Source organism: Sciurus carolinensis, chromosome 3, assembly GCF_902686445.1.
Source record: "Sciurus carolinensis chromosome 3, mSciCar1.2, whole genome shotgun sequence".
Taxonomy (NCBI): Eukaryota; Metazoa; Chordata; class Mammalia; order Rodentia; family Sciuridae; genus Sciurus; species Sciurus carolinensis.
In genome coordinates, this window is record NC_062215.1 from 144,324,911 (window position 1) to 144,469,089 (window position 144,179).

A 144,179-nucleotide genomic window follows, 5' to 3' on the forward strand; every position below is an offset into this window, starting at 1 on the left:
CCAGGATTTTAACCCTGGTCTCTGACTTCAAATTCTATGCTTGGAATTGTGATGATATACTGTCTCTCCTTAATGAAGCTATTTTTCAACACCTACACACTCTGATTTGCATTTTGCCTTATGTTATAACTACTTCTCTGCTTGTCCTATTCTAAAGAGACTACTTGGAAACATCTTGAGAACAGCACTAGCTGATGTGTCATGGTAAACCCTACTCTAGACCAGTAATTTGTATTCAAAACACATTTGTGAGTTAAATGGAATGGAATTGAAAGTGCCTTTGGAACTTTGGGCAAGGGAGTTGAGGTATGGATAATGTAGCTCAGTATGTAGCTAAGGTTAGAGACAAGTTACAGGGAGTCTGCCATCTGACCATCTTCATGACAATCCAAGTGAAGCTAAGCAGCAGTAGGATGGCAGAATCAGAGGCCAGGACCTGCAAAAGCAGGACTACTGGGAGAGAAATATCTCACAGGTAGAAGTTACATCCTTTCTCACAAGGAAGGATCCTTAGGGTCCTACCAGGGTATAAAACATGGAAGGTGAACAAGTTAATGTAATCCACAGAAATCATTTGTGGGAATTTTCCCCTGAAGTTTTCCAGGCAGTTAGCATCTGCAGCTAAGAAATCAAGAGTCGCCAGTCCTAACTCTCCTAGGGAAAAAGTAGAGAATCAAAGCGTGAAGGAATGGTAACTTGGTAAAAACACTGTAAGACTCAGATGGTTTCGATTAGCTTGTTTTATTGTTGGATACCTAGACTATGGGAATAACAAATCTGGGGGTACAGATTTCTGTTAAAGAAGAAGGGAGCAGTGCGTAAGGCGTGGGAGGAGAATCTTGATGACAGGAAAGTTATTTTAGAAGTCAGAAAGTAGTTGAGTAATTTGAACTTTTAATCTTTCTGTTTTTCTTTTTCCCACTTCCTTGTAGTGATTTGTCGTCTGGTGAGTCAGCGGCATCCACATTACCTTGAGATGAAGCAGAATTGTTACAGCAGTAATGAAAATAGCAAGAAGAAACATTATGCTCTTTTAGGCTGATTTTTGAAAATCAAAATGGGAAGTCTGAAAGAAGCAGAGCATTGAATTTATACCATAACAAGAGAATCTTAAGAGAGTACAGAGAGAAGAGATTACTCCATTCTTTCTTGGAGCCAGGAAGAGCTGTGTTGGGGAGACCATTTTTTTCCATGAACTTCCACTTTTCTGCAAAAGCTTGTGGTAACTTTCTCTTTGTAGAGGAAATAGTCTTGAAAGTAGAGATACTACCTCCTTTTGGGACAGAGATTTGTTTTCTAATTCAGTATAATAAAGATAATGTTTCTTTCCAGGCCAGAGTTTGGCATTTTTGCTAGCAGCCCCATTTTCAGAGTAGGAATGTCCTAAGTTTGGAGCTCCTCACCTCTGGCACAAACCCACTTGTGCCCAGCATGCCCCTGAACCCACATTTGCATACCCTCCTTCAATACTTGGGGGATGAGCAGAATCCATGTGAATGTAAAATTCATGCTGCCTGTCACCTCGTGAGTCATAAAGTCAATGATCTCAGACCCGGGAGTCTCATGTGACTGCCTGGATTGATGAAAATGTAGGAGGCTAATGTGTAGCTTTCAAATACAATACAACCTTACACTCTCCATAGCCAGACTAGATCTGAGACAGAGGACAATGGGCCATGTCCTGGGAATGGGGCCCTCAGTGAAAAGAAGTGGGGTCCATGTTGGGAGGCTGCCAAGGACCTAAGTAGAGAAGTACCATACACCCCTTGAACATTTACAGAACATTTATTTCCATTCGAGGAGACACTACAATTTTGTTATCCTAGCAATAGTTCTCTTGCCCAGGGGTGGTGTAGAGACCAGGGGTGTTACGAATTGACACAAAGTGAAGCCTTCCCCAAATGCCAATAGCACCACCATTATGGAACTCAAGTCAGTGTGGAGAAAGGGCTGCCATCAACAGTTACTCATTGTGACAAATTTAGCAGCTGAAGAATGCAAGCTCTTGCGTAAATCTTATGTGGATGTCTTTCCTTTTCAAAGGTCCTAAAGCTGATAAGCACTCCCTTTGTGGTAGTCTTGACACCCAGTGCTGGAGTGGTGGTGAGAAAAGGAAAACCACTGGTACTTGGGGTGAACCTCAACCGCAGTGAAACACTCCCAACCTTATAAAAACTTTTATAAGGAATGGCTTATCGATAATTATATTTTAATGGGAAAAAATAATTGTGTCAACTAAAAGCAGCTTCCATTATTACAGTGTGAAGGATAGCAGGATAGTGCACAATTACTTCCATGTAACAAGTATTCATTAAGCACTTACTACATTCTATACATTGTGCTAACTGCTAGAGAAATCAAAATGTATTAGACATGATCTCTGCTCACCAAGTCCTCACAACCCTCTAGGGAAAACAGACACATACACAACTAATTATAATAAAACATATTAAACCAGACAGAATTTGCTCTTACACAAATAATTTATTCTTGATATTCAATATTGATAATCCACAAAAAACTATTTTGGAATGTACATATTGCATTATTAGGACATTGATGTTCATATTCCAGTACAGAGTTCCATTTGTAGGAATCACAGAGAAAATGATATAGCTATCTATAATGATATGGCACAGGTAGCTATTCCAGATGAGAATGTGGGAATTACAGTAATTCAGAACACTCCTGTTTCTCCTCTCCCTTCTTGTGTCCCAGAGACTGAGGACTTGGAGTAGCTAGAATACCTGGTGTAGCACAATGTCAACCTCTGAACATACTAGCATGAGAACATCTCCCAGAGACCTCAGTACCTCCTAGAATCCCATATCTCCTTGCTTCCATTTCTACTTACTCTTATTTAGTATGAAACTCAGACTGTGAGTTCTTAAGGAAAACATCTAATCTGGAAGATTATTATCTCTTATGATGCTATTGTAAGTCCTACAAATCGATGCAGTGCCCTACATCAGTTTTGTTATAGAAGGAAAAAAAAAAACACTCCAAAATATGCACATAAGTCACATAATACCAAAGGTCCAGATATTTACATATAAACCTGGATATGTAGAATGAAATCATTACAAATTGACAAATAAGCATGGAGGAGAAATAACACACAGAAGTTTAGCCATGACCAAGACAGAATAGCTCTAAAGAGAAGCTGCTTCTGTAGTTTTAAAATGGCCAGATTCCTGAAAGAACAAGAAATGTTATAATGAAATAGAAAATGAAGACAAAGACAACCAATTCAACATATTTCAATGAAAACTCTTTTTTTTCTCATTTTTTTATATCAGATGTTAGGACTAACTAACTATCGAGCTCATAATTATGAAATATACTCCAAATCAGAAGCTCTGCTTCTTTCACAAATTTGAATAATTCCTATATTACCTTATTCTATGCTCACATGAAAGTATGTATTTAGTATTTCTGTGATATTTTCCATGTGGTAGAGATTGTAACTGCATTTTATAGATGAAGAAACTGAGGCTTACAATCAATTTTGCCTCACACTCAAGTAGGAACTGTGGTATTAATGATTATTCCGTTTTAGAGTTTGATACCCTGCAGTCTATGTATGAAAAATAGTCAAGGAAAATCTTCATTAATATCTTTCTGTTTATTCCATTTTTTCATTTTAGGATAGTATTCAAGTTCATATTTTACATAGCAAATTGCATCTTTTTTAGAATAAGGATTTTTTTTAATCATCACATTTAAGAGAACTAATAATGAAAACCCTTTCACAAATACAATGAAACATAACAATTGTTATGCTTCCTCATAATTTCACCAATATACTATGGAAGAATGGGAAAAGATTTTAATTATAATTTCATTCTCTTTATCATTTGGCCAAACACCATGCTAATGTACTAGAACTTCAATGTATTTTCTTGAAACATACCATAACTGCTGTTTTTTAAATGGTATATATAGTATGTCAACGCAATAAGAAGACTAAATTCAAATCTTAAACATAATACTTTCTTTTTTCAGTCCTGGGAATTGAAACCAGGGCCTCATGCTTGCTAGGCAAACATCTACCACTGAACTACACTCACAACCCCATAAATACATTTTCAACTTTTACTTGTGAGAAAAATGCCATCTTTACTATTATTTTACTTTGTTTTTCTCTAATAAGGAAGTTCAAGTTCAATGATATCCATAATACTTTCTCTTCAAAAGAACCATTTTTAACCATTTTAACTTTTATTTTTTATTTAATCCAACTGCTCAATTTGATATATTTCTTTATGTATGATTTTTTACATAACTTAACTATATGGCCTGGTCCAAAAACTATATAGTTAGGAGTGTGTGCTATTTCATTAATTTAATCATTCTATTAAGAATAAAAGTCCATTATTTTAATATATTTCTCCCTAGAAACTTATGCTTAAAAACTTGTAACTATTATTTTTTAAAAACTCATACTAGAAAATACCTGAACCAAATTCAGATGTTTAACCATGATGAGTATTATCAGAACTCAGCACTTTTTTCTCTGAGAAAATAAAATCATTTTTCAAATAAATATTTTGAAAATCTCTATTTTATGACTGATTTGAATGTTTGGATAGATCTTGAGAATAAATGGACAACTTTTACCTGAGCTCAGAGGAAACTTTCAGCCTCTGAGGTAATTGGGAAGGGAATTTTTCTGCTCTTCATAGTCTGCAAATGCAGAAGCTATAAGTTCTGGCTGGAAAGAGAAAGGTCTGGGATTTTCATTCATGGAGAACGTATTTGGAAATCTCCCAAGATCAAGACCTCTGCCCTTAAAATATGCCTGAAGGCTTCTGAAAAACTAAAGAGAGAAAGAAAATATTCATTGCCCTATGTAAATGAAACAACACTACTCAAAGATGAATTTCTTTTCCTCTCCTTCCCCCACCCCGGCCACCCCCTGAATTGGTTACTTTAGAAAGCAGGAGGCTGAAAATCCAGAAATAAAAGTTTAAACTTCAACTGTTTCTCATCCCCTCCTCCTGCCATCCTTCTGACATTTCAACCCTAAACAAGATCATTCACCATTGTGGATGAAATAAAAGAGGGAGGAATGTCAATCATAATAGCACCAGAGGCAGGATTCATTGTGAGCCATCTCAGAGTACTGAGGTCAGAGATAAAACTGAATTCCACACTTAGTATTAAGCTCGATGTCTCCTCTGCCTGAAGGAGAGAGCCCAATTGCTGCCCTGGGCAGTAATTCTTTTTTAAGAAAGGATTTTTCAGATTCTGTTTAAGAAATGAACACATAGAAGCTGTGCAAAGCTAGTTTAATTGTTATAATCCTATACTTCACATCAATTCTTTAGAAAAACAATATTTTAAAACGTGTTTATTGTGTTTGGCATACTTCAGAATTTTTACTGGTCTTTTGAATTCTATTTTCTAGATAACTGTATGTTGAAAATATACTTAGAAAATTGATAACTATGCAGGGTCCCTTTCCAATTTTTGCGATTAAGTTTTGCAAATGTTGATTATATGATAACCTCTATTATTAGTTCAATTTATGATGGGCAAAAATCAATTCCCTGTTATGCTTCACCATTGAGTTGTATCCCCAGCCCTTTTAATTAATTTTTTGGTACTGGAGATTGAACCCAGGGAGATTTAACCACTGAGCCACATTCCCAACTCTTTTTTATTTTTTATTTTTTATTTTTGAGACAGGTCTCTCTAAGTTGCTTAGGTCTTCACTGCATTGCTGAGGCTGGCCTCAAACTTGCAATCCTCCAGTGTCAGTCTCCCAAGTCACTGGGATTACAGGTATCTGCCACAATGTCTGGCCTCTATTTATTTTTTGAGAAAGAGCCTCACTATGTTGCTGAGGCTGGTCTCAAACTTGTGATCCTCTTGCCTCTGCCTCCCAAGTAACTGGGATTACAGGCACACACCACAGTTACATTATTTTGTTATGTATTAGCAACCAAGGCTATAAAGTCAATGTGCATATAAGACATTTACAAATGTAATGTGCTATGTATGTATAAGATCATTTCTAAATATAAATGTTTCTCCTTACAGAAATAAACGTGAATTGGCCAGAGAAACAATACAATGCCAACCACTAAACTAGCAAAAACCTGGACCTGTCCTTGTGGAAATTCTCAACCCTCAGTAGCCTCTGCTCAACTGTGCCCTACAACATAGAACACAGTGTGCATAATTTCAGAGAGGTGCCAGTTCCACCCTATAGTCAGCATGCCCCAGATGTGTTCTTACCAGATCACGATTTCTGGGGTTGCTGAGTGGCTTCCACTTGTCTTCATTTCTCAGCGTGGCTCCATGCACATGCCCAGTTAGCACCAGGGCAACACACAGCAGCAAGAGGGTTGCTTTGGACATGGTGCAATGAAGCTGAGTAAAAGGAGAAATCAGGGAGCTATTGATGGTCAGAGAGAGAGAGAGAGTCAGAGGAGAGAGGGAAAGAGGAAACATCTATAAAGGCAGAGAAGGAAGGAGAAATTATTATTGGATCACCTAAATTTTGAAACCATCTTTTTTCCATATTCACTTATAGATGAGGCCCTCCAAATCCAGGTGATTCACTTAAAAAAGTCCATGATAAGGAGAACATTATACAATGATGAGCAGAGCAATCATGAATATAACCTAGAAAGTCCAAGTATGCCTTTTTCATCTTTGAACAAATGCACACTTTGCTATCTCCAAAGAAAGCAAGTTTTACAGCAAAACCTTAAATTACTTAGGTCTTAAGATAGCAGCCTTAAAAAAGAAAAGAAAGAAAAAGAGAAAAATTTACTTCAGATACCTTACACTAAGAAATGCTTCTAACATACACATCTGAGAAAGAGAAATGCATCCCTTACCTCTATGAATAGAGACTGTCTTTCCACTCCAATATGTGAAATGAAAATGGAAACACAAAGGGCAATAAAGCTTACCAGGAGCTTGGCTTTGGCTGGCCCTTGTAGGTAATCCTGCCTACATTCTGCAAGACGATTCATAGGTACTTATAACCGGTGGATCAGCTGCAGGTGGGAGTCAGTGACGTGTGCAGAGGGATTTCAAAAGTAATGATCCCATTTTCATCCATGCACAAAGACCCTTGAGAATCAGATCTGCAAGCTTCTTCAGGAATAGCCTATTTATCTTACAAATGCAGCAGCCTCTCCTTTAACCACCAAACATTTTATAAAACACGGGAAGCACTTCTACACAGCAAAGTGCTTTCTCCTTTTTCACATTTAAGAAAAGGTATATACATAGCGGCCGGGAATATGATGATCCCACCTAATAGAATGTTCTTTTGGAGATATCAGTTTTCAAATTAATAGCACTTTTTGAACAGGAAATTCTATTGCAAGAGACAAAATTGTTCTTTTTGGCATACACCTTGTATTTCTTCTTAGAATCCTGAGAAGCTTTACAAGTTTGAAATAGTGGCATGGCTTATCATAATACCCCTTCAAAATGGAGCAAAAATATAGCATGTACTTCATGGAAAAAAGAAAAATTACTCTACCTACAGCATCACCTTATTGAATAAATCCCATCTGTAGAAAATGGCAGGGTTGAGAAATTGGGCTTGATGTGATATAAAGTTGCTTTGGTTCCAATGATTCAGAACAAAATTTTGGATAAGCTCATTCATTGCTGTCGAGGCTGGTTCTCTTCACTGGAAATTAGAACATTTACCTATGGTTTCAGCCTTGCCATCCTGACCTTGGGCAACTCACTATGACCATCATTTGTTCATTTCCTTTATTCATTAAGTCAACGAATTTACTGAGTGCCTACTATGTGCCAGCATTGCACAAGACTTTGAGGATAAGATGGTTAAGAAAGATAAATACAGTCCTTGCCTTTAATGGTCAACCAGACTTTCACCAGATCATTAGACCATAACGTGTAAATATAATTGATGCTAATTTCTGTGAAGAAAAGAGAGATATGATTCAGTCTCCAGGTCAGGGAAGGCTTCTGTGAGAAAGTGACCATCGATTAGGAGTTGCCTAGGCAACCCGAGGTAGATAGAGGGAGAAGAGTTTCACTCAGTGGCCAGCCGTACAGAAAAAACTGTGGCTAAAAAGGAACATTGCACATCAACTGAAAATAAGTTAGTATGCCAGGAGGAGAAGAGGGAATAGGGGGAAGCCTGATGTGAAGTGGAACCAAGAGACAGATTACGATCTTTCTGCTGCAAGTAAAGCTAAGTGATAGAAACGTTTTAAGCACCTAAATGGTTTCATGAGACAAATTTTTTAAGATTATTCTGGCTACACTGATGAAGACAGACTGAGCTAAAAAAAAGAAGGATGTACAAAGCCAATTAGGTGGCTACTGCAGGTAGTCCAGCTAGGAAAAGATATTAGCATAGATTAGGGCACCATTAGCACAGAAGCAGAGATATTTAGAAGGGATTGGTAATGTACTGCCTATCATGGTGGTGGTGGAGTGTGTAGGGAGAACTAGGGGAAGGGAGTTTCAAAATTAATCCCCAGGTCTTTGGATTCTGTAGCTAAATGGATCACAGTGCCATTCACTGGGATATCGAACACAGGCATGGAGGAGAGAAGATCATGATTGCACCCATTTATAACACGTTGAACTTGAGGATTCTTTGAGATCTCCAAGCAGCATTGGAGAGTATGCGATGGCTACACAGTGTAGTTCTGAAACCCAGAGGAGAGGTCTCAGAGAGAAATATAAATTGGAGTGGTTGACATAGACATGGACGAGATTAGCTCAGTAAGGTTCAGAAAATGATCAGAAAAAGGCCTAGGACTTGGGCTCTGAGAAATTCTAATATGTAACAACCGTATACGGGATTCTACAAGAGACCCTGAACTCTCCAATGAGAAGGTGGGCCCTCTCAGAGAGGAGAGGAACAGTGTGCCTTTCCTGCATTCCTGTGTTATTAGAGATCCCAGAGAAGTTTCCAGAAGTCCTGCCCAGGCCTCTTCCTGACTTTTGATTGATAGTAGGGTGACATCAGACTTTCAAGTCCCCACTGCCATGACAACTCTAGGTCACTTTGGCCCATGCTGACTAATTCTAATTGGATTCTTAACCATAAATTCTTACAGATTTCATAGTTAAATAAGGAATTATCCTTATCTCCAAGTATTGAGTTTTGGGATATGGTCTGTGAAAAGGGTCACAAAATCTCCTCCTTCAGGGTAACTTGGATTCCTCCTATCAACATTATCTGGGGCCTGCATTTTACCTGGAAATAACAAGTTGTTTGCTGAGAAATGTGACATATCCTGTTCACTTAAGCCAGGCAGGGCTGCAGGTAAATTATTTCTTAGAAAAGAAAGCATGTCATGAACTATGTGATCCTGCAATATGTATAATCGGAAAAATGAGAGATTACGCTCTATTTATGTATGATCTATCAAAATGTATAAATGCATTCTACCGTCATGAACAACTAATTAGAACAAATAAAATTCAAAAAAATTTTTAAAAAAAGAAAAGAAAGCATGTGGGGATCAGCATAGTAGGCTCAATTTATAGAATTCTTCCCTTAACCTTGTTTTCCCACCACCCATATCTGTCTGTCCCCTATCAGTGGGGGACCCCAGGATGGCATGGAAACAGAAGTGCTTCACGAGGGGATGAGTTGGACAAAATGAAGCTTGAAAGGGGTCAGTGGAACACTAGAGCTGTTTGGGTAGCTGGAGGAAAAGTCAGATGAGAAGGGGATAAAGAAAGATAGCCCAGCAAGCTCTTGAGGAATTTAGCTGTGACGGGAAAGAGCAAAGGCAGCAATGAGAGAAAGTGGAGTCAAATGAGGGTGTCCTTGTAGTTTTTAACTTCAGAGCCTAGTTTGTTTAAACATCAGCAGTTAAGTGAGTAAAGGAACATTCTGGAATTTCATCACTCTCCTTAAAACTCCAGGACTCTGAAGTTAACACCTGATAAGACTCAAGGACTAAATTGTTAATGAGATTACAGCAAATTCAATATACCATAAACTCTTTAGATGATGTTCACTCTTACTTTCCTGAGGCCTAGAACATTGAGCTCAATACGCAGGCAATGTGCTTTTTAAACAGAAGAGAGCAACTGAATAAATAAGATTTTCATAGCCATTGATCATGAATAACTTCTAGTTTTAGTTCCATTTTTATAAAACACAGCTCATTTGTTCTCCCATTTCCCCCAGCATTACCAGGAAAAAGGAAATCTATCAGGAGCTCAGCAAAGGATGATTTAATGTTCTCCCTTTTCAGAGCTCCCCACTTGAGAAATATTTATAGTTTCTTATAGTAGCAATGGACAATAGGCCACAATTATATATGATAATCCAATTCATAAACTCCAGGGTTCCCCTGATTGTTAAAATAAATGTTTGATTTATTTATGGATTGACTTTGGTACCAGGGATTGAACCCAGGGGCACTTAACCACTGAGCTACATCCCCAGTTCTTTTTATTTTATTTTGAAACAGGCTCTCAGTAAGTTGCTTAGAACCTCGCTAAATTGCTGAGGCTGGCCTCAAACTCGTAGTGCTCCTGCCTCAGCCTCCCGAGCCACTGGGATTACAGGTGTGTGCTACCACACCTAGCAGAAATAATATATTTAAATAAAACAAGTTTCAAAAATGTCCTTTGCTTCTTATTTTTAAATCTGTTTTAAAGGGTAGAGAAAGAGAAGGAGTGGGAGGGAGAGAGAGAGAGAGAGAGACACAGAGAGAGAGAGAGAGAGAGAAAGAGAGAGAGAACATTTCAGGTTCCTAACCATTAATTTCCGGTCTAAATGTTTTCATTCAATTTCTTCATTAAAAACAAACAAACAAACAAACAAACCTTGGGACTTTACAGGCAAAAAGGTGCTTCTCCACCCAGAGGCATCTGAATGATTTTTCTTTCTATTTTTGTTTTTGACAGTGGGTAGATTTCAAATTGCAGGTGGGATAAAGAGAATAAGAGAGGTGAGAGGTAACCCTCTTGCAGTGCACAGAACAGAAGCCAAGAGCTCTGGATCCAGGGAGAAATAGTGACTGGGAGGAACAGGAGAGAAGAGGTCATCGCTCATACCTGGTCCTATGAGACCCTGGGGAGGTGAGAGAAGACCTGGAAACTGCTGAAACTCTCATATTCTCTCTCTCTCTTTCTCTGTCTCTCTCTCTCTCTCTGTCTCTCTGTCTCTCTCTCTCTCTGTCTCTCTCTCTCTCTCTCTCTCTCTCTCTTTGTTATAAGGGCTTCGAGTTAAGAAAACCCATGGCATTCTCAAACACCTCCACAATAAGGCTCGCCACCTGTCCCTTTCAGCAGCGTCAACACTAGGTGTCAGTGTCTCTGACTGCATAGAGTTGGCCCTTAGATTCTGGCTCTTCTGTAAGCCATGGAGAAATCCCTGTTTTATTCTTTGCTATCACCAGTTTTGTTTAAAAATGTTAAGGGGAACCCAGCACGGTGGTGCACGCCTGTAATCCCAGCTACGAGGGAGGAAGGAAGATCGCAAGTTCAAGTTCAGCTTGAGCAATTTAGCACTTAGGAAGACCCTGTCTCAAAATAAAAGAGCTGGGACTGTATCTCAGTGGTAGAGCACTCCTGGAATCCCCAGTCTATATACATTCATAAGTAAGTTAAAAGGGTATATTAAAAAAGGAAAGAAAAAAAAAAAAAAACTTCTTCTGCATATGTTATAGCTGTTTTTACCTCAAAAAACCAGAGTGTGAGCCAATCCCAGAAGCCTGAGACATAAAGGGAAGAGGCCCCACTAAGTGGGATGGCCATCCTTCCTTGAGAGCATTGACTGGCCTCACAGCCTCTGCTCTCCTCCTCAGGTCTTCATTATCTTTGGATGGGTTAGAGCAGCAGGCTCCCTTTCACCCTGGCAGAAAGTAAACAAGAAGTTAGACATCTAGATTCATGCGGGGTCCTAGTTCATCTCCCGTTACTCAAACTGAACATCTGAGACTCAGTAATTCATAAAGAAAACAGGTTTAATTTTGCTCACAATTCTGGAGACTGGGAAGTTCAAGATCAGGTGTTTTCATCTGGTGAGGACCTTGGGCTGTGTTAACTCGAAAGTAGGACAAGGGGGCACATGCAAAAAACAAATGGGGGACAGCAGGAGAAAAGCTTTCATCCATTCATGAGGGTTCCACCCTAATGACCCAAACACCTTCCAGTAGACCCCACCTCCCAATACTGCCACATGGAGGAATTAAAGTTCTAACACATGAATTTTGGGGGAAACAGTGAAACCATTGCCTTTCTCTGCAGCCTCCAAAATTCATGTCTTTCTCATGATGCAAAATGCATCAATTCCATCTGAATTGCCTCAAAAGTCTTAACTCATTCCAGAATCAACTTTAAAGTCTAAAGTCCAAAGTCTCATCAGAAACTCAAGCAAAATTCCATCTGTGAGCCTTTAAAACCAAAAGTTTTCCAATATACATGGTGGAATAGGCATAGGGTACATATTTCCATTCCAAGAGGGGAAAACTGACCAAAATATAGGGGCAGTTAATCCCAAGCAAGTCTGAAAACCAAGAAGGCAAACATTAAGTCTTAAAGCTGGAGAATAATCAATCATTCTATGCAGCAGCCTTCTGGACACTTTGGAGGTTGAGCTCCCAAAATGTTGGACAGCGCCACCTCCTGGGCTTTGCTGGGCTCAGACTGTGCTTTGTTTCCCTTGGGTTGGTGTTGCACACTGGTGCCTGCAGTTTTTCCAGGTGTGTGTTGCACATTGGTGGTGGTTCTGCAATTCTGGAATCCCAAGGGTGGCCCCACTCCCATGACTGTACTAGGCATTTTAGGGAAGATTCTGTGGGAACCCTGCTCTTGAATAGATTTCTCTCTGGGGCATCCTTTGAAACCTAGGCGGAGCCATGGTTTCTCCATGGCTCTTACATTCTACACACCTGCAGAATTTGCCCCCAAGACTTCCTGCTTGATCCTCTCGGGAGGAGGCACAAGCTGCAGTTGGGCCACTTGAGCCACTGCTGAAGCAAAGGAGCACTGCACCAGAATGCAGGGAGCAGAGTCCTGAGATGGCCCTGGGTATGGAGCCTGTGGAAGGTGTCTCCAACTAGTCCCCCAAAGTCACTCTGTCTCCTAGTGCTCTGGGTCTGTGCTGGGAGAGGCAGCACTGATGATCTTCAAAATACCTCCGGGACCTTGTCCCATTGTCCTGATGAACCGCACCTGGCTCCCTTGCAGTTGGGCTGATATCTTCAACAATGGTCACTTGGACACACTCTTAGCATTCTCTGCCAGACATGCTTCTTCACTTTTTACATGGCCAGGCTGAAAATTTTTCAAATTTTTATGCTCCTGTTTCCCTTTTAATTATACATTGTACCTTTAGGTCATCCCTTTGCTCTTGTTTCTCAACATATGTAGTAAAAAGTAACCTGTGGTAGTTAACTCATTCCTTCAACAAAACGCATTAATCCATTCCTGAGGCTCCACCCATGACCTAAGCACCTCCCACTAGGCCTCTCCTCCCAGTTCTACAGCATTAAGAAAGTGAGGTTCCAACGTGAATTTGGGGGAGATACATTTAAAACAGAGCACAGAGTAGCTTAATAACTGAACTCTATAAATTGGATTTGAGAACCAAGTTCCTCTGTCATATCAGATCATATTGACATCTCTAGAATTACAAAAGAAGTAAAGGATTCTTCCTAAAATAAGGAGGCTATTTTTGTTTGTTTGTTTGTAGTTCTGGGTATTAAATCCAGGGTGCTCTAACACTGAGCTACAGCCCCAGCCATTTTTTTTTTTTTTTTAATTTTTAAATTCTGAGACAGGGTCTTGGGCAGTCATTGAGGCTGGTCTTGAACTTGTGATCTTCCTGACTCAGCCTCCCAAGTTGCTGGGATTATAGGCATGTGCCACTATATCTGGCAAGGCTGATTCTAAGAGTTTTATAAACAGATTTTCAACAGGAAGACAGGTTTTTCAGCAGAGACTAAGGTGGCTGGCATCACTTTTGGCTTTGCAATGATCTTAGAGCAGAGACAACTGAAATTTACTAATTACTCACTAGCATTATGCCTACTTCTCCCAGCTTCTTGACATCCTAAGATAAAGTCTAAACTCTTGATAATGATGTTAAAGTTCTCAGTATGACCTAATCCCACCATCTAGACACTGTATCTCTCCAGTGACCATCACCAACACTCCTACCTCAGTGACATTGAACTTGCTGTTGCTTCTACCTGGAAGGTCTTCTCCAATCCCTGTATGCTTCTCAGAAGTTCTTCTTGTCCTTCAAGGCTCAGAGAGAATATCACTTCTTTTGAGAAGACCACTTAGTCATTTCCATAGCTCACACCACGTTGAGTTAATGTAATAGACTGAATGTACTCCCCCAAAGTTTGTAAATTGGAGACCTACAATGCGACTGTATTAGAAGGTGGGAACTTTGCAGGTGTGAGGTCATGAGGAAGAGCTCTGATGAATGGGCTCTCATAAAAGAGACCTTGGAGAGTCTCTGGTGCTTTTCCCAACTTGTAAGAATTCAGTAAGAAAACAACCATCCGAAATCTAGAAGAGGATTTTAACCTGAACTTGACCACCTTGGCACTCTGATATCAGACTTCCAATCCCCACAACCGTGAGAGATAGATCTCTGTTGTCTGCAAGTCACTAGGGTACTTTGTCACAGCAACTAAAACTAAGACAATTGACCGAATCACATTTGCTTCCACATGTCTCATGGTTCACAAGGTGAACTCCTTGAAGTAGGCATGGTGACTTTCTTTTTTTTTTATCATTAATTCTTCAGAGTTGGACATAATACATTATGCGTGTCATAGAGTGGTTATATCACCAATGTTTACGGAATCAATGATTGTTTAGGTAGAATTTGATCTTTGATTTTTATTATGTTCTTTTGAAATTTGAGCCTTGTTACACATTTCTGTTTAGCATAGTTCACCTAGAGACTAACATAATGTCAAATTTTAATAAAGATCATTTTAGGTGGCCAATAAGTATTTGTCAACTTGACTCGAATATCATCAATGGATGAGTAAAGTACAAACAAATATTTGATCTAGTGCTTCCATACAAACTAGTGGAGACTGGGGAATCATGACACTTATATGACCATGTACACCTTCTACTTTAATTGTTCTGTATTTGAGGGGCTAGGACAGAGATACTTTGCCCAAGGCCAAAGATGACACAGGTAGGAAATCCATTCAAGAAGAAACACATATCAGCGAGCCAGCCAAGGTGGCGCATACCTGTAATCACAGTGACTCAGGAGGCTGAGGCAGGAGGATCCTAAGTTCAAGGTCAGCCTCAGCAACTCAGCAAGAACTTGCCTCAAAATAAAAAAAAAATAAAAAATAAAAATAAAAATGATTGGGGGTGTAACTCAATGGTGGAGTGCTCTGAGGTTCAATCCATAGTACAAAATACATATTTTTTCTTTTCTTTGGAATAATAGTTCCTCAATGAAACGTTCTCCCCTAAGTTATCAGTGAAAAGCACCTTGAGAGTTCTCGCCTCTTCTTTTGTACCTTTTAAATAATTTTCTAGATGTTTGGCTCGTCACCAAATTTGAAGGTTGGCTTGCTCTTCTGATACAATAAGCATGGTATTTATTAGGTGGTTTTGTTAGCTATCATTGTTAATTTTCACAGCCCAATATATAGACCACATGCTTCTTGTTTTACACATTGGGAGTGGGTTAGGGAGGGAGGGTTACAAGAGAAGTTTCCAACTGGTTTCTTAGCTTGTTACTTGGTGTAAATCTAAATGTGTTTCCTTATGAGTCTGGGACTGGTGTGCATCTCAGGTTTCAAAAGGGCTAGAAAATATATAAGCAACAGTTCTATGAAATGATCCTTGTTTCTGAGATGATTCTGGGTTGCAGTGAACCTGGGAGTGCAGATTTAAACTTCAGATTCTCTCAGGATTTGGGCTTCCTTGGATCCATGTTACCCAAAGTACTCTAGGGCACTGGAAGATGTGGTAGACTGAAGATGCCTCCCCAAAGATATGGAGCCCTAATACTTATCAATGTTATCTTATGGCTTGGATGTGAGGTGTCTCCCAGAAGTTCACATGTGAGACAATACAAGAAGGTTCAGAGGAGAAATGATTGGGTTATGAGTACCTTAACCTGATCAGTGAATTAATCCCTAATGGGGACTAACTGAGTGGTAACCAAAGGCTGGTAGGGTGTGGGTGGAGGAGGTAGGGCATTGGGGGTGGGACTTTGGGGTAAATATTTGTATCTGGCGAGTGGAGTCTCTCTGCTCCTGATCACCATGTGAACTGCTTCCCTTTGCCACTCTTCCACCATGATGTTCTGCCTCACCTTGAGTCCAAAGGAATGGAGCCAGCCACTTATGAACTGAGACCTCTGAAACTGTGAGCCCCTAAATAAACCATTCTTCCTCTACAATTGTGCTGCGTGGGTCTTTTAGTCACAGCAGCGAAAAAGTTGACTAAAACATGTTACTTCATTTGGGAAAAGTTTTTTATAGATATAATTAGCTTTAGGCTTTTGATATGGGAAGATTATCCTGAATTTTCTGGATGCCCTCAGTGCAATCAACATTATCTCTTGTCTTTAAAAAAGAGAGGCAGTGGGAGAATCCACAGACACACAGAGGGGAAGGCAATATGAGCAAAGAACTGAGAGAGGTGCTAGTCTTCAGGACTAGAGAGATGCAGTCACAAGCCAAGGAATGCCAGCAGCCCACAGAATTTGGAAGAGGAAATGAACGAATTCTTCCCCACAGGCTACAGAGGGAACATGGCCCTGCCCACACCTTGATTTTGGTTCAGTAATACTGATTTTAGACTTCTGTCCTTCAAAACTGCAAGATAAAATATTTCTGTTGTTTTAAGCCTTCTGTTTTTTGGTGATTTATTACAACCACCACAGGAAAAGAACAGAGGAGATTTCGAGAAGTCAGGCCAGTCGCAGGAGGAAGGTCCATGACTCACCACAACTGCTTTAAGTTCTGTTGAACATGCTACACTGTAGACAGAGAAGTTGGATCCAAATTCTTTATTTCCTTTTGAGAAATCTGAGCTTGTTCTGCCATTCAACTTCTAATACAAAATGGGTTTGGTTTGAAAGGTCTATTGTGAACCTGGGATTTTAAATAAGTAAACCTACACTTTAATGCATCTTTTTGATACAAAAGGGGTTAGATAAGACCCTACGCATGAGTCACATAATTTTATAATACACTGTATATTTTAACTAATTAATAAAGTTATTCAAGTATTTGTAAAAAATACCATTTTAAAAATAGAACCACCCTAAATTTCCGGGTACGCATTTTGTATGATAAAGGAAGTAGTTTCAGAGAAGGAGAAAAATGAGGACAAGACAGACAAGTATTTCTTTGGATATTTTGGGGCATAATCAGGCAGATGATTCTTTTAGTACTACTCATCAATTGTGAGCTCTAAAATAGAACCAATGAGCTCTCATCCTAAGGCAATTTAAAAAGTCAACAAAAAACAAAACCCCAAATACTCCGCCCCTTGGCAAAGGATATGGGTTCCTAGCATTCCAGCATAAAACATTACCTATTTATTTTTCACAAAATAGAATAAATAACAAACCTTTCTGCTCCACCTTAAAAAATGCATTATGTATGTCTGGCTCTGGGAATAATTCATGAGAAACCTCAGTAACAAAGATGATTTCATCCTAAATCTTCCAACATTAATGTGCACCCAAATGTTAGTGGTTCCAGGTATCTGCTAAAAAATATTATCTGCTGACCTTTGCTTTTAAGTATTTCACACTTATTTTTAATTTAGAGCAATCACGTATTTGTAGGTTCTCAAAAATATATTTTTTAATTTCAAGAATGGCACATAAAAATTGTACATATTGGTGTAGTATGGCATGATATTTCACTACATGTGTAGTGATCAAATCAAGGAAATTGACATATTTATCACCTCACATTTATCATTTTTTTGTGTTTTAAATTCAAAATACTCTCTACTAGCTATTTTGAAATATACAATTAATTGTTGTCAACCCTAGTTGTCAACTTAGTGCGCTACAGAATGTTAGAAGGTCTTCCTCCTGTCGGGTGGTACCCCTGTACTTGTCAGCGTACTTTCTCCATCTCTGCCTCCGCCTCCCGTCCTGGCCTCCTAGAACTACCTTCTACTCTCTATGCCTACAGGATCAACTTTGTGACCTTTCACATATCTGCCTTTCTGTGCCTGACCTATTTCACTCGACAAAAGACCCTCCAGCTCCATTTATATTGTCACAAATGATGGAATTTCATTCGTTTTTACGGCTGAGCCGCATCCTCATTATGCATTCACCTGTTGATGGACAGTAGGCTGATTCCGTGTTTTGGCTACTGTGAATACAGCAGCAGTAAACCTGGGGGTGCAGATATCTCTTCGAGATTCTGATTTCATTTCTTCCGGGTACGAACCAGTAGTGGGATTGCTCAATCATATCACAGTGCTATGTCCAGATTTTTGAAGACACTCCATACTGGTTTTTTTTTTAATAATGGCTATATTAATTTACAATTCCAACCAATAGTGTATAAGAGTTCTGTTTTCTCCACATCCTTGCAAGTACTTTTTTGTTACTTTTGGTCTTTTTGATCAAAGCCATTCTAACTGGAGTGAGATGGCATCTCATATTGGCTTTAATTTGCATTTCCTTGATTAGTGATAATTGTTTTTTTTTTTTTTAATTTATATACTTGGCCATTTGTGTGTCTATTCAAATTATTTACTCCTTTTTAAAATCAGATTTATTTTCTTTTTATTGTGTTGAGTTGTTTGGATTCATTATATATTCTGGATCCCCCGTTGGACAGTTTGCAAATATTTTCTCCTATTATGTAAGTTGTCTCTTAATTCTGTTGATTGTTTGCTTTGCTGAGCGGAACTTTTTGGTTTGAATGAGAGAAAATTAAAATTCTGCTTTTACAAGATGGGTTATTTTGTGTTTTATTGTAAGTTGTTCAAATTCTTTATATATTCTGGAAACGAGTTCTTTGTCAGAAATGTTTTGTCTGTAGTTCACTTGTTAATGTCTTTTAAAAGTCTTTACTTTTTATGGAGGATATTTACCAATTTAAAAAATCATGGTTGATTTCTTTTTTCTAAGCATCTTTGCCTACTATTATGTCACAGTCTCCTTTCTTCTTCTTCTGTGTTTTTTTTTTTTTTTTTTTTTTTTTTTTTTTTTTGGTACTGGGTATTAAGCGTAGGGATTCACCCACCCACAGTCAGAAAACTTTCTACCACTGAGCTTCCCCAGACCTTTCAAAATTTCTTGATTTTGAGACAGGGTCTGAGTTGCCTGGGCTGGCCTTGAAATTGCAATCCTCCTGCCTCAGCCTCCCGAGTTGCTGGGATTACAGGTGTGCGCCATCAAGCCAGACTCAGAAACTTATTCTTGATTATGATAGCTTTAGAGAAAACCTTGAATGTATGTAATGTGATTCTTTTCAAATATTTGCTACTATTCAAAATGGTTTACTTTTTCATATAAATTTTAGAATAAATTTCTAGAATTTTAGAAATGTATCACATTGAATTTTTGCTTGAGGTATTTGATCTACATCTTAATTTGAAGACATCCTAACAATTGTGAGTTTTCACATCAATGAATATTTATCTCTATTTATCTTAGGGTTCTTAAAATTTCCCAAAGCATGTCTGGGGATATAGCTCAGTGGGAGGGCATGTGCTTAGTAAGTGCAAGGCTCTGGGTTCTGGGTTCTATTTCCAACATCACTGAAAAGAGAGAGAGAGAGAGAGAGAGAGAGAGAGAGAGAGAGAGAGAGAAAGGGAGAAAGTTCTCTAAGTAATATTTTGTAGCTTTTGGTGTAGAGGTCCTGACATTTTAATTTATTCCTAACTACTTTATTTTTGTGATAATACAAATGGTATTTCATAAAATTTATTTTATAATTGGTAGATGCTGTATACAGAATTTTTTGTAGATTTTTTAATAGATTTTGTGATCTCACTGTATTCAATTATTGCTAGTAGTTGAATTGTGTACTTCTTCCTTTTTGATCTTTATGCCTTTTCCCACCCTCCTTCCTTTACTGTATTGACTAGGATCTCAGAACAATGTTAGAAAGAAGTCATAAGTGTACAATCATGCATTGTTCTTGACCGTTCAGGATTTTATCATTAAATATATTAGCAGCCAGGTATGGTAGCCCACACCTGTAATCCCAGTGATCTGGGAGGCTGAGGCAGGAGGATCACAGATTCAAGGCCAGCCTCAGCAACTTATTGAGACCCTGTCTCAAGGCAAAAAGTAAAAGGCACTGGGGATGTACCTCCGTGGTAGAGGGATCCCCGATTTCAATCCCCAAAACACACACAAAAAATCATATATATATACATATATAATCATATTTATATATAAACATAATTATATATAATCATTCATATATACACATATGTGTGTGTATATATATCACATATATATATGTATATACATATATATATATGATTTTTTTTGTGCTGGGGATTGAATTCAGGGGGGTTTAACCACCGAGCCACATCCCCAGACCTTTTTAATGTTTTATTTATAGACAGGGTCTGGTTGAGTTGCTTGGCTCCTTGCTAAATTGCTGAGACTGGTTTTGAACTTAGGATCATACTGCCTTAGCCTCCTGAGCCGCTGGGATTACAGGTGTGCGCCACCATACCCAGCCCCAAATCATTCTTCTTTATGGCCAAGTAATACTCTACTGTGTATATATACCTCATTTTATTTATCCATTCATCTTTTGATGGGCATCTAGGTTGGTTCCATAGCTTGGCTATTGTTTTAGTTTTGATGAAGACAAATTTATCCATTTTTCTTTTATGGTTTGAGCTATGGGGATAATTTAACATTTTTATTCTATTTTATTTGTTTAAAGTTTCAACAGTTCTTTGTTAAGTAAAAACAAAGCATAACTACAGGGGGAGAGGAAATATCTTTAAGTTACAGTCAACATAGCTGGTTTACTTAGATCTCACATTTGTACATCTACATTTATCATATCACAGCACAAAACATCCCCCATCTTGTTCTCTCAAGCTACCAAATAAGTCAGAAGATTAATTCACACTGAGTGGGGTTGTCTCTGGATATCTGTGTAAAGGGTGAAGATATGAATTCACTATTTCATTGGGTGACTCTCAAAGTCTCTCCTTTCTTTTCAGTATTTTTATTTCCTTGTTTTTCTTCTACTTACCAAGAATTGACATTGCAATATTTAATTGCCTATTTTTGCCACTTGTTTGCATCAGTTCTTTAAAATATTATTGCCTATGATCCATGTCATGTTCTTTGTAGAACAGAATCTAAAAGTTGTAGATATCACACAATTTAATTCAATAATTATTTTTAAAATAGAAAATAATGAAGATGTTGATTCCTAAGCCAATATGACAGAGGGTTGGGCCTACATTTTCTTCTATAATGTATATAATGCCTAGGTCTCTGGTATAATGCCTAGGTCCTTGGTCCACTTTGAGTTGAATTTTGTGCATGGTGAGAGATAGGGGTTCAGTTTCATTCTGCTACATTGGATTTCCAGTTTTCCCAACACCATTTGTTGAAGAGACTATCTTTCCTCCAATGTATGTTTATGGTGCCTTTGTCTAATATGAGATAACTGTATTTATGTGGGTTTGCCTTGGTGTCTTCTATTCTTTTCCATTGGTTTTCATGTTTGTTTTGGTGCCAATTCCATGCTGTTTTTGGTACTATAGCTCTGTAGAATGGTTTAAGGTTTGATATTGTTATGCCCCCTGATTCACTTTTCTTGCTAAAGATTCCTTTGGCTATTCTGGTTCTCTTATTTTTCCAAGTGAATTTCATGACTATTTTTCTATTTCTCTGAAGAATGTCATTGGAATTTAAATAGGAATTGCATTAAATCTGTATAAAACTTGTGGTAGTATGGTCATTTTGATAATATGAATTCTGCCTATCCAAGAACATGGGAGATCTCTCCATCTTCTAAAGTGGCCTTCAGTTTCTTTCTTTAGTGTTCTGTAGTTTTCATTGCAGAGGTCTTTCACCTCTTTTGTTAGATTGATTCCCAAATATTTTATTTTTTAAAGTATATTGTGAATGGGATATTTTCCTAATTTTTCTTTCAGCTGATTCATCACTGATGTATAGGAATGCAATTGATTCAACTTCCTCAACAAGACTCCTAAAGCACAAGAAGTAAAATCAAGAATCAATAAATGGATGGTATCAAACTAAAAAGCTTTTTCACAGCAAAGGAAACAATCAAGAGCATGAAGAGAGAGCCTACAGAATGGGAGAAAATCTTTGTCACCTCCATCTTGGATATAGCATTTATCTCCAGAATATATTAAAAACTCAAAAATCTTAACACCAAAAATAAAAACAAATAATCCCAATCAATAAATGGGCAAAGGAACTGAACAGACACTTCACAGAAGAAGAAATACAAATAGTCAACAAATATATGAAATAATGTTCAACTTCTCTAGCAATTAGAGAAATGAAAATTAAAACTACACTGAGATTTCATCTCACTCCAGTCAGAATGGCAATTATCAAGAATACAAGTAACAATAAATGTTGGTGAGGATGTGGGGGAAAAGGCACACTAATACATTGCTGGTGGGACTGCAAATTGGTGCAACCACTCTGGAAAGCAGTATAGAGATTCCTCAGAAAACTTGGAATGGAACTACCATTTGACTCTTTGTCTTATACCCAAAGGACTTAAAATCAGCATACTACAGTGACACTGCCGCATCAATGTTTATAGAAGCTCAATTCACAATAGCTAAGCTATGGGATCAACTTAGATGCCCTTCAACAGATGAATGGATAAACAAAATGTGGTATATACACATAATGGAATATTACTCAGTCATAAAAAGAATGACTTTATGACTTTTGCCAGTAAATGAATGGATCTGGATACTATCGTGCTAAGTGAAATAAGCCAATCTCCCAAAACCAAAGATTGAATATTTTCTGATATGTGCTAGTTAACCCACAATAAGGGGTGGGGAGGGAAGAATAGAAGTTCATTGGAATAGACAAAGGGGAATAAAGGGAAGAGTGGAGGGATGGGAATAGGAAAGATAGTAGAATGAATTGGACATAACTTTCCTATGTTCACATATGAATACACCACCAGTGAAACTCCATATCATGTACAATCGCAAGAATGGAATCCTAATTAGAATAAGTCACACTCCATGTATGTATGTGAAAATGTACTCTACTGGCATGTATATCTAAAAAGAATAAATAAATAAAGATAATTGAAGGCCATAGAAAACAACAATAAAAATTCAGTTGCCAACTTGGAGGATGTTATACATTTGGAAGTATTCTATTTTGTTTCCATGACCTAAAATTTCTCACTTAAGGAAATAGACTTAATTCCTTAACATTTCTCATATCTTTCTCTGCTAGACATGGAAGCAAGTTTTCTGACAAATTTGTCCCAGGGGAACAAAATAAATGCTTTCCCTAAATGGAGCATAAGTCCTCCTTAAGTATCAGTGTGGGAGCCCAGTGGCACTCTACCACTGAGCTTTGGCTGGGAGGACAGGCATGTGTCAACGTGGCTGCTTAGCATGTGTCTTTTCTTGAGCACCTACTCATGAATGCATGTGGTACAAAATTCATCTACTCTTCACTTAAGAGTTGTAAGATAGATGCTACGAGGCATAATTTATGGATGAGGATACAGACTCGGGCTAATCAAACTTCATGCACTCAGGAAACTTAGGTCAGGAACCAAGGGAACAAGCCTGTCTGACTTGGTGAATCATCTACTAAAAATATACTCACATTGGAGTCATGGGGTTGGATGAAAGAGTAAAAAGGAAGGCTGTGGGCAGAACTTTGCAAATAACATTTTTTTAAGGTAAAAGGAATATCAAATATGGTTAAAAAATTTTTGACAGAGTAGAAAATGAACTAATATTATCAGATACTACAGGTTTTCAGTGAAAGATCTGTTTCTTAGATAATCTGTTTTTTTACTACAGGCAAATGGTTTAATTTCTCGGAGCCCACTTCCTTTTTTAAATACGGGGATAGCAATCCTTCTAAGGGTTTTGTGGAGAATAAAATGAGAAACCGAATGTGAATGTATCTGCCATGGATTCTGGTCCAATAGGTACTTGATACCTGCTCAAAGGACAAGATAGAGCTGAAATGGAAGTCTGCATAAACCTCACAATAGTGTCCAGAATGTTCTTTTTTTCTAAAGTTTTAATTTGTTCCAGTTTGTTGTACATGATTGAACAATGCATTTATACATTTTGATAGATCATGCATAAATGGAGTGTGATTTCCCATTTTTCTGATTATATATATAGTAGGATCACCTCGGTCATGCAGTCATATATGTACATAAGGAAATAATGTCTGTTTCACTCTACTGTCCTTATTTCTTCTTTTTAATAATTCATTTTTATTGTAAACAAATGGGATACATCTTGTTTCTCTGTTTGTACATGAAGTAGAGGCATATCGTTTTTGTAATCATACATTTACCTAGGGTAATAGTTTTTGATTCATTCTGTTATTTTTTTTCTTCCCCCTACCCCTCCCACCCCTCTTATCCCTCTATACAGTCCCTCCTTCCTCCACTCTTGCCCCCACTCCCACCCCCCATTATGCATCATCATCCGTTTATCAGCGAGATCATTCATCCTTTAGTTTTTTGAGATTGGCTTATCTCACTTAGCATGATATTCTCCAATTTCATCCATTTGCCTGCAAATGCCATAATTTTATTATTTTTTATGGCTGACTAATATTCCATTGTACATATATACCAAAGTTTCTTTATCCATTCATCCATTGAAGGGCATCTAGGTTGGTTCCACAATCTGGCTATTGTGAATTGAGCAGCTATGAACTTTGATGTGGCTGTATCTCTGTAGTATGCTGATTTTAAGTTCTTTGGATATAGGCCAAGGAGTGGGATAGCTGGGTCAAATGGTGGTTCCATTCCAAGTTTTCTAAGGAATCTCCACACTGCTTTCCAGAGTGGCTGCACTAATTTGCAACCCCACCAGCAATGTCTGAGTGTACCTTTTTCCCCACATCCTCGCCAACACCTATTGTTGCTTGTGTTCTTGATAATCATCATTCTAATTGGGGTGAGATAAAATCTTAGGGTGGTTTTGATTTGCATTTCTCTTATTACTAGTGATGTTGAACATTTTTTCATATATCTGTTGATTTCTTGTACATCTTCTTCTGTGAAGTGTCTGTTCATTTCCTTAGCCCATTTGTTGATTGGGTTATTTGTATTCTTGGTGTAGAGTTTTTGAATTCTTTATATATTCTGGAAATTAGTGCTCTCAGGACCTTGAAATCAGACCAGAGACCCTGCATCTTATAGAAGAAAAAGTAGGTCCAAATCTTCGACATATCGGCTTAGGATCAGACTTTCTTAACAGGACTCCCATAGCACAAGAAATAAAAGCAAGAATCAATAACTGGGGTAGATTCAAACTAAAAAGCTTTCTCTCAGCAAAGGAAACTATCAGCAATGTGAAGAGAGAGCTACAGAGTGGGAGAAAATCTTTACTATCCTTATTTCTGATGCAGGTGGGTGACTGAATCAAGTTAATTGGGGCCTCGAATTCAGGGCTCTGACTTGGACTCCAGTAACAGCAGTGCCATGAGGGCAGAGAGGCAGCATTTCCAACCCCCTGAAGGCTACCAGGGAAACAATGCCACACAAACATCTTCAAGCTTCTGCTTGGTTGGGTTTCCTCAGCAAGAGAACTGAGGTGCTGTGAAGTTAATGTCTTCTTCTTCCTCCAGAGTCATTAGCTTTTTAATGCCCCCCCCCCCCCCCCCCCCGCCTCCTGTCTGGTGAGGCTACAAGTTTACATTTAAAGGGGGAGGAGGATGAGTTCTGAGTTGTTTATTTGTATTTCGAAGGACTCTTAAATAATTGGGAGCACAGGTTCCCTCCCTTTCTCAGGAGGTGAGGAGGGTAGCATGTTGCGTCTACAAACTGTCAAAATGATAATTTCCCATTCCTCTTCTGTTGTGCAAAACAAAACTAAACTACACCAAAAACTCCTTTAGCACATTCAGGTTCTGTCTGGCTCTCCTCACATTGCTCTCAAGGGAGAATAACAGCAAGGGAAACTGACATGAATATTACTCGTACGTAATAGTTTCTGATCCAGAAACCTCATTTTTGCTTTCAAGATAATATAGATATTAAAAACCTGTTAAAAACTTCAACTTTGCACAGCAAAGAAAACAATCAACAAAGTAAAGGGACAACCTGAGGAATGGGAGAATAATATTTGGAAAGCACACATCTGGTAAGGGGTTAATATTCAAAATAAGTCATGAAAAGCAACTCAATAGCAAGACCACGAATGGGCCAGGGATGGTGTGCACGCTTGGAATCTTAGCCACTACTGAGGCAGGAGCATTGAACATTTGAGGCCAACCTGGACAAGTGAGCGAGGAAGTTCTCAAAATAAAATGTAGTTCAGTGGTAGAGCACCCTTGGGTTCAATCCCCAGTACTGCAAGAAAAGAAAAGGGGAAGGATCTGAATAAACATTTCTCCAAACAGGATACACAAATGGCCAACAGGCTTAAGAAATAATGCTCACCACTAATCATCAGGGAAGTGCAAATCAAAACTATAATGAGATATCACCCCACACCTGTTAGAAAGGCTGTTATCAAAAAGTCAAAAGAACACTTACTGGTGAGGCTGTGGAGAAAAGGGAACCCTCATACACTGCTGGCTGGATGGTAAACTGATCCAGCCATTATGGAAAACAGAATGGCAGCTCCTCAAAAAGTTAAAAATTGAATTACTGTAAAATCATAAAATCCCATTCCTGGATATCCATGCAAAGAAAATGAAATCAGTATCAACAAGTTACCTGCATCCCCATGTTGATTGCAGCACAATCCACAATAGCCAGGATATGGAATCAACTCTAAGTGCTCATCCATGGATGAATGAATAAAGAAAGTGGTGCGTGTGTGTGTGCACACATATACAAATAATGAATAGTACAATCTCTAAAGGAAGTGCCAGGAGCCAACTCCAGCAACTCGCGGGTTCCCTGAAGGATGAGTGGAGTTGGCACCGAGGAACGAAGCCCTGGAGCAGCTTGAAGCAAGTGTTGCTCAGACTTATTTTAGCTCTTCTTTTATAGTATTAAGTAGAGCAGGATTAAACAAGATACAAGTTCTAGAGAAATTACCACAAGATTGTCATTAACCACACTTTTCAGCAGGTGTCTAACACATAGTGGGTATATTTACTTGAAACTACTCACATATGCATATTACAGTGAAAGATATTTTCCTCTTTTCATTCTACTGACCTTTGTTTACCCTTTGGTGTCAGACCTATTGTTGGCATAATGACTATTTTATTTTAGGCTAAATTTACCGAGCTGCTAAGCCAAACATGCACTTAATCTTTAGCTCATATTATTATGTTTTTGATTTAACCTTAAAGGTCTACTCTATTACCTAAACAAGCTCGGTTAAGATAAAGATAGGTTATTTACTGCCAAACAATCAGTGTGAGGGTTTAATTTTTATCCTAATATTCTTTATGTTATTGATTTGTCTTCTACCTATTGTAATACACATGAGACCTAAGCCAGCATAAACTACTCATAACCAGTTAACATGCGATGAGGGCATTTGATCGTAAGATACTTTTTTTCTAGTTGCTTGTGTATGCTGTTTCTTTGTTCTTTAGTCCTACATTTCCAGGGTGGCCCTTGACATCCTAGCCTTTGAAGGAAGGACAAACATTGGACATTTGTCCATTTACCATAAATATTAATTATTTATTCACCATGTTCATTGTACACTCCTGTACAGGGAAGAGGAGTATCTGTGGGAGGTGGGTCCTTATACTTATTTGCTGGTTTCCCTCTAGGTGAATACCACAAACGTCCCCCAATCTTGTAAGCTAAGTAGGTCGGTCTTTGTACTGTGGGGACAACAAGTCTCCTGTTTGTCAGGCTGTTTTGCTGGTAAAGCATTAACTGGGCCAGGTGTGTTCAGCACAGGAGCAAGCAATTCCTGTAACTGTAGTGTTCTGAAGAACTTCTCAAACTCTGTACCTTTAGACTTATTATGTGTGATATTGGTACATTTTCTTTTTTTATATTGGTACATTTTTTAAAGCATTCCTCATCCTCCCCCAAGCTCTGCAGACTCATTTGAGGTTAAATTCTTATCACAACAATCCAGGGAATATGATTTGCAGTTGCATAGTTATAAGTATGATAATTACAAGAAAATACCCAATTCCTAGGAGAGATGATGGTGGCAATTTCCTGGAATGGTGGCCTTACCAAGGCCTTCCCCATGCTCGGAGCATGGTGGGAATGGTCCCCACCAAAGAAGGAAATTCTGTCATTTTGACATGGATGGCCTGGAGGACATTGCATTAAGTGAAATAACCTAATGGTACACAGAGAAGTCACATACCACATGATCTTCCATATGGAATCTAAAAAAGGCAAACTACAGAGAAGCAGAATGGTGGTTATCTGTGTTCAGAGGATAAGAAAAAAGGGGAGATATTGGTGGACGAGTGCAAAGTTTCAGTTATGGAGGATGAATTAACCCTGGAGATTAATGTATGGCATGTTGAGTGACTAAGTCATTAATAATGTATACTAGAAATTTGCTAGGAGGTCACATCTTAAATGTTCTCAACACACACACACACACACACACACACAATATGGTAATTGGTATGATTGTGGTAATTATTTCACAATGTACACATATGTATGAAAACACCAAGTTATTTATTTTAAAATTATTTTTACTTATTCCTCAATAAAATTGGGTAAAAAAAAATCTAAAAAGGTTACAAAATAAATCCTAAACTAAGTTTCTCCAAATGGAGTGAGTACCTTGCAAGTGATGTGTGTGAAAGACAACATATTTAGATGTGGGAGGAAAACAACCCATTTTCATGTATTTAGTAAATTGTTATTAATATTTTATATACCGAGTGACACTAACACATACCCATCTTTATCACAGTTGACTGTTATAAAGTGTGTGGGATAGAGCCTGAAGAAGACTGGGAATTCCACTGCATGTAGGATGACAGGGCACCCTGCTAGTTTCTTCATTTGCTTGTTCATTTTAAGCTTATTATGACAACAGTGTATGTAAGTTAAAGAATTAATGTGTTTTATTATTTCATATTGTATTAACTAACATAACTATCACAAATTGAATAAACAGCTTTAAAACACTCCTTCTAAGAAACCACAGATTGAAAATACCAACAAAGCAAGCACAAACCAATGAAGGAAATACGCTTCTACTCCTTTATCAGCTTCATGAGGAATTAAAAGCAATAATCATATCTGATAATTTAATGTCATTTATTCCCATTAAATCTCACCAGGATTTAGACGAATCAATTTATATCCATTATGGCCCTAAGTATATTTGGTCAAGGTATTAGCTACTGATAGTATGAAGTGCTTATAATTAGCAAAATATTTAAGATTTAAAAAATACATAATCTTCACCCTATTATTCCAAATATTATTTACATATTAGTAAAGTGGTATGTTTATGGGGGGGATGTTCAAACTTGTTTTTAACTGTAAGGGTGTGCAGTCAAAAAGTTCTTTAGGTTATTATCTGAAACAGTCACATTTCCCTTTGTGGTACTCTGTGGACCATAATTTCAAAAATTAATTAAAATTTTAAAATAAGTATCATGGAGAAAATAAAACAGTAGTTACTAGAGACTGGGGAGGCAGGTGGAACGGGAAAGTTTTAATGCGTATTTCCAATTTGGGGTCCCCACCCATACCAGTGCTGGGGATCAAACCCAGGTCCTCATGTCAGACAAGTTACACTCTCAACCCCAGCACTCCACTTCAAAGATGAAAAGTTATGCTGATTCACGGTGGTGGTGGTTGCAATTACGTATGTGTTTAATATCAGTATTTATTTATTGGTAAATTCTGTCATGCACATTCTAAAACAAAAAATTAGGGAAAAAACTAGTAAGAACAAAGATTTCTAAACATAGCAAATGTTTAGAAACGTCCCTAATTAAAATGCAACTATATTCTTTTATAAAGGGTAAATTAGTGCCTTTCTAAACCTAAAATCCTTTTTTACTCCAGTAGGTCAAATCTTTTGCAGAAAAAAATCAACTTCCTTCTCTCTTCTATCCCAATCCTCTACCATCTTAAGGGCAACAATCCCCCCACCCCATGTGAAATGCTACTTCCTACATGTGAGGAAACAAAGAGACTGAATCAGAAAAGTTACTCTTTGTTATGTAGAACTTAAAAGAACATATTTTTAAAAAGTTATTCTTTAAGCACCTTCTCATTAAACTTTTGTGGTTCTAGACCAAGTAAGCCTTCATTGTTTTAGCTGAATCTTCTTTAACTCCTAGGTCGTTTTAGTGGTTTCTCCTAACCTATAATTCTTTCTTGATCCCAATGGTACCTCATAGTAAAGGTGGAAAGCATAGTGATTGGGTCCTTTTAGTTGACAATGTGTTAATATGAACATTTCTTACAGATTTATTCCATACAGAATATGATTTACATAACTATTCAAATGCGCACATAGCTCTGCAAAACCCAAAACTTTTGCTTAAATAGAATACTGATATATACACCCCTAGAAAGTCTATGGAATTTAATTCTTTCTCTATATATATTTAAGAGAAAATTACTAGAATCTTTTTTTGGGGGGAGGGGGAGTCTGGAGATTGAACCCAGGGGTGCTTAAACCTTGAACTACATTCCCAGCCCTTTTTATTTTTTGACAGGATCTTGCTAAGTTGCTTAGGGCCTTGCTAAATTGCTGAGGCTAGCTTTGAACTTGCAATCCTCCTGCCTCAGACTCCCAAGTTGCAGGGATTACAGGCATGCTACTAGAAACATTTCTAAAAGACAGCTTGATTTACCATTTTACTTGAGTTTGTCATTATTCCCAACTAATACCCCATGAGAAATTATATGTTAAGTACAGTTAAAGGCTACAACTCATTAAGGCAAATTGATCTACTCTTCCTTAATTTCAGGCCACAACCAAATTAAAAAAAGAAAAACAGAACAAATCCATCTCTCACCTAATCTTATATACAAGCAAAACAACCCAGGTGTGAGAGAAGTATTTTACTTTCTTTTTAAGGCCATTTAAAATTCAATGAATGAATTGAGGGCTTTTATTTTTCACGAAACATTTTATATTTAATTCATCAGCTCTCTGAATTAACACTGAGGAATTATTATGCATAGCAGTTATGCAAAAACACTTTAGTTCAGTGTTTTATGTGGTAGGCAGAATTCTAAAGTCCCCCAAATTCTCATGCCCTGGTGTACATACCTTGTACAATCAATCCCCTCCCTGAACTGTGGGTGGAAACTGTGACTATGATGCAAATATGATTACTACATTACATGGCAAAGAGGATTTTGCAGATATAATTAAGGTTGACTTTGAATTAATCAAAAGGGGGAATGAATTATCACTATGGACTTGAGCTATTCACTTAAGCCCTCTAAATCAGGGTTTAAATCAGAGGTAGAGAAAATAAAGTGGTTTAAAATGTGGTCCTACTGGTCCTGAAGGAGTAAATTGCTATGTTGTGAAGTGTTAGATTGTAGGGCATGGCACCAAAGTGCAACAGCCCCAGGTCAACAGCAAGAAAACAGGAAACTCAGTCCTATCACCCACAAGGAAGTGAACTAACTTAAATAAGTCTCAGATGGTTTAACAGAGCCATTTGAGTGATTCCTGAAGTATAAGACTCAATAGAGAACACAGTGGGTTATGTTTGAACTTCTACAAAATTGTGACTAAATGGGTGTTGTTTTAAGTTGTTACATTTGTAATAATTTGCCATGCAGTCATTACATGGAAATTAACATATATAAGGAAAAGGGAATGAAGAGGAAATTGAAAAAAGGGAATAAAACTGATGGAATGGATCACAGGTTTTCATGTTGCATGCTCAGTGTTTCAAAATGTGATTGGTTTCAAGATAATCTTCTAGATATCAGAAGAATACACTAAAGTATCTAGTTATGTATTTTTCACCCTAAAAACTTTACATTTTGGGGCATAAATAATAAGGTATACAATATTAGTATATGTGGATAACTCATAACTATTCATATATTTAGGGATCCTGGTTAAAATAATTATCCCTTACAATTTTCTTATCTCATTTTATTTCTTCCATTCGTTCTATAGTGAAGTTTGAATCTATTCTAAACTCTCAAATTACTTACTGTTCTTTTAGGTACCTTATGACCCTATAGTGTCTTTCTAATTGCTTCTAGGAGCCCAAGCAAGTTAAATTTATTGACCAAAACAATGCCACCAAACATTTGAGAATTACATTTGGGTCACTTGTCAAATCAGAATTCCAAGTTTCTTTCCCCACCTCCCCCAAGATTAATGATTGAACCCAAGGCCTCACATATACTAAACAAGCAATCTAACAAACCAGTTCTTAACAAAAATTATTTTGAGATACGGTCTCACTAAGTTGTCCAAGTTAGACTTGAACTTGTGATCTTCTTGCCTCGGTCCCCATAGTAGCTGGGATTACAGGTGTGTTGTTACTGAGCCCAACTAAATCTCTCCTTTAAAGATCAAATTTAGTAATTATGGGGTGACCTGGAAATCTGTTTACAAAAAATGCCTAAATCATTCTCCTTCTTACTCAACTGGGCACCCAGGAATACATTCCATTTGTTAGTGGAAATCATGATCTTTAAGAGAAACACAACTGTATCATTCCTTAAGATGGAATGAACTATGAATTGTCCATACAAATGTATGTGGGAAGCTACAAAATACAAGTTGGGAAGTATCTCAATATATCTTGCTTCCAATATTTACTTGTGATACCTCATGCCCCATGCTGAATGGGCATTCTAATTTCTGGAATGTTAACACATGTAAAGAAACAATTTTTTTGGGCTGGGGAGATAGCTCAACTGGTAGAGTGCTTGCCTTGCAAGCGTAAGGCCCTGGGTTTGATCCCCAGCACTGCAAAAAAAAAAAAAAAAAAAAGAGAGAGAAATAATTTTTTCAAGGTTATTATGGAAGACTATGTGAACTAGTAAGCAATCTTTGTACCACGTGTGCTTATTCACCAAATTTATTTTTGAACATTCAGAACACCAGATTATGACATTAAAAAGAAAGCACCAAAATTGCTACACATTAATACCTGAGCAGAGACTGAAGGCAAATATTCATCTATTAAACTTACACCATAATGTGGAAACATAGGAAAAAAAATTCACAACACTCTATGAAGTACAATAAGTAGCACTTTTCCTGAATTACAACCAGTTAAATGTAACAATGTTAATTACACCATACCAAAAATACACACGAAATTACACATAAGTGTATTTAGTACACCATACATTGTACAAAGTACTGGAGAAGATCATGCATGTTTAAATGGAAAGATCTGCAAGGTGACAAGTTTTCAATATATACTACAGGACAAGTTCCTTTGCACTGTTAAGTACTGTTATTATGCACTGTACTTTCTGGATAAGAACAGAATTAATACGCTAATAAATGATTTCTTACTGAGTCTATCTCAGAACAACATAGTTTGTCCTCTGTAAAATTTTTAACTGATTTAAAAAAATTGATGCAGGTTGAAAGCCACTTATTTTACTACATACCCTTGCCCAAATTACTTTCTTGTCAATTTGACCAGGCTTTAAGGAAAGACATGTCATCTTTCTATATGGTTTAGAGAAACCTACTTTCTTGTCTTTGGGGGATGATAGTGGAGGTAAAATAGGAAGAAACAAATGTTTTGAGTTTATGTTCAAACCTGAAACTGAAAAATAAAACACAAACTCTGAGAACACAGAAACGTGGGCATCTTTTGGTAGAGAACATGATTGTCTTGTAAATGGAATAATTTGAATTTTAATAGAAATTGTGCCCATTATTTTAAATAAGCACAGTAAAGATACAAAACTATATATTAATAAAACAAGCAAACAAAAACTGAAGCCAGTTTTGTCTTGGTATCTTAAAAGTAATCAGGAAGGAAAAAAGAAAAAAGAGAAAAACGTTAAAAGATATACTACATGAATCTGAGCTTAGCTGCTAAAAGTCATTATTGGGTACATAAACCTTATTTGAAACATACAAATAGAAACCAACAATCTGAAGAAAATGAACATAGGTCTTAGGAAAGAGTTCACTTCTTTGTTATATTATTCATTAATATGATAAAAAATTAAATTTTGAAGATTTGTTTTTCCATGCACAATATGTTCATAGGTGCCATGACCTTCTCCTAAAATAATATTTTTTTTCCACAAAAACTTTAGCCAAACTTAATTTTCTACATCTACGTGGCCTAAGTCAATCTTAATTTGAAAACAAGAACTCTGGAAATTAAGGGAGGTCTCGAGAACAACAGTTCTGCAAATATTAAGTGAAGTACTAGTCAACTTTTAAAATTTTATTATCGTCAACTTCAAAGAAAAGGATCTCAGACCAGTTAGAAAAGGCCACCCACAATAAAATATACAGGTATAAAATTGCAGGGCATTTCTTTATCATTTTAAGGCACAGTCTTTTTTTAACCCCAAATGACTACAAGTTCAAGGTCACAGTGATATATATTTAATTTTGGTCTGGTTTCTCATGGGTATGTTGCTACATTTATAGTTAGTGTTAAGTTTAAGAAACTAATACAATCACTTCAAAATAACATATTTAAGTCATTTTTATGTTTTTAAAAATGTAAATGCATAACACAATTTCCTAATATATATACACTAAAAATTGGATTTCCTCCCACCCCCACAACAGAGGAGCACAAGGTTATTTCTATCAGTATTACATCAAATACCTATTTGACAATGTAGAAAGCATGATTATGTTAAAATACAGACATCTCCTATTTGGGATAAATTGTTCAGAGGACAAACTCATTCCAAAGGACAGTATACAGAAAATTCAGATCTTGTACATTTCTTTTCACGAATATCACCCACAGTCCCCTTTAGATAACTGGATAAACTGTCATTAAATCAAGGCCAAATATTTCAAAATTTGCTTTTCTGTGCTACCTCTACTTCCAACAGTATTTATACAAACTGTATCGACATTACTGGGCAGAGAAACATGATTAAATAATGAGAAAAACTATGAAGGTCTGAAACTTCCCTAAAGTTTATATGGGGAGAAATTGAAGCACTGCAAGCAGATAAACAGCAATTTCTGAGTCTATCATATTTCTACTTTTCTCTCACAAGCACCACCATATTAATGTAACCTTTAGCATTAACATCTTGATTGTTTTATAATATTTTCCTTTAAGATTCACATTTTAAAAAGTTTATTTCATTATACTATGCTAGGGTCTAGAGGATAATTTCCCCATGTGGCCATAAAAGGGAATGAGTGGAAACACACAGAAAACAAAAGAAATTGCAAACTTCAATTAACATAAATAAGACACCTGTATCTGTACAAAAAAAAAAGTTTTATATCACAAAATTAATCAGAAGCAAAATTATTTCAAATGATTACTTCAATGGTAAAGGTCAGTATTGGATGAACTTATTTTTACCAAATAAAATCAGAAAACATTAAAAAAATCATATAAAATAAACAAATTATACCATAGTTGAATATTTTCAAAGAAATTAGAATATGGAATTTCCATGATATACACATTTATTATAAGTCCTAAATGAAAAATACTGAAAAGATTATTTTTGCTTTAATCCCAATACATTAAGAAAGTTTCATTGGCACAAATATCCAGAGGTATTTTACAATTCATTTAGCTTTGGTGGTAAATTATGTTTACCAGATGAATACAGTTATCAAGTTTCCAATACAGAGCTTTGATGCTAATAAGAATTCAAATGTGTTTTCTTCTTAAAAAAGGGATGTAAAAAGTTTAATATGAAACAGAACAAGTACAACATGAAATACAAAATATGCCTACCATTTAGGCTTTTGAACAGTTAGTAGCTATACTTTGTCTATAAACTTTTTTACTCCTAACATTACTACTATATAAATACTAAAAGTCAAAATAACATTAAAAAATAGCATATGAATTTTACAAAACGGCTACTTTTAGATTCCCTAAACTAAGATTAGAATTTGAATATGCAAACAAACTTATACTAATTAAAATATACCAACAGATACAGTTTTTCATAAATGTTGAAGGTTACAATGTACAGAATATTTATAGATTGATTCTGACTCTTATGCAAAATCCTCAGAAATTAACTGGTTTCCTGGTATCTAAAAACTTACATTTTGAGCAGCATAACACTTTCAGAAAGTACTGTACTTGATTTCAAAAGCATTAACCTAAGACAATTTAATCAGGATCTTAGAATATCACTTAACTTTTGCACAACCTATTATCAATTTAGATGTACTGTCACATTCATATTATTAATGCAATAACAGCTTGTTTATTCTATTTCCAAAGTTTGTTCTGTTTTTGAAATTAAGTTACTAATATACAAAATTCAGTATTCTCTATTCATAATATAACATTTAAAACTGTGAATTATTGAGCAATCACAGTACACATATTTGGACTTGGATCACTGACTCAACTTTTCTATTATCCTTATGAAAAGCAAAGACTTATTTTCTCAAGTCACTAAAACTTATTGTGAAAGAATGAGTAATGTGTATAAATAAACTTCAGAATTTGAAATGTTCTTAGTTCAAAAAGACTGGGATAAAATTTCAGCTTTCAAATAATTTTATAATTTTGTAAAAGTATCTTCTGCATTTACATTTATTTGCTAAGAAAGTTTTCCTGGCAGGGTCTAATTTCCTGAAACAAAGATAATTTTATTGCTCCCTTTAGTCTGATAAGTGCGTGGCATACTCTCCCAATTGATTTTTCCCCCTTAATAAATTTCACAAGGTATCTTGTTTCCTATGGTATACAAATTCAAAAATCCTACAACACTGAGAAAACACAAAGTGATGATGAAAAATAACCAAAAAATGCCCAGTCATAGAAAGTCCTAACACATTTTTGGATCTTCCCCAAATGATTTTAATAAACAGTTCCTAAAACTTCAAATGCAACACTCTAAGGTTTTATATTTAACTACATAGTAATGCAAGACATTACACTTATTTAGAACTAATCTAAGATGAAATTATGTCAACTGATTTATCTGGAGACTCAGGAATCAGATCTAGTTTACCTTATATTTATGTTTCCCTAATTTTCCCAGAGCTTTAAAAAGTTACATTGAAAGGTGAGTTTTACTTCCTTTTATTTTCCTTGACCACCTTCTTTAAAAGTGCTAATAAGCAGCCAGGCTAAATGAACACATTATGCTATAAATGAGAAGGCTGTAGAGTTAAGGAAGCTATAGGAACTAGAAAATGAAAAAAAATTCTGCTTTGTACAAGTAGTGTATCTATATGAGTGATAAGATAATCAGTAACATTTATTTTTCTTTACTAAATTATCATGTTGATATTAGTAAAGTTATTTCAACCAAGAAAAGGCATTCCATTATATGCATCTGAATTTATCTGACTAAAATATTTAAAAATTAATAGATTAATCAATATATTATTAATATACATGAAAGGGATTTAAAATCAATGTTAATGAGTTAAGAACCACTGCCTTAAATATTTTAATTCTGGTGAAAACTAAGAAAATAAGAACCTAATTTAACTCTGGTATGAGAATGATCCAGAAATAAAGTTAACAGGTGCTGATGGAATAGCTCAGTGGTAGAGTGTGTGCTTAGTTTGTGAGAGGGCCTGGGTTGGATCCCCAGGGACCACCCCCACTACCACACACCATGTTAGGGATTTCTATCATATTATCGATTCTAGATTATAACAGCAATAACTCCAGGGGAGGTGTCAGAAACACTGAAAGTATTCAGTGTTTTTCCCTGTCCAGTCTATATCTGATCTAGTATCAACAACAGTGTCTAGGAACTATTTTATAAGCAAAAATGTTTCCTCAAAACTCAATAATTTCTAAATAAAAAAATGACTTAAGAGCAGAACACAGAAATTTGCAGAACTAGATTATCTCTAGCTGCCAATAAACAATTTCTTTTTTAGTAACACTGCTAATAGGTCTGCGCTGTTTTACCAGATAATAATAAAGATTGTAAGCATGATTCCCACAGTGTGTGATTTAAAGGCAAAGGAGTTTTCTTAAGTGATAGAAATATCAATTTTGCTAATCCTCATATGGAACCTACCTCTCACCTCTGGTAGCTACCTGCAATTAAAGTGCTTGATGAAGACCCTGTCAAAAATGTGTATATATATATATATATGTATCTTTGTATACATACAAACATAATGGCCAATAACCTAACCTACTACTGTTTATAAAATGTTTAATTAATTTTGTAGTCCTTAAAATGAAATATTTTATTGGCTTAAGTCTTTAGAACTTATGATAAGTACACTCCCACAAAAAATACATTAGGGAGAATTAGTGTTCCTAGTTTGCTGCTTTAAAAAGCAAATGTACTGCTCCCAAGTGAGAAATTCAAGCTTGTAAGATTTTATCCTTGAGCAGTACTGACTAAACAAGGACTTTAGTTCTCATAAACATAATGATCATGGCTGTCAACAGAAGATCCAAATTAATAAATTTCCTAATGTTCTTTCTGTATATAGATCTAAGTTCAAACTCAGAAAATGACACATTTAACCTATAACTTGGGATACAACTATAGTAAAAGTAACAAAAGATATGAGCATAAAAGTTGTTTTATATGTACAGCCAAAGATAGGTAGATGTGTTCCTATTTAAATATATATGTGGTATGCCACAGAAACAAGTGTATAATCTAATAAAAATCTCTTTCCTCTCAGGTATTGAACATTCAAGAATTTTATGGTTTAGTATTTTTGCTACTTCTCTCAAACAAACAAAAGCCTGGTATGTCTCTAAGTTTACTATGAGGTTATCACACCCTTCAATGTTCTTGGTAAGTGATAATGTCAATACTGAACAATAAGCATGAAACTGAAAATGACAACAATGGAATCATGCAAACTTACAACCCTCAGAGGAAAGAGTTAGACCCTTTCTAACTAATGCTAAAATACAAGGACCTGAGGAGGAATTAAGAAGGAAAATGAGTTAATGCCCCACAGTTATTAAAGTGGGAGGTACCCTCTATAGAGTTAACAGCTGAGAGGTTGCAATGGAGTTCAGATACAATGGCAGATGAAACAAAACTGATTTTCTAGGTTGTCCCAGGGTACTAACAAGGACAAAATTTCACATATGCAACTGTGGAATCACCAAAACTTAAGGACATTACTTAAGAGGTCTGGGGTGTTTTTAGTACACACATGTAAATGAAGGGCTCTATGAGCCAGGTACACTTCAGCCTGAGTTTATTCTATGTGAAGCAAAGAGTACTATCCTCTTCTACCATGCTCCATTACCTTCTTCAAACTCTTTGAACCAAAATTTGAAATGAAATAGAAATGTTACTCTCTCATCTGTCAAACAGCAATCCTAGAAGTCACATGGGCAAATCAAGATTCCACTGTTAAACCTATTGGCTAACATCCCATATCTATCGAGGTGTATTGTTTATATTTATGCTACTAAAGTGATAACACTTGTTTACTGTTATCCCATTAGCAGTATAATTTCATGCATCTGTTGTGATACTATACTTGATCATGTTGATTTTTTTTTCACAGTGGACAAAATTGGTGCAAACCTAGAGTTGTTTCTGACTGCTAGAGTTGTCTTTTAACAAGCTATCATAGCCTGAAAACCTTTTGGCAATCATGGAGTAATGAATTAATCAAATGGTATAAACCAAATAAACAAACTACTGCAATCCCAATATCTGTGAGAATATTCTTTAACAACCGATTTCTTAAAAGGTCTGCTGATATTCATCAAGAATATATGATAAGATTCATATCTGAAAATAACAGGAATATTTCATTGTTTTGAATCTGACTCATGTTCTCATCATCAGTCTTGCTCTGGTTACCAAAAAGCAGATCTCCTTATAATTCAAAGCTCTATTTCCATAGATGGAAGAAGACAAAAGGCCTATTCTATTTACCACAGCTGCCAAAAACGAGTCAAAGACTCTTTGTGGTAATTTAACTTCTGAGAAGCCAAACAGAATGAATTTTGTCCATCTTTTCTTTTTTTTATCAATTTTTTAGGACTTATTTTTCAATACATAAACTATAGATAGCAAATATAAAACAATCCATTTTTCAGAAGAAAGTTTGATGAAACAAGTAGAATGTCTGACGTGAGACTACAAACAACGTTGCATCTACTGAGTCTCTAGAAAAAGATCCTTGGTATGGCTGATGAAGTAGATTAGGTGATATGCATGGGAGTCCTCAAAGACAGTGGCCATCATATCCCTTCACTAATTTTTTTCAAAAATGACTAATACCCAGATGCCACAGCACAAAACAAAACCATGCTTCATCTATTTTCCTCAAGCATTACAAAACTAATTTCCTATTTTCAATACTGTAAAAATAGATTTGTCTTCTCCAAAGATCTTGCTGCCCATGTTGGTGGATCTGTGTGTTCACTCTTACTACTGGCCTCAAAGGCATAAATCATTTTTATCATCACGTTAAGTCCAATCTTACATAAAGTTGCATAATGCATGGAGTAAGAGAGGAATGAAGACAAAGCATGGAACCCTGTATAAGTGTGCTGATCCAAAAGCAATCACACCAACAGCCAAAGGAAGTGGAAATTGTGAGGCAGTCTTCAACAATTTACTGTAAAGAGAGAAAGAGAGATACATTGTTATGTAAACTGCAATGAGAGCTAAAACAGAATATGTCAATCTTTTATACATTTTTTAGGAAAGGTAAGTATTCTAAGTGATTGTAAATGAAATAATTTTTAATGTAATGAATTTACCTGTCCATGATTTTTCAAAAGAGAAATATGAGCTATATTTTGACTAAAAAAGGGGAAAACATTTCTATGCAGAAAATAGCCACTTTTAATGTTTCAAATTTTAACAACAGAAAAATATTAGTCTTTTACCTAACAATACTACCTCTAAAAATTTATCCTAACAAAAATAATGATATTCACTAAGACATAGCTATAGAAATGTTTATTTTAATCTTACAGTAAAAACAAGACAAGCAAACCCAAAAGGAACCTTTCTTCCTTTACTTATTGATTTGTACTGGGGCTTGAACCCAGGGGCACTTTACCATTGAGCTATATCTCCTGTCCTATTTGTTTTTTATTTTTAGACAGGGTATTGCCAAGTTGCTGAGGCTAACCTTGAACTTGCAGTTTTCCTGCCTCAGCCTCCTGAGTCACTGGTATTTACAGGCATGTACCACTGTGCCCAGCAGGAACATTCTTTAATTCCCAATGAAAGAACCATATAAGTTAAGATACTAAATGTTTTTAAAAAATACTACTCTCAGGAAAGACTATCACCCTTTAACTCTGAAAAGAGAGACACTGCAGATAAGAAGGGTTAAAAAGCTTACCTAAAGACATAAAAATATTGAATGGCAGAGCCAATATATGAGGCCCAGGTTGGTTTGATTCTAGAATATTTGCAAATATCTTCCAGAATCAACTGAAAAGGCTCCCAGAGCAAACAATCAGTGAATTAAAAGCCAAGTACTATTATGGAGAATTTTAACCATACACCAAAGTAGTCTAACAGCGTAATGAATCCTCATGCACCTGTTAGCCAACTTCAAAAATTAGCAAATCATGGCCAATCTTAATTTCACCCACATCTCCATCTACTTTACTCCTTCTGTACTTTTTAGAAGTAAATCTTAGCTATAGCTTTAAAGGGTTAACTTTTTAAAGAAAATAACCCATATTATTACATCCTAGCATGTAAAACTTATAATTAAAACAAGTATAATATACTTACATATAAACCCATAATACTGTTACTTTTAGGAATAATTAAGTTAATTCCAAATAAAGAATATGCTTCAGAAGTAAAAACAAAGGGTGATAAAGTCCAGGAACAGACTTAAGAAAAAGAAAGATTAATGTATCATACCTTGATTTTACTGAAACTGTGTAAGTATTTCCAAGAATTGCCATAGTTGGAATAAGGATAAATGCCAAAGGTTTGCATGGATCAGGATTAAGTTTAAAATAATACCTAAATAAAAGAAAAAACCATAAATCAACAAAACAGAACTGTTCACTTTAAAAATCAACCAATCAATTAGGTATTGGAGCTTGAACCCAGGGGCACTTTAACACTGAGCTACAACCCCAGCATTTTTTGTTTGTTTATTTTTTGAGAAAGGGTATCACTAAATTTCTGAGGCTGGCAACTATGGCTGTGCACTGTTGGGGACTGTGCCAGGCAGAACAGCGCCTGATCACATCGGTAGTGAGGAGGTTAATTGACATAAGCACACTCAGGTGATTTATCACTGGCCGTATTCAGTTAAATCCACGCGCACAACGCGTGCACAGGTGTTCCCGAGCACGCCTGCTTGGGCCTGCTCCTTTTAACCCTTGCCGTGATGGGGCAGTTGGCTCCTCGCCTGATTGCAACTGGTGTGGCCCCGCCCTCCGCCTCCTGGAGGGAATATAAGCGGGCGGTGGGCGGGGGCGCGAGAGTAAGCAGCAGCTAGCAGAAAAGAAGCGGAGTAGAAGCCATTAGCAGAAAGGAAGAAGAAGAAGCGGCAAGCAGATAGAAAGCACCTCTAAAAAGAAGCACCTCAGATAGACGCACCCTTAGTTCACAGGATGCAGGACGCACCTTTAAGAAGCAGCAGCAGAACTAAGAAGAAATAGATCTCTGATAAGCGTAGAAGCCTTTCTTTCTCTAAAACTTTCTAAGCAAAGTTTCTCTTCCTCTAAGCAAAGCCTATCTTTCTCTTAAAGTCTCTCTTCCTCTATAAATTAGTGAATATAGGAAAAATAGTTTATTTCCAGGCCCCTCTGATAAATACCTGCGCAATTGTTGCTGCGGGTGGCGACAGTGCACCACGGCACCTGGCTTGATCATTTTAAATTACCAGAATCAATCAAATTAAATAATTTTCAAAACATTCCAAAAGCAATATGGATAAAAGAAAGCTCTAAACAGCTCATGAAATCTTTAATAAGTACTTTTTGCTTTAGATCATCCTATAACCCAAGGTTTTACATGGAGAATTATGTTCAGACTTGAGTAAAGGAAATGAAAACATCCATCATGAAAGATTTCCCTTTTATAATCAGTATAGGCCTAAAGGGTAATACATAGTTTTTAAAAGACAAATTATTTAAAACACATCAAAGCTGCCCTATAATAGATACAATGAATGAAAAGTTACCATTCCTTATCTTTTTAAAATTCAAAAATCTCATCTCTTGTATTTATTGACAGTAAGATGTCTATAGCCTTTCAGAATCATAAGTTTGTGCTCCCCAAATGCAAATCTGTGAACACAAATCTGGATCTTAACTAAAATGAGGGACAAAAAGATATTAACATCTGGTAACTTTTGATTTTATTTATTGAACTTATTTTTAGTTCTAACAACTTAAAAAAATACTTTCAATACTTAAATAATCTGAAAGCTTTATATTATTTTTTTTTAATGTGTAGGGGCTTGACTACTATTGAATGAGGTGGCCTTTTATTTAGAAATGTACCGATAAGTAAAAATACAAATCACTCATTTTTGCAGATTTTTGGAGGAGTTGATATTCCAAAAGTTTATATTTGTGTAGTGAATGAGAAAATGTGAATGTATTGAAAATAAATTTCATAGCTTCCTGGTCTTAAGGAATTTTCATGGGCCACCAGGAATATAAGCAAGTCTCTACTTACAGATATGTTATTGTCTAAACCACAAAAATAATAATTACATAAATGAAACTCACCTAAGATTCTTTAACCAATAAATTAAAGATGGCATGCTGAGTAATACAATCCATGTTAATAAGTTAATCACAGTACTGTGCATTCGAAGACTGTCTTCAGCGTCACTAGCAGATAAACGAAGATGGTGTACTGCAGAGTCTTTATGGTGATTGGATTTTTTTTCACTTCTTCTAGAGTGTTTGGGATTCTACAAAGCAATAAAGTAAAAATATCAAGATATTAAGTACATAAAAATAAATCAGAGATATTTGTTTTATTTAGAATTATAACTACTAAAGTTAAACATGTATATCTTTCCATTACCAAACTGAAATAAAAACTGAAATGTAAATGGTGCCTAATTAAATGGTTACAGTTATGAAAGTTTTATTCTTTTGACTTGCTATTTTCACTGCTGAGAATATAGCCTCTAAGTAATTGCTCAAAGTAAAACTTAAAAGATAATATTTCATAATAATAACAAAAATGACATGGCTACTAACAAAGGTCAAATTAAATTTATAACAGTTTAGATCTATTTTAATAATCTTTAAGTTCACTTTTATTAAAGTTATTTAAAAATTAATAAGACTTTCACACACTATCAAATTCTAACCTTTCTGAAAAATAAACATATTTTCTAATGTTCATTCATATTAAAGCTAGGTAGAAGTTTTAAAATACAACATACCACGGGCTGGCTATTTTTAAAAGTTGTTAGGCTGGCTTGCAGATGAACAATCTAGGAGAAAAAAATAACTTTAATTTTACTTGTTTTGTGACAAAAGGGATAGGAGTTTTTATTAAAACTGAGAAGCACTGTAATCTAAAATCTTAAAAATCTGAACCAAAAATTCATTGAAACATTTAAAAACATTCTTTTAGAAAGATAAAATAATAACATATGCTTGCTACCATGTATTAAAACAAGAAAATACTTGGAAACAAAACAATACAAACTTCCAGAGTATGTACGGACCAGGATATGTTACTACACCTTTTGCATCCTGCGAACCTATGTTTGAATGAGGACTTGCTATAGCCATTTTATGTATCTTACAGGTAAAAAATTTGATTATACTCAATATAAGAAGTTAAATACAAATAAAAAATACAAATCAGTAATATACAGTGGCATAAGAACTCGAAAAACATCTGTACATTTAATATATTTGTGTTCCTTAAGTATCTGAGAAAGTTTTGCTTTTGTATCAATTGTTTGAAATGCCTAATTAAAAACACTAAATATGCTGTACTTATGGATTAAAGTAGGTTTAAATATTTTTTCAGATGCACATGAAGTTCCTTTGAAAAACTAAAAATAATTTATAATGAGTATATGTTAGTATTAAAAGCAGAGGCAAACATCTTTGTTCAAGGGCTGGGGTTGTGGTTCAGTGGTGGAGTGCGTGCCTAGCATGTGTGAGGCACTGGGTTTAATTCTCAGCATTACATATACATAAATGAATATAATAAAGGTCCATAAACAACTAAAGTCTTTCTTCAAAAAAAAAAATAATTATTATCCACCTTGATGTCAAGTGTCCAGAGATGAATGTGCAAGTATATCCTGGATTTTCTGGCAAAAGTGTTTTTTGCTTCTTCAGTAAAATTCAGCTCATTATATTTATCATTGTCTTCTCATTTTTTAGCAACATTTCTTAATATTTTATGTTGTCTCAGCATGATTAGTAACTTGATTTTCAACTAACTTTTTGCTTTCTCTCATCCATGTTTAAAGAGGTGTAAATCAAACCTTTCTGATAAAATTTTTAAAATGCTATTATTTGCAAGAATAAGAAGCAAACTAAAACAGACTATGTCTGTTCTCCTTTGTCCTTTTTTTTTTTTTTTAGAAAAAAAACTGACTCGAATCAGTAATTTCAGTTCTACAGTAACTGTATCATTTAAATAACCAAGATGTTTAGAAACTTTTATTTAAATCTGTTATATAAGAGAGGGATGTTATAACAGTAATTAAAATTTTCATTAACAAAGCCTACAAGGCACTCTACACCCTCCTAATAAAAAGCCCAGTCAATCTGGCTCTACTACTGAGTTGACATACCTTAAATACATAGTAAAGATAAGAAAGAAGTATGGCAAGAGCTCCACAAGTTGTCCAACTAACTATGATCAAAACAACTGTCAAAAAAGGCAAGTCTGGTGATATCATCTTGATATCTTTAGGAAGTTCAGAGGGTCTGGAATAAGACAAAAGTTTAAAATAATAGAGTAACATATTTATACAGTCACATATAAAAGGAAAAAAATATGCAGGTTGAGCATCCCTAACCCCAAATTGGAAATTCTCCAAAATTCAAAAATTTTAGCACTAACATGTTACAAGCAAGGGGCAATTCCATGCCTGATCCCATGTGATGGGTTATTTTCAAAATGCAGGTACACATTAAAAATACTGTATACAATTATCTTTGGCTTATTTGTATAAGGTCTATACAAAACATAAGTGAATTTTGTGTTTGGACTTTGTTCACATCCCTAAGATATTTCATTATGTACATGCAAATATTCCAAAAATTTTTTAAAAATCTGAAATCTGAAACAGCTGTGGTTCTAAGCATTTCAGAAGACTAATGAACCTGAAGTACTCTGCCAGCCTCTTCTGCTTAATAATATGTAAATATTATGTGGTAAACAGTATCAATAAAGGCAAGTGGTCACATTTATTTAAGTAATACAATGTGACAGCTCCTCTTCTATTGAGATACACTTAGGCTAACACTTGTACTGAGGAGGATAAAATGTTGCCAAAGGTAACCATTAATTATAGACCCTGTGCCATACATCTCCAACCTTGATAGGAAGAACAAATTTCCAAAAGCCTTGTGACCTCTCTGATGCTCATTGGTGTTATCATCAGAAACCCCTGCCAGAAGCACCTCAGAAGGCAAAGTAAGAAGCACCACACGGGAAACTCCATTTTTCATGACAGTAAATCAGATAACGTGTCTGGTATGGAGAAGTGGCAACAGAAATTAGATTGGTGTTTCAGAAAAGTCTACCAGTAACTTCAGATTGAAACCTTGTCTTTGGGTCTTCAATGTAATTCTAGGCAGTGTCCTTGGAGGTTTTATACATTTCATCTAATAGGATGCTGAATATAGTGATTGGAATTTCTTGTCCTCAGGTTTCATTATCTGAGCATATATAAAAGCAGGCAGGAGGATCTCAAGTCCAAAGCCAGCTTCAGCAAAAGGGAGGCACTAAGCAACTCAGTGAGACTCTGTCTCTAAATGAAATACAAAATAGTGCTGGGAATGTGGCTCAGTGATTAAGTCCCCCTGAGTTCAATCCCAGTTTAAAAAAAAAAAAAAAAAAAAAGAAAGAAAGAAAAAGGCACTGCAGAGAAATAATACCTTCTGAGAGATTTACAACAATGAAGTTTGTCAAGTTTTTTGACTAATTCTTGGCACTAAGGTCAATATCCAAGGTGGTATTTAATTTGCAATAAATGATGAGCCTTGACAAAGGCACAATTTGGAACACTACTCATGCTTTTGCTAGTTATACATCTTTTCTTAGAAAATAGTTTAGTGATTCTAATTAAGAGAAGTAGGAAAGCTTTGAGTCATTCATTTTACCTTTTCAAAGTTAGCCATAATGAGGAAAGGAGTCTCACAGATGCAGAAGACAGTAGGCCACTCCAGTAGGCAGTACATGTTCCAAATAGAAAGAGAATCAAAGATACAAGGGGGAAACACATACTCTGACTAGTTAGAACAATGGCATCTAATTCTGGTAATAATAATAAGTCCCATAATTCCTTAAACCATTTATACCTGTGAACAAAAGAAAACAAAATGAAAGCAAAACAATGAATAAACACCTCCAATAACTAACATTCCAGGATTTCATGTTTGAGGTGTTTGACCATTCTCTAGCTTCCTTAATGTTCTATGATTCTCAACTTATAAATTTATCCTGAAAAACAAGCCAGAAGTCTCTGATGAAACAAGTCAATTTATCTCCCACGTGAATCTACCTATCAGCAAGTATGAGTACTGACTCTCAACACAGATTTAGTGCTCTCTTGATTTCTATATGAAGCAATGTATTCATCATGCTTCTTTTTTTAAGTTAAAAAGTCAACAGTTAGTTGTAATGACTAATGATTCTTAAACAAAAAATAAAAAAATGTGAATAAATTAAGAAAGTAATGTCAACTGTAATCAAGAGTTCGAAAACATAGTTTCTATAAGAAGAGAAAATGATCAGAAGCACTATTTCATCAATACCCTATAATAGTCAATCTGGGATACCCAAAGATTATGGACCATACATATCCATTTGCAAACCTTAAAGTAGTGTTGTAGTTACAGTCTAAGATTGATAAGTTTGATAATTACTTTTGGAATGACTATACTACTGAAATAAATGTAGATATATTGATTAAGCCCTTTCCTAAAAGAAAAATACCCATCCAATGAAACCAGTCAACTGCCAAATTTGTATGAAATTTTATACTGCATTATAGAATCAAACATATTTTTACATAAAATAAAATTTAAAAAATTACCATAGATAATAAAATAAAACTTACCCCAAAAGAAACTTAATCATAATTACAAAGGGATCAACTTTGTATGGTTTGGCTTCTTTATCCAATATGGTAGCATATTCTAAGCAATAACCTGTGATTTAAAAAAAATTACATGCATCACAGAATTCACAGTAATTATGAAATATATTTTGCATTGTCAAGAGCAGCATATTTTAGGACAGAAAAGCAAGGAACTTTGCTACTATCAGAAACTCTTTTTGGAAAACTAAAATTACTGTTAATTCAATGGTACTTAGAGAACAGTAATTTGTTAAATAAATTTAGGAACTCAAAGTTATAGTTTCATCTCCTGTATGTTCACAATTCTTCACAGGTGACTTTTAAAAACAGATTTATTGAGATTAATCCTCATACCATACACTCCTCCATGTAAAGTCTCCACAATTCAATGATTCTTTTAGTATACTCAATATTGGGTTTCTGTCATCAGTCTTAAAAGCATTGTCATTATTCCCCAAAAGAAACCTTGTTCCCCTTAAAAACTACCATCCTTAAACCTTGCATCCTTAAGTAACCACTAATGTACTTTCATTATATATATGCCTATTCTGAATATTTTATATAAATAGAATCATATAATGTGTGGTCCTTTGTCACTGGCTTCATTCACTTAGCATTTTTCAAGCTTCATCTATGTTGTAACATGTATCAGTACTTCACTTTTTTATTAATGAATAATATCACTATAGACATACCATTTTTATTAATATTCATTTAAATTAGTTCCACATTTTAGGTAGTATGAATAAAATACTCTATAAGCATTTGTGTAAAGTGTTTATATGAATGTATACTTTCATTTCTCTCAGGCCTATTCTAGGAATGGAGATGCTGAGTTATATAAATAACTCTGGTAACCATTTGAGGAATTGTCAGACTGTTTTCCAAAGAAGCTATTCCATTTTACATTCCCACCAGAAGTTTACGAGGGTTTCAATTTCTCAATATCCTTGTTAATACTTGGTATTATTTTTCTTACTATAGTCATTCTAGTGAGTATGAGCTATAGGTGATTATTATTATTATTATTATTATTTATTTTTTTGGTGATGCTGTGGATTGAATCCAGAGCTTCATGTATGCTTGGCAAATGCCCTATCACTGAGCTATATTCCCAGTCCAGTAGGTGAATTTTCGTATATACTCTTGGTGTAGAAGTATCTCTTTAATTGGTTTAAAACATATTCTCATACTTAAATATTCCAGAATAAGTAAAATCAAATATCCTGGAGTTTCTGGGCAATCTATTTGTGAAGTCAGTATGTTTAGGAATCCATTATCGAGTCTGCTGAAATTAAGAAGTATGAGGCCTCTCTTTCAGACTTTCAAAACCTGACAGACAGACTGGGGTTGTAATTCAGTACTAGCCTAATGAGTGTGAGGTCCTCGGGTTTGATTCGCCACCTTAGTGGGAGGGAAACCCAAACAAAACAGAACAGATTTTACATTCAAGTCTGGTTGATCTCATATCACCAGAATAATCTCTCTCCCTCCTCCTCCCCCACTCTTCCCTCCTGGTACTAGGGATTGAACCCAGGGGTGCTCTACCATTGAACTGCAGCCCCAGGCCTTATTACGACAGGGCCTTGCTAAGTTGCTGAGACTGGCCTCAAACTTGTGATCCTCCTGCCTCACTTTCCATCCCCGCAACTGGATTATAGGCATTCCTGGAATATACTTTAACTCAGGTATAAATGAGCATGGAATGCAAACCTGAAGTTATATAAAAGTAACTGAAAGGTATTAAGTAGCTATAGGATTTGGAAAGATGGATATGGTGAAAGTGATTTAGGGACTACTATTTTTATATGTTTTTACATATTTTACATACTTTTCATATTTTGGTCCCACTCTTTTTTCCTGCTTCCCTTTATCACTCCAAGCCCAACAAAACAAAGATTAAGCTCTCAGGAAACTGTTCTAATTATTCTAAGGAGGGTTTTTATCCACTTATCCTACATCTGCCTCTCCAGATCCATTCACTTTGGGAGGCTTGCTTTTAGGGACAGGCTTCTAGCTTGTTAGGTTAAGTGAATGAGAGGTTCTAGTAGATTCTTAGAGAGTAGGAAGAAATAGGGTTAGAGAATTTATTTCCCTATCTTTTTCCCTGCTGTGCCACAGGTTGGTAGTACTGCATGTTCCTATACCCAAGGCTGCAGTTCTAGTAATACTGCTCACTCAAACAGGTCTCTTAGGTTTCCTTTTTTTTTCTAGCTTCTACTTTATCATCTCTTGGTAGTTTTCCTCAATTCTACACAAACCTTTGAAATAGTTCTTTCATTAAAATCTCAATTATTCTATTCAGTGTGCCAGGACCTAAATGATATTGCTGATACAGACTAGTTTACTAAATGTATACTGTGTGTTTGGTATGACATAAGTCTCCAGAAATAAAATGGAGAACAATGTGCCTTCGATGAGGCTCTGCATCTGAAGAGGTCCTTAAGAAGGAAGAAGCTTCAGGTATAAAGGTATAAAGTGTAAAAATAAACAAGGAATTTTCTTGGTGATGTCTTAAACCTTAGAGGATTCGCCAGCTTCTTAAGAACTTGGGAGACATGAGTCATGAATATTCTGTCTTCTTTAGCCAAATGTAGGGTGAAAAAGTAGCTATGATGCACTGGACCATAAAGAGGAAAGGAAGGAAAGAAGGGAGGTAAAATAAGAAAGGAGGAAGGGAAAATGAGGGAGGATACTAATAGAAGTGTACACTCCTGAACAAAGATGCTAAAAGCATATGTTGGAGAAAAGAGACTTTTTCACAAATGGTACAGGCAAAACTGGATATCCATATGTATAAGAATGAAACTAGATTCCTGTCTTTCACCCGCACAAAAGTGAACTCAAAGTGGATCAAAAATCTAGGAATTAGACCAGAAACTCTGCAACGGCTAGAAGAAAACATAGTGTCACTGCTCTTAACATACAGGGACAGGCAACAATAGGACTCCTAAAGCACAGGAAATAATTATAAGAATAAATGGGATTTCATCAAATTAAGAAGCTTCTGCATAGCCAAGGGAACAAGAGTATGATGAGAGAGTCTACAGAATGGGGGAAATTCTTTGCCAGTCACTCTTTCAATTGAGGATTAATATTGGCAATATATAAAGAACTCAAAAACCACCAAAAAGGCTCAGTTGGTAGAGTGCTTGCATTGCAAGCACAAGTCCTTGGGTTCGATCCCCAGCACCGTGCAAAAAACAAAAACAAAACAAAACAAAAAAACACCAAAAAAACAACCCAATCAATGGGCACACAAACAGACACTTGTCAAAAGAAGAAATACAAATAAATGGCCACCAAAAATATGAAAAAACGTTCAACATCTTTAGCAATCAGGGAAACACAAATCAAAACTACCTTGAGCCAGGTGCAGTGGCGCATGTCTCAGGATCCTCAAGCGAGCCTCAGCAACTTATGGAGGCCCTAAGCAACTTAGTGAGACTGTATCTCTACAGAAAGTACAAAACAGGGCTGGAGATGTTGCTTAGTGCCCCCAAGTTCAATCCCTGCTACCAAAAAAAAAAAAAAAAAAAAAAAAAAAAAAAAAAAAAAAGAAGCTAGCTAAAAAACTACATTGAGATTTCATGTCACTCCAGGTGAAATGGCAATAATCAATAAAACAAATAATAATAAATGCCAGTGACAGTGTGGGGAAAAAGAACACTTATACACTGTTGATGGGATTGTAAATTAGTTCAAACACTATGGAAATCAGTATGGAGGTTTCTCAAAAGAGTAGGAATGGAACTACTATATGACCCATGGATATGGATCGCTCTTCTTTATCCAAAAGAATTAAAATCAGAATACTACAATGATACACGCATACATTTTATAGCAGTGCAATTCACAATAGCTAAGTTATGGAATTAGCTTACGTGTCATCAACAAACGAATGGATAAAGAATATGTGATATATATACACAGTACAATTTTATTCAGCTGTAGAGAAAAATAAGATTAAAGAGATTATGTCATTTGCAGGAAAATGTATGGAACTTGAAAGCATTGTGTTAAGTAAAATAAGCCAGACTCAAAAAGTGGAGGATCATATGTTTTCTCTAACATGTAGAAAATAGAGGGGGGAAAAAATGTGTGTGTGGGGGCGTGTTTCATGAAAATAGGAGGAAGACCAACAGGATATAGGAAGGAGACCGGGGGAGGGAGGAAGGCAGTACTGGGGAATAAAATTGACCAACTGTTATGTGCACATACAATTATATCAAGATGAATCCTATTACATACAATTATAATGAACCAATAAAAATTATTTAAAATGTATATAAAACTGTAACAGGAGCAGCAACAAGAAGTGTTGTCAAGCCCATAGTTCTAATTACCAATTTATTTATTTATTTTCAGTACTGTGAATTGAACTCAGGGGTGCTCTACCACTGCGCTACATCCCCAGCCTTTTTATTTAGAGGCAGGGTCTCACTAAATTGCGGACACTGGTCTTGAAATTGTGATCCTCCTGCCTCAGTCTCCAGAGTCACTGGGATTACGTGAGGTGCCACCATGCCTAGCTCAATTACCAATTTATAAAAAATACAGCAGTTAGAAAAATATGATCGACTATACCATAGGAGTGTAATCAGCAAAATTCAAACTGTGAGACACACAAAAGCACAAACACAGTTGTGTTCAATAAATTATAAGGGAGAAATAAAAATACACAGAAGACAGAACCTAGAACTTAAGGAACTTAAGTTTAAACTTAAGTGATAAATGGTAATGTATGAATCTTATTTGGAAACTGTTTACACTTTTTAAACAAATCATTTCATAATATTAGGGCATTAATTTTTATGTGTATGTGATTATTTTTGTTCCTTTTTAATACATAAATACTGAAAAAATATTATATGATTATTATTATATGCAAATTCACTTATTTTAAAAAGTTAAATGTTCAGACTCAAATTTATTTTTTTCATTAAAAAGTTATACAAAAGTGAGAGGCTAAGAGAATATTAGTAAATTGCAGACCTCAGAACCAGAAACTGGAGGTCTCTAGACTAGTTGCCCCAAACTAGTTTGGAATTGGTGGTTAATAGAAGTAAAATAAAATAAAATAAATCACACACTATTTTAGTTTCCAAGAACAGCAGTATCTACTACTATTCGACTATTTCTAAAAACTTCCTTATTATATTTCCTAATTCAACATAATTGAATTAAATGTACACATGGAACTAATAGTTGTTCCACTAATGTTCATAACAAAACAACTTTAAAAATTATAAACATTTTTACCTGTTGAGAAAAGAGAGTATAACTGTCCTCCATAAGCAAGAAGGATACTAGATATAACGTAAGCAGGAAGAGCTCCACCATGAAATCTAACTACCTAGAAAACAGGTAAATCAAATGGACAATTTTTGAATATTCATGTTAATGAAATAAATGGACTTTAACACAAAATAAAAAAATTTTTAAGCACACACAAAAAGTTTATTCTTTATAGTTTTTCTGACATGGCCACAAAGGTATTTCCAGTAACAAGTATCAAAAACTCTAAGTAAAATAAATGCTAATAACATAGAGCATAAAAATATCTTAATTTTTCAAAGGCATAATTGACTGGTATATGCTAAAACCTTTTCTTCAAAGCATGTTTATCAAGCATTTACTATGTTCCAGGCATGATACTAAACATCTTTATATATATTATCTCATATCTTCCTCCCCCAAATCCTTTCAGGTAGTTCTTTTCCCTATTTTATAGGTGAAGAAATCTAGGCATGAGGAGCCCAACTACCTTGCACAATTACAAATGCCAAGGGTAAGTTACTTCCCCCTTCTCTATGTGCTTATCAGTAAGATAGGAAAAAATAATAGTACTTACAGGCGATTATTAAGATTAAACATGCTCATTGTGTAAAGCATTTAAAATATTAACTTTCATGATAACTATAAGATAACATTAGTTATAATTATTAACCTTTAATGGTCTTCATTATCTTGGAAATTCAGTAAAACCATAATTTAAACTCATAAAGTTCATAATCATTATGTTACAGTGCCTCAAGTCAGTTGATCTAATCTGTATAAAACATATCTATAATAAAAACAAAAATGTTAAGTTCTTTGTTTTTTAACATTAAATTTTTAAAGAAAATTCAGCATGATCTTAATCCACAGAATTTTTTAGAATATGTATCAACTCCCTTGGTAATCTGATGAAATAAATCTATGAAAGTACAAGATTACCCAATATGTTGCAAAAAATTTCAGAAAGTTCAGGGTCTACTTTAAGTCCCTTCATGGACTCCCAGGTTGAAAAAAGATTAGAAAAATTCAAAAAATTTGCATCCTACACTCAGGATTTATAGTTTATAAGCTTCAGGTGGAAGGAAAGGAAAGTTAAAAAAAAGGGAAAAGTCCATTTTTCTATCTATTGCTAAATGAAACTCACTGCCTGATAATGATACACTAAGAAACATATAGCATAATTAAATTATCAACATTAAACAGGCTAGTAGGCTCATGAGCCAGACCTCCAGATTTAGATTCTAGCTTTCTGTCACTAGTTTTGTGTCATTGGGCAAGTTACTTTGCCCTATCTTTCTATGACCTCATCAGTAAAATGAGATAAACATCATTTATCTCATAGAAGTGTAAGGCTTAAAAGTGTTTGCATCTGTTTAAAACATCTGGAATAGTAACTGGCACACGGTTAAGAGACTGAAAATATAAGCTGTGATTATTAACCATTAACACCCTTAACTGTCTTTAGAATTCTGGGACAAATCTGGCACAGAGTATATGTTAATATTTATATATTAAACATATAATTTTTCTTATTGACAAAGGTACTTGTTATAAGTAATAAGTATTCTCCTGGGCTATGGATACAGCTGTGTACATAAGGTGTGACTAAATCAACAATCATAAACTGGCCTTCATGGGCTATAGTCAAACTGTAGAGCTGCTTCATTTGGCTTAGTATTTAGCACGATATTTCTTTAAACTTTGAATTAGATAACAACATTGAAGAAAATTAAAAGATTTCACCTAAAAAAATCCAGATTTCAGTTTCTGTTAACATATAAATATTAAGCAACACTGGTTTTCCTTCCTACACTGAAATGATTTACTAGAGTTTATGAAATTTGCTTGGCAAAGTAACTTCCAATTTACGTTTTTGTCCTCTTTCTTCCTAAGAATAGATTAAAAAACACGAATGTATTTTTTTCTCTTTATTTTCCCAGAAACAATTTTGTGAAAAATTATTTAAAGGTTAAATAGTCTCCCAAGTGGTCTCTCTCTATTTCCTTTGCTCAGTTTCCTGTGACTATATCAGCAACATTGTTTTTAAATAATATGCACTGTTAAAAAAAGAATAAGATATATTAGACAACTTAAAGTCATTATTCTACCAACCACAAAATGAAATTTTAAACAAGCAAGAAGGAAGAACATGTTATATTTTTCAGTAATTTTAGGATTCAACTGCCGTTCTTTGACACTTAATTTAAGAAGTACCTTCTTCTGATCCTGTGTAACCAGTGCTTCCTTGCTTTTTAGGAAGATTTCTACATCTAAATAAAAATAGTGTGTCTTTTTTTGGTATACAATCATGCTTAGTTACAGCATACCAAGTTAACTTGACTTTTTGTGTAACTAATTTGAATTATGGGCCACGGGGATGATAAGCATAAGAGAGCATGTGTTATCTTCACCATAAACCACTGTGCACAGTAACATGCCTTCTGGACATGCTAAAAATATAAAGGCATGAACTCATCCCCTCTATCACAAGCAATAATTTTTCTTCAATGCCCTTTAACTTTTTAGAATACCAACCACCCTCGATGCTATTTTTCAACTTATACTAACATTTAATGTTCCCTTTATAATTTAGTACACTTTTTTATTATTATTATTTTTCACTTAGCTTTTATTTTTTTACAGACTGCATTTTGATTCATTGTACACAAATGGGGTTCATCATTTCGTTTTATGGTTGTACACAATGTAGATTCATATCATTCATGTATTCATACATGTACACAGGGTAATGATGTCTGTCTCACATTTTTTATGTATTTACTCAGAATTTATTTATGTTCACAAATTTAACAATAGTTATAATATAGCTCTAAGTGATTGTAAGGATCAAATGAGATAATGCATATAAAATGTTCCTAATTTAATTTTTATTTGTGATTTTTATAATTACAGTATTATAACTTTAAAAAAAGGAAAAAATTCTACTATGCTTGTATTGCAAAACACAACTAGTCAAAAAATAAAAGCTACAATAAAATTTTACTGAATTTTAAAATCATATAATTTTCCTGTCTAATCAATATTAACTTATTTATGTCCAGGTTACACAATTCTGCAAATTATAATGCTACTGAATAATAATATCTATAGTTCTATTGCCTACTTACTTTTGTAACATTATTTGCAAATTAACTTTAACATTTATCTTTAATAAAATTTAGTTTTAGCTTTTACAAACTGAGCATTCACAATATAAAAAGTTCTTTGAAAGTGTTCACTTAAATGACAAACCCTACTTTATTGTACTATGAATTATAGCATAGTATGACAAATATGAAAGTCTTAACATGACATTCATTTAGGCAAATATATTAATTTGTTTGAGAATCAGGTATCAGCCCTTATTTTTAGGACAGATCAAATATGAAAGGATCACCTTAGAGTAAGAGTTGGCCAACTCTGGACTGAAGGTCAAGAATGGTTTTTAGATTTTATTAAAGTGGAAGAATGAAGAAAAAAGGAGAAAGAAGAAACAAGTAGCTAAAGCAGTGGCAGCAGCCAGAGATTGTAGTCTGTTAAGTTACTGATTTTACAGAAAAAGATTATAATCCTTATGATATCTACTCACAAGGCAATAAATAATCAAGCAACTGAAATCTCTCTTACCTGTCCAAGTATTTGTGAAAAGGATGTCTTAACGGTCACCTAGTTTAAAACAGTTATTTAAAAAGAGGTTATTGACCCTGGATTCTTCTAGTTCAATTTTATTAAACCATGTATTTCTACACATCTCTAAGTATAATAATTTCTATAGTAATAAACCTAACAGCACAAGAGATCTTGAAGAATCTTCTGAACCACCTTTAAAGTTGAACAAAATGTAGTTTCATCATTGAGTGTATTTTCCAGTGTTCTAATTCTTCAACAATTAGAGCAACGCTATGGTATGTATGCTAACTGTTTACTAACTAGATTATTTAATTAACCAGAATGCTATTAACAGATCATGCTGGTTAAAAGAATTTAAGCCAAAATAACATTTGAAAAAGAAATTAAACCTTAATAATCCTACCATAAAATAAAATATTCATCCTTATTAGTTCTACCATAAATAATCATTTTTTAAAGAAAATTAAGAAGTCTGGGAAAAGGAGATAAATCTTCCTTAGGGAAATTATGAATGTTTTGTCCACATCTGACCTTGGTGAAAATATGTAATTGACAAAATCATGGATATTTTGAAAGCACGCAGTATTTGGAGTCAAACTGACAGCACAATTCTTACTATCACTTCAGTATTAGAAACATAAACATGCAAGTTTAAAATCATAGCCCTGCAAGATACTTTATTGTTAGAAATGTAAGATATCAAAGCATCCATAAGTTCTATGAAATACAGAATAATCCATAATACAGGTCCAAATAAAATTTAGTTGTGGGAATAGATTGTATTACTTTGAAAATATGTATTCTAGCTCACCTTAAGAAAGTTCTAATAAAGAATTCAACAACTTAGCTTGAAGCTGAGTAGAAATAAGCCATGTACCAGAAGCCTGTGATGTACTACCATTAAAATGTGTGTTTTAACCCCTTAAATGTGGAATCCTTGGAACCTGGTATGTTCTCACTTGGTCATGAAATCTACAAATAAATGAATATTCTATTTTTCTTCTTTTAGGAGAAAGTGACTTTGGTAACAAACATAATAGGTATTAAATTACACATATAAATGGCTTGACAGAGCTTAAGTCAATGAAAAGAAGATCCTTAAGCTAATCTGGTAAAGTTAAAAACCAATAAACATCATGTCAATTACAATACTAAAGCCATGTCAGCTTCCAATTGAAGCTGATTCTTCAATTTACAAGTCTGAACTTTGGGCATTCAAATTTAGAAGGTTAATCTGCAGTTTTAATTTTTGTTTTATTTTTCTATTACTTTACAAGATACATATATTTTCAAATGATCCAGCTAAGGAAATACTGAGGTATTGCAAACAGGAAAAATATTAACATATTTCAAAAGTCTACATCTTATATTTATTCACTTCCACACTACCATGTATCTGCAATTAATATAAAACAATTTCTATGTTACTCTATAACTAGATCTTAAAGATTATACAAATATGCAACTTACCTCATACTGACAATCTGAAGATGTGTACATTTTTAATAGTGCCACATGGCTGTCATTTTCTGGTTGAGCAATATGAAGTTTCAGAGAAATTTCTGTGTTAGATGGGACCCTGAAGAGATAACTTAAATATCAATACTCAAGTACAACATGCTGGTACTTGACTTAGCCATAGCTAAGTCAGTCCTCACCACAATACAATGAAATAATGTAGAGGAAGCCAGATGACAGACACATTAATACAGATGAGCACTTTTCAGTCACATTACCATTGTTTGAACATTCCTTCTCTACGACTCAGGAATTGAAGGAGTGTGGAAAGGTGTTCATGTTTCAAGCTACTAAGGTTTAAGTTCTATGTCATTTAATAAGACAGTTATTTTAATACATTAAATTAGATATATAAATAGATACAATTAATTTAACATTAAATTGAGGCATGATGCTACATAAAGACTATAAGCATTTTAATAAGAGGCACTTTCATAATTCATATGATTAAAAAAAACTAAACTATGCAGAATATCTATTTTATTAAAGCCACCAAAGTTTAAAGTAAATTCTACATACTGTGCAATGGTTAGTGAATCTTCATAAGACCAGGGAATATGAAGTTTATAGATACTAGTTATTTCTTCTGTTAAAACACAAAGGAAAGATGTATTATTCACCATATTTTACCCTAACTTTTACACAAGCTACTATAATACCAAACAAATTACACAACTGTCCAGTTCATAACAAAAAAATCAGTAATGGTTACACGGCATAAGAAATTATGAATTCTTAAATGCATTCATTATAAGAGGTATTAAAGCATATAGACAATACTAAGAGACTGGAAAAATATTAAGCAGCCAAATCTGAATTACTACTATAATAAGGCATAAAGACATACTGAAACATGAAGATAATTTACTGTTAAGAAAGGGTGTATGCTAAATCCTTGGAAAATATAAACATCTTTTCTCTTTTTTTTTTTACTTCATATTAAAATATATGAAAGAAAAAGACATGAAGAAGTATGACAGAAAATTCAAGTGAAGACTTATTGACTCTTCAACTGTCAATACTATTTTCTACATAGTTTTCAGAAAATACAATTACCTTTGACTCCTGAGCACTTGCTTATCACGTTGATTTTAAAAGCTTGGTATATCTAATAGAGTTTGACCACAAAAACAAAAAGCAAAAATTTATTTATTTGTTTATCTAAACAGTAAAGTAAAATCAAATCCTTGTTGTAGTCAGGATAATTACCTGTCCAAAGTTCAGAAGCTCTATATTATAGTATAGGCCACTTGTATTTAAAACCACTTTCCTTGAAGATAATCCTGTTGAATTAAAAGTAGTATTAGAGTATTAAAGAATTTTTGAAAATATGCTGATTGTTTAAATAATAATAATACAATGAAAACAGTTTGGATATTAAAAAGTAGTTTACAGGTTCTCACTTCTGGTATGGAGGAGTCAACTCCTAAAAATCCAATCCCCCTGCAATAAACACTGGACAAAACAGTACTTGCAACAACTTTCAATTACATTACTGTGCTTTTATAAAGTCAAGTATTTATTTCTAATTGCAGAAAGATATGGTTTCTTTGCAGATGTTTTATTTTATAAGCTTGCTATCTTTAATGATACAGGTAATCTGGAGTTGTCATTTCTGTATTTTTCTGAGAATTTTTGCACTCCCAAAAAAAGAATGTGTGGGGAGAAAGGGATAAAAACAAGGGAAGTTTCCTATCTTAAGTAACACAGATTTTTTTAATGTAAAAAAGCTCCTAATATTCAAAGCTGAACAACTTGAGCAGAACAATACACAATGATAATGGACTATATACAGACCAATAGTAAGATAAAAACTCAGGAGGTCATTTTGACAAAAAGAAAAACTGAACAAATATGTGGAAGAGTAGTATTAAATTCTCAGTAAGAATTTAATAAATTCTGTCTTTCTGTAGACTATCAGAGTAATACTTACCAAAGTCTAGATGAATCAAAAGATGCTAAAATTAGTGAGTTATTTTGAAGGAAACAGGATATTTACAGATTCTCTAAACATTTCTCCAAGATATTTATTAGTAACAAAATAAAAAGCCATAATTTCACAGTGGAGAAATGTGGCAGGCACCACCTTAATCAAGAGATCAAGGTTAACATCACTGGTAATTATGTATATGTTAATATCATATCCTGATGTGACACACTGAGAAATGCACATCCCATCTGTGATATTCTTGGCAAAAATGCATAAACTCAATCTAATAATCAGAAATCATTAGACAAATCCAAACTGAAGTATACTCTACAAAATAATTGACCAGTACTCTTCAAAGGTTTTTAAAGTTAAGTAAGACAAGGAAAAACTAAAACTATCACATATTATTATAGGAGACTAAGGAGACATGACAACAGAATGCAATGTGGGCAACTGAAAAGGGAAGACATCAGCAGAAAAAATGATTAAAAAAAAAAAAAACAAACAAACAAAAACCAAAGACTGCACTTTAGTTTATATTACTGAACAAATGCTGATTTCTTAGTTTTAAAAATTGTATTATTTTTATGTAAGAGGTCAACATTAGGGAAGGGTGGGTTAAGAATATAGAGGAACTCTGCACTCTTTTCTAACTTTTCTATACATCTAGAATTATTTCAACATAAAGCTTAAAAGAACAGAGAATTCTTGAAACCTTTATAAGGTAGATAGCATAGATAGCAATTTTTACCTTATAATAAGAATTTTATGAAATGGCCAGTAGTTAGTATAAATTTCGCATAAGTAAACATACACCCACACACCTACAAATATATATAATTATAAACATTTTTCTTTTAAAATTGAGTCTTATAAGATGACTGCTGGCCCTGTATTAAATGAGAATCAAACCACTGAACTACATCATATAGTTATTTCAAGACCTATACTTAAAATATTGTATTTAATGTTAGTAGGCTCTACTTTATTACTAACCAGCAAACTGAATCAGCACTCTGTTAAAAATTAAAGCAATTCTTCTGAATTCTAAAAAGAACGTACTTACCAAAGGAAAAAAGATGAGTTACAGGAAGCTGTATGGATCTTGTCTCCTTTTTAAAGAACTCACAATCTACAACAAACTGAAATATAAAAATTGATTTATTAGAAAAGTAGAATTAAATTCATAGTAAAATGCCATGTTGTTTGAATGGAAATAGAAGACTATAATCTCAGCTTTGGTGAAAATATCAGTAATCACGTATAACTGTCTCTACTTAGGTGCCAAGAATTCCTCAGGGAGAAATACTATGCTGTAAAAACTTAATAAACAAGCTTAACTTAATTAAACAAGTTAATTTAAATTATTAGTGGATCATTTCTATAATTCATAGAACAGATTCAACAGATTCATAGCAATGTTTTCTTATAATTTTAGATATTTGTAGAAGGTCATTAAAGGATTGACCAAAGATTCATAATTCAATATTAAAGATTGAGATAATACATGTATGATTACTTTCCTAGTTAAAAGGAACATATAATTTTGTTACACATTATTTTTAAAATATCCTACTTTTATTATGTATCTGTTGTCTAATTAGACTACACAAGGCTTTTGAAGATTGCCATTCACAGATTATTTAAGTTATAGTACACAGAAAAAGGCATATAATGGTTTATGAAAAAGAAATGCTTTTCAAACAAGGAAACTTAAAGTGTAACATCTGCACCATTACAATTTTTGTAGGAACAACATTTCTGTTTTATAATATTTCCAATACCACGTTAAGAAACTCTATTCTCAATTATCTGCAAGAGGAAATGTTTCTGGCAAAATTTCAAGTTCAGTCATGCATGGAGGTGCAGGCCTGTGATCCTAGCACTGGGAAGGCTGTGGTGGATCAATTGAGGTCAGGAGATCATGACCAGCCTGGTTAATGATACCCCAGCTCAAAAAAAAAAAAAAAAAAAAAAAAAACTAGTGCAAGTTCATCAAAATAATCTCCACAATGTAATCAAATTATTTTAGTCATTGGAACTGAAGAAAAAATTAACACCTATCTGTAGATAGCCAGCAGTCTGCCATCTACAAAAAAGCAGAGAAGGACAGTGGGATCTAACCTAGGCTTTTCAGACAACTCAACCTTGGATGGAGCAATGTTTGCCTCTTAAGTAGATTTTGGATCTTTTCTGAAAGTGAAAAACAGATGAGGGAAACTGCTATTGAACTGTAGAACACACGTGGGGAAAAAAGAAAAACTTGTTAAGGGCTTTTGTTTTTAATTTCTCAGAAGGCAAAAAGAACAAAGACATTTTCACTACAGAAAGCAGCTGTTAAAAGACTGCAGAAATCATTTATTGAACAGGATTATTCGTTATGTTTTTACTAAGTGCTTTTGGGTGAGTCATTACCTGAGACAAGGAAGTAGTTTTTATATGCAAATGCAATCACTTTGTACAGGAATTTAAAACACATACATTTTATTACTGCTTTAAAATTTTGGCTATACCTTTAGTGTTGCATAATGGAATAAATCCTTACCCAAGAAAGAGAGAATTCAAAGGTCTCTAAACATCTAATAGGTTTAATTATCTTGTTTTCTGTCATCAAAAATGCAGATAATTGCACATTTGTAAATTCAAAAACATTAAGAAATGGGTTGTCTCAAACTTTTTCACCCTGTATATTTGAACATGTGTAACCTTATAATGATAATGCTTGCAGATATGTAAACATTATGAAAGATCTAAGTTATCATCTTAGTGAGACAAGGTAGTGCAACAGTAAAGATAGCAGTATTACTTTCCAAAGAGCACTAAGACATGTTACATATTTATTAGGTTGCAAAGACTGTATATTTGTAGAAAGGCTTGCTAATTTCTTGTCATAATCAGGGAGGGCCTTTTGAAGTTTGGGAAAGATGTTAGACTCATTTAAAACCAACTTACCTGATAGAAAAACCCCTAAAGAGAGCTTTTAGTATTGAAGATGCTGAATTACCTCTCACTTGAGCTAAGCAAAACAAAACAATGAATCCATTATAAGGTACTTGTGAGATTCAATCTTTGAGATGACTCCCAACTACATCCCCCTTTTTATTTCCCTATTTCTTTTAAATTTTCCTAATTATTTTGCCCATAAATCTCATGAACTTTCTCATTCAAGAAATATTTTTTAGGGGCCTCTATGTGGTAGTCATTAAAGGTTGAGAATACAAAGTAGAGTAAAACTTATCTGGTTGTTACTCTCAGAGTTTACAATATGGTAATGGCAATAAGGACATAAAAATTATAATTTAATGTTATAAACTATTCAAATAAGTTATAAACAGAGTATCATGGGAGTAAAACATTATTAGAGGAGACTAGAAAAGGAAAAGAGGAACAGGACACCAAGGTTGGATCTTGAAGGATAAGTCTGCTGGGTAAAATGGGCAAAGAGGAGAACAGGGAGTTCTCTTTACCTTCTTTCCTCCCCACTAATTCTCAAAATCAACATCCTTTTATTTATGCTCACTTCCCTAGTACAAGCCCACATAATTCCTTATGAAGTATTTTGTCTTCCTATTTCTGATCCATCCTATGCCATAAACAGATTAATCTTCCAAAATAAATTCTCTCTGATCCCATTACTACTATGATGAAAAACCTTAGAGCTTCCTACTGACTGCTGAATTCTACAAAGTCCTGAATGTTTCAAACAAAGCCTCCACAATACCACCAAGAACTACTTTTCCAGACTTTTCTCCCACATATCCCTGATGGTCTTTCTTTTAAAATTATGTACTTATTCACTGTTTCCCAAATATATACTATGCTTTCACACCTCTATGCTTTGCTCTCACTGTTCTTATGCCTTAAAGTGCTATCCATTACAACTTTCTGCAGTGATGAGTTTCTGGAATATGGCTAGTACAACTAAGGAACTAAATTTTAAATTTTATTTAATTTTAGTTTATGTTTAAATAGCCACATATGTTAGTGATTTTTTTTTAATTGACAAATAGGGGTAGAATGTTTACCCTACCTATAAAAATCTTAACTATCCTTTAGGACATTTTAAATGCCACTCCAATATAAAGCCTTTTTTTTTTTTTTGTACTGGGAATTGAAAACAGGGGCAGTTTACCACTGAGCTACAACTCAGCCCTATTTTTTCATATTTATATTTATTATTTTTAGACAGAGTCTTGCTAAGTTGCTTAGGGTCTCGCTAAGTTGCTGAAACTGGCTTGGAATTTGCAATCCTCCTGCCTCAGCCTCCTGAGTTGCTGGGATTAGAGGCATGTACTGGAATACCTGGCTTAAAGCCACTATTGATTCCTTCAATCAGATCTCTCTTCCTTTTACACTTTTCATGGACTTGCTATATTCTAATTTGCATTATATATATTTGTGTATTTCTTTTTGTTTTTTTTTTTTACTGCTCTCCTATCCAGTAGGGTTGACAAATGAGTGTAATCTGTGTATCTCCTATAATTCTTGTTAGTATTGAACATAAAAAGGCATTTACTAAATAACAGATTTTTAAGACTGAGGGATAAATGGGAACTAGTTCTCACTTGGAACAAAGGGACTTGGGTTTATTCTGCTTAGTTCAAGTTGCAGCAGATCATCCTAATAAATTAATAGTCTAAAGTAGAGCACCAAACTGACCATTGTTTTAGATACACACTATATAGAAGAATTCATCAAAAAAAAAATTTAAAATTTAGCATAGATATCCCCAATCTGATAACAACCTTGATCCACTTGTTACCTTACTTCCATGAATAGATGGTACATAAACAACAAGATGAGACAAAGATGGATAGTCTTGAAGTCTTAATGTCAGAGACTAAAAAAAAAAGATAAAAAGCTGTTTTTATTTCTTAGGTAGAGATTAAAGTATGCTAAAATAAAGATAAATTACAAACACTTATTTCTCAAATAGTGAAAAAAACATTGCATAGAGTCATAGAATATGTGCTTAGCATATATGAGAGCCCTGGGTTGGATTCCTAGCCACACACACATATACACACACGCGCACACTTCAAATTTATGTTCCATACTTCATAATATGCCCATGTTTACATTTTCAGGTAAATAATTAAATTTACAGAAAGTCAGATTCTTAATAATTATGTTCAATATGGACCACTCAAAATATTCCTTGACATATCCCTTCATGTAAGACAAATGTCACTTAAAACACATTATTTTATAATACACTATATACTATATATACTGTATTTTATATCATTATTTTCAGGATTGGTTTTTTTTTTTGTAATCTGGCTATGTGTCACAGATGGCATTACAGATGGTATTTTTCTCCACATTTTGGTAGGACATGACAAAGAAGACTCAGTAGTTGATTAATGGATGCCAAGTATGATAGACAACTTTTACAATTTAATTTCAAATGTTTCTCACTGAGTTTAGGTAGTAAAGAGTATTTGCTTAGTGGTATATATGAACATCATCTCCTGAAATTTATTTCAAAATAACAAACACACAATATGGCTAATAATGTACCCCACTAAAGGGAAGAATTATATTTCTCAAAATTAAGACCAGATTCTATCACCCATATTTTGAGGAATGAATAGGGAGGAGATTGGTCTAGTCAATAAAATAAAAGCCTCCCAATAAAGTTTTTAATCCAGATTGTCCTTTGGAAATAGATGTGGGATGAGAGTGGACATATGTTATAATATGCTCGCATTAAGAAATTCCTGTGGTACTTAGTTTTCCACTCTTTTTCAGAAATATTAATGTGGCCAAGTACTTAGTTTTCCACTCTTTTTCAGAAATATTAATGTGGCCAGCGCAGAGGTGCTGAAATTAAAAAATAGTCAGTAAGTTGAGTGGTCTTCTAACAACCTGACTAGAAGCCTAACTTAGCAGTCTCTGCAATACTCATGTGTTCTAACTAAAGGACCACATAAATCAGTTACAGGCAGCTGAGACCTACTAGACAAATGGTAGATAATTAATTAGGAAGAACCTGGATATTTTTGTGTAGTTATTCACTCTAATAGTTTCTAAATATTTATTCTGAACAATGGAAAAGTATTGAATTTTGCAGGGCTTTGTTGAAGGGTTCCATCTATTTCTTAACAGTTTAGTCAGCAGAGATGCCTAAAACTGAAACAATTCTCATCTTACCTTTCTTAATATGATATTAGCATGAATAAAACCAACAAAGTTTTCACTTTAATCATTCCTTTAACCTTGTGGCAAAATAATTTTACGCTACTTATAAACAGCTAACTCACATTATATTAAAAAGTTTATATCTAATAATTATAATCATCTTGATAATGCCTAAGATCACAGAATATTATAACCTTTGTTTTCTAACTTCTTTCTTCCAGCATTCTCTATAAAAAGTAAGCCACTGGAATAGCTTATTCTGATGTTCACTCAGTTGTTTCTTAGATTCAGAACAATGACACAGGGGCCTAGAGTTTGAAGAACACACTGTTCAATATCTGGAGATCTAAAAAAACAATATAAGCATTTTATGATTTTAAACAACAGGAGCAAAGTACATTTTATAAGGTTTTTATTTGTGTGTTCCTAACTCTTACATTATAAGATGAATAGAATATCTAAATTGGAATTCAAGGACATATTTAATAAACCTTATGAACGATGATCAATAAATATATCCTAACACTTTTGTTTGTTCAGTGCCTGCCTGTAAGGTTAGGCTAGAACCAGTGAGCAATCTTAAAACTGTATGAGTCAAATTACTTCCCTACAATCTGTAGGGAATTTAGATAATACAAATACAAGTTATAATCCATTTCATGAATGAATATGCACAAAGAAAGATTGAACAAGGTGACAGAAAAAAACTGCAACCATTCAAATGAAAATGACTTGCAATTATGTTTTATGTCATCATTCCTCTCTTAGTTTCTCTCTGTTAGTACGGATTACATAGACAAGTAAGTATAAACATTCACAAGCAAAAGTAACTTAATTGTTGTTAATTAGGATATAACTGGGATCAACCAGTCATATTTTACTTTCAAGCCTATAAGTCTAGCACTCATTAGGAAAATATGTTTTTATTTTTTATTTATTTTTATTTTTTTGGTGCTGGGGATTGAACCCAGGGTCCTGTGCTTGTAAGGCAAGCACTTTATCAACTGGGCTATCTCCCCAGCCCCTGTTTTATTTTTAAAGTACAGAGATTTACTTGAAGACTTTATTATCAATTCTGGCATAATATAATCAGTTATAATAAATAAACTTTGGAAATAATAACATTCTCATCAAATTTTAGGATTATTTTGCCTTTTCAATAATAGATTTTGAGAATAAACAAATAAGCCTTTTAAAAAATACTTGCTAGCCTATCAATACACTTAAGGAAATCACTAATAGTTATTAAGTAAATCTCTCCTGTGATTTATTACTCTGGAGAATTCTAGACAAAGATAAATTATCCAAATGTTTGATCACAATGTTAAATTGAAGTTGATCTGGTAAATTACTTCAAGTTTCTTTGAAATGCCCACTTCCCTACCACAGGTACTTCCTCCCAAAATGAAATGCTGAGTATAATACACAAATCAGTTTGCAGTTGAAGACAGACCATTTAGATACACTCTCATATTTAATATTAAAAATCTATCCAGCTCTTTTGGTATGATGCTCTAACATATAGAGACTTAGATTGTTATAAGTTTCTTTTCTTTTCTTTTTTGCAGAATTAGACATCAAGCCCAGGGCCTCATGGATTCTAGGCAGGCACTCTATCAATAAGTTGTACCCCAGTCTTTAAATATTAATTGCATGTTATTTCTCATCAAATATATTTCTAAAGAAAATATTTCTAAAATGTAGATTAGCAATCTCAAGATTACATAATAACTAAATTAATAAAAGTATATTCTAAAATGTCTATAGGTGCAAGTATCTTTTCTCCTGAATATTAAAATTGCAAAGCTATAATTTACCTTAATTGTTGGCAGAAGTTCAGCTTTCCATGATAAATCAACTCCTTGCCGGCTTTGAAATAAATACAAAAATATAATTAAAGAACTGTATTAAAGTATTATAAATTAAATTTCAGAGGAAAAAGAAACCATCAACAAACCTAAGAGTTATAACTGAAGTCTAATAAATCTAATCTACTATACTGTGTCCACATAGTTTCCCTGGCAACCACTTTCAATGTTTACAAAAACTACTAGTATAGTCATATCTTATCTTTTCATTTAAAAATCAATACTATAATTTCATACAGGATGAAAATGAGTATAAGAATATATGTAGCTATTCCAAAAGTGTGATTTCTAAGTATTGCTTATGTTGACAAAAATAAATAAAGAAGGGCATAGGTTCAAGACTTACCACATAGAAGTGCTGTTTATGCAGCCAAAAATCCAACTATTTGTATCCTGTTAATAATGCAAAGAAAAACACTAAATATTACACAAAATAATTATATAAAACAAGCATCTTCAACACTTTCCTGCTACATAAGTAGGGGCAAAGGAAACACAGTAGCTGTTTGTGATAAAGAAACATATCAGATGTTTTCACAAGTCACATAGGTGAAAGACAGGCAAAAATGTCTAACGTAAAATTGGATCTGTAGGTAAGAAGTTACCCTAGAGCAGTATAACAGAGTGACCTAATAGGATCTCACCATATGACCTATGCACTTTTAATTGCTGAACCAAAATTTTCAAAGAATTCAGTAATATCATGGACTAGATAGTTAACACAGTAAGCAACCTTCATTTTAACAAAAACAGAAATAGGATAGAAACAAGCAATAGACTCATAGAAACAAAAATCCACTGAAACAATTAATGATTAAAAATAAATTTTATTTTAATAAAATAAAAATTACTATATAGCTTTTACTTGACTAGTTTAGTTCCCATTTTATTATCAGTAGATAACGTCTACACAAATAGGAACATGTACAGACTGAGGCACAATTCCAAGGGTTTCATCAGCATGGGACTGGAATGCCGCATAGTACTATGATGTTTTAACAACATTCTGTACTCAACTTTAGTCACTCAGAAGCAGCATGACCCAACAACTTCTAACTATTAAGGAAGTAAGAGCAATGATAATTCACCTACTAAAATCCTACCAGAATGTAGGGAGTAGCACTGTCATCTATGTAACTCATTTTTAGTATTACAGATCAAACTATGAAGAAATCCACCTGTTCATTCAGAGCACTTTACCACTGAGCTACATATCTAGTCCTTTTTATTGTTCTGAGACAAGATCTTGTTAAATTGTTGAGGTTGCCCTCAAATTTGTGATCATCCTGCCTTCGCTTCTCAAATAGCTGGGAGTACAGGCATGCACCACCACAACTGGCCCTAAACCACTCTGTAATAGGTTTTTGTAGCTACTAATGGAGCCTATCCTCAAAGGTAACCCTCATTATAAAAAGTGCCAATATTCATACAACCTACTTCAGTGTACAGAAAATTCTGGCCCATTCATCATTAGACTGAATAGATAATATACTATTCAAGTCTACCATAACATATACCACAGTGATATAATTTCTGTGTCAAAGGACAATTTCAAATCATCAAGAAAACTTTCCTAACTCAACTGACTACAAGAACTTACTGAGAGCCTTAGAAGTTACACAGGAATTACTAATTCCTAAAGTATGTAAGAAAATACTACTATTCAAAAATGTTATTCTTAGATTCTGTCTGCAGTTCAAAACAAAGAGTCTTCAATGACTGCTAACGTCATTAGATGTGATGGAGTAGGAGACACAGTTCTACTGATAGGACATTCTTACCACAAAAATTTTAATTTGAATCTAATCAAGATTTTAGATCTAACTACCAGTTTATAGAAAACAATAGGGGATAAAAATACACACTAAAAGACACCACAAGACTCCAATCGGCTAAATTCAGAATGTAAGAAATTCTGTGGAACATATACCCACTTTCTTGAACAAATGACAAGGAGGGAAAAGGTAAGGGGGTGATTAGAAAAGAGATTTTAAGATCCAGGAGCCTAAGACAATGTAAACACTTCAATTTTTTTATTCAAGTAATTTAACTTAAAATTTAAGTGAGCTAGCCAACTATGGGGGTGCACACCCATAATCCCAGCAGCTTGGGAGGTGGAGGCAGTATCAAAGTATTGCAGGTTCAAAGCTAGCCTTGCCAATTTAGTGAGAATGTAAGCAATTTAGGAGACCCTGTCTCAAAATAAAAATAAATATTTAAAAAGGGCTGGGAATGTGGCTCAATAGTTATGTGCCCCTGGGTTCAATTCCTGGTACCAAAAAAAAAAAAAAGAAAAAGAAAAAAGTGAGCTGAGGAAAACTGAATATTGAATATTGGATGACATTAAGGAATCAGTTCTAATTTGGTTGAATAATATAATGGTATTATAGTAATATATAAAATCCTTATCTGAAGAAAAACACATTCAAGTATTTGTGGATAAAATGATAAGATGTCTGGAACTTAAAAAACAAACAAACAAATACTTGAGTCCAAAAAAGGTGAAAGGATTAAATGACATAAGAATAACAAAACATTTATAACTGTTAAAGCTGTGTGTTGGTTACAAAATAAGTCATTATTTTCTCTATACTTTAAAATATGCTTGAAAATTTTATAATAAAAGTTTCTGAAAAGAGTTTTTTTAAAATTCACCACATGACTTTATAGTACTTAATTTATAGACATTAAATATGATTAAGGGCCCCTCCAATTAGCCAAGTGGATAATCTGTACTTTGGTAAGCATTCTTCTCAATATAATAGACTTCCTCCCTCCCTTTCTTCCTTTGCATTATGAGAAATTCAACCAAGGGTGCTTTACCATTGAGCTACATCCCCAGTTTTTTTTTTTTTTTAATTTTTTATTTTGAGACAGTATCCCTAAATTATAAATGTCTGAGATGCTTCTGTCTCAGTCTCCTGAGGTATGGGATTATGGGTGCCTGTCACTGTAATGTAAAATTAGAAATTGAAAATTTAGTATTAAATTGAGTGTAAATATTTTAAGCTATCACTCTCAGGACCAGATTCTCCCAGGTTAAACTGCCCATTCAGATTTTAGATTGAGAGATGCTAGTGTCTGAAAGAGTTGCAAAACTTTGGTAATTATATTAACTTACAGTATTCTTTACAATGACTGTCCATCAGCTTTTCTACAGACTATACTATAAATCAGATGACAAAAGTTACCAGCAAAGTGATGTATTAGATCTGTGTTCTAAAAAAATATACAAATAATCTAACAGTAGAGAAGAAAATTAAAATTATGAAAGATATACATAATAAAGTGAAGAATCCTGAGATATATCAAAAAGAAAATTCAAGACAGAGAAAAAAAGAACACAAATTATTAAAAATTCCTTAAGGTAAGAAATGCTGATAAATTTCAAAATTATTAATTGACCATTCCTAATATCATAATAAAAGCATGCTACAGTATCTAACATTTTTAAAAAGTATGGAACACTTCATAAATTTGTATGTTAAACTTATCTAGGGGGCATTCTAATCTCTGTACATTCCTTTTTTTTTTTTGGTATTGGGGACTGAATCCAGGGCCTTGTACATGCTAGGCAAGCACTCTACCACTGAGCTATACTCCAGTTCTCATTCCAATCTTAGTATGGGTACTTTTGAAGTAAGCATCTAACATATTTTAAAACAATGCTTAGTATATTAGATATTCATTAAAAAGAAACACAAAATTATTGCCTTGATATAATTTAAATCTAGATTGCATTATATAGTTTACTATTTAACATCTACTAAAAGGTATAGAACATTTTAGTATGACAGTTAATGGAAAATAGGATTTACTTTATAAAATTCTTATGAAATAGCTTTGCTTAACTATGTTCTTTAAAAATATGAATAGAATGGAGAGGGAATGGGATTAGTAAAGACAGTAGAATGAATTGGATATAACTTTCCTATGTTCATTCCTAAATACATGACCAATGTAACTCCACATCATATACAACCACAAAAATGGAAAGTTATATTCCATGTATGCATGATATGTCAAAATACATTCTACTGTCATGTATAACTAAAAAAAATCAAAAAAAAAATAAATACAAGAAATGGAAAAAAAGAAATGGAAAGTACAAAAAAAAATGAATAGAATTTTAGAATAAAAGGGGTTTTGAATTCAATTCCTTATCTTGAACAGTGTCTCTGTAAATCTGAAAGACAGGAAGTCCTAAACTAGATTCAAAGGTATAATAGTATATTATCTTACAGAGAAAAATCTGATTAAAAACTTTTCAATCAAAATACTATTCCACACAGATACTTTTCAGCTAATTAGATTTAATAATAGCTAAACCTACTAGATATTAATTGAATCTAAAAAAATGAACAAGCATTTCAAATTTACATTCAATGTACCAATTATCTTACCAGCATGGTGCTCTGACAGTAGACATGAGTGTAAATTTTTCTGTGATTTGCAAGAGGAAATGTAAAATAGATCTTATCAGATTCCTAAAAAGAGAAGCAAAATAATAAAGCTATGAGAGGGTAATTTCATTGTCAAAAATTTAGAAAAATCATATGAATAATTATTCTCATTTTATTATTCTTGGTGGTGCTAAGAACCAATATTCTAGGAGTGAGAGAAAGAAAATAAGGAGGTAAGGTAAAGATTAGGTATAAACTCAGAGATTCCAAATTTTTTTTTTGTATTGGAAGTATCATTACAATGCCTATTATTTGGTAATTTGGGCCTTTAAATCATAACAAAATAAATTTCTTAGTTCTGGCTACAGAAATGATCTAGAGATACCAAACCAGTAACCACAGGAATCTCTAATGCTAGATTATGGCTTTGAAATACCATTTCCCAAAGTACAAATAGTTCCTTAAAGAAATAGCTGATTCAAGCTCTTGGGCAGGAGATGTACAAAATAAGCTGAAATGTCTTGTCCTACAGGAAAGTGAGGAAACTATTAAAGACAAAGAGCTGTATCAAAAAGACTAAGGAGCCAAAACTTGAAATGGCTTGCACTGGTTAAACAAAACAATTTTACTATCAATGGACTGAACCACATATATATTTAAATTCATGATTTCACAATAATACTAGGGGGAGAACTTCTAATAATCACTGGAAGAAGACAACAATGTGCCAATTACTGTTCTAATAAGCAGTAACTATAAAATAGGAATCAAAGATCAAAGAAATTATTATTCTTGTTATGATTGGGATGTGAGGTGTCCCCAAAAGCTCATATATAAGATAATTCAAGAAGGTTTAGAGGAGAAATGACTGTGTTATGAGACCTTATGCAATCAGACAATTAATTCCCAGATGGGATTAACTGAAGGGTAACTGAAGGGTAACTGAAGGTGAGTAGGGTGTGGCTGGAGAAGGCGGATCATTGGGGGTGGGCTATGGGGTACAAACTTCGCATCTGGCAAGTGGAGTCTCTCTCTTTCTGCTTTCTGATCATCATGCAATCATCCACCCCACTGTTTTGCCATGATTTCTGCCTCACCTGGAGTCCTGAGGAATGGAGCTGGCCTTCTGAGACCGAAACCTCTGAAACTGTGAGCCCCCAAATAAACCTTTCCTCCTTTAAAATTGTTCTGGTTGGATCTTTTACTCACAGCAGTGAAAAGACTGACTAAAACACTCCTTTATTATTTGTTCCACTTTTGACAATTGAGATGAGGGGATTTTTTAAAATACAGTATTTTGGTTAATAAATGAAGAAGGAATAATAAAATTAGAATATAATCATTTCTGCATCCTCCTAAAATGAATTAATGACTCTACACATTCTAAACAACTAACATCACAACGAGAGATAGTTTAGTAAAAGTAAAAAGCAAAAAGTAAGTTGGGCATGATGGCACAGGCCTGAAATCCCACTACTTTGGGAGGCTGAGGCAGAAGGATTCCAAGTTCAAGGTCAGCTGCAGCAACTTAGTGAGACCATCTCAAAATAAAAAAAATAAAAAGTACTGGGGGTGTAGCTCAGTGGTAAAGAGTCCCTGGGTTCAATAACTAGTACAGGAAAAAAAAAAAAAAAAAAAAAGACAAGCAAAAGAAAAACCTGAATCTTTCACACATCTAGATCCAATTACAAAATCATATGCAGAGGGGAACGGAATATACTGAATGACCACAGGAATACAATCAGCAAAATCAACTGTAAAACTCAATCACACAAATGACCAAGTTTTGTCAACAAATAAATTTCAAGGAAAAAATAAAAGTGTAAGAAGTATTAAAGAGAAATAAGAGACATAAGAATCAATAACAACATGTAGGACTTATCTGGAGCCAGATTTAAACAAACAAATATAAAGAGCAAAAAATAAATAAATTTAAGATAAAACTGAAAAACTGAGGACTGATCAAATATTTATTATTAAGAAATTATTATTAAATTGTGGGGAAAGAGTATGGCAGTATGTGGTTATCATTTTGTAAAGCACCTTTAACCTTTAGAGTTAAATGCTAAAATATTTCTGGAAAAAAATCCATCAATGAAATAACTTACATTGTAAGCCACATAGGTCCATCTGGACACTTTTACTGGAACCCACATGGATGTTCCTTAAAGAGAAGGAAATTAATTTACTTGCCTTTTTATATAAAACATTTTTTGAATCCTGATAAAATAATCATAACAAAGAGGTGTTTTCATGAACATTGGCTATTTTAAAAAAGAAAATCCAAAAACATGTTCTCATTATGCTTATTACCAACTAGCATTCACATCAAGAAAAGTATTATAAATCTATTGTACATCTTTAAGTCTGAGAAATTATCAACAGAAGTAAATAAATATTTCATTTCCCAAATAAACATTTAATTAAATAAATGGTTACAGGAACTGTTATACTGAAAAACAAAATTTATCAGCAAAAATATGCTGGTAATCCAAAGGAAGACTAAAGAATAAATGAAACTGAGAAACAGAGGTATCAAAAATAACACAGCTCTTATTTTTAAAAAACTGTAGTTTTCATCACAAAATTTTTATCAGCACCTTACCACTTGCTTTTCTATTTTCTCCCTTCCAAATCTAACCTCATTACCATCACCATAAGGAAATCAATAAATATTAGGATAATATCTGATGTATCAGTTTCAAAGACTTTGTGTGCTAACAACAAATTTTTAAAAATAACAAAAATAATGAAAATTTGTGCTTAAAATATGCTATTACCACTAACCTGTTAAATCAGAAATTATTGATGGATTTTCCTCAAAATGTTTTGCAGGATGTCTTATAAAGTGGTGATTCAAAACTGACAATTTCTTCTTAGAATTTTGAGTAATCTAGAATGAACATTGATATATATTCTGTTATACCATGATAGTTCATTGAAACATTGTTTCAAGTAATAAAAGCAAGTGCCCAAACATTATTTCAAGTAACAATAACAAGCTCCAACATTTCTTTATTCTGGGTCAGGCACTGATCTAAGCCCTTAATATGTTTCCAAATTCAGACCAGCCCTAACCCCACAGCAAAGAATCTACTGGTCACTAGAGAAAATACAAATGACCAACTGTCTTCCTTGGAAACTACTTACATAAGTGAGTCCTTTTTTCATCTTAAGAATTACTGGAAAAACATGGTTTTGTTTATTAAATTAATTTTATGTAAAATTTTACTTAAAAATATATGTCTGAAGTACTCCTATTTTTCATTGATTGGAATAAGGTTTTTCCTACCATATGTCAGTTTGAGTATATATTAGTTTTGCAATTTTAATTGATCCAATTATTGTATCTAGTTGTACTTTGTCAAGGAGGCTTAAAACTTCTGCCACAGTTAAACCTCACAATAAAACAATGTCAATCAACCATAAAATGTTTGTGTTCTAGGATCAAGTCATAGTGTCAACTCCATTAAGTTTATTTACTTCAATAAATATACTATATTCATTAATATTATACACTATTATGGAATTTTCTGGCTTAAAATTTGGTAAAACAGAAACACTTGGATCTTTAAGAGAAAACTATATATCTATGATTCTAACAGTGGTTATTCAGTCTTCTGAAGAATTAAGAAAAAAAAAAGACACTTCTCCTTATCCCTCAAGAGAGTGTATACTACAGGAGAAAAGTTCTAAGACACAATGATAAAGGAAAGTTTTACTTAGAACCTACTGAAAGAGCCACCAAGACTTGAAAACTAGGAAAGAGACTCCAAAAATATCTGGACTGTAATACTTTGCCATAATGAAAACAATTACCTAAAAATAATAAAATTCTCTCTCCAAAAGGAGAGGCCAAGAGTCACAGTTCTCAAAACACCTTTCCATGCAACAGTAAGTTGCTGCAAGATGACCTGAGGTAAAGGTTATTTAAGAGGAATAATGGCAATCTGTTTCTAACTCACAAAAAAGAAATTTTGCTGAAATATTTGGTGCCTGACACTATTTATTTACTTACTAGCAGACAAGAAAGAGATGAAAGAGTAAAGTGATGTTCTGTAAAGGGCATTATGATTTCCATATGTTCTGCTAATTGAACGACCTGAAAAATCACCTATTTGAAGAGTTTATACTGTGAAATCTCACTATAAAACAGGTCTGACTTATACAAACACATAGTCACACAGTTTAAGTTCCTGTGAACTTGGGTTATTTACCAAATGAACATATTTTGTTATTATCAGAACACTAAAGTCACTGTTATGGTTTTGTTATTAGGTGTCCCCCAAAAGTTCATGTGTGAGACAAAACAAGAAGGTTTAGAGGAGAAATGATTAGGTTATAAAGTATCTTTTTTTAAAAATATTTTGAGATGTTGATAGACCTTTATTTTATTTGTTTATTTAAATGTGGTGCTGAGAATCAAACCCAGTGCCTCACACATTAAGCAGGCACTCTACCACTGAGCCACAACCCCAGCCTTTTATGCAGCATATTAACCCAATCAGTGAATTAATCCCCCTCATGGGATTAACTGAGTGACAACTGAAGGTGGTCAGGTGTGGTTGGAGGTAGGTCCCTGGGGGGCATGCCTTTGGGGTATATATTCTGTAGCTGGAAAGTAGACTCTCTCTCTGCTTCCTGATCATCATGTGAGCTGCTTCCCTCCACCACACTATTCCACCATGATACTGTGCCTCAACTCAAGCTCCAAGGAATGAAGCCTGTTGTCAATGGATTGAGACCTCTGAAACAAGAGCCCTCAAATAAACTTGGCCCTCTACAATTGTTTTGGTTGGGTCTTTTAGTCACAGCAGTGAAAAAGCTGACTAAAGCAGACACTTTTTAAATACATGGTCCAAAAATATTTAATAAGATAGGTCATGATGTTTATAATAGTATGAAAAAGTATTATAAAATAGGTTGTAATAAATATTTAAGTTAAAAAATAAAATAATCTATATCAAACTTCTAAATAGTGAAGGGGTAGAACTGAGGGGAGGTTTAAAAGTATTCTTTCACTTTTTTATTTCTATTGCATTTTGAGTTATTAATAGTGGTCAAAGGAGCCTGGCAAAGTGGTGAATGCCTATAATCTCAATGACTTGGAAGGGTGAGGCAGGAGGATTCCAAGTGCAAGGGCAGCTTCAGCAACTGAGACCCTGTCTCAAAATAAAATTTAAAGTAGCACAGTGGTAGAGAAACTCTGGGTTCAATTCTCAGTAATGCTAGATAGATAGAGAGAGAGAGATAAATAGATTATGTGTGTGTGTGTGTAGAACTCTTAAAAAAAAACAGTGGTCAAAGTATGATAAAAAAAAAAGAAAAAAAAGAGAAAGGAAAAAAAGATATTTCCATTTGGGTCTAATTAAAATTGATGCAAGGTATAGGATTCTATTTTCATTAACATAAAAAATGCATTAAATAATTGCTGTAACAAAAGCTTTCATTATGCAGAAATAATAATTAGTTTAAAAATACATACTTGTTTAGTATCAGCATCAATAAGATCAAAGAAGGCTCGAATTGTAGTCAACTGCAATTGTTTACACCTAAAGAATAAAGTAAGTGTTATGAATGAAAATTTCTAAAAATATACACTTTTTGATACAAACATGCATTCTAGTATTCGATGGAATATTTTGAGTTTTCTTTAATGCTGCAAACTAAGAAGTTATTTAACAAATAATTCTTGTTAAGCATACATCTTAAGGTTGAAACCTATAAAAATAAAGCAAACTAAATCTTTCTTAATGTTTGACAGAACTATCAGAGTCCTTTTGTCTTCCCCAAATCTCCTTACCTACCCTAACTTCTAGCTATAGACAGCATGTCTGCACCATTCTTATATATATATATGCATTGTGTGGTTCTGTAGGCAATACTGCTTACTCAGACAAAAGAAGCTCAAGAGAATCTTAATGCCAAAACAAGGAGACCCTAGAATCTGCCCTTTTTTGGATCTATATTTAATCTCTTATTTTTTTCTTTATATTAAGAGTGAATCGAGGGCTGGGATTGTAGCGCACTGGTAGAGCGCTTGCCTAGCATGTGTGAGGCACTGGGTTTGATCCTCAGCAACACATATAAATAAATAAATAAAACAAAGGTACTGTGTCCATTGACAACTAAAAAAGTATTTAAAAAAAAGAGTGAATCTAATTTCTACTTGGTTTCCCATGTCCTACAAGGGTACATTTGATTCTGCCCAACTATGATAAAATCTAAAATTTTGGTATTTGATGCTTAGCTTCCTTTGAGACTGAAGAAACTGATGCTTTGGGAGATAATATTATATATAGTCTGTAAAGGGAACCTTGGTCAAACTGAAACAAGAGCCAAGTTTAGAATTTTAAGCCTCAAAGTTAATCTTTGTCCCACAGACTTGTTCATTTATAGATAAAACCAATTAATGCATTGATGAGAAAAAAGGACCATGACAAATCATCAAAATGTTATATTAACTTACCACACAATAGAGAGATGGTCTGTTGAGACCCAGGTCTTAGGCACTGCTGAACTCTAAAAAGAAAGGGAGAAAAATCAAACTTAAGAAAAGCACATCTGTTATTCTCTGAAAGGTTTGAAATTCTTAAAAGCTAATATTTAGAAACACAGTATTAGTTTCACTATATTATATTTTTGTAGAAATTTTAAAGATATATCTTATGAAAGGTGATTCAAATATATTAAGATATTTCTTGTATAAAATAATGTAACTCTGAATGTCATTACTGGTTAGTAAAGCTTAAATTACCTTTAAAAATTATTAAAGCATCCATAGATTCTGTACTGAAGTTTAACATCTAACTTTTTAATAACTTTTAAGAAGAGGCTGAGTTTAAGACTCTTTAATAAATCAGCTTATGAAATAGGATACAAAAGATACTTCAGTAATTTTAGTTTTAGATCAACTTCTACTTGATAAGATTCTAAAATATGACTCCTTAATCAGGAGTGTGCCTGAGAAAGAAATGCTTTAAAATAGTTTTTAAAAATGAAATACGCCTGTCACAGTTCCAAAACAACCAAGTCAGACTGTTTTAAGTAGGGTCCAGGCTTATTTATTTTAGGAAAAAAGAAAAACCCTATGTGATTAGGATGTATAGTTGTATAGTACTGATTAGAGATATAAGAGCAAAAGGCTCCTAAAAAAATATTAACAACATAGAAAGAAGGATTCCTTAACAGTGTTGTTATGGTTTTGATGTGAGCTGTCCTGCAAGAAGGTTAGAAGGAGAAATTATTGAGTTACGAGAGTCTTAACCCAATCAGTGAATTAATCCCTTGATGGGGATTGAGTGGTAACTCAAGGCAGGTTGAGTGTGGCTGGAGGAGGTGGGCATTGGGGACATGACTTTGGGGTATCTATTTTGTATGTGGCAAGTGGAGATAGATCTCCCTGCTTTCTGATCATCATGTGAGCTGCTTCCCTCCACCACACTCTTCCTCCATGATGTTCAGCCTCATTTCAAGTCCTAAGGAATGGAATGGAGCCAGCTGTCTATGGACGAAGACCTTGAAACTGTGAGCTCCCAAATAAACTTTTCCTCCTCTACAATTGTTCAGATTGGATTTTTTAGTCACAGCAGCAATAAAGCTGACTAAAACAAATGTGTATAGCACCCTTCAGAAGTAAAGAGCCTTTTAACAGGTAATGACCTCTCTCTGAATAACATCTTACACATAAGAAGGGTTCATTAAATAAATATGATTTTATTTTTCACAGCATTTCTCTCTGCACCATCAAAGACACAATGAGCTGTCATCTGTCAAAACAACATAAAAACAGGAGACTAACAACACAGATGCAAGAAAATTTACAGAGGCCTAAAATGCCTCTTCAATAAATGAACTAAAAAAAGACAAGTATGCCTAACTTCTAAGGAGTCATTGTCATATTTGTAAAGAAAGCATTTTGGGATTCCAGGTTCTGAAGTGAGAATAAGCTATAGCTTACTTGTTGAATTTATAAGCACTGATATATTTAGGAATTCCTGCTGAAAGCTTACTAAAAAATTAAACAATTAGAATTGACTGTGGTTCTATGATTATATTAGATACTCAGTAGAATAACTGTTCCCAATAGATATTTACCATTACCAAGAATTTAAAACTCTTCTTTCCTAGAGTTGAAAAAGGAAAAGTAACACAAATAACAGTAGCTGCTCATGACTGCTCTAATGAAAACTGCTAGATATCCATCAAAATTCACTTTTTTTTCCTTGCACAACTAGCATCTCTTGGCCTCTCTTGCTTTCAAGTGTTAACTATATTTTTTCGAATGCTATGTCAGCAGAAATGATGTGTGCCTTTGCTAGGTCTTATGCTCTCCCCTATGCTCTTGCCTCTGTCCTACAAATTGAACTGTGATGACTAGAGTGATCTTGAAAGTAAAATATTCAAGATGGGGTGCTTGTTACCAGCCTGGGTTCCTCAACAGGGAAAACAGTCAACCAACCTAAATACTCTCCTCCAAGGGCAGTTATACAAGTAAAATTTAAACTTCTATTGTACTTAAGTGCCATGATCTACATGGGTACATTATAGCATTAGCCTACTCTACCAAAGCAATTATGGTCTCTATTTTCAGTGATTTTTCTAGTCCCAATGAACATAAATGTCATTTAACTGGTCTTGAGATAATCATTCAAAAGTTGTTACTTTTGGTTTTAAAAAGTGAATATATATGCAGATATAGGTATGTAGACTATCTGGGGGCTAGAAACAGTAAAATCAAACTCAGGTTATCCAACAGCCAGTTTTGAGAAAATTCTGTACGCAGAAAAATTTTATCAGAAATATAGAAATACAATAAGTCTTAAATGCAATATTATCAAATGGCCAAATTTCCTTAAAAGAGTAAGTCTCAGGATGTGGTGTCAATATAGCATTATACTATGGATCAATACTAGCAAATAAGTTATACTAACTTTTATATGGTTAAATCATGTATGCTTAGTAGTTGACTTTTTTTAAAGAACTTCCTACAAATAACTGCCCAAAATATTCAATATCAAATGAAAAGATTCACACCATTGATAATGCTATTTCAGATTTACCAATTTAACACCAAAGCTGCTTTAGCTACTTCCCAATTCCTCCAATTATAAGAAAATGATTGGTATAGAATAGTGTGAAAATTTTTGCCATGTGTATGGCAAGCATTCAGTAAATACTTATTTGATAAATGAACAGCAATCCAAGAGTAGATAACATAAACAACAGTATCTATGAAGAGGAACAACTATGAAACAGTGACTTTCTATAAATATCTCCTCAAAGCAAAAGGAACAGGCAGATCATTATCTACTTTCTTTTCAGAATTAAGTTACATTTAAAGATGATGTGTATCCAGAGTTATGAAGTTAAGATTTTTTTTAATATATGTATATATTTAGTTATAGGTGGACACAATGCCTTTATTTTATTTTTTTATGTGGTGCTGAGGATCGAACCCAGGGCCTCACACGTGCTAGGCAGGTGCTTTACCACTGAGCCAGGACCCCAGCCCCTGAAGTTAAGATCTTAACTGAAGACTTCAAGGTTAAATATACAAGAAATTCTAAAAGAAAACTTGAGCTCACTTCACATAGGCTATCTATACCAGTTAAAAACCAAATATTTGATGTTCTAGCAGAGAAGGAAAACTAGCAAATTAATCAGGGCTTAATTTATACTTCAACTATCAAAGCTAATCATTTCATCTAAAAATCAGTGAACTTTCATTAAGGTTAGCATTCAGGAGTGTGTGGTATGTCTGCCATCCCACTAATATTGTACATAATATATGAATCAGATATAACTAGACTCCCTTGTGCTTTAGTCCACACTCTTATAGTTACAATTCTAACCAATGTCTTATTTTGGACAAAAAACAATTATTCCTCATAAATAAGTCATTTTCACAAAGTGTCCTAGATCCTTTTTTACTTTCCATGGACATAAGCATTCATGACTGTGCCCTTCCAACATACTCATATTCATTTATTCACATTCTCTCTCTCTCATATGCACATGCACACACATGCAGCAAGCCTATACCACCAACTCAGCAGGCAATTCTAAGCAGTTAAATTTTATTTGTCCCTTCATGCTCCCTTGTATCCATTATATCACTATTTCAGTAGAATCTTAAAAAAATAATTACCACAACAGATAAGGCACTGGTATGATGGCTTAATTTTGGTAGAAAAGTCAGCCCTGAACGAACTTGGTAATCCCGGAATCCTCCAGCTACAGAAAGTGTGGTCAAGTTTATGTGTCGAGCATTTAGAATCCAATAGTTGTTTACAGTCATATAAAAATCTGATAGGGAATAAAGAAGAGAGACACTGAAAAGAAACAGTCGTTCTTTGCAATTATAGCTCTAATACTAATACCTTAATTTTTGTTTAAACTATCTGGTTTGAAACAATGTATTATTCACATTTCTCTATTTTGAGAAAAATCATATTTATTTGCATTCCTACTTTCCCATTAAATAACAGTAAAAACACTAAGAGTTACTAATCCCCTCAATAAAGAAAAAGATACTCAAATTACCAGTCTTACCAGTCCATATGCAAACATGTTGACTTCCACAAGGATGATACTTCCTCATGAGTCATATAGTCCATCAAAGGAAGAAAACCCTAAACTTCTTCAAGAGATAAAAGCTTACTATGCTAAATAGTTGTAGACATTTGTAGGGTTGGGTTCGTGGTATACACATATGTTCAAACCCATTAAATTGTACACATTAAACGTGTGCAGGGGCTGGTGGTGGTGTAGCTCAGTGGTAGAGCACTTGTCTGGCATGTGTGAGGCACTGGGTTTGATTCTCAGCACCACATTTAAATAAATGAATAAAATAAAAGTCTACCAAAATCTAAAAAAATTTTTTTTAAAAGCTACTATTTAAAAAAATATGTGCAGTTTTTTGTATGTCAATTACCCACAATAAAGTGGTTTTTAAAAGAGCAATAGACTCCTCATCATCTTGATGGTGACTCTGTTTACAAGGCCTTAGCAACTTTCCTGTAGTCAACTACCATACTGTACTATTTAAGTTCTTAGAATATAATTTATCACAACCAACAGTACCATTGCCATTAATCTTAGGATTATGTTGCTGTGGAAAATCACAGTGTCAGGATTCTACCCATTAAGCATAATAAGCAATTCAAAGGTCAGATCTGCAAACAATTCTTCACTTTGTCTATGGCTGATAAGACAATATTAGAGTAAAAAATTACTAAATTGAGACCATGCAGAGGAAATCTCATTTCTTTTTCTTATCATAAAAACTTAGTGCTTTTTTATCCTGGCATTTCATTCCACTTGGGCTTCAAACATTGGGTACAGTAAGCTCATTAAAGATCCAAGTAGTATTCGCCTAGGCTCCCACTGGAGTCAACCCAGTCCTAACATCTGAAACACCTAGGGCAAGAGTACCAATGGGAAACACATATATCTAAATATTTAAAAGCAAAAAATCTAGCTAACAAACTGGTAAAATATATTTTGTATTCCTACTTTAACAAATATATTATTGAAATAACCTAGAAGGCCAGGGTCAAATTAAGAATTTTTAGGCACCTGAGAATTAGACACTGGACTGTGGCAGCACAAGAAAGCAGGTTGCTGTGCTATCTTTTCTCTGTCTTCCCAATGCAATTCCATCTTGCGTTACTATGCCCTTGTGTGCACATCCAACCTGTGCCTTCAGTCATAGCTTGGACACATCTCAAGTTTAGTATTGTACATAACTGCACTAAGGAGAACAAGGCTGGCTTTTACCTAGGTAAAAGGCCCACACAGGTCCTTCAAGTGGGCTTAGGGCACACAGACAAGAAAGTCTGGAGGTGTGGCTACTTAAATCATAGTCTAAAAGAATGAGCTAGAAGAAGGCAGGCTGCATAGACTGCAACTTACTTACCCTGTGAAAAAGGGTAAGGCCAGAGCAGGGTCCTCTAGAATATACAACCCAGGGAAGAGCCTCCTTCCCTATTTAAAGATAGAATTTCCCCAGAGTATAAACAGGAAATCTACTTCTGAAACTCATAGAATTCTCTCTCAAAAACTTAAAATCCATGATCTCTTGAAGTAGTTCCTTTGTTTTCTTTTCATTCTAATTCTGACTTAATACAATAAAAAAATAAATACAGAATAGAAAGAAAAGAGGCTCACTAATTATAGGAAAGGCATCCTACCCTATGAATCACTTTCAACCTGACCCTTTTAGAGACCACTGCCATCCTTCAGAATATTAAAACCTAACTCTACATAAAATTCACTCTTCAAATGATATTTTGAAATGTTATTTTGAGTCACTCTAATTTAACCTACATGGCTCATCTTCATATACCATACAAAATGCAATAATAGGATTCTTAACTGTGGTGATAATCAAAGTGACTTTTAGTCTTTGGTATTTTTTTTTTCTTTTTTTATACTCCTGCCCCTTCCTCTCTCTCATTTCCCTCTACGTAATCTAAAGTTCCTCCATTATTGTTCTTATTTGTAATTATTTTAAGTAGTATAAAAGATTTAAACATTTTTAATACCAAATTTTTTGTTATTAAAAAATTCCTAGAGGTAAAATTTTAAATATAATAACAGAAAATTAGAACTTCACGTTAAGAATATACCAGATTCTTTCAACAAATTATTCCTTGAAAATATTATGATGTTAAGATGAACACTACAGAAAATGACTTTGGGGATATTTCTCACTTATCTATAAACAAAAAGTTGATCAAAATTAATGTAAGGGAAATTTTGATTGGTAATAAATTGTATAAATTTACTAGCCAGGAAAAATAATTTAAAGATTTTCTTCTACTCATTTGATATTCCTACAAAGAGTGCAGTTTTAACACAAATTTCAGACAGGTATTTGATTCTTATTCTGAACATTATCACTATTTAATTTAGATACTGAAGACTCCTACAGTTCATTCAAAATTTCCTGTTAATATGCTACGAGTAATAACATTATCTGTAGTTTTATTTCTTATGTTACAATAATGTAACTCAAGAGGCAGTATAGTATGCAAAAATTATGATGGAGTATTGGCTCTGCTACATTCTAGTCACATACTTTGGGTAAGAACTTTATCTTGGCCTTTTTTCTACCCATTAATATGTGGAAAATAATGGTATTTAACTTTGGAGGACTACAGAGTATATTAACTATTATAATGCATTGGATAAAGTTCTTAATACAATATTCAAAAATATAATAAGAGTTCAATAATTATTAGCAATTCTACCTTACTATATAAGGTCTTAGCATACCTATCTATTAAAAACTAAACACTGCTACTACTTTAATTAAATATGTTTATTTTGAATGAAGTACTGGAACAGTTAAAGCACTGAAGTTTACACATATCTTAAGAGACAGGAAGACAGGGATTGTCTTCAGGAATAACTAAACTGAAGTCTAGTACCTAAGGATTAAAACACACATGTTAAACCTGTTAAGATGATATGAAAAAATAATATTTCCAATTATGAGCCTAAGACATTAGAGGTGGTCAGAAAGGGAGATGCTGATTTATAATTGAGCTGCTTAACACATAGATAAAACTATAGCACACCCTAAAGAAAACACCTACAGAGATTTGCTTACTTAATCCTGAACAACAACAGGGAGGTCAGTTAGTGTTTATGTAATAGTACTCACCTGTAATGAAACGATCTAATGGCATCACAGGGGCAACATGAGGTGTGGCTTGTGTAATAAGAAGATTTATCAGATCTTGTTTAAAATTTTTCAGTGTAAGTAATGCTCTTGCAACAAGGCCACCCATGGAATGACCAATTATTGCCACACTTTTCGGAGCAAATTCTTGACCCTATTAAAAAAAATCGTCATGACATAATTAAGGCTTAGTGTCATAAGAAAAAATATTAAAAATTTCTCTTTGCAAATGAGCAACTTAATATAAAATTAAACTATATAACTATCCCCCATAAGAAATATATTTTCATATTGTTACATTTTCATGTAGTTCTAATTAATATATACATAGTATTTTATGCTCTGCCATTTTTAACTATTATCCTTTGGTTTTCTGAACAAAATCCAAACACTTGGTCCAGCTAATCATGTTTGTACCATTTGTTATGTTGCATGTAACTTGAGGTATAATTATACTTGGTGTATACCAGAATGTCAGATTTTGCAAAATGAAAAAAAAAATCATTTATCTGAAACTAAAAATATCACAAAAAAGCCAAGACAACTGTTGCTGTCAGAGCAATATACTACTTCATCATGTTGGTATCTTTTATTGAATTATTTCTCCACTGTGTTTGGATTTAAAAATAAATCAGCATTCCAAAGATTTGTTTACTATGTAAATTTTAAAATAAGTATTGCTTTTTTTAAAAAAATATTATTTGCTAGCCACCCCACACTGATCCTTCTTATGTGCTTTCTCTTCAGTTACTTGTACAGAAAACAGTTAACATTGTAGGCCTGACACTGCTATCCTTAGAATAGTCTACCCAAATGATGGCTCTTAGTTGGAGTCTGGGACCTTATATTTTGGGAGAGTTCCTGCCATTCTCTAAATGAAAAGAATGGTCCACTGTACTTAAACAATATGGTTGAAGTTGAACATCTGCTGTCTTCCAGGCTGAAATTTTGGTATGTGCAAGGCAACAAGTATCTATGTGACTCGGAAAAACCTTGGGGGCAGTATTTCATAGGTCCCAATTTGTTGCTATATGAATTAAGTGCAAAATGTGACTCCTCTGTGAGGGAACTTTTGGAATCTTGCACCTCGTTTCCTTCAGACTCTACCCCATGCATCTTTTCTCTTCACTGATTTTCCTTTGTATCCTTTCACTATAATTAATAACCATGAGTACAATTATATGCCAAATCCTGTGATTCCCTCCTAGAGAATAATCAACCTGGGATCATCTTAGAGATACTCAAAAAGGAGTTATCTTAGCAAAAGTCAAATTCTACTTTTGTACCTGAAGTTTATCAATCCTTTAGCCTTCTCTTAAGAACAATCCTCAACTTCCAAATACCTTTAAATCCATTCTAATCAAGCATTCACTCCAAAACTCCACCAAAACTGTTCTTGCTGAGTCACCAAGGAATCTAATGGTCACTTCTTAATCCTCATCTTATTTGCCCTATCAACAACATTTGACAAAATTCATTACTTTGATTTACTTGACAACTCTCTCCTCATCTCATCTTACCTGTGTGCTTCCCTTTTAATCTGTTGCTGGTTTGTTCTCATTTCATCTCTTAAAAGTGGATCACTTCAGCCTCAGTCCTTTAATCTCCTTTTTTTTTAAATGTTGACTCCATCAGTGACTTCACTCAGTCTCACCCCACCTTTATACTATCAACCCCCACGTATTATCTCCAAAATGAACCTTCTCTTGAACTCTCAGCCCTGAACTCCAATAGTACAAAAGGTATACTTGGAATGTCTAATGTGTATCTCAAACTGAACCTGTCTAAAACTAAACTCCTAATCTCCAAATCTATTCCTCCTATGGTCTTCCCCACGTCAATGGCAATTCAATCTCTTCAGTTGTTCAGCCAAAAACCTTGGGGCCATCCTTAATTCATTTCCTTTCACACAGGCCTGCCACACCTGATCTGCCAGTAAATCCTGTTGCCTCAACTTTCAAAGTTTATACCAACTAACCATTTCTCAAGGCTTCAACTGCTACCAACTTGATTTAAACCGCCATTATTTCTTCAGTGAATTACTCCAAAGTTCTCCTAACTGGTCTGTTTCTACGCTTATGTCCCTTCAGATAATTCTCAAACAGCCAGAATGATACTGCTAAAACTTAAATAAGAGCATGCCACTCCTCTACTCAAAATCTAATGGCTTTCCATTTTCTTACAAATAAAAGGCGAAATCTTTAAATTGCCTATGTCTCTATAATCTGTCTGTTCTCCTCCCCAATTTCTACTAACTCACATGATCTGTTCCAACTACTCCAGTTTCCTTGTTTTTCCTCAAAGAAAGTGTGTGTATGCCTGCCCATATAATTGTTTCCTCCTGTAAAGTTTTTTCCCCTTAAGACATTCAAACGGGCCACTGCATCATGTATTTGGTACATATTAAATTGTCTGCTTCTCAAGAGGTCTTCCATTTATAATTTTAATCCTCTGCCTTTGATTACTTATATCCTTTTCCTGTTTTAGTTTTCTTCCTGACATTTATAACCATATAAGATTGTATATATTTTCTTATCTATCATGTTCATTATTTACTTATCCCCACTAGAACATAAGTGCCACATGGGCTGGAAGTGTGGTTTTATTCTCTGCTATATTTATTTATGATAGATGAGGTTTTCTTCAACCAGAATGTTATTCCTTTTTCCCACATCCAAACCCTATTCATGAAGATTCAGATGTTCTCTAATTCCTATTGTACTTTATTATAACAGGAACCCTATTTTCTAAAAATCTCAATGGGAAAAATAGTTTATTAGTTCTATTATAAATTTAACATGTTATCATTAGAAAAATATCTGAAACAGACAAAAGAAAAATGCAAGTATATAACAAAGGTTTCTTACTGTTTACTGTAAATGATAGTCATTATTTCACTTTGTGATACTTATTTCTCTTATCCAATAAATGTCAGTTATATAAAAGGTCTTATACCTAATATGACCTGTTTCCTTCCATAACACTCATAATTACTCAGGATGAAGAATTTTGCTTCTATTATTACTGTGCTCAGTTTTGTGTTTTTTTTTTATTATATTTAATCTTCTATTTTCATAAGATCCCCTCCCACTTTTTAAATATTCTCCCTACTTCAGCTTCTACATATGACAGAAAACATTTGACCCTTGAGTCTGATTTACTTCACTTAGCATAATGTTTTCCATTTCCACCCATTTACTGCAAATGACAATTTCATTCTTTTTAAAAAAATTTTTATTGGTTATTTTTAATTAAACATGACAGAATTCATTTTGATATAATTGTACAAGCACAGAATATATCTTATTCTAGTTAGGCTCCCATTCTTACGAATGTACATGATGGTGGGATTCACTATGGTATATTCATATATGTATATAAGAAAATTATTTTGGATTTATTCAACTCTTTACTTTTCCTATCCCCTCTCCCTTCCTTTCATTCCCCTTCATTTAATCTACTGAATATCTACTCTTCCTCTCTCCCCACTTACTGGGGGTAAGCTTCCATATATCAGCGAAAACATTTGACCTTTGGTTTTTTTGGGACCGATTTATTTCATTTAGCGTGATAATCTCCAGGACCATCCAATTACTTGCTAATGTCATAAAGTCATTCTTTATGGACAATTTCATTCTTTACAGATGATTAAAACTCTATTGTGCATATATCACATTTTCTTTAACCATTCATCTGTTGATGGACAACTAGGTTGATTCCATAAGTTGGCTATTGTGAATTCTGCTGCTATCAATATTGATATGCATGTACCAATATGGTATGCTGATTTTAGATCTTCTAGATAAAGACCACGGAGTGGGATAGCTGGGTCATACGGTGGTTCCATTCCTAGTCTTTTGAGGAATCTCTATACTGCTTTCCAAAGTGGTTGTAATAATTTGCATTCCTAACAATGTAATTCCTCACCATCAATTATTCTTCATATTCTTGATTCTCATTCTAACTGGAGTGAGGTAAAATCTCAGTGCAGTTTTTATTTGCATTTCCCTGATTGCTAAGGATGTTGAACATTTTTCCACGCACCCACTGGCCATTTGTATTTCTTCTTTTAAGAAATGTCTATTTAGATTTTTTGCCCATTTATTGATGAGGTTGTTTCTTTGGTGTTAAATTTTCAAGTTCTTTATGTATTCTGGATATTACTCCTCTGTTGGAACAGCAGCTGGTAAGGAATTTCTCCCATTCTGTAGGCTCTCTCCTCCTTTGCCATGTGAAAGGTTTTTAATTCAATGATACCCCACTTATTGATTCTTGGTTTTATGTTTTGAGCTTTAGAAATCTTACTAAGGAAGTTAGTCCCTGCATCAATATGCTGAAGTGTTGTCCCTGTTTTCTTAAAGGAATTCCAGTGTTTCTGGTATAACTCATAGGTTTTTGATCAATTTTTGAGATGATTTTTTTTGCAAGGTGAGAGATAGGGTTCTGCACGTGGATATCTAGTTTCCCTGGCACTATTTGTTAAAATGCCTATCTTTTCCAATGTATGTTTTTGACACCTTTGTCAAAGAGCAGATGAGTTTATGTGGTAGTCTTCACACTGCTTTTAAGCCAGTACCATGTTGCTTTTGTTAGAGTTCTATAGTACAATTTAAGATCAGGTATTGTAATGCCTCCATCATTGCTCTTATTGTTCAGGATTGCTTTGACTACTCTGGGTCCTTTATTCTGCCATATGAATTTTAAGACTACTTTTTCTATTTTTGTGAAGAATGTCACTGGTATTTTGGTAGGGATTGCATAGAGTCTGTAGATCGCTTTTGTTAATACAGCCATTTTTTAAAAATTTATTTTTATTGTAAACAAATGGGATACATGTTGTTTCTGTTTGTACATGGAGTGACAGCATACCATTTGCATAATCATACATTTACATAGGGTAATGATGTTTGATTCATTCTGTTATTTTTTCCTTCCCCCCCACCCCTCCCACCCCTCTTTTCCCTCTATACAGTCCCTCCTTCTTCCATTCTTGCCCCCCTCCCACCCCCCATTATGGGTCATTATCTGCTTATCAGTGAGATCATTCGTCCTTTGGTTTTTTTGAGAGTGGCTTATCTCACTTAGCATGATATTCTCCAATTTCATCCATTTGCCTGCAAATGCCATAATTTTATCATTCTTTATGGCTGAGTAATATTCCATTGTATATATATCACAGTTTCTTTATCCATTCATCAACTGAAGGACATCTAGGTTGGTTCCACAGTCTGGCTATTGTGAATTGAGCAGCTATGAACATTGATGTGGCTGTATCTCTGTAGTATGCAATACAGTCATTTTTGACAATATTAAATCTGTCTAGTTAAGAACATGGGAGGTCTTTACATCTTCAAGTCTTTTTCAGTTTCTTTCATTTTCTTAGTTGGATTCATTCCCAAATATTTTATTTTTGAGGCTACTATGAATGGAATTTTTTTTATGTCTTTCTCAGCAGATTCATTATTGGAGTACAGGAAATCTATTGATTTTTGTATGTTGATCCTGTATCCTGCAACTTTGTTGAATTTATCAGTTCTAGAAGTCCTCTAGTAGAGTGTTTCGGGGTCTTCTAAGTATAGGATCATGCCATCAGCATCAGAGATAGTTTGACTTCTTTTTCTATTTGTATCCCTTTAATTTCCTTCTCTTGCCTGATAGATCTGGCAAGAGTTTCAAGAACTATATTGATTAGGAGTGAAGAGAGTGAACATACTTGTCTTGTTCCTGGTTTTAGATGAAATGCTTTTCCGTTTTTCTCTGTTCAGTATGTTGGCTTTGGATTTGTGGTATACAGCCTTTATGATGTTGAGGTAAGTTCCTTTGATCCCCAGTTTCTTCTGTTTTTAACATGAATGGATGCTGGATTTTGTCAAAAGGTTTTTCCTGCATCTATTAAGATGTTCATGTAATATTTATTCTTGATTCTATTTATGTGATAAATTACACTTATTGATTTATACATTTTGAGCCAACCTTGCAATTCTGGAATGAATCCAACTTATCATAGTGTACAATCCTCTTAATGTGTTTTCTGTGGTTTTTTTTTTTTGCAAAATAATTTTTTAGTTGTATTGTCTAATGTTGCTTTTGTTACCTGTACTTTCAGTATCACATGTGTGAAATCATTGCCAGGACCAATATCCTGAAGCTTTTCCCTGTTTGCTTCGAGGTGTTTTACAGTTTCAAGTGTTATGTTTGTCTTTAATCTATTTTGAATTGCAATTTGTGTAAGATAAGGGTTGAACTTCATTCTTTTGCATGCACATATGCAGTTGTCCTAGCATTTACTGAAGAGACAATCTTCTCCCTCTTTTGTATTCTTGACATGTTTGCTGGAAGAGCAGTCGACCATGTATGTGTGGATTTATTTCTGGTCTCTTTCATCTGTTCCACTGGTCTAAGTCTGTCTTTATGCCAAGAGTATACTGCTTTCATTACTGTAGCTTTATTCTGAAATCAGGAATTATGATGCTTCCAGCATCATTCATCCTTCTCAGGATTGTTTTGGCTATTCAAAGTCCTCTGTGGCTCCATATGAATTTTAGAATTGTTTTTTCTATTAATGTAAAAAATTCCATTGGGAATTTTGATAGGGGTTACAATGAATCTGCAGATTTGAGTTTTATGAACATGTTGACAATATAAAGTCTCCTAATCTATGAATATAGGGTGTTTTTCCACTTGTATCTTCTGGAATGTCTTTCATCAAAGTTTTGTACTTTTACTACATAAGTCTTTCACCTCCTAGTTAGGTTTATGTCTAAGTATGTCAATATTTTAGGTGTCACTATAAATGGCAATGCTTTTCTAATTTCCTTTTCAGTTAGTTTGTTGTTCGTGTATAGAAATACAAGTGATTTGTATATTGATTTTGCATCTTGCAAGTCACTGAATACATCTATCAGTTCTAAAGAGCTGGTTGCTTTATTTTTTGCTTTGTTTTTTGTGTTTTTAGAGTTTTCTAAATATAAGATCAAGTAATTTACAAACAGAGTTTTACTTCTTCCTTTCTGATTTGGATGACTCTTGTTTCTTTTTCTTGTCTAACTGCTCTGGTTAGGACTTCCCATACTATGTTGATAAGAAGTGGAAAGAGTGGATATCTTTCCCTTGTTTCTGATCTAGAGGAAAAGTTTTCAGACTTTCTTATCATTGAGTATGATGTTGAACTGAGTATTTCCAATGTTCCATTTTGTTTCTCCATTTGCTCTTTAGCATTATCTTTTTTTTGTCTAGGAATTATACTGTGCAACCTTAACATGAACTACTACGAATTAATATTTCACCATTCTTCACAGAAGAATCTTGCAGTGAAATAATTCTATTCATTTCCATCTTTTTCACAATTATTGTCAAATATTTTCTTCTAAGTAAGTTATAAGCCTTGTAATACAGGGGTTGGGGTTTGTAGCTCAGAGGTAGAGCACCTGCCTAACATGCATAGGCCCTGAGTGTGATCTGCAGTACTATAAAAACAAATGCCCCATAATTTTTTTGCTATAAAGAATGATTTCTTTTACTTTTTTATTTTGTATTAAGAAAAGATGTAAAAAAAAAAAAAAAAAAGATGAAGATTCCCATATATCCTTTACCCTATATCCTTTACCCTGATATTAACATTTTACATAACCACAATTATCCAAATCAGAAAAGTAACACTGGTATAAAAGTATTAACTAGGGGCTGGGAGATAGCTCAGTTGGTAGAGTGCTTGCCTCGCAAGCACAAGGCCCTGGGTTCAATCCCCAGCACTGAAAAAAAAAAAAAAAAAAATATTAACTAAACTGTAGATCTAATTTAAATCTCACCAGTTTTTATACTAATGTGCTTTTTTTCAGGATTTCATCCAGCATAGCAACTAGCATTTATATCTTAGTCTTCTCTGATCTGTGATAGTTCTTCAGTATTCTTTTCCTTTTTTTTTTTTTTTTTTTTTTTGCAGTCTCTTTTAACTTCAGTTTACCTGAAAGTTTTCTCTTAATTAAAATGAGGTCATTTGTTTTTGGCACTAATGCCACAGACTTTTCATTCTATCAGGTCAAGGGGATTCCTGATGTTGATATGTCACATTACTGGTAATGTGAACCTTGGTTAAGATAATCTCTACCAGGTGTCTCCACTATAGTTGTTCTTTTCCATTGCAATAAATAATAAATATTATAGAAATGAAACTTTTGAGATTTCGTGAATGGACTTTTTCCTCTCAAACTTTTACCCACTAACTGTAGTATCCATTTGTAGATCTTGTCTGGGTTGTTCTCCTAATGATTTCAATTTCCCTCTTTCCTTCCCCTGGTGACAAAACTACCATATTTGCTACTCTTAACAGCTTTATATTGCCCCTCATTTCTGAAGGACATTTTTATTGGATATGCAATTTTAGGTTGAAAGACCTCCTTCTCCAAGACCTTTATGATATTATTCTGTTGTTTTGGGTTTTCATTACTTCTGATGTGAAATCAGTGGTCAATTTACTGCCTTTACCTACAAGTAATGAATTTTTCTTCAGCTGCTTTTAAGATTTTCTCTTTACTTTGCTTTTCAGCAACATGACTAAGGTGTGATTTTCTTTTTTTTTTTTTTTTTTTTTTTTTTTAGGGTAATGATGTTTATTTTATTTTTTCACTCCCCCCACCCCTCCCACCCCTCTTTTCCCTCTACACAGTCCTTCTTTCCTTCATTCTTACCACTCTCCTTAGCCTAACTCTGAACCTAACCCTAAACCTAATGCTAGCCCCTCCCACCCCCCATTATATGTCCTCATCCGCTTATCAGCGAGATCATTCGTCCTTTAGTTTTTTGAGATTGGCTTATCTCACTTAGCATGATATTCTCCAATTTCGACCATTTGCCTACAAATGCCATAATTTTATCATTCTTCATTGCGGAGTAATATTCCATTGTATATATATGCCACAGTTTCTTTATCCATTCATCAACTGAAGGGCATCTAGGTTGGTTCCACAATCTGGCTATGGTGAATTGAGCAGCAATGAACATTGATGTGGCTGTATCTCTGTAGTATGCTGATTTTAAGTCCTTTGGGTATAGGCCAAGGAGTGGGATAGCTGGGTCAAATGGTGTTTCCATTCCAAGCTTTCTGAGGAATCTCCACACTGCTTTCCAGAGTGGCTGCACTAATTTGCAACCCCACCAGCAATGTATGAGTGTTCCTTTTTCACCACATCCTCGCCAACACCTATTGTTGCTTGTATTCTTGATAATCGCCATTCTAATTGGGGTGAGATGAAATCTTAGGGTAGTTTTGATTTGCATTTCCCTTATTACTAGGGATGTTGAACATTTTTTCATATATCTGTTGATTACTTGTACATCTTCTGTGAAGTGTCTGTTCATTTCCTTAGCCCATTTGTTGATTGGATTATTTGTATTCTTCGTGTAGAGCTTTTTGAGTTCTTTATAGATTCTGGAAATTAGCGCTCTATCTGAGGTATGGTTGGCAAAGATAAGGTGTGATTTTCTTGTGTTTATCCTGCTTGACATTCAATGAACCTTCTTGGATCTATGGTTGAAAATCTGGTGTCCATTAGTTATTCAAATACTTTTTCTTCCCCTATTTCTATTTCCTCTTCTCCTGGGGCTTCAAATATATATGTTTTAGGCTTCTTAAAATTGTATCACAGGTTCCTGGGTCTGTCATTTTCATCCTTTTATCATCTATGCTTCAGTCTGGTTAGATTTTACTGACCTGTGTTCAAACCCAGAGGTCTCATCTTCTGTAATATTCAATCTTATTTAAGCCCATCAAGTGATTTTTTTAGTTCTGATATGTTTTTTTTTTCAGTTCTAGATTTTCCTTGTTGTTTGTAGCTTCCATGGCTCTGAGATACCCTTTCTATTCTCAGGTTATGCCTATATTCTATCTATATTCTATCTAAAATCCTTACCCTTTATTTGACATTTTTGAGGTATTCAGAATTGTTAAGGTGAATACTAAAGTAGCTATAACTACAGAGCTAGGAGAGTCCTAAATTGTGTCATGTATGGGGTCTCTGAATGCCTACTGTGTTCAGATAGGTCCTTCCTCTTTAGCTAGTTGGAATGACTGTTGCCTGGTACCATGTACCCCTTGAAATCTCAATTCAGCTTATAATTCCCCAGTGGTTATTTTCTCTAGGATTTGCACAGTAGTGCACTAAGGAAGGTAGTTGTATTTTATTCCTGAAATTGTTTGGAATTGCTGGCACAGAATGATTTCTAATGTGTTTTACTACTCTTAGATTTCTCTAAAGACAAATATTCCCTCTCATTTCTTACACTCAGATAGAGTGTAAGAAATGTGTACTATACTACTTCCTCCTCGGTATGCCACTGCTTGCATTTTCTTGCCCTGTGTATAAGCAACATGGCATTCAAAGATTCAAAGAATGTAATTTTTTTCTTTGCTTCCTTCCCTTCTTTCTCATACTCTGCCCCATGCAGCCACTTCAGCACTTCCAAATCCCAATTTTCTGCCTTCTCATTGGTATTAATATGCTCTGCTTAATCTCTACCTACTTGTCCCTTGTCCAGAAAATATTTCTAGATAGAAAGCCAGGGAGATTAAGGAATTCACTTCTTTTAGAGATGACAGTCCTTTGCAGCTTGGTTGTTTAACACCTTTAAACAGGTGCTTCGAATATTCTGATCAGTTTCACAACTGTTTACATATGCAAGTCGTCTACTCTAGTACCATTACTTAGTCATGGCTAGACTCATAAATTCTTTACCAATGTTCTTTAGTAACTGCACTGCACTCCTAATTCGTTATATTTAGAGTTTAAAAGAAATACTTTTTCCTGAATTCATGAAAATAAACTTTAAAACCACCAGTGAGATCAAGAAAACAGACTCTAAAACAAAACCATGCCATCTGTCTCAACTTCCAAAGAAACAAATACATGATTTAAAATATAAAAGATGCTGATAGTTCAGACCACTACTGATCTGCATACTTTATCTTTTACCTTGTAAAGTTTGAGAATTGTTTTAATACATTCATGCACAAACTTGGTCTGCTTCTGAAGACTTCCCCCATACAATGCCACCAGTTCTTCATTGAAATTCACACTAAAGAAGTCAAAGTGGTACTTAAAGTCAATGTCTTCTGCTTTTCTAAGTGCAATAGAGCCAATAGAACGAACTGCAGAGGAAAAGAGTAAAGTGTACATTAAACAAACTTTCATTCACTCTTGCTTCAAAATCTTTTAACAAATAACCTTATCATAAATACAACTATTTTGGGATGACGCCTATTAATAGTTCCAATTTAGAAGAATAAATTAACCCAGCAGTTGCATGCCTTGAACATATTCAGTGTGCTCTAAATGTTTTATAAATTAAATAAAAGGTGAACAGGTCACTCTGTACTTGCTTTCCCTTCAATAAGAGCAATAAGAGCTGAAAGGGGAAGAATTCTTAGAAGAATAAAAAATCGAATTTTGTCATACTTAATGAGAATTGTAAGAATGAGAAAGTTCCTGTAAGAAATGCTTGTCCACCCTTTGGTTTAGATATTCATTCATGATTTGTCTCTTTCTCTTAATCATGACATCAAGTCATGTGCAAGTTCTGCCATGCTCTATCTTCTAAATACATTCCCAGGTGAGGCTACTCACCATTTCTACTAGTATCTTCCCAATCCAAGCATCATCATCTCTTGCCTGCACTGCTCTAACAATCTCCTAACTGGTCTGTACTCCTTTTGTTTCACTGCTTTTTATAAAAACTTAAACAAAAATTCATTACTGATTACATTAAGGGGCATAAAAACTGCAGCTTATGGTTTAGCAAACAAAATACCTGTTTGCCATTCCATTTTTTAGTATACACATACTATATAATTCACATATTACACAGCTCACCATGTAAAAATCAGTGGGTTTTAAAATACATTCAGCAACCATCTCTGAAATCTAATGTTAGATATTTTTTTAAATTACCTCACCTCAAGAACAAAATTCTGCACTTATTAATGTCCCATTCTACTATGCATTCCAATCCCTGGTAAACACTAAACTACTTTCTGTCTCCAAAACTCTGCACATTTCATATAAACGGTATGATTGAATAATATGTGGTCTTTTGTGGCTGGCTTTTTACTTCTCATGATGTTTTTAAGGTTCACCTATGATAAAACATATATATCACTCCCACCTTTAGGCTACTATGAATAGTACTGTCATGAATAGTCATATGCAAATTTTTGTGTGGATGTATATTTTCATTTTTCTTAGGTAGACATCTAAGAGTAGGATTGTCAGATCATATAAGAGCTCTATATTTAATATTCTGAGGACCTGTCAAACTGTTTTTCAAAGTGGATGTGCCATTTTATATTACCACCAGCAATGTAAGAGGATTACAATTGCTTTGCCAACACTTGTTATTATCTGCCATTTTTATTACAGCTATCCTAATAGGTAAGATTTTGACTAGCATGTATCTGATGACTAATGAGGTTTAGTAGCTTTCCTACTTCTACTCATGCTTAAATGGCATATTCTCTTCATAGCAAAGCCAGAGGAATCATTTTTCAAATGAATTAAATTTTTAAATTTGACAATTTCAATATTATCAAACTGTGGAGCAAAAGGAAGTATAATGTACTGATTATGAGAATGTAAGTTAGCATAAAAATAAGAAGGTATACATGACTTGCAACATGGAATTAACACTCTTATGTGTTTACATGCAAAAGAACACTCATTATTTGAATACTATAGAGTAAGGAAAGTAAACAGATCATAGTTCAGCCAATAACTTGGATGAATCTTATAGATGATGCTGAGTGGAAGAAGCCAGAAACAAAAGCATATATACTGAATGATTATGTGCTACAAAGGTTAAAAACAGTCTAAAATAGGTAGATAATAGGGATGAATATTTAGGTATTGGCACTTTAAAGAAAGTTAAAAATATTACTATCCTGAAGTTATGATTGTGATTATGTCTGGAAAGAGGGGAGGGATTTTAATCATAAAGAGCGTATAGGTCATTTCCAGGAGGCTGGCAATTTTCTAGCTCTAGACCTGGGTTTTGGTTCCACAGTTGTTCACTTTGTAATAATTTTAAACCAAATATATATATTCTATAGATTTCTTGTATGCATGTAATATTTCAAACATAATAAATAAAACAAAATCAGATTATATAATTTCTTATCCAAAATCCTCCAACTTTCCCACCTTCCTCACATAAATTTTCAAACTTTTTCCCACAGCTTATATGATAGAACCAGTGGATACTTTTCCATTCTCATCTCTATTCACTTTTCTTTAGTCACAATGCCCTGGAATGTACCAAGCATGTTCCTGCTTCAGAGTCTTCCCCCACACAGTCACATCCAATTCTCTACTACATTTAAGCCTCTGCTCAAATGTCATATCCTCACCACGCCCTTCACCTAAACTAGTCATCTCCTGACCCTGATTATCCTGTATCTTCTTCACTGTTTTATTTTTCTTTCTCACTTTTAACATTACTGATAAGTTTATCTGACGACTGTCTTCCCAAAAAGAATATGCATTTGGTGGGGAAGGGTCTTTGTCTTGGTCTGCCTTGGATCCCTAACACCTAGAATACTGTCTTCTTATACTAGGTATCCCATAAATATTTGCTAGATGAATAAATACATAAGTAATTGTAGAACATGTTGAAATAAATCTAGTCTCATTATATAACAATGCCAGTCTATTTAACAGCAAAGAAAGTAGATTTTACTTGAAAACAAAATTATTTGCAGATCTGCATACTTGGCTATTAAGCCAGAATTTATTGCCATTCCCCTAGAAATTAATGAATTTGGAATCTGTGTATATAACCCCTTTCTTCACTTTTCTGCATTCTCCTCAATATTTCCAGTTCTCTCTATAGTTCCAAAAGAAAGAAACCAATCTCCTCTCTTGTTTGGTACAATAAAAATTACTGTAATGATTTGCCTCTAATCAATGCTTTAGGTTCTATTCTCTTATCCTCCATTTCCAACATAAAGTTTTCTTCTGCTGATTGCTGAATATCTATATAATCTATTTATCTCACTCCATTCTATCTCCTTACTCTTTGCAAAGTAGTCTTCCAACTCTTCCAGTTCTCACATGTACTTTCTCCCAGTGGTATCATTTTGGGGTTTCCCAATGATCCTAACACAATGCTTAAGAGAGTAAGTATTTCATTCATTTTATTTGATTCACAGAGTATGTGTAGGATTTGAATTCTTTAACAAAGATTTTTTTAAAAATATTTTTCGTGGTTCTAGGGATTGAACCTAGGAGAGCTCTACCACTGAATTAGACCTCTAGTACTTTTTTAATTTTTATTTTCAGTCAGAGGCCCACTAAGCTGCCCAAGTTGACCTCACACTTGGTGCTCCTTCTGTCTTAGCCTCCTGAGTAAGTTGGATTATAGGCATGTGTCACTACACCTGGCTTTCCTGAATTTTATAGCTTTCAAAATTTACTTCCAGTACTTACCTTGCTTATAACTTCCAGCATTACCAGGAAGAAAAAGAACTGGAATTCCTGTCAAGGGGAGAATTTTGTGTTCTTCAGCATAAGATCCTTCTCCATAAAGATATAATTCATATGCTGGATACCGTTTTGCCAATTTCTTAGGAAGTTCTATTTTCTGTAGCAAAAAAAAATATGTAAACAAAGCAGGTTCACTTTAATTAGCTTTATTAACACAATTCAGACTCATATGCATTTCTGAATTACACAACTTTCAAATAGTGCAAAATAAAAAATATTAATGATAAAACCACACAACATAGAAAACAAGTCTGAGTTACAGTTTATTCAAATAAGGACTTATTCTTGAGTTACGTTAATTTTGAATCATGTCATCTTCAAAAAAGCATGAAAATGGGATTACCTGAAATTCTAATAAATGCTTATTGGTCAAAAGAGCCCATGACAATAGCAGAAAAGCACTGGTACATGTCAGCAAGTTCCATGTTAACATAATTGGAATGCATTTAATTTAGAATCAGTACTAATTATACTTAAAAGTGATAAAAGCTTTCCATTACCAAATCAATTATTTTTGCCATTTAAACTGATTGGTAGCGTCTCTACTTTTACTCAGGCCCAACTATATATTCCAGCTGTTACATCTTCAAAGGAAAGTTAAGTTTGATTTACAGTGCAGTTTTCTGACTTCTCAACTTAATACACTTCACAAATACAACATCCTTTAACAAATTAATCTGAACTTTATCATCACGTCTTGGTAAAAATGTGTACACTCCTCTTATCATAAACATTCCAGTGAATTAGCATTTGTTCCAGTTTTCATGAACCAGGTGCGTGGTCTGTCAGGCAAACCTTAAACTACTCTACAATTAACATTAGTGCATAATTTTGTATAATTGTATACAAAATAAGCCAGAAGGTCACATAATTGGTTTTTTTTTTCTTTTTCTTTTTTTGGTGGTGGTACTAGGTATTGAACCCAGGAGTGCTCTACCATTGAGCTACAGTCCAAGTTCTTTTTGAGACAGGGTCTCATAAAGTTGCTTAGTGCCTGCTGACCTCAAACTTGTGATCCTTCTGTCTTTGCCTCTCAACTGTCTGGCTACTTTTTTTCAGGGTAATATAAATTGGGTCTTGTCATCCCCAAAGTGTAAGCATCTATAAAAGAGGCAAAGTATAAACTCTTCTGCCCTTTATTTTTTTAATTTAGCTTTTCATTTTTTACAAACTGCATTTTGATTCATTGTACACAAATGGGGTACATACTTTCATTTCTATGGTTGTAAACAATGTAGATTCATACCATTTGTGTGATCATACATGTACATAGGGTAATGATGTTTGTCTCATTCCACCATTTTTCATACCCGCCTCTCTCTCATTTTCTTCTACATATTCTAACGTTCCCCCATTATTCTCTCATTCACCACCCCCACCCCCATTATATATCATCCTCCACTTATCAGGGAAAACATTGGGCCTTTGGTTTTTTGGGCTTGGCTTATTTCACTTAGCATGATATTCTCCAATTCCATCCATTTATTTGCAAATGCCATAATATTATTCTTCTTTATGGCTGAACAGTATTCCATTGTGTATATATACCAGGGTTTCTTTATCCATTCATCTGTTGAAGGGCATCTAGGTTGGTTCCACAATCTAGTTATTGTGAACTGAGCTGCTATAAACATTGATGTGGCTGTGTTACTGTAGTTTGCTGATTTTAGGTCCTTTGGGTACAAACCGAGGAGTAGGATATTTGTTTTTAAGGATAGAAGCCATTAAAAATAAACCAATTACAATGGATAAAAGATTTAAGTAGATATCAATAGATTAATGATCTAGCAATGCTATACATATGTGTTTGATGAAAAATTTTTACTACGTGAATTTTAAAAACTATAAATGTTTGTTAATGACTACTGAAAAATCCCATTGTTCAAAAACGCTGAATCTGATCATTCATGCACATTCCTGAATATTCCTTTGCAGATACTACCTACCATAAACAATCTATACCAATTATATCATGGAAACATCTGTAGAAACTGTTTGTTTAAGAAATTAGCATCCTTAGTTATCTCCCCAAATACTCAAACTACAGAAATATTAACCCCACTATTTGTTTTATAAGTATATGGATACTCAATTCAAATCACTCCCAACATTGACTACAAACAGTATATAATCAAAGTGAAAAAGTTACATTTTATTTCTTCAGATATATATCAAGCAAAAAGAAACCCTTAAGGAAACAAAGAAATATTTCTTAAGTCCTTCCAAATAAATACACAACTTGATATAACAGTTCATGTGTATTAGATCATTATTCTCTTAAGTACAGTAGCTAAACAAAGTTCTGAATTAGTTGAAAAATTAACTCAGAGGAACAGGAAACTGTTCTTTAAAAACTGTACTTTTAAAAACTGTTATTTAAAAACATTTAATTTCATAGAGAGAGAAAAGCAAGTAAAACAATATATGTGGTATATTTCATAATATACTATTATAAAAGCAATTTTGTAGTGAGAAAAAGCATTTTTAAAAATAGCAATGCAGGGCTAGGAATGTGGCTCAGTGGGAAAGCCTTTGCCTGCTAGCATGCATGAGGCCCTGGGTTCAATCCCCAGAACTGGGGGGAAAAAAAAATGTATACAAATGGGGGTTCGGGAAGAATAGACAAAAACAGAGAGGCAAGAATGGTGGGAGCGGAAGGAAAATGGCAGAACTGCATTTCCAGAGATCAAGATGGAAGTGACTGGCAGGAAGATACAGGGAAAAATAACCAAACAGATTAACAAAAAAAGTACAGGCATACAAAAATGGTGCTGATGAGAAAACTGAAGAGGATCAATGGGTTTATGAAAAAAATATATCGGCAGGACTCTGATATAAATTGATTGTTTTATGCCGATTATCTAAAATGAGCAGCCGTTCACTCCAAAAAAAGAACATTAAATTAAGATCAATTACCTTTACACTTAAATATTATCTCTACCACTCTGCCCCTGGTTGGGGCTGTTTGTCCTTCTTTGACTCTGCCTTGGTACAAAGTCCTTCTCATCTATAACCTAATCCCCTTTCGAAAGACAAAAGTCTAACAAACTCCTAGTACTAGAAAAATGCTGACTTAAGAAACTAAAATTCTTATATGAATATATAAATTAGTAGGATATATATCTTTTAATTGTGAATAAAAACTGCAGGGGCTAGGGTTGTGGCTCAGTGGTACAGTACTTGCCTAGCACATGTGAGACACTGGGTTCGATTCTCAGCACCGCATATAAATAAATGAATAAAATAAAATAAATAATATTTTTTTAAAAACTGCAATAAAATTTTGATCTTCATAATTAACGAAAAGGGAAAAAAATATCGAATGCAGTTTTTAAGTTCTTACAAGGGCTCTTAGCCTTTTGCTCATGATATCCCTCAGAAAAGTCCTATGGTAGGGGATGAGGAGAAAAAAACATCAAGGATAATTGAATCTTTCAGACTGGTTCCTCTCTGTCACAATTCCCCTACTAAAGTCCACAATCTAAAGTCCATACTGTTTTCAAGAAATACCTTACTAAAACATACATCTTATGTGTTTTCTCACTGTACATAAAAATAATGAAAATTCAATGAGATCTTCAAATCTTGCGTTAATTATTTTCACCTATTTTTTCATAACTTGCCACGTTTTTAAATTTATTTTTAAGACATTTTTAAAAGCCAAGATTCAAAATTAGCATACTATAGTAACGCAGTCACATCAATGTTTATAGCAGCTCAGTTCACAATAGCTAGATTGTGGAACCAACCTAGATGCCCTTCAACACATGAATGGATAAAGAAACTGTGGTATAAAAACACAAAGGAATATTATTTATCCCTAAAGAATAAAATTATGGCATTTGCAGGTAAATGGATAAAGTTGGAAAATATCATGCTAAGTGAAATAAGCCAGTCCCAAAAAACCAAAAGCCAAATCCCTGATAAGTGGATGATGATACATAATGGGGGTGGGTGGGTGAGGGAGTGTAAGAGAAGAGTGGAGGAAATTTAGATTACAGAGGGAAATGAGAGGGGGATGGGGAGAGGGAGGGTATGAAAGATGGTGTAATGAGACAGACATCATTATCCTATGTACATGTATGATTACATGAATGGTGTGAATCTACATCGTGTACTATCATAGAAACGAAAAGTTGTACCCCATTTGTGTACAATGACTCAAAATGCAGTCTGTAAAAATTTTTTAAATTTAAAAAAAAAAATGATTCAAAAGGATATACACTTAACAGAATTTCTTCTACCTCTGGTCCTTCAGCTATCCAACACTCCTCCTCAGAAGGCAACTAATGTTAACTGCATGTTTGTGCTTCTAGAAATATTTTACATATAGCAGCAAATATATGTATACATTATTTCACCCTTATTACATAAATGATAATATATTATAAATGCCACTCATGCAATGTGTACTGGTGCCTTCTTTCATTCATATATGCTATATAAGTCTGCGATTGTATTTCTGCACTTCATGGACTGCACATCCTGCATGCCAAATTCACTACATCTTCTTTAAAACCTCTGAATACCCAAGACAAGCTTGGATGTTTTCTCTTCTCCAAAGAGTCCTGTATAAACTATCTTAAAGTGAAATTATGACACATTATCTTGTAACTATACATTACATTCCTGACCACCTCCTTGTATTATAAAAATGTAAGCTAAAGGCACAGGACTGATTTATGACTAATTCCCTCCCACACTAAGTATTTAGATATATCTGGAATACAGTAATCATTTAATAAATGACTTTCTACATAAACATCATACTTAATAACGTTAAATATGATACAGATTTTCAATATCAACATTTCCTTTCAGAGAGCAACCACTGCGTCATATATATGAAGAGAATCAAACAAATTTATAAGAAAAAAACCCTCATATTTCTTACCAAATTTTACAATCTGCTTAAAAATATTGCTACCAATTAAGTTTTGCCTTGGTATCATCAAGAAACTTTAAAGAATAATGTGTATTTTGCCTGGTAGACTTAAGATATGCTCATGAAATGTTAACTCTGACAAAGTGAATCTTACAAAATAGGTAGAGGATGAATGGAGATAAGCAAATTTAAATTCAAAACTCCTGTTCCACATTAAAAAAAAAAAAAGGACAGTAAATTTGATTGTGTTTCAACTACCTTTCCATTTCCTCTGCTGGTTGACTGAAGAAGATGCAATGAGCAGTAAAAAAAGAATGGCATAAGAGAAGAAAACCCATAGACTAGGACATGCTACATGTAGATATCAACAGGAGAACAATTAGAAAGGAACAATTAGAAAGCTAGAAAAAATATAATTAAAATCAGGCAATATGTAAAATAGTTTAAGAACATCTTTATTTACATAAAAACCATTTGATTCTTAATAGAATAACTTCATTTATCTAAAAATCTCACTATATTCAAAACAACTCATTTCTATAGGCAGGTTTTAATTGTATTTGCAAAATAACATAACTTGTGCAAAATAAAAATCAAACAAATACTATAGTGAATTAACACAGCCTTTTAGAGCATAAAAATAAAATCTCTAAAAATGTTTATCAAAAACTCGTGTCATTTTAATTATTATTGTACTAATAAAATGACAGAAATATATAACCCCCAAAGGTAATTTGAACCAAAACAACTAAATACCGACTACTGGACAGCAACAACAAAGCCAAACAAGCTCTTTTGCATTAGCTACACTCATTTTCTCTTTCCAGTCAATTTCATGAGACAGAAAATTAATCTGTAAGGTCTGTATGCTTTCTTCCAAACAGGAATTTCTACTATTGCAATATTAAAATAGCTTCAATAACTGCGGGCAATCGAGTGAATGGGAATTAGTACTGGGTTGTTCCAAGAAGATTTTATTTTAATCAAAGTCTTCAATGTATAACAAAACTGAAGTGACCTATTACTATTGGGAGTTTTCTAATTATTAAACCATAGGCAATGAAAAGGGATTATAATAAGCTCTACTTCCAGTTTTAAAAAACTAAACTAAAAAACCATGTATTTCACTATTAGACGCTGACAAACATAAACCAGCATATTCCAGGTCATTTGCGTAGAAATTAACAATGAGCAGTAACATTAAAATCTCTTTCAATAGCATCTGAAATTCAATGTTCCCACTCTCTTATAACTATTTGTGCAAAACAAGGTAAGGATCTCAAAACAAAATCTAGATTTACTAGAATTTTGCCTATGTGGAAAGGATGCTCTTCAGCAATTTAAACCTTAAGTTTTAAGATCTAAATAACAGCAAATGCAATCAAATTACATGCTCTCTCCATAATAACCTGCACACACAGAAACAATTTGGTCTTGCATTGTTCATCACCCTAAAGGAAAAAAAAATCTACTATGATTTTAAAAGCATACTAAAAATGTACTTTATCAATATGTATTATGGTACATACACATTTATAGGAGTTATTTAGAAATAAAAGAATCGCTCGGGAGAAATTTCTTTGGACAGCTGTGTAATTTGTCACCTCTTTTTACAGCTGGTCATGAATGAAATTCTAGATTCTACTATGCCAAACTAATGAAGCGACTGACTGAAAACATTCAAAATGGAACGGAAAAGATGGGGGGCGGTGAGAGAAGGGCCGAGCCTCTCTTAAACCGCAAACACAGGTGAGAACACAAAATAAATACCATGAATAGATTTTTCATGCAACTGGTAAGGCCAGACTGCCCGGCGACAAGCATGAAAACAGGTGTGCATAAGAGCGCACCGACACCCAATCTACAAAACAGGTGGATCCGCAAAAATCGCTACAGGAGGGAACCAGAGTAGTTTCCAGTTTAATTACTCATCAGGTTACTCTTTCACCCAGACGTAAAACCCTTGAGCCTCTAAAACAGCCCTGGGAACTATCTAGCCAAGACACACTCTGTAGACGCTCGGTTCTTGCTCAGAAAAGCGAAACCTGACGTTCCTATCACTGGGCGCGAAAGGAAGAATGTAAGTGCATGGGGAGCAAAGAAGGGTGCAGGGGCACCTGTTAAGGCAGGAACGCGAGGAGAACTGGGTTTGGGATCAGGGGGAAGGGCTGGGCCCCGCCGGGAGAAGAGCTGGTGCACAGGATTTGGGGAGGGCGAAGGGAAGCGACCGCGGAGTGAGTACGGACGGGCAGGACGCTCGGGAAACCGCCTGTCAAACACCCTGCAGTGAGGGGCGGGCGCGAAGGGCAGGTAAGGGGGTCCGAGGAGGTCTGCAGAGTCCTCCCGGGCGGAGAAAACAGATGCGAGGCTGGGGTACGCGGGGCCCAGAGGCGCGGCAAGCCACGGCAGGGGAGCGCACTGGAGGACCAGGCGTCCGGTCCCAGCCTCTGAGCATCTAGGTGAGGGCGGAACCTTACCTGATACTCGGGGTACTCAAACATGTAGCTCATACTGCATTTGTTCTCCTCGAAGCCGAAGAAGACATCCCACAGCCCCAGGGTCGCCATAAAGACCATGAAGACATAAAACGCCAGGTTCCAGAGGTTGACCGAGTGAAGAAACATGGTGGAGCTGCCGCCGCCGCCGCCGCCGCCACCGCCGCCGCCGCTGCCGCGGGGCTGCAAGCACTGACAGAGCGAGCCGAAGACTCCGGGCCGCCCCAGCCGGAGCCAGCCGAGCAGAGCGCGCCTGCGCGTAGCCGGCCAGACCGCGCGCCCGCCGCGCAGTGCGCCTGCGCGCAGCCACCCCACGGCGCCTCGGGCCGGCGAGTCCCGGAGAACTGGGAGTGGGTGGTGTTTGCAGCGGGAGCACGAATCTGCCGGAAGAGAGGAGCGAGAAAGCGGAGTGGGCTGGGCTGGAGGGTATAGGGGAAAAGGGGAGGGGGCCAGGAAAAGGAAAAGGGGAGGGAAAGAAAAGAAGAGAGGGGGATGGGAGCCCGGGAGGCGCGCAGGCAGAAAGGCTGGAGTGCGTTCCAAATGGAATAACCTGAGGAGGGGGATGGAGCCCAGATCTAAGAGCCTATTCATGACCGTGAGCGGTCTGGTCGAGGGGAGCAGGGACATCTAAGGCCAATTGATCATCACTGTCACCTGGCAAACACCTCTCCCAGCAGCAGTTTAAAAGCCCTTCCCGTTGAATTTTGAAATGCCTCCGGCCTCCACAATTTTAGTTCTCCCAGTGGCAACTCACATTCACAGCTCTCTGGACTAGTTGGCTTGAGAAGGGAACTAATGGCTTTCCCCCCATATTTGATCTCCGTCGCAGGTCCTGTAGATAAGGGGGCTTAAAAGCCACGGGGCGGGGGGTAGGGAGGAGGTGGAAGATACCAGCAGTCAGATAGGATTTTGCTTTTGGTGTAAGATGAAAACCTGAATCACAAAAAGCATCCTTAATCTTGAAAATACATTATGAAAATGTCCACTAACACTGTGTTCCCAACAGGTATCTGCTTGCTCAGGTAGGTTGATGCTATCTTGCCTTGCTCCCTAGAACCTCCACTTCTTTGGGAATTGGTTCCATATTAATGTGAGGAGGCAATTTTGCTCAAACTTCCACTCATACCCTCAAGTGATTTAATTCATTTTGAAGAATTCCATTTTGGTTTTTGCACAAAGGAGGGGGTAAAAAAACAGCTCAAAACCATTCATAACGTGTAGCAGCTTCAAAGCACTAGACTGTTTTGAGGAGAAAGACACCACAGCAGTCTTTGAAACTGACCCAGCAGCAGATGGGGTAAATATGTCTGTGAATGGTTTTTGGCATTAACTGAATTTCATTTCACTAGGGTTTATTTTCTGATACATTTTATGGGCAAAGGAAGTTTGGCTCTGATAGATGAAATCAAAGAATTTTAAAACTAAAAGGAAGCCTATAGTTTATTTTTTTATAACACACCCATGTTATAAAAACATTAAGAAAACACAGAAAGGTGAAATGATCATGAAAGTCAAGGTATTCTTTACCTTACACAGAAATGTTTGCAAGTCTAAACAAATTCAGCTAGCTATTGGATGTGGAATATTGATGGAGAAAGAAAAAAAATAGGGAAATGCAGCAGTAGGCTTCTTTTACATATGGAAATGATTTCGAGGGACCAGAATGGGGGGACTAGGTGGGAACTGTGGGTAACAGTGACCAACAGAGTAATCCTTAAGTAATGTGTATTTGGGATGCATTATGTATGAAATTCTTGTGGTGGTGAGTTCACTTGGGAATATCTTTTATATTCTGTTGATGAGAATAGAGTGTATTAAATTTGTAAAATAACACCAACAACATGACTAGATTATCAAGAAAAACCTGTTTCAATAAGTACAACATTTAAAGATAAATGTGATAAAGAGGATATACTATAGACTTTTGACATTGTTAGATCCACAAAAGAGAGCACTTGGGAGTGTGGGATGGAATTGTTACAGAGCTGGGGCCTTTTGAGAAACACAAAAACCCCTCTTCAAATCCCGACTCTTGCAACCAAGTCAGAAAGATTTCAGACATGTCACTCAGAGTAATAGGAATGAGTTTACTGAAGGGATAGAAAAAGGGTAAGAGGACTCTTAAGGCAGAGAATGGGTCTGAGAGGAGAGGGACAATGTGCCTCCAGCTTTATTGAAGATCCCAGAGAAGTCTCCGAAGAGTCCTGCCCAGGTCCACCTCTTGACTTTTAACTGACAGCAAGATACTTCAGAATTTCAAGGCCCCACTGTCACGGCAACTAGATCACCTTGGCCCATCCATGCTAACAGGTTCTAATTGGATCCTTATATTCTAGAGTTTTAGGATCTGGTCACAAAAATCTCCTGTAGTCCTCTCATTGACATTATCTTGGGCCTGCATTTCTCCTACAGTTAATAGGTAGTTTGCTGAGGAATGTGACATATTCTGTCCACTTAGGCCAGGCAGGGCTGCAGGTAAATTACTTCTTGGAAAAGAAAGCATGTGGCAGGTCAGCACAGTGGGTCTATTTTATAGAATTATTCTCTTAACTGTGTGTTCACACTATTCACTCCTTTCTGTCCCCTAACAGAATTACTAATTAGTGCAGAGGGTTATAAATCATGTAGGGAAGGATTTAAGTTATAGATTGAAAAGGGAGTCTGCTTACTCAAGAACATCACAGGCATTTCTCCTTGCATATTATGGGAAACATTGTGATAAATAAACCAAAGATAACTCTGCTTTCCCTCATCGATCTATCCCAGGACTTTTTAATGTGTATATTAAATATTTGGAAGTTCTGTTGAAAAGAAGGTCTCATTCAATGCTTCTGGGGTTGGCCTAGATTCTGCATGTCTAATAAGCTCCTGCATGATGCCAATAATACTGGCCAGTGGGCTATACTTTGAGTAGCAAGGATCTCTCTTGCCTGAGGACAGCTACAATGAAGAAAACCCCTGAACTTAAAGATGACAGAGTTTATTCTTGAGGTGGCTTTCATGAGTTGTGGCAACAAGCTTCCTAGATTATCCACTTAGGAGTCAAATAGAAAGTCAATTGAATGGGCATGTTTATAATCTTCCTATACTACTTTTTAACTTCATTCTGCATATCCATCATTATTTTCTCTTGATCTCACTTTCTTTTATATCTAACCTAATCCTACTGAATATTACTTCAACACCCTCTGACATTGCTGCCAACTTCCTTAAACTTTTGTCTTTCTATCCTATTTTACTTATAGACTTCCACCCTTGGTTTAATATAGTCTAACTCAGCTCTGACACTAGCTCTGAGTACTAGTGGAGAAAATGACATAATCATTCGAATTGTTGTCCCAAAATACCTGTATATGATTCTGGGTAGCTTCCCCTCCTATTTTTCAAACCATACTTTTTAAGCACTCTATGTCTTTCCCCACTTCTCTTTTAGATTGTTAGTATTTAAACTTATCTTCATATTCATAGAGATAATGTTGATTTCCTTGGTGCACTTGCTTCAACTTCTCATTTCCAAGTTTATCGTCTCTACCTAATCCTATTGAGTTAATACATCTAAACTGCTTGGAAGAATACCCGGTGTGCAGTAAGCATTTTCACTGTACCTTGCTGTCCTTAGAAAATATCAACAGCAATCCTTCTAATTGTGCTCTAGTTCCCACCTTACCCCTCTTTCTTTTCAGGGAATTAGTTTTATCAAGTTAAGTTCTCTCCCATCTGTCCTCCTTTCCCCAAAACCAATCAATATGCTTAGATCTGAATTATTTCAAAAAAGGAAAAAATCCTCCTTGTAACTATTATCTGTACCTTCACCTTATCATTCCAGTCAGGGTTCCTAAAGATCCTAAGAGATCTCCAATTCCTTACCTCCTATTCATGACTACACACAGTAACTTTTGGTGCCCCCTCCCCGCTCCAAGGGAACTTTTCTCACAAAGGTAACCATTGATCAATTACTAAACCCAATAGACACTTTTCAGTCTTATCTGATCTTCCTGTGTCTTCTTTAAAACATTCTACTGTATTATTTTCCTTAATACCATTTTCTACAGGATTTTCACCTACTCTTTTGACCTCTTAGTCTCCATCCCTCCCGACTTACTTTTCCTTTTCTGGAGTCAGTGTTCTCTTGGTTGCAGGAAATCAAAAGTATTTCAAGTTTAGAAGGGGATTTTTTTTTTCTTTTTAAGACAAAAGAGATCTCAGAATTCCAAAATAAGATGGCAAGGTAGGACACGTGCTGACTATAGGATGTACTGTTCCCTTGTGGTCACTCCCAATTCCAAATTTAACCCATCTATTAGCTGGTCACCACTAATTACAACTCCTCTTTTTGTCAATTTAGCTCAAAATCCTACTTTGGGAAGTGGTATGGGGGTGGGAGAGCAGCTGCTGGTTGGTCTAGGTGATCCTTTTAAATCAAGCCTCACATATAAAAAACTATTAATAAGGATTTGGAGTATGTGAGACTGAAAGAGTAAACTGGAGCTAGAACCATAGTAGACAAGGGAATTGAGTTTTATGCAGTAAATAATTGGAAGCCATTGAACATTTATAAAATGGGAATATTTCAGAGTTGAGTGTATGAGAAGACTCAATCTTGTATTGATGTCCGGCTAGATCAGATATCATGGGGTCTTCTGTTCAGACCAGCAGAAGGTGTGGATTTAATTTAGATGGAAGAAAAGAAGGAATTTTTTTTGTTGTTCTTCATTATGAAGAAATGTACAGCATATTTGATTAACTAATGAAGAATGATTTGGTCAAATAATGTGGAAAGATCTCCAAGATATATATTTTAAGGGAAAAACCAAGGGACATAACAGTACATATATATCCTGTTTTGCATAACAACGAAATACTGAAAGAGAAATAAATGATAGCAGGACTTGGAATGAGAAGAAGGAGGCAGGTGTATAAGCACTAGTTATGGATTTCTATCTTTAATATTTTTTTACTTTGAACCATAAAAATTTAGTAACTGCCAAAATTAAATAATTTAAGAGCAATCCTATAATTAAAAACCTATTGAAACAATGAATGTAACTGCTATAGTTTAAATTTAGAATGTCCCCCAAAGACTCATGTGTTGAAGACTTAATCCCCAGCTGGTGGTGCTATTGGGAGGTGGTACTATTGGGAGGTGGTGGAAACTTTTGAAGGTGAGCCTAATTGGGGAAAGTAGGTTACCAGGGCAAGTCTTGTCTCTGCCCTGGCTCTCCCTTTCTTGCTCTCTCTTTCTCTTCTTCCCAGTCACTATGAAGTGAGCAACTCTGCTCTGCCACATGCTTCCTGCCATGATATCCTGCCTTGCCAAAGGCCCAAAGCTACAAGTCTTAGTGATACTGAAACTGTGAGCCAAAAGAAATCTTTCCTCCGTTAACTTAATTTTCCCAGTGATGAAAAGTGGACTGACAGTAACTACATAAAATCAATAAAACCATATCCCCCCCAAAAAGATTTATCTCAAATGATTTTAGAACATCCTTAGTGAAATTCATTCTAAGAACAAAAGGAACTACAAACAAATATTAACCCATAGTAGGTTCCTTGTAAACAGTAATATTGGTTTTGTTATTTGGGAATTGTTCTCTTTACATTGTAGGAGAAAATAAACACATACTTATGATGAACTGTTGTTAAGAATTAAGATTTTTTTCAGTGTAAGAGAATAGAAATACAATTAAAATTCAAAGAAATCAAAAGAGACAATGCAGCCCAAGTCTCTTACTGGTATTAGAACAAGAAGTAACAGATTATCAAGCCAAAATAACAGAAGAAAAAAATGAATTTCTTGTTAAAAGAGGTGTATCTATTTTTAATACATTCTATTTCACACTTCAATTCAAAATTGCTATTATTTAACTAATTTTAAAACATTTTGATTTGTTTACTTTCAAAAAAGAAAGAGAATAATAGCTTAGACATTGATGGTAGCATTGAAAAATTGATGGTAGAATTGAAATGGGACAAAACAGAAGAAATCTGGAAGGCTATTGACTGAATTGTTGCACCAGACGGGGGAAAGATGCAGAAATGACTTCATAGTTCAAGCCCTGCTAATAAGAAAATTATAGAGCTATGTAAAGAAATAAGAAGAGGAAAATCAGAGGCGAGGCCATTTTGATGGGGAAAGTACTTTCTGTTTTAAACATCATTTAGTTGGATATTTTCAAGAGTCAATGAGAAATGTAAATCCTTACCATGGAAAAGAGTTCAGCATACTTAGAATCCATGGAAAAAACTTCAGTAGAAATCCTCATTTGCTGGTAAATGGATGAAATTGGAGAATATCATGCTAAATGAAATAAGCCAAACCCGAAAAACCAAAGGCTGAATGTTTTCTCTGATATTCACAATTGGGGGAAGGGGGGTGTGGCTAGGGAAGAATAGAGTTACTTTATATTAGGTAGAGGGGAGTGAAGGGAGGAGAGAGTGTATGGGGGTAGGAAGGATAGTAGAGTGAAACAGACACTATTACCTCATGTATGTGTATGACTGCATGACCGATGTGATCCTACAATATGTATAATCAGAAAAATGAGAAATTACACTCCATGTATGATTTATCAAACTGTATAAATGAATTCTACTGTCATGTACAACGAAGTAGAACAAATAAAAATAAAAATTTTTGAAAAAAAAAAAAGAAGCTTAGAATCCAAAATCAAGTGAAAGCTTAAAGACCAAAATTCTAAACCCAGGAACATAAAATTAAGAAAATAAAAGGAAGGAAAACAGAAGGAGACTGACAAAAGTTGTCAGAGAGGAGAGAGAATCAGGAAAGAGGTATTTCATGAAAGGAAGAGGAGAGAGTCATTAGTGTCATATAGTTCACATATCATAAAGAATGGGGAATAGGAACTACCACATGGATTTGTTGTCTGGCAAATCTGTCCTTAGGAAATAATTCAAAAGATTTATGCAAAAATACAATAATCCCAGCATTGTTTGTGATATTAAAAAATGTTTGAAATGCCCTACATATAGGTCTATGGTTAGTAAACAAATTATATGTATACTCTGGAGTAGTATGCAGTGATTAAAATTATGTTTTGAAGAATGTTACAATAGAGGATAATGCTGAGGAAAAATATATGAAACAAAATTATATACACAGTATGTTCTCAACTATACACAATGCATAAAAATGTTCTCAAGAACTATGAGAAAATGTTAACATTATTTAGCTCTCAGTAATGAGAATATGAATGATAATTTCATGCTCTTTATAACTTTTGTACTCTTTGTATCTTCATTTCTTTGCATTTTTTCTTTTTTATCCTTTATTTTATTTATTTATTTATTTATTTATTTATTTATTTATTTATTTATATGCTGTGCTGAGGATTGAACCCAGGGCCTCACATGTGCCAGGGCTCTACCACTGAACCACATTTCCGGCCCCTTCTTTGTATATTTTTCTGCTTTCCAAATTTGTTATAATGAGCTTTTTTTAAAATCAAAATATTTAATCACTGTTACTAATATAGCCACTATATCATCAAATAAATGGAAATTTGGTTGAGATGTATTTACTGATATGTTCTATATTATAGAAGTTTTGAAAATGTATACTTTATATGATATATTAAAATCTCTTTAAATATAAGATACCTCATAAAATTTAATATTATGATTTTGTGTTTGATATATGAAGAGAGGATTTCCTGGTTTACTGGAAGAGTACTGGTTACTCTTTCTTACATTTGGATAATAAAAAGACATGACACCTACAAAAACATTTAATAAACATTTGCACGGTAATATCCATCACTTCTTATCTTCTCTTTCTCCATTCAGAGTTAATTTCCATTCTTGCTGAATTAGATCCTTTGGTAGTTCTTTGAAGAAGGGTCTGTGGGTAAACTTGCCTACAATATGTATGTCTGACAATGTTTTTATTTTCTTCTTGAATGATAATCTAGTCAAATATAAAATTCTCCACAGATGATTTTCTTTCCTTCAATACTTAATAGATTTTTTTTTTATTGTTTTCTGGCATCTGTAGGTGCTGATGAGAAGTCTGTTCTCAGTAAGATTGCCATTTCTTTGTGGGAAAGCCACCTTTCTCGTTAAAAAGATTTTTTTTCTTTCCTTGATATTCCATAGTTCTCGATATGCTTATAAAGATGTGGTTTGGATTGTATTTCTTTTCCTTTGGATTTAGGAGGTTTTTACATTTGTGGATTCACCTTTTTTTCAATTCTGGAAATTTCTCAATCATTATTATTTCAAATGCTCCCTATTACCATTCTTCTTAAAAACTGTTAGATATATTTAGAGCGTCTCATTCTATCTTGCAGATGATTGAGCCCCTCCTAGCTCTTTATTTATCTGTTATATTTTTAATGAATTATTTAAATATATCTTGCAATTCATGATCTTAAATGGTACTTGTTATTTCTACTAGTCACTGAAAAGAAGTAACTTTTCCTATTTCAATGACTGTATTTTTTGTATCCAGAATTTCTGGTATTCCAAAAAACATTTTATTCTTACCTAATGAAATCCATTCTTATTTTTAAACTATCTTTGGGTATTTTAAGCATACTTATTCTAAAGATTATTTCTCTGTTATCTAGAGTTCATTCTTGTTATTTCTCCCATGTATTGCATACGCTAGCATTTATAATGTCAGATTCAAATGCTTCCTAATTTTGGTTCATGAGCTCATCTTTAATATGAATTATATACTGCAGGGTCTTACACTTCTTTTGTTGTTCAGGCATTCCTGTGGATGAACCCACTGAATTACTTTAATTTCTTGATTCTGAATTTTTATAATATAAAAGTGGCCTGAAAAATTGCAATCACTCCCACACATTAAAAGTCTGGAATGAGGGAGTTGGGTTATTGCTCAGTGGTAGAGCCCTTGCTTGGCATGTGCGAGGCACTGGGTTCAATTCTCAGCACCACATACAAATAAATAGATAAAATAAAGGTCCATTGACAACTAAAAAATTATTTTAAAAAAAGTCTGAGATGGTATTGATTTTGTTTGATCCTATTCAATTATCACTATGACTACAGAGGTTCAAAACTTACGAATTTCTCTCTCTGGCACTTTATGAATTTCCTCTTTTTGCAGAGTTCAGTAGCATAGCAAAAGAAAAATATTAATCTAGAATTTCTAAGAATTTGGAATGGGGATAAAGGGATAGAGAAACTAATTTTCTCTAAGTTAGTTTTTTTGGCAATACTAACTAGTGCTCCTTGTTCAGCTTAAATACTAAAAAAGAAAAGTCACATTAGGAGTGTTATTGTAAGTGAGTAGTGAGGTGAGGATGGAAGTCAAATTAAAGTGTTTCAAGAAATATATAAATAGGAGAAAACAACTATTGTAAATATAGGCTATTGTCCCTCCCCCTTTCTCTATTTTTATCATCTATTTCTAAAAAGTAGTATGCTCACAATTTTTTCTTTTATGCTAGAAGGGCACCAAAATACATTTGAGTGGATGGATAGGAGCTAATGAGGAAATTTCTTAGGATGAAGAGAACAAGGAAGAGAGACATCTTTTTCAGAAACTGAGATGGAAGAAAATATTGAGGCAGAGGAAAATTAAGGTGGGAAACTTTCCACTGGATAGTCTTAATTTCTGTGCAGGAATAAAGTCTACTTCTTTTAATAAGAATCAACACTCAAAGAGGGTGTAAATATTTAAGAATTATTGTTTTAAGAAATGAAATTGCACTCAATAAGAGCTGATCAATAGTGAGGACTCAGTCAGCAGTGTTCTGCACCCTTGCTCCCCAATTTTCCTGATCTTCTCAGCTAACATAAATCTCTGACTTTTCTGCATCTCTCTCATCAAGGCAAAAAAATAAAATAGGGGTTTTGTAGTCACAAAATATTTAGTTGGCTATTTGTGCTAACTTCTGTGATAAGGGCTGCACTGATGTCAGTCACTGATGTCAAGGAACTAATAGCCTTAAGGTGAGTACAAAAGATAACTACACTGTGGTGTTAGAAAAACTACAGTGTGGTGTTAGAAAAGAGACACAAACAAGGAGTATTGGAACATCAAAGAGGAAATATTTAACTGTGTAGGGAAAAAAGGATCCCAAAGAAGAATAAGTTATGTACACAATGTTATAATCAGAGCTCAAGGAGTGCATATTGAATTACTGAGTGAATGCATGAATGGATAGACATGGCTGTAGTTGGAAGACTTGAGAGAGTGAGCTTCCCACAGTTCAAAGTACCAAGAGGCTTTTTAATCATTCAGATAATGTTTGCTTATGAGACTTTCTGAAAGTCAGGCAGATCCATAATTCACTCCAAACTTAAAGATAGGCTGTTAAAGCCACATTTGTCAGTTCTTTCATTTGGATACATGGTCATGTAATGTTTACTTCTTATATCTTATAGCTTGTTTTTATGCAACAGATACATTTTTCAGAATAATATAAAATTCAAATATTTATCAATTTAAACTTCAATGAAGGTATAAGAGCACTGAATCAGGAGATTGGCGTTCTAGACCGATAGGTACTTCCACCCAAGCATGACTTGGGGCGAGTGTCTTGATCTCTCTAGTCCTCTGTTTTCTCATGTGCAAAATGATTTGACAAATGATTTCTGAAAGTTTATGGCTCAAATTTTAAATCAATTAAAGATTTTAAAACTTAATGTAACCTTACATAAGAGACCATATTATAATCATTTGACAATCAGCTCTCAACTGAAATACTTATTAAATTTATTAATATATCAGTTTCTCAGAAATTATTATAGGTTTAAACTCCCTTTGGTTTTTATTTACTGAAGGCAGTTAAGAGTTGTTGAGAAGACAGTCATATCTAGATTTTATACACTGGAAGAAAAATTATGCTGTCGGGTCTGGAAATCCAGTTGTTTTCTAAAATAAATTTCACTAGATTATTCTGGTCTCAATACTCACTATATAAGTTTTTAAAATAAGCTTTTAAATCCCCAATATACAGTAGATTGGCTTTTAGAAGCTAACATTTACCCACCCAGTTGGTTTAATGCTTTCTCAAGCTTGTTACTTATACCTCCCAGTGTCTTATATGTAATAGACATTCAATAAATATTTATTTTAATTTATTTGAAAATAAGTCAGATTCTGTAGTTATAATCATAAAACCTCACCTTTTCTTTGATGCTTCAAAGCTTAAAAAGAAAACAAGAAAATATAATGCCAGCAACTCTGTGGCTGCCAGCTCTGTTTCCAAGGCAACAGAGAGTAGATCATCAAAAACAAAATAAGGTTTTCCAACCCGATTACCCTTTTTTCACCAGTTCAGTCTTCATTGCTGCAAAGGCAACACAACCTCAGCCTTGCAATCCAGAATTTAATTCTGTTTGTGTGTCTCCCATGATTAAAACCAGGCAAAAATTGTAATCTCTTGGGTTATATGTTGGTTTGCTTGTAGAGAGAACTAAACTCCTTCACGAAGATGAAGAATACCTTGTGAATATAAAACACTATGTACAATTACTAAATAGCATAATATATTTTCACCTTTAAACTGTCAAATGTTTATAATATTGAAACTCAGATTTTATATTTTGGGGGGAATAAAATAAGAAAGTAATGGGAATTTATAAGAAAAGATAAAGACTTCTAGCATAGAATATTTTAAAGAGATAAGTAGAAAGGGGACAGGAGAGAAATTGAGGGTAAAATAATTGGTTTTTGATTCAAATGAGCAAAATGCCACCATAACATTGATATTTGTTAAAAAATATTTGTATCTACTAACTATGGATAAAATTGTGAAAAATAACAGTTATAGATATTGTTATATAGATAAAAAAAAAAGCTTGGTTTAGCATTATTATGCTACCCAGTGGTGCTATGTATTTTATAAAAGCAGTATTTTTCTATTTAAAATTTTAGTTAAAGCCAGAGAATTCTTTCTGGGGCAAAATGCATGTAGAAATTTGTTTTAATGGAAGTACAGTTAAATTTAAGAGACTTCAGTTAACATTTTATTAATTTCAGATAATAAATGAGGAAATTCAGACAAGAGCTCTAATGGAAAAGAATGACTCATATAATTATTAATTTGGGGTCTCCCTTATACTTACTTTCTTTTTATGTATCTATTCTTCCAAAAAATTATGACTTTTTAAGACATGGGCTATATGGGGATCTTGGTCATTTTTTATATCTCATCCCACTGAAGGACCTTTCAGTTGGAGGTATTCCATAATTATTCTTGAATAAAAGTTTAAATTTATTTAAGTAATACTTTATACTTTAATTAAAGGTTTATCTACTTGAGGACTTCTTGCTATCAAATGCAAATTTTATGATATTGAAACACATTTGTATTTTAAACATTAATAGGCAGGATAGATTATATACTGTAAAACAACTCTCAATACTTAGTTCTTTAAAAAGACTTGGAGAATAAAATATGAATTTGAAAAATTAGCTTAGCTAATATAAAATACTTTACATTAAAAGAGAATAACAATAACATATGGTTATGTTACAAGAGGGTACCAACAACATGTAGAACAAATATATTCTTGTTTTGAGAACAGTAAGGCACTAACATGGTTGGTTTGGTTAAAGCACATGTCTAAGTACTTAAGCAAAGCATGGATCTTGAGACCTATGGAAATAATTGTGAAGGATCTGGACATGTGTCCTCATCTGTATATTGATGAAGTTGAACCAAATCAGGAGTCAGCAGTCTTTCTGTAAAGTGCCAGATTGTAAGTATTTTTGGCCTTGTGGGTCATAAGGTTTCTGTTGCAGCTAATCAGCTCGACCACTGTAGCATGAACGGAATTACAGACAATCATTAAATGAATGAACACTGCTGTGCTCTAATAGAATTTTATTTACAGAAACATTCAGGGGCCAGATTTGGCCTGTTAACCATGGTTTGCTGTTCTCTGAACTAGAAGATATCTAGTTCAGTATTCTAGATTCAATATTCTCTATCTGTAAATGCATGGATTTTTCTGATTTTCCAAACTTATTAGACTTCAGTCAAGAAATGTGACCAATGGTGAGATTAGTAGACAAATTAGGCTTTTAATTCAAATTTAGCTAAATATATGTCAATTTAACCAGAGTTCTATCTAGTATCGCTGTATATATATGAAATATTATGACATTGCTTGATAAAGTATTATGACTAATTTTATTAAGAAATCAACTCTAAATAACTCCCCAATAAATTTTATGATGTACACTCAAACACATATGGATATAGAAAATCCCTCTGAAACTTTAAGGCAATATAAATATCTTAAATTTATTTTTAATCTTGTTACTATTTAGAGGGCTAGGGACCAAAGTAATAGTCACATGAATGTTAGGACACTTATATAACAGCATCAGAAAGCTAAACCTGCACAAAAAAAAAGTTTATTTGCCATTCCTACCATATGTCTCATCTATAAAATTCTTTTTTTGGGGGGGGGGTGGTGCTGGGGATCAAACCCAGGGCCTTGTGCTTACAAGTCAAGCACTCTACCAACGGAGCTACCTCCCCAGCCCCCCTACAAAATTCTTAATATATACCTTCCCTTGGTCCTGATGCTAGGCCACAGAGGAGGAAATAAAGCAGTTTAAAAAAATTAAGCTAAAAATAAGGTTAGCTACAGGGTTCTAGTCTAACGAAGGCACAAATATCTACTTAAGACAATCTCAGTAAAAAGGGGATGATGGTGGAAGCAAAATGACACTTTTAAAAGATTGTTGTGGATATCTTGTTTTCATTGGTTAGCTTCTTTTAAAAAAATATATATCTTTTAATTGATACCTTTATTTTATTTGTATGTGGTATTGAGGATTGAACCCAGTGCCTCATGTGTTCTAGGTGAACATTCTACCACTGAGCCACAACCCTGATCCTGATCAGTTAGCTCTTTAATGACAAATTATTTATGAGCTGGTAAGAAGCAGAAGGAGTTTCCAAGGAAATTCAAACTTTAAAATAAACTTTTCCCAACTAATAATATAATATAAGGCCTGCTTCAATTTCACCTCTAACTCACTATTTTTACATTTTAACTTCTTTGAGCCTCACTTTCCTCATCTGCAAAATTAGAATAATAATTCTATCCTGAGCACAGTTGAAAAGTTTATAGATACCAGTGTAAAGTGTTGAATATATAATAGATGCCTAAAAAGGAAGTCATTATTCTAATAAGCTTCGTAGCACTTGCTTGTTTAGAGAATAGATCTTGTCCCAATAAAGTGAAAAAACTTTCCTAGTACAAAAAGGAAAAGAAAAAGGAAAAAGTAACAGTTCACTGAACACAAGGACCATCATCTTTCTATCAAAGAGACTAGCTTGGAGCATTGCATGAAATTGACATTCAGAATTTTTGACTTAATCAAAGAAGATGGGAAATTTAAAAGGAGAGATGAGTATGCTTTAATTACGGGAAGCAGAAAGAGTTTTTCTTAGGGACTGGGGAATACCTCAAAGGGAAGCAAATTTTAGTGAAAGCAAACCATTTCTATGGATTGTTGATTTTGAACCCCTGTCACATCTATGGCCTAAAGTAGCTATCATGAGCATTTCAGTTTGGGTGTTCTTTCTACAGCTGCATGACTTTTTTCTCTTCTACTGAAACATCTGCCGTAGAACCTTAGTGCTGCTATTGTGCATCTCAAAGCTTCTCTGCTGGGTACTTGCTGCTTCCAAAGTTCTGCTTCAAAGCCTCTGAAAAATGAAACACATGGGAGATCCCAGGCTTACATTGCTGGGTGTTGCAGAAGCCAGTGGTACACAAAAGATGGGTACCCAGAAAGCCCCTGGCTCTGCTGTTCTCAAAATCTTCAGTTCAATGAATCATATTACACAGGCTCCAAAAACTACCCTCCAGGAGATTTTGCATGACTAATAAGCATTTGGTTTTCTGAGGAGATACAGAGGCAGCCACAGAGTCTGTTTGGGAGGGGTTGGCCTGATTTTCAATCTGTTACTTCCTTCTTTGTGTCTTGTGGGCGGATCACATGGCATAGGTATTAGGCAGACAGGTATGTGCAGGCATCTATGTCTGCTCAGTCTAGCCCAACAACTCCTACGCCAGTGCTCCTGACTTATCCTGATGCCTTGCTAGATGGAGGGTGACGGATCTTTCTTTTTCATATAATTGGGGCTGAGATAGGTCTGTCCTGTTAAGTGGTTAGTGAAAAGAATCCGAAAATAGCAGCCAGATGGAGATCATATTTTTGAGGGGGCAGCCGGTTGCAAAAGTTTAGTCAACAAAAGCAGGGTGAGGATCAGAACAAAGCTAATCACCAAGTCAACAACCAGAGATACCAAATCTGAGAAGAAAGGAGAGAACTAGAGTCTAAGGAGCAAAATGAAGATGACTGCAGAGCAATGGAAACAAGCAAACTGCATAGGTGCCATAGAGCATTCCACTGTGGTCAAGTGCCAGTATCTCTTAGAGGCCCCAGATGCTTCTGGGTCTCCCTGTTACCCTTTCTCATCCATATCCTCCTCTCCATCCTACATATAGGAAGTACTCATGAGTTGACAGTGCTGAATGAGATTAAAGGTGGATGATGGCTGGGTTCATAACAGCATTATTTGCAATAGTCAAAAGGTAGAAGCAACCCAGGCATCCACTGATAGATAAATGGATAAACTAAATGTGTGTGTATATTTTTCTTAAGGACTAGGGAAATACATGCACACACACATATTATTCAGCCTTACAAAGGAAGGAAATTCTGACATGCTATAACATACTTGGACCTTGAAGATATAATGTGGGGTGAAATAAGTCAGTTATAAAAGGACAATATTGCATGATTCCATTAATATGAGGTACCTAGAATAAGCATATTTGTAGAAACAGAAAATAGATTACAGGTTCCCAGAGGCTGGGGGAGAGGGGAATGGAGGGTTATTATTTAATGAGTGCAGTGTTTTAGTTTTGCAAAATGAGAAAAGTTATGTATATTGGATGGGGGTGACAGTTGCACAACTATGTAAATGCACCTAATGCCACTAAACTGTACCCGAAAATGGTAACAATGGTAGAAGTTTTTGGTATGTATATTTTACCACAATTTTTTAAATAAATGGATGACAACCTTGGAAGATTGTCATTTTTCATGACTGTAACTGGCTATATGTGAATTATACATGAATTCTGTCCTCAAAGCATTTTCAATGAGAAATCCAATGATATTTGTTTTCAGGAAAGAGACAGTATAAGAAGATATTTTTAGAATTTTTAGGAATTGCTTTTCATGGAAGTGTCTTTCTTCTGACACTGTCAAGAAGCCAGTACTTTTCTGCCAAAATGACACTTTCCTGAGGAGTAATTAATAGCCCAGCCTACTATGAGAGTGAGCAGGAGAGAAAAAGATATTGGAAGAGTGTGTCATGCAGAGCACTGTGTGTTCAGGAAAAATCCAGGAAGAGAAAGTAAATAACTGCTGCAGAAGTGTGTGAGCAGCAGCAGCAAACTTAGCAGCAAGGACTGTGAAAGGTAATAATCTGTCAGGAGAAGAGCTCAATGGAGAAGATACTATGGAACAAAACAAGACTAAAGAGAGATTGTGTGTGTGTGTGTGTGTGTGTGTGTGTGTGTGTTTGTGTGTGTGTGTGTTTTGCTGGGCAAAAAAGAGACTTGAGAGAGAAACTGAGGCATGGACCTCCGCATCTCTTACCTGTAAGCTTTATAGTCCTCTGTCGGAGATGGAGGCCTAAACAACAACCATATATTTTCTCTAGAACAAATTTTTGCACACATCAGAATCACCTGGAGAGTTTTAAAAATAGAGAGATAGTGGCTGCACCCCGAGATTCTTCTGTAGTAGGTCTTTCATAGAGACTGAACGTGTGTATTTTAACAAGTTTTCAGGTCATGCTGAGGCTACTAGTTTGAGGACCACACTACGAGAACCATGGCTGCAGGATTAAAGAGGTATAGGATATTAATAATTTTTGTAGTTTGTTTTGTTTTTTCAAGTGCTTAAAAAGAACTTTAAATCAAGAACTATAGTAAAGGACTGTACTAAAATTATTTAGGTGCAGATAGACCTTATCCACCATTTGGGCTCCTTAGTGCAGTGTTTTAAAGTGTGAATTTGAGAGCCATACTGAACCAGGCAACATTACTTTCCAGAAATGTGCCTTTGGTCAAGCTACTTTAAATTTTCTGTACCCTATTTTTTTCATCTATAAAATTAGGGTAACATTGTACAAAGCTGATGGGGTTGTTGGGAATATTAAATGACTGGCAAGAATGTAACTCAGTGGTAGGAACTTTTCTAGCACATGTGAGGACCTTGGTTTGATCCCCAGCACTGAAGAAAAAAAGATGAATGCATATATAAGGATTTAGCAGAATATCATAGCACGTGCTATTTCTTTTTGGCAACCTGGAATCCATTTTTGCTACTTTTGTGCCAGCCCCAATGACCTGTCCCCTATTGTATATGGTCTTTTGAAATCTGAATCGTAGGAACAAAGCCAAGATAATAACCTGCCATTCTCCTGCTCCCAACTTACCATGGAAACCACTTCATCCTATGGCAGGTAATTTATAGACAAAAGTATAAGAATATATATATATTGCCTTTATGGAAATGTTTAACCCTGAGTATTACCTCCAGTGGTTACTAGAGAGGGAGAAAGATAGAGGCTTCCTGACTGAATTAATTAGTTTGCAATTGCAATATTATGCCATATCCCGTATTCATAGCACTGTATAAGAAGTATTGCAAGGAAAGCAAAGGGTTTCTGTCCTTTAATTCATTGAAAAGCTGAAGTTAACTGATAGGATGGAATGTAATTTTTATTATCTAAAAATTCAATAAAAATAATTTGATAGGAGACTAATATTTCAATAAAACTGAAATTAATGACTAGTTTCAGTTCTCTTCTGTTAGAGGATGTACTTATAGTTGAGAAATGACTGGGTTAATAATTTCCCTTAAATATGTCACAGGGGAATACTCTGGGCTATGTCTTTAAGATTAATCTATATGCTATAACTTCTTAGGGGAATGCAAATCTTTGTTATCTTGTAACCCCTGAACCCATCTTTAATCTCTTTAAGAAGAAAAACTTTGATATGGTTCCATTCCACAAATGTACTCCCCAGGCATCCACGGACACACAAATGTTCTCTCAGGATTGGAGTTGGTTTTGGTTGTTGTTTTTTTTTTAATGGCTCCTTTGTGTTTTTGAATGGCATTGTGTAGCAGACATGCTTAGTTATTACCTATCATCTTTTCCTTCTTTCCTAGTGAGCTGAACCTTGTCTTTAATCTAGTTCTATGCTTTAGCAACACTGGGAGGCCAGTTCCAGTTCTCACTCTGTGAAGAGGTGGGGGGGCGTTGTAGTGGTATTTCTTAGACTTAATCAGGTGTAATAAGGGCTTGTGATATAATTCTGGCTGACCAAAATGAGGGGAAGTCTGATGGGGACATATCAGAAATCTTTCCGCTCTTTTAAAAGGAGTACATAAGAAGAAAGTATCCTCACCAGGCAGGGTAGCACTTGTCTGTAATCCCAGCTACTCAGGAGACGGAGATCCTGTCTCAAAATGAAAACAGCTGAGGATGTTGCTCAGTGATAGAGCACTCCTGGGTTCCATCCCCAGGACCACACAAAAAAAGTGGCTTCTTTTTCTGTTGGGCATGTGTAGTTGGCTTGTGAAATCAAGGAGCAATGTCTTATACCTAGAAGGGTAACCAACCTAAAGGATAGAAAGGCAGAAGGATATAAAAACCCTACAACCTTGATAATGTCATTAAGGGGCTATATTTAGTGACCCTGGAGGTAAATAAAACAATTTCCCAAAGATCTGGCCTACTTCAAGTTGATTTCCAGTTAATTTACAGACAACATTATCCTATTAGCCACCTACATGAAACTAGTCCTTTGAGTAGATAAAGTGTTCAGAAAAAATTGCAGAGACATGAGAAATTCTGAGGGTGATGAGTGGTTTTATTTTTTTGATGGTGCAACAAGTATTTACATATGTTACAACTTATTAAATTGTGGTTTTTCAACATGTGTAGTTTATGGTTTGTCAACAATATCTTAAAGATGACTCTCTCAGTCCAATGCAATTAAGTTAGAAATTCATAATAAAGAGAAAATTTGGGAAAATCCACTGGGAAATTTAAAAATATTTCCAGATATTCATGAGTCAAAGAAAAAAATCATGATAAAATTTATATATTCTTTAGACTTAAACAATGAAAACAATTTTATAAGTGTAGCTGAAGTATTACTGAGAGGTACACTTAGTGTTTTAAATGCTTACACAAGAAAATGAGGGATTAATATTAATCTAAGTTTAGAAAAAACAAATAATGAAGAAACAAAAAAACAAAATAATAGAAATTAATGAAATAGAAAATATACAGATAATAGGAATGGTCCACAAAAGATTGGTTCCTTGAAATAACTAATTAGACAAAAAAAGAAAAAAAGAAAAAAATATTTAAAAAATAGCAATTTTCAAGATAGTGGACATCAGGGGAGAATAGTGTTTCCTAAGAAACAGAAAACAAATGAGGAGAGTGTTATCATTGCTTTATTTAGTTTTTCATACTGGGACCAAAGACCTGACGAGAAAAATTTTAGAGGAGGAAAAGTTTATTTGGAGCTTAAGGTTTTAGAGGTCTCAGTTCACACATGGCCAGTTTCCTTGCTCTGGGCCCAAGATAAGGCAGAACATCATGGCGCAAGAGTATGGTGGAGGAAAACAGTTCAGGACATGGCCGCTATGAAACAAAGAGAGCTCAGCTCACCAGAGACAAAATATATACCCAAAGGCATGCCCACAGTGACCTATGTCCTCTAGTCACACCCTACCCACAGAGAGTGCCCCACTAATCCATTTAAGTAGATTAATGTGTGGTTAGATTAAGGCTCTCAAATCCCATCACTTTACCTCTAAACTTTCTTGCATTGTCTCACACATTAGGAAGGGGCATTAAGGTGGATGCCCAGTTATTGAGAAGTTGCTTCTCCCTGCAAATACAGAGCTGAGAGTCCAGGAAGAACAAAGAAGCTAGAGTTTGCAGGATAGAGCACAGAACCAAAAGAACTGCAGAGAACCTAGGGCATCTGCACACGAATGTGAAGAAACTACCTGATGATATAAAAAAAATGAGCATAACGAAACTACCAGATGGCATGAAAAGGAGCAACTGAGGGTATTAAAAGAAACAGTGCTCAAGTTCACAAAGGGAATAGTGCCTGTTCCCACCAGCTCATCTGAAGAACTAATAATTTACTAGACAGAATGCTTGGAAGGAACCACAAGGGAATGTGAAAAAACTTTTGGAGGTGATGGATATATTTATTCGTTAACTTGATTGTGAAAGCAAAAGTAAATGAAATGGGGACAGACCTCACTGGAGCAGTGATGCTTTATAAACACCAGAGGGGCACATTTTCAAGAGAGAAAATGGCAACTGGTTACAAGAGGGGTCTGAGTTTTATAGGGTTCAGTTAGACTGAATCAAAGTACAATGTGTCAGTTGGGCAGTCAGGGGGAACAGTTGTGCAAGTTCAAAGCCCATTGTTGCTGGGAAATGGTGCAAGTCCAGAGCCCATTGTCCTCCTTTTCTCCCTGGGGGTTGTTGTTTTCTATATCCTTCAGATTGTGGTGATGGTATATGCATGTCAAAACTTGTCGAATTGTACACTTTAAATATGCAAAGCTTATTATTATCTGTCTGAATATACCTCAATAAAGCTGTTTAAAAACTTTAAAAAATAGTCGAAACTGAATAACTTTAAAAAAGAAAACTAAAACACTTTTGAAAAGAGGATATATATCATACATTGTACACTTGATATTTGAGGATATATTCAGTGGGAATGTAAATCAGTACAGTGGTTTGGCAGCACACATAAAAGTCAAACATGTATATACCATAACCCAGTATTTCTATTCCTAGGAGTGGAAGCTTTGCACATGTTTACCATGAAACACATGTGAAGGTGCTCGCAGTAACATTTTAACTTCCAAAAAACAGAAACAGTTAAATATCCATGAACAATAGGATGGTTACTATATTTATATACTATACCATAGTGAAATGAATGAACTACACCTAACATATCACCATAGAGAAATCAGAAAAGCAATGTTAAGCAAAACAAAAGAATATAATTTTTTATAAAATATAGAAAAATAGATAAAACTAAATGATAAATGTGTTAGAGATATATGTTAATATGATGATAAAAAAAGTAATAGAACAAACAACAAACAACATAAAATTTGGATGGGGTTATACTTGTGAGGATAGAATGGGCATGGAGTATATAAGGGACTTCTAAGGCATTGGTTATGGTTAATTTCTTAACTAGGGTATAGGTAGAAGGATGCTCATTTTATTATTATTATTTAAACCATACATTTATACTACAGGCACTCTTATGTGCAAATGAAATATTTCACAACAAAAGTAAAAAAAATACTGTAAATTATTGAGATACTTTAAACAACATGATTGAGAAAAGTCCTTAGTTCTGTAATAGAATCTACAACCTGTGAACTGGGAGATCCCATTACTTTTTATTTCTGAAATGACTAATATTTTTGTTTAGGTTCCCTTGAACATGGAGCCTACAGTGAGGATTTGGGGGCAGATAGTATATTTTCCAGATGACCACAGGCAGCAGGATTGTGAAATAGGGAAGCAGAAAGACTGATATAGGAAAGGAGGAAAAGTCAATAAATTGTGTGTTTTTAAGGCCTTTGCTATAGACATTGGGGCTTGACTCAACCAGAACCTCTGGGAAGTACACAGATTGCTCCTGAATTCTCAGAAGAACAGGAGACCGTGTACTCACTGACTGCCATAGTGTTAGTCAGCATCTCATCACTGTGATCAAAATGCCCAAAAAGAACAACTTAGGCAGAAGATCACATGGAAAGGAATGGCAGAGGAAAGCTGCCCAACACATGTCAGACATGAAGTAGAGAGAGCAAGCAAATGCCAGGAATAAAATATAAATCCCAAAAGCATGCCCTCAGTGATTTATTTCCTCCAGCCATACCCTACCTGACTACCGTTAGCACCCAATACCGAAGTCCTTTCCATCAATAGGTTAATCCACTGATTAGGTTTCAACTCTCATAATTTAATCATTTCACCTCTGAACATTCATGCATTGTCTCACACATGAGATTTGGGGAGACATCTCATATTCAAACCATAACAGTCTCCACTGGTTGAAAGTTGGTCCTGGTTGGTTAACTCACCAACCCCACTGGGCCACACCAGCACTTGGGCTAGGCTCAAGGCTTCTAAAGAAGTCTGAGGGAGAGAAGGTGCTGTGCAGAGAGTGACACAGGAAGTAGACTCTGCTGGTATGCACAGAACCATCCACCACGGCTGTGACTAAAAACAGAGGCAGGCAAAGGTACACCAAATCATTCTCCACAGCTGGCATAACAGAGCCAGGTATCACATTTTTAAAGCATGCTTATGATGCAAACTCACTTTCTCAATGACAGAACTGTCAATGAAAAAATGTCGAGTTACATAAGAGAATTAATTTTTTCCACTCATCTCTTAAGATAATGCTCGGACTCTACATCTTCCAGGAGCCACCTTTGACTCCCTGTGGCCATATCGGATGTCCCCCTTCCACCCTCCATAGTTATCCGTATACTTCTCGGCCATTGCACTTATCCACACATTCACATTAGCAATGTGTTCACCTGTTTCCCAACTAGACTCGGTTTTAGTTCTCTTGGAATGCTCCAGTCTCAGTATGGCACATGGAAATTAAATGTTTCCTAAAAAGATGAATGAATGAGCAGAGAGGGAACAAGTAAATATGGAAATAAGGTTGTATCGAGAGCCAGGAAATAGTAGGAGGAGACAGAAATAGAGAGAGATGAAGGGGGGAAAAAGCACATGAAATGCAGTTTGATACTGAACTTTTCTAATTTTAATATTTTTCCACATTACCAATATATCTTCAATATATCTTGTTTGAATCTTTTGCTTTTCTAAATTTTTTTCAGGGCATCGCTGAAGAAAGACATAGTAGGTGATGATCACCCGTGAAACTCCAGATTATCCCTGTTTTTCCTGCTTCCGTTTTAAAGAGATAGACTTAGGTTAAGACAGATGCAGATCTCCTTACTGTTGTGGGGGCGCAACTTAAGAACAGACCGATCACCACTGAGAAGTCCAATTTTGAGAGTCTTTATTAGTTGTCTGGCTGGAAGTCTCACACAATGCCCCAAAAATAACTATTGGGAGAACAGTCCTGACCATAGGGATGCAGAGGTTTTTATACCATAAGTCAATACATGAATCGTAAGTATCTGTTGCTATGATTTAAAATTACAAACTAACATGAGATCTGAAATCATTAGCAGAAAGGGGAAGTGGGTCAAAATGACCTTACTCAGGTACAAATTAAAGAATGGTTACTAACATCTAGACAATCACTGTTGATATCACTGTTGACATGGTACATTTTTCAGGGAAATAGGAATCAAAAAAAGAACAATTTTTCATTTTACAAGAATCATCATTTTGTGTTGCCAAACATGTCATGCTAAGCAACTGATGATGGGTACAGAGGCAGAGTGTTTCCATGGGAGAAGTATTTCTTACATAACATGGAGTCTCAGAACAAAATGGAGTCTGTTTAGTCACTGCCCATATAGCCTGGCCTATAACATTTCCATGGAGCCAAATCTGTCAGCCCATAACATTTACCATTTTGATTACCGATAAAGCAGCTATTGGAAAATGTAGTCAATGGTCTAAGGAAATGAACAGACCCTTCAGAGAAGAAGATCTACAAGCAATGAACAGATATATGAAAAAATGTTCAACATCTCTAGTAATAAGAGAAATGCAAATCAAAACTAACCTAAGATTCCATCTCACCCCAATTAGAATGGCGATCATCAAGAATACAAGCAACAATAGGTGTTGGCGAGGATGTGGGGAAAAAGGTACACTCATACATTGCTAGTGGGGTTGCAAATTATAGCAGCCACTCTGGAAAGCAGTATGGAGATTCCTCAGAAAGCTTGGAATGGACCCACCATTTGACCCAGCTATCCCACTCCTTGGCCTATACCCAAAGGACTTAAAATCAGCATACTACAGAGATGCAGCCACATCAATGTTCATAGCTGCTCAATTCACCATAGCCAGACTGTGGAACCAACCTAGATGTCCTTCAATTGATGAATGGATAAAGAAACTGTGGTACATATATATACAATGGAATATTACTCAGCCATAAAGAATAATAAAATTATGGCATTTGCAGGCAAATGGACGAAATTGGAGAATATCGTGCTGAGATAAGCCACTATCAAAAAACCAAAGGACGAATGATCTCACTGATAAGCGGATGATGACCCATAATGGGGGGTGGGAGGGGGGCAAGAATGGAGGAAGGAGGGACTGTATAGAGGGAAAAGAGGGGTGGGAGAGGTGGGGGGAAGGAAAAAATAACAGAATGAATCAAACACCATTACCCTAGGGAAACGTGTGATTACACAAATGGTATGCCTCTACTTCATGTACAACCAGAGAAACAAGATGTATCCCATTTGTTCACAATAAAAATAAAATGTAGTTTATTTCTGTGTGCAATACCAAATCCCAGAATTAGACTGACATTCCCACTCAGGCATGGCCCACTACAAGCTGCCCATGGAAAGGCTTGCCCCATAGCACAGGACTGGAGGCACGGGTGCTTCCTGTGGCCAGCTGGCCTCTAAAAAGAGGGGGCCACAAGTGTGGGGCTCTAATTGCTCAGCTCCTGCTCCCACATTTGTGGTTTGGTAATGTGGTGATGCAGAGGTATCAGGAGAGTTCCCTTCATGTGGAAGGAAACACCAGAAATAAGGAATCAATACTTCTGTGAAAGATAGCCATTTTATAGTTCAGGCTAAACAAGCGGAGAGACTTTTACAACAATGGGTTTACTTGAGGTTTGTCATCACCTAACTGGACAGGCTGAAGTTCAACAATAGAAGAAACAATACGTGTTCATTTTCACACTAGAGAAATGTTCTAAAAACCAGTTTAGCAGTCACTGTAACATGTTTAAACTATAATAAATCTTTTGGGGGAATGAATGTCTCAGGTACAGGATACAAAATTCAAAAGGCATAACAAATGCATGGTGAAAATTCTCTCTTCTGCCCTAGAATTACTCTTTTTCTTAAATTTTTTTTTTCTAGTTGTAGGTGGACATGATACCATTATTTTTTAAAATTTATTTTTATGTGGTGCTGAGGATCCAACCCAGTGCCTCACATATGCTAGGCAAGTGCTCTACCACTGAGCCACAACCCCAGCCCCCTGGAATTACTCTTAAAAGTTATTTTTCTAATTATAGATGACCAGAAATATATTTAATTCATTTGCCCTTTCCTCTCAATTTGATGAGAATAAAGTCCTCAATTTACAAATGAATGTTTGGAATGTAATCTGCTTGCAAGTCCTTTGGAATTCAGAATATAGGGTAAATTCAATTTCTAGTTTTTTTTAAAGGTTACTCATTAGCTTTTAATTATGCCTCAAATACAGCACACAAAGTAGTATAAAACCTACTGTGTTTAATTATATTGCCTCTATGAACTTGTGTTCCAAGTTCTAACAGAGACTATCTGAAATAGATCTAGTTCTTCACCATTTCACCCTTCTTCTCATTTCCCAGTCTTTATACTAGAACTTCCAAGGTAATTTCCAAGGAGGAGGGGACAAAAATGTGTCTCTGGTGGTCAATGGGTTGTTGAAGGAACTCCTGGGAAAGTAAGAATGTACACCTGCTGGGACTGGGAAGCTGGAATGCAGTGGCACTAATAGTACCACTGGGTATCGGAGGACACAGAACTCATGGGGTCCCACAGGCTCTCGTTTTGACCTGGAATACAAGGTCAGAGGTAGCAGTTACTGTTGTATACATACATATCTTTAGCTTATAGACAACTGAAAAAAGTTGACAATCTGTTTACTATATATAACAATACCTTTCCTACCTCTTGGTTTTAATTGATATAACTTGAGAAGGAAGTACTTTTCATGGTCATTTTGTTACTTTACTTTAAAGAAGCATATTTCTTTTTTACTGTTTCAAAACCATCTCACCATCATGATATGTGACAAGTATTTTGACTAGGAAAACCAGAGAAGGGATATTGACAGTTGCTTACCCCAGAAAGTGAGACAGCAACCATCAAATAATTAAGCTAAATTTTTTCTTTTGTCTCTCACTCAATTTACTGATGGGATGTATTAAGGCAAGGCATATGCTTGGAGAGAAGTCAGATGATCTCATGGGAAGAAACCAACATGGAAATGAGCAGGGTTCCCAGAGGAACCTTCAAAAGGAAGTTGTAAATGCTCTTTGGGATGAGGATAGGGGTTGGAGAGAGGAGGGCACTTGAGATACTTTAGAAAGTATGACACTTAAAAGATTACCTTCTGTTTTTCCCCCAAAGATGATGTCAAGCACAGAGGTCTGAAACAGCTTGCTGTTCGAGGGACTGCAACTAGATGGGACTTGACTGGCACAAGGAATGTGGGTGGGTGAGATGTGGCGAGAGGTGTCTGGAGGCTGCAGACCATTCAGGATTAATATGCTATTTGTGTGCTGCATCTTAGCCCATCCATCACGATCCCCTGGGAAACTTAAAAAAAAAAAAAAAAAAGATTAGTTATTCTTATTCCTATTACTAACTGGTTTTGTTTTAAGCTTTATAAACAGTGTTAATAATTCAAACAGGATGAAGATGAAAAGTCAAAATTTTTTCTTCTTATTCCCACATCTATTCCTATTCAACTGTGGAATTTTTTCTCCCATTGATAGAATATATTTCAAAAATCCATATGGGTATCAATCATTATTTCTTCTGTTTGCTTATTATTTCCTTACATAAGATTATTAGTTTATTTGTGTCCTACTTCCTTATCAAATTGTCTTATTATTTGTATTAATTTTTCCACTGTTGTTTTCCAGATATATAATCTGGAATGCTGTCTGCAGAGATAGTTTGTTGTTGTTGTTTTCTAATTCTTGTGCATTTACATGCTTTCTTTTGCATAGTTGTATTGACTTATACCCCTGTTTTTCAATATTAACAGTAATGGACGTGGTGGTCATCTTTATTTTCTTCCTATTTTTAATAGTGTTTTCCCATTAAGTAAGAAGCTGCATTTTGGGCTGAAGTATCTCTTGATTCGTAATTCTTTTTTAACATAAATGAATGTTAAATTTTGTCAAATACCATTTTGGCATTTATAGAAGCAATAATCTGATTCTTTCTCTTTAGCTTTATTAATAGGATCAATCGTATTAATTGATGTCCTACTAGGGAACCACTCACATTGGAATATACTTTGTAAAATGTATTGTTTTTAAGTGTGCTATTGGTTCTTCTTGGTAATATTGAAGATATTTGTACCTCTCATAAGTGAGATCTGTCTATAGTTTTCTTTTTATGCTATCTTTGTCAGGTTTGATAGTAATACTATATTCACTTCTTTAAAAGATTTTGGAATTTCTTACTTTTCCAATGCTTTCGACTAGATTAAATAACATTACAGTTATTTCATCTTTTATGGTTTGATGGAATCCCCTGCAAATTTTTTTTCACTACTGGGAATTGAACACAGGGTCTTGTGCATCCTAGGCAAGTACTCGAACTCTGAACTACATCTCCAGCCATTTTTAGTTGTTTTCGAGGCAGTCTTTCTAAGTTGCTCGGTCTGGGCTCAAATTTGCCATCCTTCTGCCTCAGGCTCCTTATCTCTAGGATCATAGGCATGTGCCACTGCTCTTGGTTTAGCTTTTTATTTATTTACTTATTTATTTTGGACTGGGGATTGGACCCAGAGGTACTTTATCACTGAGCTACATCCCAGGTCCTTTTTCTTTTTTATTTTATTTTGAGATAGGGTCTTGCTCAATTGCTGAAGCTGCCCTCAAACTTGCAATCCTCCTGTCTCAGCCTCCTGAGTAACTGGAATTACATGTGCACAAAGGAAACAAATCAAATGTCCATCAACTGACAAAAGGGTAAGCAAAATGTGGTATACGCTTACAATGGAATATTGTTAAGTAATGAAACAGATAAATCTTCAACACATTATACTAAGTACAATAAGACAGTCACCAAAAAAAAAAATCATATATTGTATGATTACATACATAGGAAATGTTCAGAATAGGCAAATCTATAGAGACCTAAATAGATTATTGGTTGCTTATGACTTTAGGAGTGGGGAATGGGGAGTCTCTGCTAATGGGGAAGGGTTTTTTTCTTTTTAGAGTGATGAAAATACTCTAAAATTAGTGGTGATGGATGCCCAATTCCATGAATATATTAAAAACTACTGAATTGTACACTTTACAACAAAGGTGAGTTGCATGCATGTGTATTGTATTTAAGTGAATTATATTTTATTAAACCTGATTTTTTAAAAAAGAGATTGCTAAAATATGAATCCTAGATATATACTTAGGGAATCAAATGTGTGGTGATGTAGGTTACCAATAATGGGAATGTTATAGCTCATATGTGGAATATCCTACAAAGGCTCATGTGTTAAAGACTTGGTCCCCAAATGTAGCAATGTTTAGAGAAGAGACTTTGGGGAAGTGATTGAATCATTAGGGTTCTAACCTCATCTATGGACTAATCCACTGAGGAATTCATAGCTAATTGGATTTTTGGGAGGTGATGGAAATGTGGGAGATGGGGTCAAGTTGAGAAGAGTGAGTCCTTGGGGACATGCCTCTGGGAATGGTACCTTGTCCCCTGCCCCTTCCTCCCTGTTTCCCAGGGTGACTACCAGATTTGGCTCCATGGAAATGTTATAGGCCAGACTATATGGGCAATGACTAAACAGACTCCATTTTGTTCTGAGACTCCATGTTATGTAGGAAATACTTCTCCCTTGGGAACACCCCGCCTCTGTACCCATCATCAGTTGCTTAGAAGGACATGCTTGGCAATACAAAATGACAATTCTGGGCTGGGGAGATAGCTCAGTCGGTAGAGTGCTTGCCTTGCATGCACAAGGCCCTGTGTTCGATCCCCAGCGCTGCCCAAAAAAAAAAAAAAAAAAAGTTAATAAGACAAAAAGACAATTCTTATATAATGAAAAATTATTCTCTCTTTGATTCTAAACAACGTACCCTGTCAGCAGTGATGTCAACAGTGATTGTCTAGATGTTAGTAACCATTCTTTAATTTGTACCTGAGTAAGGTCATTTTGACCCACTTCCCCTTTCTGTTAATGATTTCAGATCTCATGATGTTAGTTTGTAATTTTAAATCATAGCAACAGACATGTATGATTGATGTATTTACTTACAACCCTATGGTCAGGGCTGTTCTCCCAATAGCCATTTTTGGGGCATCGTATGAGACAGTAAGCCAGACAACTAATAAAGACTCTCGAATTTGGACTTCTTGGTGGTGATTGGTCTGTTCTTAAGTCCTGCCTCATAATGCCAGCCGCCATGAGGTAAGCTGCTTTGCTCCACCATGCCCTTTCTACCATGTTGCTCTGCCTCATCAGAGGCCCACAGCAGTGAAACAAGTCAACCATGATCATGTTTTTGTCCCCAATGCAGCAAAGTCCTGTGGTAAGGCTTTTAAGAAATGATTGGAACAAGAGGGCTCTAACCTCAACAGTGGAGTAATCCTTTAGATAGATTAATAGTTTAAATGGATTATTGGGAGGTGGGACCCAGTTGGAGGAAATAGGTCACTGGGTGAGTTCTGTGGAAGGGTGTATCCTGTTCTTGGTCCCTTCCACTGTCTGCTTCCTGGCTTTCATGAACTTACAGTTCCTCCTCCTCCCTCTTCTGACATGATATTTCTGCTTTATAGTCTTATCAACCTAGGTTGAAACCATGAGCTGAAATAAATATTTCCTCCTCTAAGTTGTTCTTTTCAGGCATTTTGGCCACAGTGATGAAAAACTGACTAACACACATGGACACATTCACTCTCCAGCATATTATCCTGAAATTTTACATTAAAATAAATTGAGCTTCAAATTTTAAACTATGAGTTGAAATTTCCTTTTGCTTTCCCTTTTCTTGTTATAAAAATACTTGATTAATTTATCACAACCCTTATGCAACAGGATATTAACATTAATTTAATTGTTATTATCTGGCCCACTTGGGGCATCCATAGTATTTTTCCTTGTCTGCTCCAGTTCTCATTTGGCAAATGGCTGGAAGAATTTTTTTAACATTGCCTCTATTAAGTCTACATGAGAAGAATGTGCTATTATCTGATGATAACAATTACAAAGACTAGTTTTACAACATTTATCTGACAGTGGATATCGAAAAGTTATCTTCTGACATCAGTAAGAGAAAAAAACCACTTCCCCTCTGATTGGTTTCTTTTTGAAGGTTTAAGGAAGTTTGATCTATTTGTAGAAGTATTGGGGGGAGGGTGTAATTCAATAGGGAGTATATTAATCAAGATGAACAAGTTTAAAATGCAGTCAGGTTAAAACCCCAGCCTAACAATAAGTCTAACAATGGAGGATAACTTGTTTCAGGAGCTAAAGCTTTTGTTACTTTTGTTGGTTAAGGTTTCAAATTGACTTCTCACAAGGAGACTGCAAGCAGATTCTGTGGCAAATTGGCATCACAGGGAGAGTCAGGTACATTGACCATTTCTAATTAGGAGAAGTTAAAGGTTACATAAGCACAACTGCCAAACTGACTGCCTGACCTTCAAAGCCAAATACAATCTACTGTCTTTCCTTCTTTCTCCTCCTTAGTCAAGATCTCATCTAGAAATAAACTTTAAAATACAAACATGAAATTGTGTGATAAGTCAGGTCTGAGAAAACTAGAAGGGAGCTCATTAGTTACAGCTGAACAGACCCTGATGACATTTAAAATCTACATCTCTGCACTCATAGTCGTCAGTAGTCCCACATGTGGTTTCAGTTTCAACTAATCCAGGGAGAGGACAGAAATGTTTAGTAAATCATATTGTATCCACAGAACTTTTATCTCTAAATATATTGACTACATTTTTTAAAAACAGGAAAATTTCAGTCTTGGATTACAGATTCTATTGGCTATAGAAAAATCTAACCAAGACCACAATGGATAAAGCCCAACTTATAAATGTTATTTCTGCCATAAGTAAATAAGTAAATAGGCTGGGGGTCTCCTAGTAAGTAAAGTATTTTACTAATTGTGATTTTAAAAGTATTTCTAACTCAATTATCACCTGTCTTTGCATGAGCAACTTATGCGGTCATACTTTCTAGACATGCGTGAATTACAACAGATCCAAATCCACTGTGTTTAACTAGGAGCTTTTTTTCCTCCAAAATGATCTTAGTTATTTCTGGAAGTCCCTGAACATGTGCTTTCCTTATATCTACAAAGTAATATCTCAGCTTTCATCACTACATGGAATCATTTACCCATTCAGTTAGTAAGTACGGACTACCCATTATTACCTATTGTATGAAGGGATACAGCACAGTCTTACAGACATTTCTCTCCTGGCTCTCTTGGGGCATCCATAGTATTTTTCCTTGTCTGTTCCAGTTCTCATTTGTTAACCTTCACTGCTGACAAATGGTTGGAAGAAATTTCTTTTATCATTGCCTCTACTAAGAAAGTCCACATGAAACACTAGACTGGGAACTTGCTAAGAACACTATCTCCTAATGTCCTTAAGGCCTTAGATGTCATGTGCTAGAACAATGCTTATATGAAGGTGGGTAAAATGGCTCTTCTCTATTCAGTGCTAGTTGTTGACATCTGGGCCCCAAAGCTTCCTTGTAAAAAATAATTTTTTTTTTCTTCTGGAGCTCTAGGGTTTCAAAACCCATGTGGCGTCCTCATTACCCCTTTTCTCTGCTCCAACCTGTTACCAAAATAAAACACCCGGACATGTCAAGAGCAAACACTTATTGGGTGTTAGTGGTTATATTTCACTGCATGTTGGGATTCCAGCTGAAATGGCCTATAGCATTATAGAGCATTCTTTAAATGGCATACAATCTGGCATATAAAGTGGAAGCACTTGAAGAATCTGCCCAGAGCTAAGGCAATAAAGCACATAGTAGCAGTTCAGTGCACTTTATGCACTCTTCAGCCAGCTCAAAGACCAGGAATGATAGTCAGATGTTGGTATAGATTGCTTTAGTTATTTCGAGGTAAATATGAATAACAGGTAACTTGACATTATCTAGAGCTAGATGGGGTGCTGAATCAAAAATGGCAATTAATTTTCATGGAAATTGAAAAGAATGTGGTATGTTACCTCTAGAAATCATATTTTCAGGGAGAACATGTAGCAATTTTGAAGAACAAACAAACAAACAAACAAAAAAACAAAATATAAAACAAAACAGACTGCAGGCCCATCAGAAACTGTTATTGAGGGGTTTATTCAGGGAGAGCTATTGATTAATTAAAATAAATCCAACCAACACCAAGTCTGACCCACCATATGGGTGAGGATACAGTCTTCTTGCCTTTAAGATCAATCCCATTGGAAAGTTTCTACTCCACTATGAAGAAGAATACAACATGAGACTAAGGACTATGATTTCTGCAATAGTTGGTATCAAGTACTTCTGACCAGAATGTAGATCAAGTAGTTCAAATTTTGAAAATGTCTAGTATTTTTCTCATTTGTGTTTCTTCCATCATTTATATAATCTCAAAGGAAATATTTATAATTGTTAAAGTTTTCTGAAACTTAATGGGTAAATTCTCAGTCTATGGTTTGAAATAGTAGCAAGTGACTATTAATTAACTTACTTACTAGAGTACTGTGAATTAAACCCTGGAGTGCTCTTCCATCAAGACACATTCCTCCATTTTTATTTTATATTTTGAGACAGTGTCTTTCTAAATTTTCTTGAGGAACCTGGACCTTGTAATCCTCCTGCCTCAATCTCCCAAGTCACTAGGATTATAGGTATGCCCCACCATGCCTGGCTTATTGTTTTTATTTTCATATTTAAAAAGTAATACCTATTTGTTGTAAATAATTTTTTAAAATTCAAAAGTAAATAATTAGGATAACAAAGTTCTCTTTAACACCTACCCCAATTCATACTCACCAGAGGTAGCCACTACTAGATTTTCAATATATCCTCAATGTCTTTCCCCATACATACACATTTTCTTTCTAGAATATGGAATCATATTATGTAAATGATCTGCAATTTGACTTTCATCACCAAATAATTTAAATTGCATGCCTTTGCATGCCAGTAAGTAAAGGTCTATATCATTTTTAAAAAGTCCTGTATCTTATCCCACAATATGATGTAACATAATTTATTTATCCAGTATTCCATTGACGGACATTTGGGTTATTTCCAATTTTTGATTATTAGAGATAGTACTGCAATAAGTATCCTCATATATTCATATTTATGCTTAATGTAAGCATTCTGGGAGATAAACCTCTAGAAATTGAATTTCCTGGCAAGATGTTATGTGTTATTTATAATTTTAATATATATTCCCCAAATTACTTTCAGAATATTTGCACCAGTTTGCACTCCCACCCATAATAACTAAGAGTACCTACTTCCCTACATACTCACCACATTTATATCAAATCACTGACTAGTTAAATAAGGGAACGTGTCTTTTGTTTCAAAAAGACCTGTCAATTAAGGCCTTCCCTCATATTCCTATTTTATTTTATTTTTACTTTACTTTTCATAATGCCATTTTGTTCTTAGGGAGGAAAAAAGAAATGCTTATCTGATTTTTGGGACATTCCTCAAAGATATAGGTATTTGTATCAGTCTGTTTTGTGTTACTATAATGAAATACTTGAGGCAGGCTATTTTATACAGAAATGGTTTTTATTGGAACATGGTCTGGGGATCTAAAGTTGAGGAAATGAATCTGGTGTAGGTTCCACCTTGATAGCCTTATCTCCTTAATCATCCCCCAAATGTCGCACCAGTAAACACAATACTTGGATTAAATTTCCACCCTCTTCACACCTCACAATAGGGAATAGATTTCAACACAAAGATAGACTGTGAGGGACAGACTGAAATATACTCAGACCATAGCAGCATACTCCAAGTTTTGGACGCCTATTTTGTAAGTACCTATGCCTTACAAATAAACTACTCATTTAGATGTAAATTTTAAGTACCCAGAGGTAGGAAAATGTTCCCTTTTCAGCTCCTGGAGATGGAAAAATATGTTCCCATGCCTTCTTGTCATGGTTTTCTGACTCATTCATTCATTTATGTATGGATCCATGTGTGTGTTTGTGCTTCATTCACACATTCATCCAGTATTTATGTCAACTAGGTTCTGGGTACCTGCTAACAACTGTCGTTATGGACATGAAATACAGCCTATCTTCAAGAAGATCAGTTGTCTAGCCCAGTGGACAAGACAAGACATGGAAGGGAAACCAAGGGTTACAACAGAGTAGGAAAGTGCTGCTTTTACAGCTGGGGTGCCCCCAGGAAAGAGGTGGGGCAAGTGCACACCTGATGTTGAGGGATGCAGAGAAGACCAGGACTCTGGTTCTGGGAGGAACCAGGCAACCATTATCTCTCACCCTTCGGGAAGGAAGTGACTAAAATGCCTCAACACTAATTTCCCTGAAGGGTAATCTTTGGCTACGAGTTATGTTAGCAGCGGAAAATTAAATTTTGTAAATGTTGCTTTGTTTTATTAAAAAAATTCTTAAATGAAAAAAAAAATCTCGGTTTTGTCTTTGCTGAAAAGAGGGGACATGGAACTGATGAGATTTTGATCCCATCTATCAACTCTAGCAGGAGGCTCAATGCCTCTAACTGTTCCTCACTTCTGGCACAGATGAGTCCTGTGGAGATAGGTCAATCACTGGAAGTTGTGAGAAGGTAACAGGGTGAGGACAGAGTCATCTCTAGACTGAACATCAGCTCTCCCATGTCCTGGTCTTTATCCTAAGTGTAAAATTTATCCTGAGGCAGAGCTGTGGTTTGGTATTTGACCACAAAGATGTTTATTTATAATATACACAGTTGAACTTGTAACAACCTAAATGTCTGCCCAAAGGAGATAAATTAAATACATCATGGTAAATCCATGAAATGGAATAATATGTAACCATTAAATTGTATTTTCAAAAACTATGGCAAAGGGGGAAAATTTTTTTAAAACATATTAAGTCCCCAAATAATGATGCTGTATGAGCCCACCTTCACATGAATTTTATGTATTTGTATATATTTCTGCCTCTGTATACACATGTGTATACATATATTTGTACACATATGCATACAAATATCTATTTATCTTTTCTCTCAGCCAGGACACCCTGAAAATTTTTCCATGTTTTTCAATATTTCCCAATTTTGTAGAAAATTTACATTACTTTTTTTTTAATTTTTAAAAATTTGTTCTTTTTAG

At 34.9% G+C, this 144,179-nt stretch overlaps 2 protein-coding genes across 2 annotated transcripts; both read right to left on the bottom strand.

Annotated features, from left to right (window-relative positions):
- Positions 1-4,639: 4,639 nt before the first annotated feature.
- Positions 4,640-6,366, bottom strand: C3H2orf66 (chromosome 3 C2orf66 homolog). Its single transcript, XM_047543272.1, has 2 exons — positions 6,244-6,366; positions 4,640-4,819 (listed from the first exon to the last, which is right to left on the bottom strand). Exons 1-2 carry the CDS (start codon positions 6,364-6,366, stop codon positions 4,640-4,642), a joined length of 303 nt encoding a protein of 100 aa, XP_047399228.1.
- A 26,748-nt stretch (positions 6,367-33,114) lies between these two features.
- Pgap1 (post-GPI attachment to proteins inositol deacylase 1) lies at positions 33,115-109,146 on the bottom strand. Its single transcript, XM_047544779.1, has 27 exons — positions 108,792-109,146; positions 101,373-101,526; positions 97,869-98,044; positions 86,884-87,055; positions 83,362-83,519; positions 79,681-79,733; positions 78,697-78,763; positions 75,999-76,104; positions 75,320-75,375; positions 73,212-73,295; positions 69,155-69,201; positions 68,758-68,809; positions 65,559-65,636; positions 61,863-61,938; positions 60,076-60,149; positions 59,923-59,974; positions 59,386-59,452; positions 58,819-58,927; positions 57,346-57,384; positions 53,701-53,794; positions 48,418-48,508; positions 47,459-47,656; positions 45,922-46,057; positions 44,545-44,595; positions 43,874-44,061; positions 42,045-42,149; positions 33,115-40,770 (listed from the first exon to the last, which is right to left on the bottom strand). The coding sequence occupies exons 1-27, from the start codon at positions 108,936-108,938 to the stop codon at positions 40,632-40,634; spliced, it is 2,769 nt and encodes a 922-aa protein (XP_047400735.1). The 5' UTR covers positions 108,939-109,146; the 3' UTR covers positions 33,115-40,631.
- Positions 109,147-144,179: the final 35,033 nt, after the last annotated feature.

Bases quoted from the DNA above. Each gene is read 5' to 3' on its own strand.
- C3H2orf66 (XM_047543272.1), bottom strand. From the start codon at position 6,366: ATGTCCAAAGCAACCCTCTTGCTGCTGTGTGTTGCCCTGGTGCTAACT. The intron at 4,820-6,243 runs GTAAGAACACAT...TTCTCTCTTTAG, and splicing joins ACCCCAGAAATCGTGATCTG to TTTTTCAGAAGCCTTCAGGC.
- Pgap1 (XM_047544779.1), bottom strand. From the start codon at position 108,938: ATGTTTCTTCACTCGGTCAACCTCTGGAACCTGGCGTTTTATGTCTTC. The intron at 44,596-45,921 runs GTATGTCAACTC...TTTTTCTCCTAG, and splicing joins ATCTTTACTATGTATTTAAG to ATTGTTCATCTGCAAGCCAG. The intron at 42,150-43,873 runs GTGAGTTTCATT...TCTTTTATTTAG, and splicing joins TATTGGTTAAAGAATCTTAG to GTATTATTTTAAACTTAATC.